The following is a 144179-nucleotide window of genomic DNA, read 5'->3' as shown; positions in this document are numbered from 1 at the left end:
TCTCACTGCTTTAATATAGAAAGCTTGAAAATCATCTCGTGTTTATCTTTTTGCAACTTTCCCAAAGATTTCTTGTTTTCTTCAACGCAGTAAAAATCTATATTATTTTTCAAAATGAAAATCATAATAGTACTGGATTTTTACTGCTGTCTCTCCATTTACAAACAATGGCTTAGAATATATATTCTAAAAGAATGAAATACTTCGAAATCAAACTGCACAAAAAAACTAATAATAATAAAAAAAAAAAAACAAAAGAACGACTCAGTTTTAGGCTATTGGTTGTTAATCGAAATAGCTAAGGTAAATGTGCATTCCTAAAGAAACCAACACAAAACAAAATAAATAAATAAACAAGAGATCACAGAGTGATCTTGGCGCCCACCAATGTGCCATTTTAGAGTGTTCCAAATTTCAAGACTTATTGACTAACTCAAGGTCAAATTTCACTTCCGTACACAACACTGTACATGTGGTCCAAATTCAAAAGCTGTAGCTTGAGAAATGAAAAATAGGTCACTAAATCAATTTCAAGGACAAAGTTTATTTCTATTTAAGACAAATGTCAAGAACTTGCATTATATACAACAGTATACATGTAAAAGTAATTTAAGCGTTGCAGTCCAATAAGATATGTCGAACCCACGTCAGAATAAAACAGTAGCATGAAAATTACATATATGAAAATATTATAAGATTCTTTCACTGCTTGTAGGTGTGGATAAGTATCAGCCGAGTTAACACGTAAACAGTTACCCCGAGAGTCGGATATTCCCATCTGCACCTGCAGCCGTTGACAGAATCTTTTTCTTGCACACCAGACGGAAATTTCCAGTATTTTAACCAGTGATAGAAAAATCCATCTTACACCAAGGGGTGTAAGATGACTCTCGTGCTGTATATGACGTATTACAAACTACATGTTGAAAGTTTATGTAATAATTAAGCATTATTGCATGACTGCGGCATTTTTCTTTGAAGTTTTGTGTTTTCTAAATTCTGGTATCGCCACGGTTAGCCGTGCTCTAAATTCCGCTGCACACAGGTATCGCTCACAGTTTTCTCTTTCTGGGATGTAGAGCAATACACACAAAATTAGCAAGTGTTGCTGTGATAAGTTAATATTGAAAATGATAAGCTATTTGAAATAATTTATTACTGTATTTCTGTAGTTAAGTTCTCTGCATCTTGATTTAAAACTTGATTTTTTAAGTAATATAAAAATATAACGGCAAAAATGATTATGTTCAAATTTTGTTTCTGGCAAAGGTTTACAATATACTCTAGGTGTTAATTCCATTGATACATAACCTTTGTTGATAAAATTAGCCACATGGGAAGTGTTTACCTTCTCTATTTCTCCAGGGTTCATGACCTCATTAGGGCCTCCCGGCAAATTCAAAATTTTAGCACTTAGTTTAAATTATTTTTGAAACTCTATTTCCCAACTTTTTGTTTTAAAAAATAATTACACTGATTAATAAGGAATGTTTCTATGTGTATTTATGCACTTTTTATAACATTTTTTTTCACTGTTTATTTAAAATTTGAAAAAGGGATCTCTGATGTGAAGCATGAATAATTTATATAAAAACCTGCCCGTCGCCACCTTCTTGCTTTTATATGGCAGTTTGGGGCTTATCATGTCATTGAAATGTTTCTAAGGGAGGTTCAAGAGGGGAAATATTTTTAAATATTTTAAATTAAAATATTTAAAAAATGTGTTCAGTTTACTGTTTTATATAAAAACCTGCCCGTCGCCACCTTCTTGCTTTTCTATGGCAGTTGGGGGTTTATCATGTCATTGAAATGTTTCTAAGGGAGGCTCAAGAGGGGAAATATTTTTAAATATTTTAAATTAAAATATTTAAAAAATGTGTTCAGTTTACTGTTTTCAGTCATGCAATAAATCAGTTAGACAATACATACGCGTGTGTTACCACCGAGTATCATCATGCTTGGGAGATTCTCAGGGAACGTAATTTGATAGCAAACTCGCCTCTACGAGGCTCGTTTGCTACCAAAATTACGTTCCCTGAGATTCCCCCACGCATGATGATACCAGCCGGTAACACACTTAAAATTATGTATTATCTAACTTATACCTATTGTTTGTCTTTGAAATGTCAACATGTTTTGATCATAACCTTCTTCTGACAAATTTTTCATAACAGAAGGTACTAGTTTAGTTAATTCTTCAATTCCAGTCTGTAAGTGGATTAATATCTGGTTCAGCTTCCCCGTTAACATTTCGATTCAGGAATGTAAAGTGAACAGCGAACTTTTTTTGGCACTTGGTGATTTTGATGGATTTTCAATTTTCTTTCCTTTTGGTGTCCTTGTTTTTGAGGGCGATTTTTTAGCAGACGGGTTTCCTTGTGAATAATGTTTATTGGACAAACAGGCGTACAATATTTTATTGAATATTTCATCTTCGGTTCGTATTCATGAGAAGGCTGTGCTGATCTGCTGCTCGCTTTCTCAACAAGGCTTTCCAAGTTTAAGTTTACTTTTTGTCGGTCTCATCGTTCTGAAAATAAAAAAGCACCATATAAGTATATACTTTACTTTTATTACATACGCTGCTTGGAGACTATCTTGGAATCTTGAAATGAAAAAACTGCGAAGAGTTTCAAAATAATTTCAAAATGCCCTACACTAACAGTCACGAGATAGTTGATCCCTCAGCTTGACCTTGACCTAGAACCAGTAGTACTAGAACAATGCAGCGACCATCTTATACCAAGTGTATCTCAATTATTCATATGTCGTATAACTTTTTTAAACTGTGATTCTAAAATGTCTTGAAAAGTTCAAAAGTTTTAAAGATATCCCTATCATTGTGAAAACAAAGTACTCGGCGGGACATATTTTTTCTACACATGTGAACAGGTCTTAATTAAGCTGAAGCGACCGTTAACATATAAATTTCATATTTGTGTTATGCTTCCGGGTCATGATGAAGAGGTAAACATTTAGCTCATGATTTTTTTTAAATAAACCATTCGTATAACCTTTTCAACCTCCTTATCCCCGCACTAGTGATTCTAGGAGCTGATAAATGAATGTCACTGAAGTTTTATATAAGTGTTTATTTCACAAGCATTTATGAAGCATAGTTAATGTAAAAGTAACTTTTTCTTATATCAAATCTAATATTGTGACCCTGACATGATCTTGATGAGGTAAACATATTACCCATGTTTTGTGAAAATTCCACTAGGGGTTAGGGCATATGATCCAAACAAGAAATAAGTCCAAAACGTCAAAATGACCTCGTGATCTTGAATCAACAAACTAGAACACAGGTTGTGCACAGTCTCTTGATGAGATGAATATCAGATCCAAACTTGATGACAATTTGAAATGGCGTTTAGAAGATAAGGACTGCACACGAAATTAAGTCTCAAACCCAAGTGACCTAGCTTGACTTTGATCGGATACGGATGGAACACGAGTTCTTCACACAGCCATGGTGAGGTGAACATTTGATCCGTGTTTGATGGAAATTCGACAGGACGTTTTAGATACATTCACTTGCTTGCCGTCTTAGCATGCTAATTTTCACTAAACAAAACAGTTTTCCCGTTTTAAGGTCAAAACTGTTTATCCGTTCATAAAACCGATTACTTGCGAGTGTAGTACCCACTTTTTGCCTTAGCCTGCGCTTTATTTGGTCTTATTTGATCAAGAAATAAAGAACTTACGCTACTTTGAAGAATCAAAGCGATGAAATTCAGCTTGCCGTCTTAGCCATAAAATGACGTCAAAGTCACGTGGTATGGGCACACTGTGACAGATAGTGGTGTATTGTTGGTTGTGATGGACTCCCGTATATTTTATCTGACAGGTTAATTAAACAACACCAACACTTACAACATATACTATTACAACCAGGGCTAGGACACTATGAAATAAATATGACTAAAAGTATGTTCAGACTTCTATGGGACGTTTGCCTTAGTGATATTGCCAAAATGTTAGTATACACTTCGCTTTGGACCCAGACTTGCTGTAGTAAAGCAACAGATCACCACAAGTCCTGGCAGATTTTGAACATATTTCTGTTCGGTACAGCAAAAGAATTATTAATGATTTACATTCAGTCTTGTGAAGAAAACGACTGCTGCCGCCCTTCAGTACAAAATTATTATTATTGGCTACAGCAAGTAAAAAATCCGAACTATAAATTCCTAGCTGAAGTAGTTTTTACATATATGTTTGGCCTGTTTCTCTTCCGATCAGCTGTAAGACGTAATAACAGCGAAGCAATGCTGATAGCAAGATGCAACCCCTCTGCACTCTTCTATGGACTGAACCAAGTAAATTACCAATTGATTGAATATCTTGACTTAAGAACTCGGTGTCTTTCACCTCCTGAAATTAAACAATTTATACAGAAAAATGAGTCATTCACAGTAAGCGGAAACTCAAGTAAAGGTGAGGGTGGGGACTTTGTCCTAGAAGCAGTCAACAGACGGTTGAAAATGTTGATGCCACCTGGTGTAGCAAAAGATGGCTGAATGTATGTCGCAACTACGACAAAATTGACAAGGTAAGGGTATTGAAAAAAAACAACAAAAGTTAGCAAGTATTTATCAAATTAATAAGTATTATTATAAGTCATACACCAACATATATGAACAAATTAAATATTATGTATGAATATTACTCATTAATGCACTAATGTGCAGACCTGTGAGCCGGTCAATAAAAATTTATGCCCTTCAACTATGCCTCAGACTTGCAAAAAAAAAGCCAAGACATTTTGCCTCAGCCAAGAAATCACAAGAGCTGTGCGAACATCCAACCCATACGACTCGCTTAGTCGTATTCTCATATTTTGCACCACACACTTTGCACAGTCTGGTCAGGATCCATGCTGTTCGCTAACAGTTTATCCATTTCCAATAGGCTTTAAAAGCGAACAGCATGGATCCTGGCCAGACTGCGTGGATGCACAGGTTTGTCTGGATCCATGCTGGCCGCAAACCCACTATGTTGGTTTTCTCATGGTACGGGCTCATATATATATTTTTTAATTTTTAAAGGTACAGGAGCTTGGATTCTGTGAGGAAGCTGGGGAGCTGCGGCAGACATGGTCAAAGAAGGTTAAGGGAAAAACAAAAGATGTGTACATCACGTTTTATTCCACTGATGTCATCACCGTTTTAGATGATTGTGTAAACAATCATTCAGAGTTAGGTAATATGTTTTATCATTTATTACCTTCTTAATTAATGACTCCTTCCTACGTTTAAAAGTCTGGCTCCGCGCCGAACCATCTTCTACGAAAGACGTTTTAGTCTTACCGCGTCGGGTGTTGGCCCTCGGTGCTTGCCCTTTTACATTATTTCCGGGATTGTTACATTTGTTCTTTAGAGTCTCGGTCACTGACTGATCACTTTTTGACTCCTAAAATTAAAATAGCTCACAAAAAATGTACAATATTTATCATGTGTACGTCATCCTCATCTTTTTCTACAATAAACAGAATACTTCACTTAAAACTTCAAATATATTCTAACCAACCACTTTACTGCATAATTTTGAAGATATCTTTGTTACCTTCCGACGTATTAAGTGTATTACTGTATGTATTAATTAAATTTAATTTTAATTTAATTCATATTTGTAGGCTTCGTTTACTTCATTTTGTAGATAAACCATACATAAGTACAATTACAACGAATCCTTTTTCAAAAAATGTGTACAATTACATTTAAAATATAAAATTGTAAGTAGTACATATCTTAAGGCTATATACCAATAAAAGAAATTGTTCTTTGTTTCATATAAAATTCAGCTACTTCAGAACAATTTTGTTACAGTTTCTAGATTTTCACTCCGTCGTAGACCTATTTTCCACAAAATATCCATACATTTGCTTCAAGAAAACGGAAAGAAAAAGGGCTGTTGAATAGTATGCAGTGAAATGCAAGTCAACTGAAATCAGGTACCCTCATATTGCCGCATTTCAGATAGCGGTCCGCGGAATAAACACCATACTTTCGTTTTCAAGTAAACAACTCGAAAACATGCGAATATTAGCATGAAAAGTGTCCTTTTTTATTTAAAATTCATTCCACGAGTGAAATAATGCCCATTTGGCTCCAGATTTACGCGCAAATGCGCGAAAAATGGAAAAAGTAGGATCAATTTATTACTGACTTCTTTCGACTACACCACGGAAGCACATTTTTGACCGGATTACTGCATTATGACCTTAAGACTTGTACCAATTGTAGATAATTCGACAACAAGCTTTACTTATTCCCAAGTATGTAATGAAATGATATTTACGTTACCGTTATCTACGTTACTGTTTCTTGGTCAACGCCAGTACATTACGTACAAGCCTGCAGGAGTCTTTCCCCTTTGTTAATACTCCGCCATTTACTATATTGCCTACTTCCGTCTGCCATTTTTAAGTCTAAAGGCGCGTGCATATTCAAAAAATACAACACAATCGCATAGGAGTATCTTGAAAAAGTCATCAGGTATTTGGCATTAGCCGTTTGATGATTTGTTTTTTGCATTTAGATAAAACGTTGCCAACTGGATGCCTGATTACGTCCGTACTAGAATATCTTTGCATTAGCTAATATGTAAGGTGCATGCTATTCGGATATTTACGTTACCAGCGGTAACGTAAATATCGCAATAACATTTCACCTGTATGTTCGAATGTGCTCGATTTAAATAATACTAAATCATGTCCATTTCTTGATAAATCACCACAGAAGATATTTTCAATGTTTTTAAGTTTCATTTGGGCAACAATTCAACAGCGGAAGCAAGTTTTGTGTATATTGATATGCTGACTAGAACTTGTTGTTTTTATTGCAGACGTAACGTTAGAACTATTAGTTCTTGTGTTTAGAAGTAACCTATAATACATTATATTGAGAAAAATAGCAAATTACATTAAAATAACAGTAAATTGTACTATCCGGAGCGCTGCAGAGGTCGATAACGTAAATATCCGTATGTTAACGTAAATATCATTGTTCTTTTCAGCATGGGAAAGAAAAGAGCAGAAATTCAAAAAGCACACAGGGAGAGAAAGAAACAAGCAGAGGGTGATACCTACAAAAGAAATGAGAGCAAAAGAGTATTGAAGTACTACGTGCCTAGCAGTTCTCTGAATAAAGACAAGCTTAGGAAACGAAATGCTGTAGCTGCAGAAAGAAACAGAAAACACCGACAGAAGCTGAAAATTGCTCGTGATGCAGAAGAAAATACATTGGAGTCTACGAGCGGATATGATAGTATGATTGAAGAACAGAGTACACCAATGATTGTGAAACTCCCATTCCTCGACAGAAAGGAAGCTCAACGCGCAATATGGAAAAAAACGTGCACAGCAGAAAGTACAACAACGACTTGCAGAATTTGAAAAAGAGAGAAAAGAGCTTAATTAAGAAGAAGTGTAAAGCAAAGCAGAAAGTTATTGAAAGACTCTCGAAAAAGATGAAAAGCTCACCTCAGGCTAAAGAAGATCCAATGACACCGAGAAGTCAAACAAAGCTTAGACTGTCCAAATTACAGCTTACTCCAAAAAGGGCCGAGAAAGTACGAAAACCGTTACTGCTTGGCCACGCGATTGCAGCAGAATTGTCAAATCAATCCAAAGATAATAAAGATCCAAAGAAGAAACACGGTTTACTGACAGAGATTGCTACGAAAATAGCACTTAAGTACAAGTGCATGAATTATCTAAGTAAAGCTACAGGAATAAACCGGAATGTAATTGAACATGTGGCAAAGCAAAAGAGAATAGGCAGGCGTGACACAGCTGTTCAGAAAATGCGAGCAAATCTTCAGTCCTTCTATGAACGTGAAGATAATTGTAGAACTCAGCCGGGTAAGAGATGCTAAATTATCTTCTGACGGTGAAAAGAAACAGATTAAAGTTCTAACAGACTATATAGAAAACCTGCATAGAAAGTTTGCATCAAAAATCCCCGGATGTAAGATATCTGTAACTTCATTTGGAAGAATGCGACCCAGTCATGTCCTGACTGCACAGTTTCTTGGAAGGCAGGCATGTTTGTGCATCCGTCATCAAAATATGGCACTGAAGATACAAGCAATTCGTGATGTTGGTGTTAAAATCAGCGCGAACCCAGAGGAGTCACTTGCGATTGATATCGCCTCACTAGTAAGGTCGGAGTCAATGTCTGATGAGATAAAGTTCAAAGTGTGGAAACGTGTTGCTGATGATAAAGGCGTGAAAAGAATGAGGGTCATCGAAACCACACTGCCAAAATCAGAATCTGAAAAGCTTATTGTGTCTGAAATGACGGAGTTCCGGTCCCATGTTGCGCGTCTGCGAGAGCAATATAAGCAAATCTTGTGTTTGAAAGAGAGCCTACCTGAACATGACGTCAAAATGCATATGGATTTTGCCGAGAACTACATGTGCCGATCCGTAGATGGAATACAGAGTGCATATTGGCATCAAACAGCCGTGACATTGCATCCAATAGCGGCGTATTATCGGGACGATTCTCGTATTCTGCAGTACAGAAGTTACGTTGTCGTTTCTGATGAACTGGCACATTCTACTGGAACTGTTTGGTCCATACTTGATATCATCTTACCTGAGCTTAAGTCCCTAGATCCCGAGCTTGCACGTGTGCATATTTGGACGGACAGTCCTACCAGCCAATATCGCAATAAGCACATGTTTCACGTTGTTGCCACGTCGGAGGTGCAGAATGGTGTAAGCATGATTTGGAATTACTTCGAGGCCGGGCATGGCAAGGGGCCTTGCGACGACCTCAGAGGTACTACCAAGCGCATGGCAGACGCTGCGGTTCGAAGTGGATCTACATCAATTCAAGATGCACAAGTTTTATGCATGGGCCATATCATCAAGCATGGAAAGCGTAAAGTTTCTGTGGCTCGACAAAGAAACTACAAAGATAAAACATGCACATGTAGCCGCCCTGGAAGTTCAGGCCATCAAAGGCACTATGAAAATCCATGCCTTGCGTGCCAAGACCAGCGAAGTCCTCCTTACTAGAGAGACATCTTGCTATTGTGATAAATGTTTAACGGGTCAGGAATGTGACTCCTGGACAAAGCATTTTCTGAAAGCAAACACCGAATTGCAACAACCTTCTGACAACAGCAGTACCGATCAGACAAGAAGTAATATCGCTGCAGAAAGTAACTCCGTTGATAAATGTTCACCTGCTGCTGATGTTCAAACGAATGATTTCATAGCATGTATGTACGAGGGCCAATGGTACATCGGTCAAGTTAGTGAAGTCCATGCAGACGATATCCATGTGAACTTTATGTCTTCATCCAGGAATCTGTTTAAATGGCCGTCTCCAGCTGACAAAATATGGGTACTCAAATCGAATGTCGGCAAATGATATAATGATTGAAGCACTTTCCTAAAGGTTTACTTAAACACGTTTACGACGATAAGCAAAGTGCAACGTCAGCAGTTGCGGTCGGTTAACGTTTACTTGATGTTAAAATACGACATACAGTTAAAACTGCAGAAATGTTACGGAATAACGACTGCAAAAAGTTTGGAACTTCCTTTATTTGGAGAATTTACTGTCCAGTTAAAATTCACAAGGAGTGGAAATCGTATATAGAAAAAAAATCGTTTTCGATATTTACGTTACTAGATGTTTTCATGTGATGACAGTTAGTCATTTTTCTTACGCACTGACATTTATAGCTTGGTAATAAAAGAGTTAAGCGTACCGGTTGTAGTTTTAAAGATCTGAGTTTATTAGGCAAAGAATAATTTGGTTAATTTTCCGTAAAACCTAGCTTTGTCTTGTTTATCAGCCTTTCTAGACAATAATTGTATATCTTGGTTTGTCATATAGACATTGTGCACGTTAACACATGCTTAACTTGTTATATGTACTAAGGTGGACTCATAAACTTCAGCAGATTAAAAATCGATGATGATTTACAGGCGAAATGCATGTCTACTTATCTGCGATATTTACGTTACTGATTGTGTGCTCTTATCTAACGATTGTGCACTTCTTTTCTCCAATATTGCTTAACGTTATCTGTACTAGATTGGAAAGAGAATACCACGGCTACATTTTTTCACAGAAACTAGTTAATTTAATGTACGAGTTTTCTTTGAACTTAAAAGTTTGCATTCGGTGTTTAGAGTTTTGATTTAAGTTTTATGCATTTTAAAAATTACACCAGTTCTAAAAGCTCTCTTACGCTAAAGATGTTATATTAGCATAATAAAAATGTTAATTATTTGGTTTGTTCATCTATATATTTGATAAAAAATATCCATACATATATAGATTGTTCTAAATTACCCAGATATAACCGTTTTATATAACCCAGTCAATTTATATTTCTAACAAATATACCATTTATCCCGCGTGAGAGTGACTACTTTTAATCACCGGAATGAATGATTTATCCTAAGAGTAGAAAGGTCCGGGTTTCAGGAACATGTGCAGAAATGTTACCACAAATGGACCATGCAAGTCCTATTACGAAAATCGTAACTTCATTTTTCAACATTTTTATGTCTTGGAATTTCGGGTTTGGTCTATTTTATTGAATTTGGGCGACTTACATTTAAATGTACCAACATCACTGTGTCGGAGTATTGTAGCAGTGTTCGAGTGCAGTGCTTACTTGCTGTAGAAAGTGTAGTCACGTAAATATCGCTAGAAAAATAACTTTTGCGATGACACTAATAATGAAGCATGTAAAGAAGAATAGCGGGAGTTGCTGGTAACAAACCTATATCTTCCTGCTAGGCATGACCCTTACCTTTGTATTGGGCACGTTTTCAAGCTGGACTGAAGTTCTACATGTTCTGGAAGCAAGGTACGTATTCATGTGTCAACAAATTTTGATAAAAATCAAATTCTGGCGACACGCATTCACAGCATATTTTTATCAACCATATCCTTTCCGCAGCCTTAACGTACTAAAACATATTAGCGTCTGATGGCCCTTTCACGCTTCCGTAGAAACAACATTTATTACACGAAACTTATTTTGAAAACATTTCTGAAATATCTAGGTCTGCAGCTCTCAAATACGGTTATATCTTACTTCTGATGCATATACTGACACTCTCAGACAACATCAAAAATGACATTTTGAGCGATTTGAGGAAGTTCCAAAATTATCAATGTACCCTTGATCCGTTACAGAGCCCTGTAGGATTTCTGTTTATCCAGAGCTAAAATATTTTTTCGTAGATTAAAAGCAGACATGCTGTACTAAAGCCCAGGTAATTTCAAATCGTAATAAAGTGCTGAAAATTGGCTCCCCAATAGCAAAAAAAAAAAGAAAAGAAAAGAAAAAAAAAGAAGTCCACGCGCATACATTTAGACGGAGTGACCCCTGCGCGTGACCCCTGACTATCTACGAATCAAACTGCGGCTTTCGTTTCCAAGTTTTGCATTTCTACTTTCATTTTATTTACTTCCGGAAATAGCTGAAGGTCGATTGACGTCATTTTCTGTGTTGTCAAAAACATACATATGCCTGGCGAGATTGCATAAATATGTGCTGGCCGTCCAAAGGATATTAAAACAACATTGACAAAATTCCGAACAGTGTATCTCGAATCATGTCTAACAAGATGTAGCTCGCTGTCTATATAGACAGAAGCCTGAGTTTCGCATTAGCCAGGCTTGAAATTTACATTTGGAGCGAGCGACATCACGTAAATATCTTTTTTTCCCCCCGAAAATCGAACTTTTCGACCACCCTGTGCGAAAACTTAGGCATTTTGACCCATTTTTTTACTGGCCATACGTCAACGTAATTATTTGTAACTGGAAATGCTACTGGCAAGCAGTACAAAGGTCTTTTGTGGCGAAAATACATGAGCGACATGGGGTTGGTCCATTTTATTGAATTTGGGTGTTTAGTATATACATGCAGGTGCAGAGGAATTTAATGAATGATTCAAGCGGCTTAGCCTCGTTTTCTGATCGTCAATGGCAGCTTCCTTGTGATGTTGTAATGTACGTGAGAAAACAAACAATTTCATGTGATTTTAGAATTTTTTTAGTGTTATTGCTACAGATGATGATTAAATAGGTGATGTTTAATATAAATGCATCGGTGAACATAAGATTTTTTTTGGTATATAGTTTCAGTGTTGGAAAACATTGCTCAGTTCAACATACCATCTTGCGCGAAGAAACAGGAAGTGAAATACAGCGTGTTTTTATCGGTTCTTTTGTGTATTTAATAGTGAAAAGAAGCTAAATTTGCGAAAAATCGCTATTTCAGTGATATTTGATACCATCCCCAACCTGATCCTCCCCGCCGCCCCCTTTCATCTCATACTATTTTATTTCCCGTACTATGATATGATAAAATTTCATATTTTTCAAATTTCGCCACTAACAAAATTACATTCTTACAAAACAATTATAATTTTAAACAAGAGGGATATTAAGGCCCTATATCGCTCACCTGAGTTTAATTGCTTGGTTGAACAAATTTCTTTGCTAATGCTTCAAAAACAAATAAAAAATAGGTGAGAAAGTCATGGTAAAGGTTCTTCAAGATAAGTACTGAAATCTGTTAAAAATTATACAAGTGATCCAAATCTTCTTGCTGTAGCTTCAAAAACAAGAAAGTAGGTCAGTAGGTCAGGGCTAATAATATTTAAGATGAGTATTTAAATCTGTACCAAAAGTTCTACACGTGGTCCAAATTTCCATGCTGTATCTTCAGAAATAAGAAAGTAGGTCAGAAGGTCACGATTAAGACTATTCAAGATGAGTATTGAAATCTGTATAAAAATATACAGGTGGTCCAAATTTCAATACTGTAACAAAAACGAAAAAGTAGGTCAGTAGATCACGATTGCAGTAGGTCAAGGTCACAGTCAAGTGACCTAATTACTTGAGGTCATCAGGTAATTATAATTAAACAGTCTAGGAAATACGATCAGATCATTTTTAAAGTATTTTTTCCTATATCATGTATATAACTCATACAAGTGACCCCCGGGGCGGGGCCTCTTTTCACCCCAGGGGCATAATTTGAACAATCTGTCAGAGAACCACAAACATCATATAATGCTACTTCAAAATCAAGATTAAGCCTCGAACTTCAGACAGAGTTTTAATTTTTTTTGACTAAATAAGTTATGAAAATTTGGGACCGCGGCAGGGCTGCTCTTTTCTTTCTAGGTAATATTTGAACATCTGGTAGAGGACACAGGCAATGCTCATACAAATATCAAAGGCTAGCTGTGTTCAGACAAAGATTTTAAAACAAAATCCATATAGTCTATTAGAAATTGGCCCTGAAGGCTCTTTTCACCAAGGTCATAATTTGTAATCTTGGTAGAGGAGTTAGTAATGTAAATACAATATCAAAGCGGGCTTGTAGTTCATAAAAGAAAATTTTAAGTTTTTCTATCAGTCATAAACGAGTTTGCAATTCATGTTTGCCTGTTTTGTGCTTCCGAAGGATCTACTTCCAGATTTTTGTAAACTTGGAACCGGGGAGGGCCTCTTTCACCCAGGTACATATTGAAATCTTTGTATGATCCATGGAAGCTAATGCCACTATATCAAAGTCCTAGATCTGGTTTCAGCAGAAGATTTTAGTTTTTTTATGTACTCTATGTAAAGTCTGGACCCGGGTGGGGCCTTTTTTTCACCGGGCATGAATAAACTTCATAGAGGACATTTGCGATGTTAAATGCCAATATTGAGGCTCTACACTTTTATTTTGACAGAAGATTTTCAAAGTTTCCTATAGTAAATGTAACATGTGACCTCCAGGATGGCATATTTGACCAAGGATACTGAACAATCTTGGGTACAGAAATTGAACAATCTGGTGTAGGACATAGTGATGCTACATGCAAAATAAAGTCCTCGACCTGTGGTTTTGGCAAAAGATTTGAGCTTTTCTTTCGGTGCATGGCAACCAAGTTTATATGGAATTCAATTCTTGAACATTTTAAAGAGGACCATCCAAGGACAACGGAATTTGTCAAAATGGCTTGGTGGTTTAGGAGGATTAAAGAAAGTGTGGACAAGCAGACGGACGTGACGATCACAATAGCCACCTGAAGCCTTTGGCATCAGTGAGCTTAAAACGGGGACTTAGCTCCTTTCGTGATTAGTCTTTCGTCTCTTACTATCTCCTAATCTTCCCGAATGTATTTTTGTAAGTGAGAATTGAAATATGAATTTTTCATAGATAATAACAGGGACTATAGTGGAAGATAGGGTGAGTGAAGATAAAAAGGGCTAAGATCAGGTATTTTCGAAAGAAAAACATTTGAAAGTGGTATTTATACGTGGAATTTTCAAATAATTGAGGAAAGTTTTTTGAGTGAGAATTCAAATAATTTGGAGATATGAAAATCAATCACGAGTATAAAAGGGCAATATACGGGAAACGGGGTGTAAAGATGAGGATAATTCTCTTGCTCTTAAGAAACTTTCTTATAGTTGTAGACATAATTGTTACAGCTTCATGTATCAGCTGACAGTTTTCACTCTACACTTTTATTATCAAATTAAGTGAATTGCCCAATAATAAAAAAAAGATACACATCTTTTTATAACAGCAAAGGGAACCATTAATGTATGAAAGTGCCTGAACATTTATTTTTATTATTGATGAACACTTATATTTGTGATTTATTCTGTGATATGTATGCCATAATTGAATGTAACTGTGATACTTGAAACAAACATAATTATTAGGGATTTCTTGATTGACAATTACTTGTAAGTCTTGTTTAAATTATCATTCACGCTAGTACGAGTGGTCTTTCTTGCGCAAACATTTGCATATTTTGTAATTTTTCACAAGACCATGGAAAAAAAAATAAAATAGCACATAAATTCCTGCTGTTTTAGCTACAGCAAGTGAGTTTTGATCGCTCAATGTCGGGTCTGTCAGGTCTGTAACATTTCTTGTGTACGATAGAGCTATATTTTCAGTGATCTTCATGAAATTAGTCAGAATGATTACCTTGTAACCCTTCCGTTTGAAACATGTATCTGTGGTCAAAAACTGTCAGTAGGTTCAATCAAGAAAACCTTTATGCGATAGGCTGTATTTTTCAATTAATTTCATGAATTTGTCAAATGATTACCTTGATGAAATCTAGACCAAGTTTTGAAAATGGGTCATTGGGACCCAATAACCAGGTCACTCGAGGTCAAATCAAAAAAAACTGATGCGATAGAGGCTGTATTTTCCCATAATTTCATGAATTTTGTCAGAATGATTACTGATAAATTAGACCAAGTTTGAAATGGGTTATCTAGTCAAAAAGTAGGTCATAGTCAAATCAAGAAAAACCTTGTGTATGCGATAGAGGCTGATTTCAATTATCCATGATTTGGTCAAATGATTACCTTGATGATGCTAGCTAAGTTCAATTGGGTCATTAAGGATCAAAATAGGTCACAGTCAAATCAAAGAAAAACCTTGTGTATGAGATAGAGGCTGTAATTTCAATAACTCACGATTTTGGTCAGAATGATTACTTGATAAATTAGTGAATTTGAAAATGGGTCACTAGGTCAAAATAGGTCACTAGGTCAAATCAAAGGAAAGCTTAATATCGATAGGGCGATTTCAATTTGATCTTCTGAAATTAAAAAAAATGATAACTTAATGAAATCTAGGCTGACTTTGAAAATGGGTCATCTTGGGTCAAAAAGTAGGTCAATAGGTCAAATCAAAGAAAAACCTTGTGTATGCGACAGAGGCTGTATTTTTCAATTAATCTTCCTGAAATTTGGTCAGAATGATAGCCTTGATGAAATCTAGGTCAAGTACGATTATGGGTCATCTGGGGTCAAAAACTAGGTCACTAGGTCAAATCAAAGAAAATACTTACTTATACTCAAGATTTTTTGTTCAATTTTAATGACAATTGGTCAGAATATTTTTTTCCCATGAAATCACTAGGTCAAACATGTTTACTCTGTTTAATATGTTGTGTTATGGTGTGTTTCTCAGGTGAGCGACCTAGGGCCATCTTGGCCCTCTTGTCTAAGTCTAGCTATGTTTGGTAGCTCCTTAAAAATGTCAGTTTTATATACAATAAATAGGGAATAATATTTACTGGTGTTTGACCAGCACCACGCTATTTTATCCTGATCAATGTCAGTCAAACGCTTGGGTGAAAATTTACCAATAGAAATAGGTCACTTCAGAAACTAAACGTTTTCCGCATTTGATTTGTTCCGAGAAAAATACATGTATATCTGGTCGAGCATAAGTAAAACGAAAATATATATGTCAAATACCTTTAAAAATCATAAGCTTTCTTTACTCACTTTATTAGATCTATTGGGAAGAAATAAAAAAAAGGGACGCAACTTTCGTATGTCTACGCTTATACCAATAGGAGGTTTCGGGGACACCGTGATAACTTTTCACTGTCGCTGTCTCCGTTAGAGGGATGTCAAGTATAAAATATCAGACCATAAAACAAGTCATCACGATAAACCAGATCAGCAAGGCTAGCTATATTCTATATAAAATGTTCAGAGTTACAGTGTTGTCACATATAGTAAGGCCTCATTTGTAAGAATGATCTTTAAAACTGACATATGATAAAATGAATAGAAAAATACAGAAGGGGCAATGTATCAGAGATTGTACCTAAAAAATCAAATTCGACTTTTCAGGGATTTTTTTGGTAAGTGAAATAAGTTAAGTGCAGAATTTTAGATCTACTAAATAAATTCTATGTATATTTTTCCTCATAGAACTATTAATTTTGATATAAAATTTAAAAAATGACCGAAGCAAACATTAACATGTTTAGAGAAATCGTTGCCAATGACATACATGACATAGCGCTATTGAAATCATTTTATTCATTTTACAATCACTATTCATTTTCAATAAGACATAAAAAATATACCTGGGCCCAGTTGTTCCATACTTTAGCCGGCTGGTAAGTTAACCGCTGGTTGATAATGATTCATTGTGTTAGTCTTGGCGGGAAACTCTAGTATGATGTTTTGATTTTACTGTATATAAGTGTTCATGATCCTTAAGTCATACTTTTGGGTATTTAAAATGATGAAACATAACCACAAAAGTTAATCAACCATTAGCTTAATCAGGTGTTAAAATTTCGAACACATGGACTCCTCCTATTATTTTGCAGATGTCGTTCGGTCGGGCGATCTGTCGGTTTGTATGTAGACCAATCCGTTTCCGGATGATAACTCAAGAACGCTTGGGCCTAGGATCATGAAAGTTGATAGGGAGGTTGGTCATGACCAGCAGATGACCTATATTGATTTTGAGGTCGTCAGTAGGTCAAAGGTCGAGGTAACATTGACCCGGAACATTTAAACAGTTTCCTGATGATCCTGATGATAACTCAAGAAACACTTGGGCCTAGGATCATGACAATTGTTTGGGAGGTTGCGCATAATCAGCAGTTGACCCTATTGATTTTGAGGTCAGTAGGTCAAAGGTCAAGGTCACAGTGACACGGAACGGTTAAAAGGTTTCTGGATAATAACTCAGGAACGCTTAGGCCTAGTATCATGAAAATTGATAGGGATGATATCATGATCGGCAGATGACCTCTACTGATTTTGAGGTCAGTAGGTCAAAGGTCAAGGTCACAGTGACACAGAACAGTTAAACTTGATAGGGAGGTTGGTCATGATCAGTAGATGAACCAAATTGATTTCGATGTCAGTAGGTCAAAGGTCAAAGTCATAGTGACACGGGACAGTTAAACCGTTTCCGGTCGATAACTTGAGAACGCTTAGGCCTAGGATCACAAAGGTTGATAGACCTATCCGTTTCCGGATGATAACTCAAGAACGCTTGGGCCTAGGATCATGAAAGTTAATAGGGAGGTTGATCATGACCAGCAGATGTCCCCTATTGATTCTGAGGTCAACAGGTCAAAGACCAAGGCCGCATTGATCCAGAACAGTAGAACTTTTGTATACAGTGACCAAATCATTTCTGTTCCTTGTGCAATTACTGGATGCATCATGGGGAAATTTCGTGTTCGATGAGCTCTTGTGTTTCATAAACGTACAAATTTTCAGTTATAAGGATACAGAGGGGTACATATAAAATCATTTTTATTTGACTCGGAGTCTAATTGCTCAAATATCTGTCACACATACAAATATAAAATTCATATAAATACAGAGTCATTCATAATATTGAATAGATTATTAAGTAAAACCTATGATTTAAAATGATGTTTATTTCACAGTCTAAAATTACATACAAAAACATATCCCTAAATTTCAACACCATATCGTTAGAAACTGATGCTCACCTTGATTATATATCATATAAGCCCTAAATCTAAATTAGACTTCAGTGTAAGATCTGGAGATAAATCTAGGTAAAGGTTAGCACTTACTATATATACATATATGAAATATATAATAGAGTCTATATGTATACAAGAGGGTCATGATGACCCTGGATCTCTCACCTGTGTAATGTGAGCTACATGTTTCAAATGTCAAACTGATAATAAAATGTTAAGAAAATTGGTCAGTAGGTCACATTCATGGTCACTGAAGGTCAGTTTTAGGATTGGTGTGCAAAACTTTTTATGCCATCCTAATTTCAAGGCTGTGTCTTAAAAAAAATCAAGTAGGTCTGTATGTCAAGGTTGCAGTCAAGTGTCCCTAAATAACTTTGGGTCATCAGGTAATTATAATTAGTCTAGGAAATTTGATCAGATAATTTTTGAAGTAACTCATATAAAAACTAAGTGAGTCACCCCGCTGTTTTAATTGGACCCTGAGTCAAGATTTGAACAGTCTTAGTTAAGGGCCACTAGACAATGCCACGTGTAAAATATCTAAGCTCTGTGCCTCTCTGGTTTAGAAAAGAACATTTTCCTTTTATGTGTTTCCTATAGAACTTTAATTAAAATAAAGCGACCACTGGACGGGACCAATATTGACCCTGGGATCATAACCTGAACGATCTTGGTAAAAGTCCAATAGACAATGTCACATATCAAATATCTAAGCTCTAGGTCTTCTGGTTTTAGAGATTTTTGAAATTTACAAAATAGTCACATAGGCAAAATAAGCACCGCCCCTTTGTTTTCAACGAAATAGAATGGCTTACACAATTTTGGTAGAATGTCACCTAGTGACCATTTCTACAAAATATGTATGAAATTCGGCAAACAATTTTTGAGAAAAAGATTAAAAAGATTTTCCTTTCCGTTGCCATGGCAACCACTGTTCTGAATGGATTTTAATTCTTTGAGCAAATTTGAAAGGGTGGTCCAAGGATAATTTCTGTGAAGTTTGGTGTAAATCTGCCCAGTGGTTTTGAAGAAGAAGAATTTAAAAGGCAACCATTGAGGGAAAATAAGCGCCCCAACCCAGGTGACCATTTATGACAACCATTGAGGGAAAATAAGCGCCCCCCCACCCAGGTGACCATGTTTTTTTTTTACCGAAAATAGAATGGCTTAAGCAATTTTGGTAGAGAAGTCACCTAGAGATCATTTCTAAAAACAATTATAAAATCCGGCAAACAGTTTCTGAGAAGAAGATTTTTTTCAAGATTTTCCTTTCAGTTGCCATGGCAACCACAGATCTAAATGGATTTTAAATCTTTTGGCAGTTTTGAAATGGGGCCAGCCAAGGATCATTCCTGTGAAGTTTGGTGTAAATCTGCCCAGTAGTTTGAAGAGGAATTTTTTTTTAGAAATTGTTGACGGACGGACGACCCGGTCACAAAAGCTCACCTTGAGTCCTATTTTAATCAAAATATTTAGGACTAACTTTTAAAAGTTAGCATTACCTTAAAACTTATTCCTAATATATTAATTATGTTATCGTAATAAAAGTAAAGGACGTGTCAGTGGCTACTGAGTATTAAAGGGCAAGAAATGTCTGAAAATATTCCCCTTACAGCCTATCAAAGAATTTTTTTTAAATCAGACAACAGTTGAAAAAGATATGACAGTTTGAAATTAAAGAGATTGGCTGATCACGGGGCTGCCATTTTTAGTATGCTTATGTTCTCATTTACACTCTGTTGAATTCTATATTTAGCAAATAACCTTTTTAACTTCATATGTTTCTGGAGTGTAAGGTGTGATGGAGGGTAATTGCTTTTACTATACAATGTAGTTTAAAATACAGAGGAAATTATTTTACAGAAATATATGAGTAATGCACAGGTGTGCCCATATGGGTGCCGCCCCCTCAAAAAAAGTTAAAAACCACTGTTTTAACCCTAAAACGAAAAAAAGAATTCCTTTACATACCCTTAGATGGAAAAGGTGCTTATGCTGCCGTAACGCGTTAAACCCAAAATGTCCAGTTCAGTACCAATACAAGCTGCCCTACTGCCGTTTACACATTGGGCATTTAGAAAACAGTAAACAATCCTATTCTACCTAGTATACAAACTTAAATAACTTACATTTAACTTCTAAACGCCAAGAACGGGATAGGTATGCAACAACATCCCCAACTTTGAGCGTAAAATATACGCGAACCGCAACTCTTGTCGGTATTAATTTTTGACTATATACCAATAAAGAAATTGTTCTTTGTTTCATATAAAATTCAAAATTATAGATTTTCACTCCGTCGTAGACCTATTTTCCAGAAGATATCCATACATTTGTTTCAAGAAAACGAAAGGAAAAGGTGTGTTGAATAGTATGCAGTGAAATGCAAGTCAATATTGCCGCATTTCAGAAAGCGGTCCACAGAATAAACACCCTACTTTCGTTTTTACGTAAACAACTCGAAAACACGCGAATATTAGCATAAAAAGTGTCCTATTTTATGCAAAATCATTCCACAAGTGAAATAAGGCTCATTTGGCTCTCGATTTACGCGCAAATGCGCGAAAAAAAAATAGGATCTATTTATTAGGGACTTCTCTTTTTTTTTTTTGCATTGATTTCTCAGAGAACCTTCATTAAAGCCAATCTGCGCAGTTCCACTTACAAGTCATAAGTTAAAGTCGAGAAATTCGCCCGATAGTTGGCTAAAAATGTCACCTCATGTGCGTATGTTCTCTGTGACTATTTGATAAACGACATTGTGTCTGAAATCATTAGTCCTCCACCTCTGATTCATGTTGGCAGTTACTTGCAGAGAACAGGTTTGTATTGGTACAGAATTCAGGAACACTGGTTAGGTTAACTGCCCGCCGTCACATGACTAAAATACTGTTGAAAAACGGCGTTAAACCCAAAACAAACAAACAAACAAACAAACAAACAAACATGTGCGAGTTTTCGCATACATGTTTCAAGTGTTTAACATTAGTTCAGCAAATGTTTTGATGCACAGAAGGTAAAATGAGCTCCATTTCATCTAAAATGCCAAGGATTTAACAAATCCATTGTGATTTTATGTCTAAATCATCAAATACGGGATTTGATCTGCACCAGATTTCGCGAATTTATCACCCAATGTGCGAAAATGTAGTCAAAAATAGAAAAAAATCCAAAAAATAAGTCTGTTTTGTGCCCAAATGTCGTTATACATGATAAGAAATAGAATTATGAAATTCCGCTCTGTCTACTGGCACTTTGAGAAAAATACCTGATTTGCCGATAAAACTTATTTTTGGATTTTTCTATTTTTGACCAAATTTTCTGGGACATTGTTGCAAATGCATCAAAACGAAGACATAAAACAGATTTTTTTTCCGGCAAATGGCGAGCTTTTAAAGGCATTGGATTGTCTAGATGTGTGGTGCCTTCATGCAGTTCCTTTTCGGAATTTAAAATATATAGGAGTAAATTGACAATGGTTTTGTAGAATAAACATAACTGTGTTATATGCTGATTAAGTTTCATGTAAAACAACTCTTTCTTTCTATGATTTGGTGCTGTTCGAACTTTTTTCTCCGAAACATATGTAACTCTTAACATTTATGCAAAGTTTAAGAATATGACATTTTGTAGTTAAATGAAAAATGTCTATTTTTTGTACTTTTTCCTAGTCAATGATTTATTACAAATAATTAAAGATATTTTTGGACTGGAATTTAGCTGTCATTCCCCTCAGTTATAAATATTGATTTTCGAGATATTATTAAAAGCCTTGTTCTCTTGTAATCATTAACAACAGCAGTCTATATGACAGCACGCTCGACTATTTGAATTCCTTAACTGCAAAACTTTAAGGAAAATTTCTATGATTTTTATTTAACGTATGTTTTAACTCTGGTAAAATACCATCAGACTGGGGTAAATGTATTGTAAACACAATTCCCAAATGTAGCACAAATGATACTAGAGATCCTATGTCATACAGAGGGACATCATTATCGCCTACAATGTATAAACTGTACAGTTCAGTTTTGAGCGAGAGATTGTCTCTATGGGCAGAATCGAATGAAAAATTAGTTGATGAACAAAATGGCTTCCGAAAGAAAAGGAGTACTGTAGATCATTTATCGTCTCTAACAAATTAAATTGAAACTAGAATCAAACAAAAAATGTCCACATTCGCAGCATTCATCGATTTCAGGAAAGCATACGATTCTGTACATAGAGGTCGTCTCTGGCGGAAACTGGGCAGTACAGGTATACATGGTAAAATGCATGGTGCTATAAAGTCACTGTATGATTGTACATCTTCCTGTGTTAAAGTACATTGTTTTCAAACAGACTGGTTTAAAGTTAAAACAGATTTGAGACAAGGCTGTGGCCTGTCTCCAATTTTGTTCAGTTTCTTTATTAATGATTTGGCAGTGAAGATGAAAAGTTTAGGATATGGTATTGATATTGGTAATGATGAAAAAGTCTGTATTTAACTTTATGCTTTATGCTGATGATATTGTACTACTATCTGAGAATGAAAAAGATTTGCAGCTTATGTTAAATACACTGTAGGAATGGACCAATAAAACTTGTATTTATGTTAATCCAAACGAGAGTAATATAGTTCATTTCAGACCACGACATATACCATCTACCAAACATATATTTAAATATGGTAACGATAGTCTTACAATTGTAGATAAGTATGTGTATTTAGGCCTTACTTTAGATCAGTTTCTGGACTTCAATATTACTGCTAAATATGTTGCACAATCTGCAAGCAGGGCACTTGGTCTTTTGATTGCAAAGTTTAGAATTCTGGGTGGTATGCCTGTAGATGTGTTTACAAGATTATTTGACTCGATGGTGTGGTCCGTCTTTGGATATGAAGCAGCTGTTTGGGGAACCCAGACATTTTCTTGCATTGATTCAGTACAAAATAGAGCAATGTGTTTGTTTCTTGGTGTATCAAAATTTGCCCCATCAGCGGCAGTTGCTGGCGATATGGGATGGCGACCCACACCAGTGAGACAACTAATTAATGTTTCAAATTATTGGTATAGAGTTTGTAATATGTCAACAACACGTATAAACCGTAGAATCTTTGATTATTGTTATACCCAAAATGGAAATAAATGCAAAAATTGGTGTTTTAGAATATGTCAAAAATTTAAACTTATTAGGTGTGAAGAGTTGTGTAATCGTTTTTGGGTATGTCTAAGAAATCTGTTTTAGATAGAGTCATTGGGTCTTCCATGCAAGAATTTGTTAATAAGTGGAAAACCGATATAAATGCTCAACATGGCCCGAGCAAAAGAGGTAGAAATAAACTACGTACTTATAAATTGTTTAAATCAAAATATGAAACAGAACAATATTGTAAAGTTATTCTGTCTCGCCCACATAGAGCTGCTTTTGCAAAATTTAGGATAGGTGTTGCGCCAATACGTATTGAAACTGGAAGATATGAAAGACTAGATATTAATGAAAGGCTTTGTCCATTTTATAAGGAAAATATTGAGGATGAAAAACATGTCATTATGGAATGTCAATTATATATTGATTTTAGACAAGAATTATTCAGAAAAGCCAGTTCTATAGAAGCAGAATTTAAGCATTACTCTGAAAAGTTTCTCTTCATTTTTACAAATAGAGCTCTTGTTCGTTTTACAGCCAAAACCTGCTTTCTTATTTTAAGGAGAAGAAATGAATTTGTATATAAATAAAGTAGTTATTAAATGTACTAACAATATTCATATTTAAGATAAAACGTGTGTTTTAGGTTAATGCATAATGTCAGTGTTAATCACTCATATTCCATGCAAAGTAATTTCCATTTTGAGTAATAAGTGTTTCTTTTTGTTTATAATTTTTATCAATGGTATTCACTATATCTTTTAGCTCGACTTATCGAAGGAAAATGGAGCTAGCACACTTGCCGCGGTGATGTCATAACCCTCAGTCAGAAGTCAGAAGCATTTAAGGATTGAACTAAAACAGTTATCAATACCAAGATCTAAACCAGGGGAAACAATCCCCATGGTTCTGGTTTGAGGTGTGACACATATGCCCCTTTTAAGTTAGTATTTTTTATAGTCAAAAGTTGTCGTTTTTTTTGTTGATAAATTTGAACATCTCTGTTATTATCAAAGCTTGTGACTTGAACCATAAAATAATTATTTACTACCAAGTTCTATGCCAGGAGAAACAATCTGCATAATTCTTGTTTCAATTTTGATAGGGTTATGCTCCCTTTAAGTTTCATAAAACTTGAAATGGTCATCTGTTGTCAGTCTACACCAGGAGGGACGATCCCCATAGATCTGATCTTGGATTTTGACAGTGTTGTGCCCCTTTTTTAACTTGAATGTTCTAGTTAAAGTTTTATACAGTGTTTCGTTTGCGGACAAAGCTCTAATTCACCGAGAAAGGTTCAGCGTGCTGTCTTACGAACAGTTCTTGTTGAAATATATTTTTAATAAAACATACATTTTAAAACAGATAGCTTTTTAATAGCTGTATCAATTACACTGACATTATGGTCTTATATGTACCAATGTAGATATTTAGGACAGGCTGTAAACAATTGTTCTGTCTCCTTTTCATTATAAATGGACTGTTTTAAACTTTTAAATGGCACTGTCTTAGTAGTTATATGTCTAATCCCTAGATTTTAGATAGTTAATATAGAATTTTTATTAGTGGTAATACTAGTAAAAGTAAATATGAGTATGTTTTAAAAAAAGTTTGTCTGGATTTTTATAGTAGAAATCAATTTTATCTCAGTCTCTTATAATTCATACATGAATGACATTGTACTATTGTTTCTATAACCTATGTTGTATATTGATGTACTGTACAGTGAAGAGACTATAATAAAATAAATAAATATGATAAGAAGAGGCATAATTTTAACAAAATAAAAGCTAGAGTTGTGTAACTTGTCCCATGAGGTCAACTCGTGATGCACAAGATGTGTGGAAAATCTGAAAACATTTAGTCAATTAATTCCGAGAAACATAATTACATGCAAAACTGTCACAAACTTTCTATGTTGAAAAGGGACATAATTTTAATGAAATACAAGTAAAGAGTTATGCAACTTTCCCTGTTAGGTCATTTTATGATACTAAAGACATATGTGAAATTTAAAAGCAGCTGACTTTTTTAGTTTCTGAGAACCATACTTACATGCAACACGTTAACCTGAAATTCTAAGTTAAAAAGGAGCATAGTTTTGACAAAATTAAAGTTATGTAACTTGTCCTAGGAGGTCACCTCATAATGCCAAATACATGTGTGAAGTTTGAAAGCAGTCTGAGAAACCTGCTTACATGCAGAACTTAGCTTTATGTGACGCGGGCACAGATGCCGACGAAAGGGTGATTACAAAAACTCTACTATTTGAGAAAAAAATAATAGTGGAGCTAAAATGGCTCTTAGATGTGAAGACCTAATACTTGCGGCCATATCGGATTTTTTGGGACTAACACGTTTTCATCATTTCTGTGTCAATTATTTGATACTTGATTAAAGTACTTTTAAATAAATCAAATTTGTAATAATAAGTAGCCTTTTCTCTAGATTTTGTTAATGTAAAATTCGTTCTATTTCTATCATTTGATGAGAAAGGTTTTGACTATTTTTTCTGACTGTCCATAAATATAGACTAATCTGAGTTACCAGATATATTTCTTTGATCCGTAATTTTTAAACTTTGGATTTAACACTTCTTGGGTCAAAAAATAAATGGAAATATAGAGCCAAGTTTTTAAGGTCTTTGGATTTTATTTTAATTTGAGAAATAGATCAGACCTGTAGAATTTTTTTATATGATTTGTCGTATAAATTACTGAATTTATGTGTTTTTATTTGGTATATAGTCTTAAGCGGTTGTAGAACTTTCTGACAATGCTGACACATACTTTAACTGAAGGAAATTGCAGAATTACCTTCAGTGAAGGTTGTGTTGACATTCTTACTTATAATCATGTGGTGTGGTATTAAATATATATATTACGTACTCGGATTTATTGTAGGGATAACGCATGTTTTATCTTGTTATACCATTTGCAGAATCCCGAGGGATTGCTTGGTGCCTTTGACTGTTGGGGCGAGGGTACCAACGTTTACCGAGGGATTCTGCAATTAGCATAACAAATGAACACCCGTTAACGCTATTCTTGGGTAAAACACGTAAATTAGAGCTGCTTTTGAGAAACGTTCATGTCTCCCACAACTGCCTAATCATCTAGATAGTAAGTCAGTCTTTATATACTGTTTACTCGCTACAAATATGCATTGGAAGAGTAAAAAGGCTAATCTGGGGGTAATTCAAGGGCCATAATTCTGAAGTGTCTAGGTCGATTGGGCTAGTTATTTAACTTGGACTATACTACTAGAGCGCATGTACATTCATCAAGCCAAAAGGATCCCTATACTACTCATGTTCTATTAGCGCGCAGGCACATTCCTGAAGCAAAAAGGATCTCTACACTATTCGCGAATAGTATAGGATTCCTTTTGGATTCATTAATGCGGCTAAAATCTGAGCGTTTTTCGGTAATGCAAGGGCATAATTCCAAGTGCCTGAGCCGATTTGGCTAGTTATCGAACTTGGCCGAGGACTTATGGTCAAACACATTTTGTTAAAGTTTGGTGAAGATCGGCTGAAAAATGTTCGACTACACACACATACAGAAGTATACACAGTGTCACTGAAAAGTTACCACCTAATATATACCTCTTTACAATTTTATACAATATCGACGTCACTTTATTATGGCCTGTGCGCGGTCTTTTACTCATAGACCCTGTCTGATCATGTCTCCTAATCCATTTCATGACTGTCAGGTGAGAACAGCATATACGACGTGCAATTTCGCGATATGAAAGTTCGGCGTCAACCATGCCAATGGCCTGATGGCGTTAATCGTGCCTTAAACGTGTCATTCTTAGATAGGATATTCTGTGTTTTTTAACGTATTCCTTTTAGTCTGTCGACTAACTTTCAAGTGTGATTAATGATTTGCGATAGAAAATTCGTACATGTCGACATTGCTGGAAAAAGTCATTTTGCACATGCAGCCCGTGCCTGAAAAGGAGTTCATCGAATTTGACAAATCTTTACACCAGTGTCGTCTCAGCTGCGTCAAAAATGTAGTCGCGTTATGCCTTTAACACAGTCCAATACGATTTTTAAAATATAAGGGCCATAAGGGTGGTAACTTTTCAATGACGCTGAGTATAAATCAATATGTCTCCCACATCACAGTGGTGGGAGACATAATAATAAATTCATTAATTCCTATGAAATTAGCGGGAATGTCTGCTTTGTTTTCTTTTCAGGTTGACTTCATTAGCTTTTGAATTATCCTTTCCTGGAACACGCATTTATAAAAAGGTGTTTTAACAGCACGTGAGCGCGAGAATATTAACACACGTTTTCTCTCCTGTTAAAACACATACTAAAAAGATAAGAACTGTAGTTTCATGCTAGAATCTCCGTTAAGTTAAAATATAGCGGAAACGTTAATATTCAAGAAATATTTTACAGCAAAATCGTGTTTGCACGGTGCACGGTTGTAAGTCAGGTGCAATAATTTCAAGAGGGGTTATTTTAAATGACCGACAGCTAGGACATGTTCCAGGAAAAGTCAGTGCCTCTTTTAAATCATTCTCAGGCCTTTTTCAAAGTCTATGTACATAATACTGTTACAATTATAAAAATTATTAAGGAACTTGTTGAAATATTTTCCAGTTAAGTCTGTGGTAAAAGCTCAGGTATAGGTCCCGCGTATGTTCTCCGTGACGATTTGTTAAAAGACATTGTGTCTGAAATCATTCGTCCTCCACCTTTGATTCAAGTGGGAAAGTTGGCAGTTACTTTAGGAGAACAGGTTTGTTCTGGTACAGAATCCAGGAACATTGGTTAGATTAACTGCATGACATGCCATAACTAAAATACTGTTGAAACAAGATCATGGAGTGATCTTGGCGCCCACCATTGAGTCATTTTTGAATGTTCAAAATTTCAAAACTAGCTCATAATCCTAAAAGTAGGTAACTATGTTAGAATCCAGGTCATCACAGTCCTTGATCCAATGACCTCTAATACCAACTGGTAATTTTGGCTCAATACAACGTACTTACATACCAAATATTAGAGATTGGTCAATATATGAATTTGCTATGAGCAAAGCACACATATGTCACTAGGTCAAAATCAAGGCCAAAGTTCATTTCGGTACACAAAACTATGCATGTGGTACATGCATGTGGTGTGGTCCAAATTTGAAAGCTGTACTTGAGAAATGTGAAAGTAGGTCACTAGGTCAATCTCGAGGTCAAAGTTCATTTCGGTATACAAAAATATGCATGTGGTCCAAATCTGAAGGCTGTAGCTTGAGAAATGTGGAAGTAGGTCACTAGGTCAAAATCAAGGTCAATTTTGTTTCGGAACACAAAACATTGCATGTGGTCCAAATTTGAACTCTGTACCTTCAAAAATGTGAAAGTACGTCACTAGGTCAGTGTCAAGGTCAAAGTTTATTTGGTACACAAACCTATGCATGGGGTCCAAATTTGAAGGCTGTAGCTACAGAAATGTGAAAGTAGGTCACTAGGTCAATATCAAGGTCAACTCATGTCAAGGTTCATCTAGCCATTCAAAACTATACATGTGGTCCAAATTTGAATGTTGTAGGTTAAAAACAAACAGGTAGGTCACTAGATCAAAGTAAGTGACCTTGACCCTAAACAAGAGAGATGACACCATTAAAGAGTTATATGCATTTTTTTCTTATTACGGAAACAGAGAATGCACATATTATTACTTATATTATAACTAATAATTAAACCCATACCCTAAACTAGAGAGATGACATCATTAATGAGTTATATGCAATTATTATTTTTTTCTTATTATGGAAACATAGAATGCACATATAATTACTTATTTTATAACTAATGATTTAACCCAGAAATTTGAGTACTAAAAATATCAATCATCAGTCCACTAGAGTAGTCCATTCACTGCTGAGGTGTAATAGGAAAACAATGAACAACTTGAATCATTATTTCATTAGTGTCTGCAGACTTTATGACCCTTCTACAGGTAAGGCCATTAAAAACCAATTAACTACTTGGAGGGCCATAACTCACTCAAAAATTGTTGAACCAGTCTGTTTTTTAGAGGGGCACAACTAGGGTACCAATATATCATTCTGACAAAGTTTGGTCAAAATCCATCCCCCTCCCAGTAGTTTCTGAGGAGATGCGATAACGAGAAATTGTTTACGGACGGACCACGGACGCAGAGTGATTTGAATAGCCCACCATCTGATGATGATGGGCTAAAAATGGTGATACACCCAAAACAAACAAGTTATTCCGCCATTACAACTTGACGTAGCAAAAATAAGCCACATGTAGTTGACCGCTATTAATTTCAAAGGATGTCTAAGCACTTGTAATGTCTGTTGCGGGGAAAATTACGGGTAATTTTAAGATATCAGTCACAGATGTATAATGAATGCATTTATTAACGTGGAAAAATTGTCGTTTTTCATGCATTAATGTAAAGGTATAAGAAAGACTGACACAGGTTCTTGTGGTTAGAAATGAACTGTTCTGTTTAAAAATGTAGTATTTATTATTATTTTGAAAGTTTCTGAATCAGAAAAGTCTTAAGAAAAACACTTTTCAGAACAATTAAAACTAACCCAGAAATTTGACAGAAATGTGAACCATTTCAGTATAACAATGTTCCCTTGACCCATGATGCTATATTATTATTTTATTATACCAGATTTATATAGCGCACTTTTCATGATCAATTTCACGTTCATAGGCGCTTTACATAGTTCAAATATATCGGGCTGCTTAATGTCGAACATTGTTAGCTTTCTTGTTAGAACCACTGACTTTGTAAATCTATCTCTATATACTCCATAACGCCTCTGATGCACAAAAATCTGATATCAGTAATGAAAGTCCTGTGACCGGTCAATACATATTTTTGTCATTAATAGGTAAAATAAGACATAATAATCATATAATTATGTTTTTATTCTATGTTTGTGACTCAAGATCTGCCAGTGCACTGCCTTAATATTTCTAAACAAAACTAATAATAATTAAACACGAATGATTCCGATGTACACGGTTTTGTTTATGTAACTTAATACAGAACTCAAATAAGAATCAGAAATTGTCTTTGTAACAGCCGCATTGGTGATTAAATCAATTAAAATCATCTGATAATTCCACCGCAGTAGCCATAATTTCTGCATGTTCCTACATTCTCCCACTATCATACTGTTATCATTATAAATGTTTACAATGCATGTTGTACAGATTAGCACTGTACATTACAAAACGTATTTATGAATGAACCAAAATTGCCAGACCTAATGTGTGTGTGTGTGTGTGTGTGTGTGTGTGCGTGTGCGTGCGTGTGTGTGTGTTCAGGTTTTACGTCTTTTTCAATAGTTTCTCAGTCATATAAACGACGGTGTCTACTTGTAGCAGTGAGCACAATGCCCAACTTTTTAGTGCTGCCTCACTGGAATATCACGCCGTAGACACGTGGCATGACATCCCACCCAGTCACATTATACTGACACCGGGCTGACCAGTCCTAGCACTATCCTCTTAATGCCGAGCGCAAAGCGAGGAAGCTGCTAGTACCAATTTTTACGTCTTTGGTATGACGCGGCCGGGGATCGAACCCACGACCTCCCGCTCTCGAAGCGGACGCTCTACCACTAGGCTACCGAGGCGGTTGCCAGACATAATATTGTTGAGTCAATTATCACCTGCGATGTCTTGTACCAAGTAGGAAGGACCGATACGACGTAGATCCCGATCTGCAGTAGTTCATAGTTTCGTTTAAGTTATTTTTGTTAGATGTTTTGCCTAGGATTCCACCTGTACCTTGTATTTTACATAAAAGTGTTACAACTATATAAGTCTAATCAATATGAACCTTGCTACCATCATATGTTATCGATCAAATTTTTTACCACGTCCAACTTGACTGTGTTCGGTGGTAGTTTGTCAATTGCGTTCACCAAAACATCTAATGTAGCTTCATCCTTTTTATCCTGGTCCCAAGTCCGAAGCATTTCATAAATTCTCATAGCCGTTCTCTGATTGTCCATCTCTATATGTTGTATAGCTACTTCATCAACTTCTAGTAGCAGTCCAAATAGTTTCCATTCAGATCCTATGGCGGAAGACAACAAAGCGAATTCTTGCTGCGATAATCTACGTCGCGGTACTACTTTGTTAGTAATCTTATACAGAAACCATTCTTGCAATATACGGTCAATATGAAGGCTTTCGTGTGCCAAATTGTCTGGACAGCAAACCTTTTTCAAGGACTGGCTTTTCAACATTTCAAGGTCATGAGTTGCTTTACTTCCTTTACATTTGTGAAGACTGTGTTGGCATCTTACAGCAATCTTGAACGACTGGACCTCAGTGACGTCAGCGCTGTTAAGCTTTCTGAATTCATTCTTGATAACGTTTTCAACAAATCGACGAAAGAAGTCTGGAACTTCGACAGAAATCTTTTCCCCTGGGCACATGTGAACAACGAGCAATTCTATTGTATTTTTCACAAATACAATTGCCCCTGCATAGCTCAGATTTAGCCTGTACACTCCTGCATTTTCAAACAGCAAATTGCATTCTTGAAAGTCAACCACAGACCAAGTCCCTACCGCTGCACCCGTAATCCTTTGAAATACTGTTTGTACCACTGCTTCATTGTCAAATTCAAAAACAAGTGAAACTGAAGTACAGTTTCGCCCTTCCAAGAATGCTTCTATCTCGTTGTGCCTTGATTTTCTCAAGAAACTCGGTACTATGAAGTAACCCAGAGTTGAAACATGTTCAGATTTTTCATCTAACTTCAGTGCTTCGGCAATGATCTTATGTCTTTTTAAAATGGCAATAAGAACATCTCTGCATTTGACAAATCGATTTTCAGCATCGTGTCCCCAAACAGCCTGCAGGAGGTCTGGCTCCAGAATTGCATGTACAGTAAGCTTTTGCCACAACGGTCTCAGGCTTCTATCGCTTTTGCAAAATTTACCAGATGTAATGATGCATTTAAAAGCATCAACGATAAAGATCGGATTTACAACGACATACTCCGACAGTTCGCCTTCATCAAAATAGATAATTGTGCCTCTTGCATGGTGGAACTTCAGAAAAGATTTTACCTGATGAGCTGAACCTATCGGCTGATCCATTCTTTTGTCTATTTCTATCACCTCCTGAAAAGTTATGATGTTTTCGTTTTTTCTTTGTTTCAATTCAAGTTCCAGAGGTATCCAGCGAGCAGGTATCACTTGCTTATTTTGTCTTCCTATCTTTATTATTGTCTCCCTAAGACGATCTACTTGATCATCAGCCAGGTCCTTTCCTGCAATTGCAAAACACTCGGGGCAGATATGATATCCTAATTTACGACCATCGAACATTTCCCTGATACTTTCGAAATATTCATCAGCCTCATTTTCATCTTTTAGTTGATCTTTATGTGTTCCAACCAAAATGACCTGTGGATGTGTAGCATCTCTGCTCCCGACATAAGAATGAACGGAAGTAATCCAAAACTCAATATAATCCTTCATAGATTTCACTAAAGGATGTGTACCGCCAGGGTAGTCCTCATCGATTACTGGGGAATCAAGCCCTTTATGCAGATCAAACACCAGTAAATAAACTGCATCTCTTGTGTGGAATAGTTGGTGCGTCGCATAGAAAACGAACTGTCCGCCAAAGTCCCATAATGATACCTTTTGCGTCTTTTCATCTTCAGTTAAATGCAACTCCTGTTTTAACTTCTGAAAGAGTTTGATATCAATACTTGTCTTGGATGGTAAATGATTTGATTCACTTTCACTTCGGGATGAAGGTAAAGAATCATTACTCATTGAACCTGCTGTTTCAATATCTGCAGAGGGACTAATTCTCGAATAAATAATTTCTGATACGTTCTCACTATCAGAACCTAAGGATGGCATATTTTCCGAAACATTAATCATTGCAAGTCTTTTTAAGCTTTCGTACTGTAAATTTTCATCTTGCAGACTTTCCCATACAGCTCCATGTTGCGTACAAGCAACATTGTGGATATCTATGCCGTTTGTACTGCATATTCCTTCGACATCTTGTGCTAATAATCTTCTTGCCAACGTAGTTTTTCCTTGTCCATAACATCCTATTATCATTAATCTGATTGTCTTATCTTCTTCTTTACCCTCTTTGATAGCAATCTCATACTGCTTCTGTGTTAAGATGTCAAGATCTAAATCACTTTGTTCCGAATCTGAAACATCCAGGCCTGAAAAAGCAAAAAGAATGTCATAAGTCCATTAACTTCAGTAAATTTTCAGTGAATAACCCTTTGAATGATAAACGGTATTGTCCAGATTGAATGATGGACGAGTCCATTTTAAAAATTATCAGGTTAAAATATTGCGTTTATATTACAGTTCAGTAAGTTACCAAGAAGGTATGTATTACTTACTTCTTCTCTTGATATTTCATTATAAATTGTATCAAAAAATGAATTAAGTGAGCTAAATTGGGCAGATCAAATGCTGGGATTAATACAGGTCAAATTTGTTGAATATCGATCAATCAGTTCGCACGATTAAATTATAATATAAGTTTTTTTAACGTTTCTATGCAGAAAACATTACAAAAACGACCTTAAACTTTAATATATTTGGTAACTGAATGCGAAACTTCAATAGATTTGGTAATTGAATGCGTCGTTAGAATAATCACAATCAACTGATATGCCAAGATTTTAGTTTCTCTCTGAACTATGCCAACTACATTTTCTGCATTGCAGGAACCTAAAAATGACCTAGGCGGCTGTGCTATATGTATGATTCCTTTACTAATTGATTTAAGGCTTAGGCTGGTATCTTGCATAAAGACAAGGATGATAACTGAGTTAGCAACAAAGGAACTAGAATGAAATCTAAACATAATATAAAACAGGTTATACATATGAGCCGCGCCATGAGAAAATCAACATAGTGGCTTTGCGACCAGCATGGATCCAGACCAGCCTGCGCATCCGCGCAGTCTGGTCTGGATCCATGCTGGTCGCAAATGGTTTCTCTAATTGCAGTAGGCTTTAAAAGCGAACAGCATGGAGCCTGACCAGACTGCGCTGATGCGCAGGCTGGTCTGGATCCATGCTGGTCGCACAACCACTATGTTGGTTTTCTCATGGCACGGCTCATTTTATTGACAAAATGGGCACAGACTGTTTCGAAAAGGTTTGGCAAGAAATAATTTTTCGATTGTTCCATTAAGGCGTATCTAGCTGTACAGCTTAAGAAACTGAAAATAAAGAAATGCAATTTCATAACTGCAAAAGAATTTATTCCAAAGTCTCCAAGCTCAGCCCAAATGGTGTATGGGAAGTCCTGAAAGCACAACTACGGAAGCGTACTCAAAATACCCTTAAATGGCTTTAGATAAGACAACTGGAAGGCACTAGACCAAATAACTATAAATACAACTTAGGTCTTTGTCTAGCTCTTTGGAGAAATATTAAAAACACTTATCTCAAATCCAACGTTTGTTACAATGAAATATAGATCATAATTCATAATTTTATATTTACATTCTGTTCAAATATAGGTTGAACACATACTGCATTAAATTAATTCGTTTGTTAATTGTACCAAATAGCATAGTATTATTACCAGTCAAAAGAATCAATTTAATGTGTTACGGCAAAAATCACCAAACACTGCATGCGAGTTTGATCTCAGATTGAAACTTGGGTAGACATGCTTGGTTGCAGATTAATGCACTGGAAACATCTTAGTGAAAACATGTAACAGCTTTGCATATATATTTTGTTTGTGTTGATAAAAGCTGGATTTACTATCATTTCTAACTTTCTGACTTAGCTTTACAATATATATCTATATGTTATAGTAGTAACATAAATCTCTGTTTATCTTAATTCACAAATTTGACAACAGATGAAGTTTTTCCTACCAAAATCACTAAGGGTAGCGGCCCACGACGTGATCTCCTGTTTCACCAAAGTGAGGATCATCAAATCTTTCTTATACTGAAAAGAAATAAAAACTTAATACAAATGCAAGAAACAGCGTGAAATCAATAAGGGTCGTCTGCTGGTCATGACCAATCTCCACAACAACTTCCATTATCCTAGGCCTAAGCATCCTTGAGTTATTATCCAGAAACCGTTTAACTGTTTCGGGTCACTGTGACCCTGACCTTTGACCTACCAGCCTCAACATCAATAGGGGTCATCTGCTGATCATGATCAACATCCCTATCAAGTTCCGTTATCCTAGGCCAAAGCATTCTTGAGTTATCATCCGCAACCCGTTTAACTGTTATGTGTCACTATGTCCTTGACCTTTTATCTATTGATCTCAAAGTCAATAGGGGTCATCTGCTGGTCATGACCAACCTCCCTGTCATCTTTCATGATCCTCGGCCAAATAATTCTTGAGTTATCACCCGGAAACCGTAAAAATGTTCCGTGTGACTGTGACCGTGACCTTTGACCTACTGATCTCAAATCAATAGGGGTCATCTGCTGGTTATGACCAATCTCCCTATCAACGTTCTTGTTCCTAGGCCCAAGCGTTCTTTGGCTATCATCCTGAAACGGATTTGTCTACATACAGACCGACCAACAGACCGCCCGACCGACCGACATCTGCAAAACAATCTACCCCTCCTTCTCTGAAGGGGGCATAAATATTACACATGAATTGTAATATGTAAAGAAGACACTTTCTAGGAAACAGATGCCTCTGCTTTTTGATGTGAAGACACAGAAATATTAGTCCTGTGAGCAATAGTACTTTAACAATAAGTTTAACTGAAATCCATTAAAAACTGAGGAAGCAGTCCAGGTCACAATGTTGAATAGTATTGGTGTATAAGTGTACCGGTATATCCAAGAAAAACTGACACTTTTAATATTGCTGTATTTATGTCCCTTTAGAACGAAATATATAACGAGGGATATTCCAGTCTCTACAAACCGGAAACAAAATGATGAATTCAGAGGTGAAAACATTTAAAATAACTAATTGAGGAGAGTGATAGAATCTCAGTATGAGTGTAATTACATGGCACAACAACAGAGGAGCAGCCCAGACAGGATTTCATATTAACACACAGGTCAAAATTTACCAGCATCATTCATAAAGAAAACTGAACCATAATTAGCCATATTAAAGTATGCGCAAAGTTATACTTGGTTCTGATAATTAACATTAAGTTTCATTCCAATACCGCAATTTATGTATGTTACTAGGATTACCTCTACTTTACATCGCTCTGGATACACTTTTCCTGGTAATCTATTAACTTTATGACGATAATTCATTGTCTTTCCATCTTTTCTCTTAACTTTTGCTTTCATTTCAAAGCCCCTGAAATTAATGAAAATGTAAAGAACTAAAGTCATACTGAGAACTAAACTGATGAGGAATCTATCCTGCGAAAGCAGGCTACAGTGTTTGAAATAAAGTAATTCTTAGTAGAATGAGGTGGCAACGTATAATTGATAAATTTTCTAAATTATTAACTGCTAAAGATAAAGTTTCGAGAAACTTTATCTAATGTCGGCTTTGGAACATGGCATTCCCTGTTTGATATTCATCCTTGTGTGTTTTCTTTTTTTATAAATATAACAATAGCTATCCGCTATTTTCATCAACAAAAACGAAATGTTTAGTCATAACTAATATCTATTCCAGCACAACTAAAAATGATCTGACTTAAGAATTTAAAAGTACATAAACGATTTCCCATCCACAATAAAGTCACAAGTCCGTCTCTTTGTCGATCATACTGTTATCTATCTTTCTATCAATTCTTCAAATGACAGTAAAGTCCACATGAAAGATCTCAACAAGACAAACAACAGCTGTCCGTAAGACAGCACGCTCGACTTTTTTCAGTGCTTGACTCTGAATTAGAGCTTTGCAGTAAAAGGGGCATAATTCTGTCAAAATTCAAACCAGGGTTATGGGGATTGTTTCTCCTGGTGTAGACTCTGATAGTAAATGGCTATTTCAAGTTTAAAGTAAAAAGCTTTTATAGTAACACAGATATTTGACTTTATTGAAAACTTTAACAAAGATTTATTTATTTTTTTTTATTTATTTATCTGGGTTTTACGGCACACCAACACAGTTTAGGTTATATGGCGCCAAACAGGACTACACATTTTGGTTTCACATCTCATTTACATCGAAATAAAAACATGAGGTATGGAATTAAAATATGCATATCTGCTGGAATCACAGAGTTACAGCAAAACCAAGTGTTAAAACACTATTAGTCGCTTTTTACGATCATGCAAGGGTAAGGCAGCGATTCCAATTCTTTTCATACACAGATCGTCCCAGAACCACATGGGGCACTTTAACAAAAAAGATCTAAGTTAAAAAAAGCTAAGTTAAAAATAGGCATATATCTATCAAAATTCAAGTAAGAGTTATGTGGATTGTTTCTCCTGTGAAAGTGAAAGTGAAAGACTGTGAAAGTAAATAACTATTTTAAGTTTCAAGTCAATAGCTCAGATAGTAACCGAGACTTAATTAAAAAACTTTGACCAACGGCAACGCCGACGCCGACGCTGGGGTGAATGCAATAGCTCTACATTTTCTTCGAAAAGTCGAGCTAAAAATGAAAACATGAGCGGGACAGGGACTTTAATCCTTCCAACACATAAAAAAGCATCAAAAAATTATACCTACCCCACTGACATAATATTATTCTAGAATCTTTCAAAATATCTATCTACAGACAAAAATCATTAGAATATCAAACTCGGCTTCATAAAATGAAATATCACAGCAAACATCCTAAGCACACGAATATATTGCAGCTGGAATATGCATCTATCCTCTAGTACCTATGCACTCAAGCAAACACGAACAAAATAGCAATGGTTCAACATCGTGAACTCCCGATGGGCTGCAATTGATTCTCACCTCTCTCCAGTGATACAGAAATGCAGGGAAGAATGGATTGGGTGCTCTCTTTGAAGATGAAAGAGTAGATTCCCATCCAGTAATGTTTTATAAACTCTATCATCATCTTGTTGCCTTCGACTTTCAAAGAATACCATCACCTGTTTAATATCATTTATAATTTATGTCTTTATTTTAGAAAACTAAAACTGACCCATTCTTTCTATTATTTAAAACACGTGCGGGTATACTGTGATCAAGTTCTGTCAGATAAAATCTTCATATATTTGCTTACTTACCATGTATCAAACTTCACATCTACTTCTGATTCTCCAGGTTTGGGTTTAACACCACCAAATAAGGATTTTTGAACGGTGAAATGAGGTACTATAATTGATACTCTTACGCGATCACCTATCTCTTCTGTACTGACTGCTACAGCTAAAATATAAAAATGAAATATCATTTGCAAGCATTTTCTGACCTTTACCGAGCCTCATTCAGATTTTACACAGATTTGTGATTTGGAGCAGAGGCCTTAACAATTGAGAAAATATGCCGTAAACAGCTTAATTAGGAATAAATGTTTTAAATTAATAAATAAACGTTTCATTAACATTTTTCGAAATAACTGAAAAACGAAAACTTAAAAATTTTAACACAAATCTCTACTTCAGTTCTTTTCACCTGAGCGCTCATGACAACTTGAGTACATGCAGTGGTGTAGCTGGCCTCAAAATTTTGACATACATTGGCGTAGATGGTCTTTTTTCAGTTGTAGCGGAGGGATGTTAGGGACTGCCTATGCCACTGCGGAAGGGATGCCTTTTTAGAATTTTAAGATACATTTGGGCAAGTTCTAGATGCATCGTTTGCAAGGTCCCTTTATATTGCATTTTCGGTGTGTTTAGCTTTTTAGTTTTCTAAATTATCTGTAAGCCCAGGCCTGCTATGCTTAAATAACAGCGGCTACGCCACAGAGCCATGCACATTTAGCCTATAGTTTTTAATGCCTAGCAAACATTAAAATGTGCTTTCTGTTACTCAAATACAAAAAAGAATAAAAAAACATAATAATAAATGTAGTAATAATATACCGACTGATCCAATATATCAGTGGAACAGAACTTCACTAGGCAGTATCAACATTTATGTAGATATTCTTCAGGGGCATCACTGTTAGTTATTTGGGGGTCGTTACTAGTATTTCGGTCGGCTTCGGAATAAGTTTCAGACGTGTGGGTGAATTGGTGTTAATTCTGGGGGTGTCAGTGTTAGTTCTGGGGGCGTCATTGTCAGTTCCACAGGCACCAGGGTCAGTTCAGGAGTTGCCGGAATTGGTGTCTGGTGTAGTTCTGCTAGGGTTGAGGGTGCTGGGTCAAGTGGTTATTTGGTTCGAATTAAAGCAAAGGTTGTTCTTAAATTGCATTCTAGGTGCGCCATAATAGTGTCCTACAAAGGGTAAAAAGGCATTTGCACCAAAGTGGCACTATTCTCATAGAAGTTCGTCAATATGTCATTGTTATGTTTAGGTTGAAGAAGCATACATCTAGTTGTATATATCTAAGTCACTTGCTTGGTTCATGACTTGCGACTGACGTAGTTGTCTCAAGCCTGATGACACTCAGTCGACGGACTTGGATTGTCAACAGACAGCAGACCTGATTGAAAAATTCATAGGATATACTTATCAGGATCAGTCTGCTTTCAAGCTTGACTTTCTATGTCCCCTATTTATTTATTATAGTGTTTTCTATGCTTGAAATATTTACAAAAACGAATAAAGCTACAGATATGTAAGGTTTAAGAAACACATGTAATAAGTGTCAAAATATTTTATGTAAAATTCATTTGCTAACACCCTGTGTGTAGTTTTCTTTTTCAATTTTTAACACTTTCCCCTTGCGACCAAGTACCATCGCATATGTATATAATAATTATTAATAAAGGCATATGCAATATTTTGTTGCGTCACTGCGGAAAAAATGTTTAAAACGGAAAAAATGATTAATTTTCATATTTCAGTAGAAATGAGAATGAGAAGTGTCTACAGAGTCATCTTTCTGTTCACAACTTGTAAAATTTTGTCGAATATCAGAAATGATCTTTAACTATCTTTATTATGCTATTTCAAGAAGTATTTCGGAAGTCTAGCCCTAGGTCAGTTTTTATTCTTAAAACTGGTAGGCAATCTGAATAGGAAAAGGTCCGAGGTCCTTATACATCATTTAATGTACACTTCCCTGGCATTTCTTAAAACTGGATTTTTTTCCGCACTGGTATCAACGCAACTTACTACTGTCCCTTGCACCCATAAGGCATACAGACACTAAATAGAAAAATGGCGCGAAAAAAAATGGTAGTCGCATAATGGCGGATACAAATAGTCCTCAGTTTTTTCGCTGTGTAGAGCTATTTTCCTTATTTTCTTTGCAATTTTTTTGGTAAAATCACATGACAGATCTATGCTTGACATGAAGATAGCATTTTGATCATGAAATAACACCATGACAAAATTTTTCATGGAAACTTAGATCATACACCACCAGTATAATTTGGGGTCTCATTTTTTAGCTGATTTTGCAGTTTGTGTGTTTGACTGAAATTATTTTTCTTGCATCAAACATGACCCCCACTTTTCTTTTGATTTTTAGTTAGCACTGACAATATTCTTCAAGAAAATGCAAGTTACAGAAATTTAAAATGGGTCCTGATGTGTGCTGCGGTCATTGGAAATAGGTCAATTTTATATAGAATAAAGAACAACAACTATTTAGTGTGTTATAACCTATAAGATGACATTGGTAAAAAATGAAATCTGGCCAGATAATGGTGGAAAGGGGCTAGTTTGATTAGAATTTGATAGAAAATGACAAATAAATGGCAATTTTGTTGAAAATGAGGATAAAACCCAAAAATATCACATTTTCACTGTTTTGGGTGTATTTTTTTCATAAACTGCATATTTATAGGCTACTGATTGCTATTTTCTGTCCATCAGAGGTAAAAGTGAAGATATATAACAGTTTAAATGTGTAATTTGCATGCAGATCAGAGAAGAAAATGTCAAAACAGGGCAAAACAAGGCTGAATTTAGGGTAACTGCTTCAACATTATGTCGCGACAGCTATTTTTGACAAAATCTGACGCTTGGTCTTATGGTACTGAAAATGCCATAAAAACCTGGAAACTGTTGATATCAAGCTAAAACCTTGGATTTCTTCATGCATTTGGGTTTCTTGTACATTTCAAATGAAATTGGCACACTGTCAGAGAAAAAAGTTTTTCTTATAGGCATACAGACACTAAATAGAAAAATGGCGCGAAAAAAAATGGTAGTCGCATAATGGCGGATACAAATAGTCCTCAGTTTTTTCGCTGTGTAGAGCTATTTTCCTTATTTTCTTTGCAATTTTTTTGGTAAAATCACATGACAGATCTATGCTTGACATGAAGATAGCATTTTGATCATGAAATAACACCATGACAAAATTTTTCATGGAAACTTAGATCATACACCACCAGTATAATTTGGGGTCTCATTTTTAGCTGATTTTGCAGTTTGTGTGTTTGACTGAAATTATTTTTCTTGCATCAAACATGACCCCCACTTTTCTTTTGATTTTTAGTTAGCACTGACAATATTCTTCAAGAAAATGTAAGTTACAGAAATTTAAAATGGGTCCTGATGTGTGCTGCGGTCATTGGAAATAGGTCAATTTTATATAGAATAAAGAACAACAACTATTTAGTGTGTTATAACCATAAGACAGTGTGGTAACTTTTGACCGTCGCAGACCCTTGTATAGAGCTACGCTTTATGATATTGATTAATGTTAGTATGGCGAGTATTTTGTTTCATAGTGATGACATATTCGTGCAAATTAATTTCATTTAATTCATTTCTTCCAGAGTAAATTAACTATCTTAAAATTACTTACGGCGTATAAATGACCCTTCTTCCAAATATTCCATCTTAGGATGCTCTGACCTGCTTCCGAGTATATTAACATCCGGGCATCTTGAATTACCAGCGCGCACCTGTTAGGTTACAACACACTAAAATACCTGTCCTTTTTTTATTCTATAAAAATTGACATAACTACTATCTGTGCTTCAAAATGACAATAAAGGATTGAAATTCTTATCATACAATATACACAAAAAATACTGCATAATACATGTACCACTTAAACAATGTACACGAAAATTCACTTCATAAAACCACCTAAACAATGTACCCAATTACTTGGTGATACAAACATAGTCTTAATATATCTTCGGTAAAGAATATAAGATAATTTCAATGGATATAGGTGCAGTTGGGAACATACGGTCTCGAGAGAACCTATTTAAGGCAGTAACGAGGCTGTACCGAGTTACCGCTTAAATGTTACCCGAGAGCCGGATATTTCCATCAGCACTTATACAGACAGTGGCAGAAATCTTGCATACCATTTTCAAAAAAATAATATTAAAATTAAAATCAGACGAGTGACTTGCTTTTCAGAACTACTTTCGTACAGCAGCGAATTTAAACAACGCACGGGAAATCAACTTTCGTAAACAGGAAAGACGTCATTACGTTTCAAAGACATAATTGAGCCGCGCCATGAGAAAACCAACATAGTGGCTTTGCGACCAGTATGGATCCAGACCAGCCTGCGCATCTGCGTAGCCAGGTTAGGATCCATGCTTTCAAAGACTATTGTAATTTGCAAACCATTAGCGAACAGCATGGATCCTGACCAGACTGCGCAGATGCGCAGGCTGGTCTGGATCCATGCTGGTCGCAAAGCCACTATGTTGGTTTTCTCATGGCGCGGCTCATATAACAATGTTTAGTTCCAGTTTTGTTTCAACACTTGCACGTAATGTTATGTGTTTTTGATAAACTTACGTTATTTGAATCGAGAAATATACTATAAGGAACAACGAGGAATTGTCGAGGTACTGGATTTTTATTCCGATTTATTAGATAAACTTTAAATTACTACATAAATCTTCTAGATATATCTAGTTTGTAATACGTCATTTACAGCACGAGAATCATCTAACACCCCAGTTTTCCCGCACCGGTGAAATACCCGAAATCCCCGTCTGGTATGCAAATAGATGTAAGAATAATTAGATGAAGCAAAACTAATCTATACAAAAATATATACTTAAACAAAATAGTAAAAAAAATCATACTCAGCACTAACCTATGAACAATTTTAAGGGTTACTTCTTCCATCGCAGTACTAGCCAATTTCAACCAACAAAAACTCTTACATCTAGAATTAACCCCGTACCTTACTAACAAAGGTTTGATTAAATTTTACATACTATTCCGCTATTCCTAACCATGTAAGTAAATGACATTATTTGCACTTTTACAAATAGTCCGTCCCTTTTTCACATTAACAATCGATAATGACATTGCTCATTTATATAACAGCAAACTACATTATGTCTTCATTTCTAACCTTATACATGTTAAAACGTCTATTGCAGCTTCAAAAGTTATAATTATTAGCTCAAACTGTGCCCAATGTTTCACGGTGACATTTGGGCCGGACCGTGATGGTCATTGGGTGTGTTTGAACGGGTCAAAAACAAACGATGAATGTTTGACCTCCCAAAGCAAGTTGCTGCCCAACACTATGGGCATTTACTCATTGTAGTGTATATTTCAAGTTTTAAGACACTGGCAGGAAATTTGGAAGTATAATCACCCAGTAGCAAAATTCTTTGAAACAATAAAATAGGGAAGCTTTCCTTTTCCAACATCAAGACAGAACCAATAAGGTATATGGTTTGCAACCCTCCATCAGTTTTAAATCTTAGTTCTACAAAAAATGGGCGTTTCTATGACGTCGAGGATGTTTGCATATATCATCTTGAGGGGTCCGGGGGCATGCTTTCCCCGGAAATCTTTATTTTCTAGGAGGTCTGCGGTTAAATCTGGAAGCATTTTCGCAATATAATGGAGCAATTTTGAACATTTATATACCCGCAAATTTTAGAAAATTGATTGCACAGAAACAAATATTGCTATACATTCTAAACGCTTCCAAATGCTAATAGACATGGATGAATATACTACGTTAGATAACTTACCTCGGAATGTTTTTTTTTTTTTTTACCTGATAGCGGTACTTAATTCTTGTGTTGGTATTCACGAACAAAATACGTCAGTTACGTGCACGGTACATAAGATTGTAAATTGGAAGGTTAAATGGTTCCTTTGTAAACAGTCACGGACTAAAGACAAAGCACAGTTGCTGAATGATCTCTTTGCGCCAGTTTCTACCGGGAGATTTCGAACAAGATCCCTGCTTTTGCATGACAATAGAAATTTCAATGAACAATATTTTATATAAATGTATATAGAGATAGATAATAATTTACTGTGAAAACAGCAAGATGCTTTAGGAGCTGCTTCTCCACCATCACACAACCTGCCTATATGACTGGTCGTCAACTGTGGATTGTGGTTGTGAAATCGATGTCCCATTAATTTATGTGGGTGATTCTACTTTATATTAGCTTTTTCAAATATTTCAATGAAAATAGCAAGTTCACATTTTCTATTTAGTTATAGAGTGGTCAGTAGTACTCACCTTTCCAACACTGATTTAAAAGACAACGGCGAGAAACTGGCCATCATTTTAATTTTCTTCTTAATGTCACGACTATCAGCACCAATTATCATTTTTGTAACCAGTATAGATTTCAAGCTTTAAAGTAGTATATAAACAAAAATATTCAAAGTTCCATTTATAACTTAATTTAACGTTAATTTCTCACAAACGCCTCAAAATTATAAAATTGTTCCGTAATAAAATGTGTTCTAAACACTTTTACCAGCAGCAATTTTCAATTTTATATTAAATATTGAAGTGCTAACAGCGCTACACGAAAACGGAGAAGAGAACATTGCCAAGTAAAAATAATTTATCTAAAAAAAAAAACAGTATTAATTTACTCTTACTTGTTATTAATTTAAGAAAAGAAAATTTGATTTGCAAACTTCTTAAAATGTCAGTTACGTAAATGAATAATTTTGCATGCACAAATAAGTCGGAATAAACAAAGTCCAGATTCTAGAAGATACTTTATTTTTGCTTAAATTTGCATCTTAAAACCGACGACATTTTAACTTTTCGGAATAATTTTTAATCACATGAATTGAACAGAAGATAAAACATTTTTCGTTTTCTCTTTAACTATTTTCCAACGGAATATTACAGTTGTCTGCATTATTTTAAATTTCTAGTTCTTTTTCAGTTAGTGCTCATATTCTGGGCTCAGTTTGGCAGTGACGTCTAATAGCATGTTGTGGCTCGGCATCCAATACTGTAGTGACGTGTTCTTTGACATACCACAGTATCATGAGTATGTCGTCAATCGGGTCTGGCTAATACTATCTGTGCATCAATTATATTTCAAAATTAAACAAAATAAACCAACGTCCACAAAAACATTTTGTGCCCCCCCCCCCCCCCCCCCCCCGCACAAGTGCACATAGATTTGGCCTTGTCCGCCCGTCCATAGTTCTCAAAAAAGTATTTGATAAAAATTGATGAAACCTTGCAGGAGTCTTTATCACGATATGAACTTGCGCACTTCTATTTTTATCTGGCTCCACCCTTTATTTCAAGAGTTATGCCCCCTGAAATAGTCAAAAATGCACTTTCACATTGTGACATGCCCAGCCCAAAAATATTTGATATAGATTCACGAAACCTTGCCTGTGTCTTAATCATGATATATAAACTTGCGCACCTTCTATTTTTCATCTGGCTCCGCTCCCTATTTCCAGAGTAATGGCTCCTGAAATTGTCAAAAATACACATTTTCACCTTGTGACGCGCCATTGCTCAAAAAGCATTTAAGGTATTGGACCCCTAATAGTAATGTTTAAAAAATAGCATTTGCTTGGTATATTCTTAAAGTTGACCATGTTTCGCACTGTGTTGCAAATTTTAGACAACTTTTACTGTCCCGTTTTTTGTAAACTTTGTATAATTTATAGTATTTCATCAAGCTCAAGTTGAGACAAATTTCAATGTCACTATCTAAAACGTTTGCAGGGAATTCATTACAGCATTCATTTTGATAAAAGAAAGATCAAACTATTGTTAAACAATTATACAACACAAAATAAAACCGTAAATATCATTTATTTCTAGGATGCCTCAAGTAAACAGATTTAATGAGACAGAATTCTAACTCCAACATTGAAAAATTAAGGTCGAATCCTGTGGGTCTGTTTTGAATTTTGCTCACTTCATTCAAAAATAACCTTGGGGCAGAAGTAAAACCTACCTGCATTTCTCCCGCAATATGTAATCTAAAGAATAAAGGCAAAATAGAGAACTTTTACCGCATGTAACTCAGTATTTTTAGAGATGTCTAACTCTACCCCTCCTGATTCAGAGGTAAATTCACTTTGAACAGCAAGAAATCGCTTATAAAATGAAAATTTTCAACTTTTGTACAATACATCCATAATAAGTCTTGAAAGAAGTAAAAACTTACTAGAAAAAAGGAAATTATGGGGAAAAAATTTTGGTCCCAGTGGGGCTTGAACCTACGCCCCCCTGAAAATTGCAGTCACTGTAGGTTTATGGTAGGAATTGAATACTCTTCAAAAAGGAGGTACTCTATTAAGGGTCCAGTACCTTAAGATAAGAAATGTTTCTTTTCAAATATCACACAATTTTCATTTCTATTTTCAAGAAAGATGTAATACCAAACATATTGCCAAGTTTCATTGTGAAATTTCGAGTTTTTAGAGAAATATAGACATTTAATAGAAGCCACCCCCTACCAATTTACTGGGCTAAATTTTGGCCCTATGGCCCTTTTATTGTATATTTTGGTAAAAGTTTCACTCGTTTGCATTATTTTTCACTTGGATTCTGAAATATCATTCATTCCGTCATGAATAAGACCCAAAAGGATGCATTTTGTGCATTTTCTGACATTCTGGAGACAAAATATTGGCTTTTTAATCCCAGAAATCGCTGCTGAATAGGCGCATCTACTCAAAATATGGTCAAAATTCAAAATTTTTCAAATTTCTCTATTATTTTGCATTGAAAACACCCTTTTATATCATAAACAACCGATCTTTGACTATTAAGACTAATTGCGATGTGTTTCGAGAAAGTCTTATTTAAGCTCTTATAGGTTAAAGGTCAGTAATTCAAATCCTTCTTTGTTTCATATAAAAAACGACAACTTCAGGTCGTCTTTACTTATCTTTAGAGAACATCACTTTTTCCTACACCTATTTTTCATGAAAGTTCTATCACAAATTAACGAAAAAATGAAAAGAAAATAGGGGGTTATGTAGTTCCTAGTGAAATGCCAGTCAGTTGTGGTCTGTTACCCTAAAAATGGCGCATATTTACTCTAGTCTCTAGTAGTGAAAAACGGTGATTAAAGCACTCGTTCTACACAAATTTGCGCAAAAAATGGGAAAATTAGGATCTATTTATTATGGACTTCTTTCGACTACACCACGGAAGCACATTTTCAACCGAATTACTGACCTTATTCATTAATATAAATTGATTAAACCTTGCATGAATCTTTATCATGATATGAACTTGCACACCTCTTATTTTTCATCTGGGTCCGCCCCCTCTTTCCAGAGCTATGGTCCCTGAAATAGTCAAAAATGTACATTTTCACCATGTGACTCTTCTAACTCATAAATATTTCATATACAAATGTAGATTAATTAAACCTTGCATGAGTCTTTATCATGTTATGAACTTGCGCACCTATTTTTTGTCTGCCTCCGGCTCGCTCCAATATCCAGAGTTATTGCCCCTGAACTAGTCATAAATGCATTTTCTTTCACCTTGTGACGCATCTAGCTCAGAAAGTATAAGATATAAAATGGAAGAAAACTTGTATGTTTATCATGATATAAATTTGCGCAGCTCTTATATTTTGGCTGGCTCCACCCCCTATTTTTAAAGTTATGGCCCCTGAAATAGTAAAAAAATGCACATTTTCATACTAATTTGCCTAGCTCAAAAAGTATTTGATGTAAATTCATGAAACCTTGCTTGAGTTTTTATCACGATGTGACCTTGCACACTTGGCATTCTTCTTGACAATCTTAGCACTTATTAAGAATCAGATTGACTCCTAGGCTATAACCAGTACTCATTATAGTGAAAAAATACTACAAGTTGTTGACCGTTCTAGCAGATCGTTTTCGGATGAAATGTTTGTGAGACTTTACGGAAAAAAATGTGTCAAAAATGAATACAAATAAGGGGGTTTAGAGCATCAGTAAATCGATTTCTAACATCACTGACCAGGTTTAAAGTACAGAAAGTTCAGTTTTGCAACTTTTTGTTAAAAAAGATTTAAACAAATATTTTTCAAGGCCATGAAAACATTTAGGGTCGGGTCGGGATACCGGAAACAGACTATTTTTTACGCCTTATAACTTCCAACTTGTTATCGTCAACATCAACTACTATTTCCGAGTAAGGTATTCCATCATATTTGACTACTACGTAAAGACTAATAAAGCTTTCATTGATGTCCTCTGGTGCCCCCGCGTATTTTTTCCTAGAATTTGATTAATCAAAACTGGTATTTTTTTCTGTCTTACAATAATATTAAAGCAGTTGATTTAAATGTCATGTTTTTTCTTGTTCTTCTTCTATGTAGTATGGATTACGTCATATGCAAAATACATTTCTTTGATTTCTACGTTACCTAGTACATGGACTGCCTTTATAATGTATATGGTCACAGACGTAGACGCATTGGTCGAGAGGGATAAGACGCTTTCCTACGGAGGTGAAGGCCCCTGGTTCGAATCCTGGCTACTCTCATTGCGGTGTGTCCTTGGGCAAGGCCCTTTATCACGATTGCTTCAGTCGACCCAACTGTAAATGGGTACCAGCAAATCACTGGGGGTAAGGTATAATTGGTTTTAACTGTTCTTAATATAGGGTCGCTAAAAAGCTCTACAGAGCTTATGTTAATCGTTTCACCAAGCGACGGTAAATAAAATTTACCTTTACTGTCCAACAAAATAGACGCTATATGCATGTTAAAAAAAAAATGAAATTGCTCTTTTTAAAACCATTTCAGACAAAGCATAGGAAGTGTCAATTTCTGGTTTCTGTATTTACCTCCGATGGACTTTCATCTTGCGAAACACTTTCGACACCGAGACCCCGCTTGACTAGCTATCCTGTTCTTCAGAGGCAAACTTCTTTTAATATGCAATTGATTTCTGCCAATACTAATAGAGAGACAAGGGGCGTCTCTGGAAAAAAAATACCCCAAATTATGACAACAGCTCGTCGAACAACCTGTCCGAAATTAACAATTTCTGCTAGCTCATAAAATGGTAATGATAACTTTTTATCAAAGCAAAGATAATAGCTAATTGTACTTTTTGGTTTGCCTTAAGATAATTTAACAACTCGCTTTGCGGCGACTGAGTGGATAAAGTGTCTGTTATTGACCCCGGATATATAAGCCTAAACCTTACAAGTGTCAAGACCGCGTACCCTCACAGGACGATAGTATTTGGTTTTCCTCTTAAACTGCTTCCATAAAATTTGAACCTTCCTTAATTACAACCGAGGAAAAGTATAATTTTATCATCGAAACTGATCTAAGGCAGTAGAGGCTATGCAATACAGTTTTCACTGACTGGTAACATTCACAGTCACTAGGGTGCGTCATTCGCTCATACCTGTAATTATAACAGATATGAAATCGGTCAGATACGGTTGTTTGATGATAACATACCTTTAGATTTATAACAAGTCATACATGTTGTAGCAGTTGTGGTGATGCACATGTAATTATGTCGATTAAAAATGAATACCTTTCGAACAGTAGTAGATCAGCTACTATGTGATCATTAAAGTTAGCCTAGATCTAGTAAATTATCTGATTGTAGATCTACTGTTTATTTATTTATCCATTTATTTATTTGTTTAATACCTGATATATAGTCTCATGGTCCTAGGAACAACTGCTATCCCTGGAATAATCGTTCTCTTGTTCTTTGACAATAAATATCATGATTTTGGACTGTTGAGATCTTCAGCACGTGCTGTCGTATCTCTATTTGTCCCTACCATTTTGTCTGCCGTTCGCTTTTAAAATTACAAATAACAACACAGATCTACATCAATAACTATACTAAACAGTTGACAATAAGACATTTAGCAATATCTAGTATATTCATGCATATATACACCATATTTTTTTCAATTTCTTTCCGATATGCTCTAGCACAAGAAGCCAAGAAAAGTTAGATACTGGCATGTTTGTATTTCCCGCGCAAAAATTATGACTACCGGAAGTTTATGAAGCCTCGTTTTGGCGTTAGATCGCCATCTTGTCGGAGAATAGCGACAAGTGACATAAATTTTGGCGTAAAACAACCTTCAAGCTCAAAAGTATAGATTAACATTGGTCATTATATCATTGCTAAAATACGAAGATGCCTTTGGCGCAGTTAGCTGACCCATGGAGGCCCATGGACGTTTCAAATGATGAGGTCAAATTATTTTATGACTAAGTTTTCAATTTCAGAACATAACTGTCATATAAAATCAGTTTTGCATGAAAAGATGAACATGTCACTTTGTTTTTTCATCGGCTATGGCCATTAGCAAAACTCTTAGCTTAAGAAAGCTGCCCATTGTGTTTGAATTTATCACAGATATTGGTAAATTATGGAATGAAAATGGCTAGATAATTTTGGAGTCACTCAAAACGAATTGTTTATTTGTTCAAAAGACTGGAAAAAAATGTTTTTTATTCAAAAGGCTGGAATTAGAGTATATGTTGAAAAACAATGAAATATTTATGAAGACAACTGATTCATTCTGGTTTCATTGCTTACTCATTTAAACAACTAGCTTGTACTTGTAATGTCAAATAAACTTTACAATTAAGGCAGTGGCTACGATTATGGTACCGTAATCCTAGCCTCTGGTTCTAGGATTACGGAAGTTCTGTATTCCTAGACAACCCCATGAGGATAGGCTAGGATTACGGAAGTATTTAAGAGGCATCAAATATATGTTAGGACATGCATAAATGATGTTGTAAAATTACTTATTTCACTATTATTTCGTGCTATCGATCTGCTGTTTTGGGTTAGTATAATCTTAATGGTGGCACGCGGAAATATTATAGAATTATCTATGTTTCATTATATACCTGCAATTTTTGTCATCAAATCAACACAAATGATCTTTAATAACATACAACAGAGCTCCAGATAAGATGCGTATTTGCGTAAATACGTTTTGAAATTTACAAAAAACGCATTTAAAATCAAACCTACGCGTACTGATACGCATTGAAAAAACGGGATACGTATTTTACTCGATTTAAGTGCGTAATCCAATTTTATCGTAAATCAAGCAAATCCTTTTTGTAATCGAGTACAACAAACAAAATGGTGTCTCATAAAAAAGCAAACGCAAACGATATCGTAAAATAATGCCATTTTCTTCTTCAAGTATATTAGTGTGTGACAGGAGATGACTCGGACAATGCCTATCGCTAAGCATGTGACCTATGATATATATAATGGGTAACTGTTGAAAAAGCCGAAGCACATACATGTTGGTGTTTCTGAAAAAAACATTGACAGTCAAAGTATCACTGGCTGTTGATATATCGCAGTGGTCAGTAACTGAAATTAAGATGTAATGTATGCAGTAAACTAAATGTTAAAACTATTTGAATGAAGGCTCAAAAATATTCAGGAAAACAGCATTGGTCAACAAAGGCACTTCAGCGGAGCACATGAATATCAGAAAATTATAAATACAAACAGTTATTATTATTACCCTTTTAAATGATTTCGAATTCTGAAAAACCATTTAGAATTCTAAAATACCCTTTTGAAAAAACATCTAGGAGTAAAATACCATTTGAAAAAAAAACTAGGGGGTAAAATACCCTTTAACCTAAAATCTTATCTGGAGCTCTGATACAATATGGTTATAAATAAAAAAAATCAAAGTATAGAATATTTTTTTAAACCTAACTTTTACCCTCATATTTCTATAATATTTCCGCGGGCCGCCATTAATATAGCGTTTAAGATTATACTAACCCAAAATGGTGGATAGATAACATGGAATAATAAGGCAGGCATCAAAAATCGATATTTTAATAAAGTGAAATAAGAAGTTTACAACATCATTTATGCATTTCCTAACATATTTTTGATGTCTCTTAAATACTTCCGTAATCCTAGCCTATCCTCATAGGGTTGTCTAGGAATACGGAACTTCCGATATTTTAATAAAGTGAAATAAGTAAGTTTACAACATCATTTATGCATGTCCTAACATATTTTTGATGTCTCTTAAATACTTCCGTAATCCTAGCCTATCCTCATAGGGTTGTCTAGGAATACGGAACTTCCGTAATTCTAGAACCGGAGGCTAGGATTACTGCCTACAATTAAACATAATTAATGTATGTCATATCCCTTCGCATCCAAACTTATTCTGCATATTTCTGTTTGGATATCCCCAATGAAATCCGTTGGGGACGTTTTCTGGTACATGTACAATGTATTTGTAACTATAACATCTTTGATAATGAATTTAGGCAGTGGCTACTATTACAGTACCGTAATCCTAGCTCCATACTTCCGGAAAGTCGTCGGTCCAATGGACATGACTGGAAAATTTTGATCTGGTCCACGGTTTCTTAATCCGGATTCGGTCCGACTGACCGGCATTTATCGTACCCTGTGAACTGCAACACCTCAGACAACATATCAAAATGGCATCACTTACATATTATGCTGGGGCAGAACCGGGAAAGAAACGTAAATTAACACCCAACAATCATAGTGAAAGGAAACAAATGTATGAAAATAAAAGGGTTGACTGAATATTTAACGAGAAATGGACTAAAAATGATCACACCTGGCTTGAATATGAATTATGATGGAGAAAAGCAACATATGCGGTACACTGACATTTTCTTCGGTCCGGCAGATTTTTAGGCATTGCTGGACCAAATGTCCGGCCATTTTTTCCAACTTTCCTGAAGTTTGGCCTCTGGTACCGTAATCCTAGCCTCCGGTTCTAAGATTACGGAACTTATCCTAGACAACCCTATGAGGATAGGCTAGGATTACGGAAGTATTTAAGAGGCATCAGATATATGTTAGGACATGCATTAATGATGCTGTAAACTTTCATTTAATTAAAATAGCGATTTTTCATGCCCGCCTTATTATTTCCGCCATTTTGGGTAAGTATAATCTTAAACGCTATATTAATGTTTGTGCGTGGAAATATTATAGATCTATGAGCTAGGGTAAAAGTTAGATTAAAAAAATGATTTATAACCATATTGTATGTTATTAAAGACTATTTGTGTTGACTTGATGAAAAAAAATGCGCCATTAAGATTATATCTAAGATTCTAACCCAAAACGGCAGATCAGTAGCACAAAATAATAGTGAAATAAGTAAGTTTACAACGTCACTTATGCATGTCCTAACATATATTTGATGCCTCTTAAATACTTCCGTAATCCTAGCCTATTCTCATAGGGTTGTCTAGGAATACGGAACTTCCATAATCCTAGAACCGTAGGCTAAGATTACAGTACCGTAATCGTAGCCACTGCCATGAATTTATGTTGACATTAAAGCATTAAATTGCCATGCTGACATTTATGTTGACATTAAAACATTAAATTGCCATGCTGACATTAAAGCATTAATTTGACTTGCTGACATTTTTTGAATGTATAGTTTGTGTTTTTTGTTTCTGCAGTTTGGTGTCATTGCCAGTCTGCTGTGTATTGAAACCGGTGTCTGGGTAGATATCTCACCGCACCAGTTTATATTTCCGAAGATTTAAGTCTCTTTTTAAAAATTATGAGTTACATGCAACCCATTTAAAGTTTATTTATTGGAGCAAGAAAGTTTGACCATTATTTTATGACTTTTTAGCTCACCTGTCACGAAGTGACAAGGTGAGCTATTGTGACCGCTTGATGTCCGTCGTGCGTAGTCCGTCGTCTGTCAACAATTTCTAAAAAAATCTTCTTCTTGAAAACCACTGGGCATAATTACATCAAATTTCACAGGAATGATCCGAATGGCCCCCTTTCAAAATTGTTCAAAAAATTGAATTCCATGCAGAACTCTGGTTGCCATGGCAACCGAAAGGAAAAACTTTAAAAATCTTCTTGTCCAAAACCACAGGGCCTAGGACTTTGATATCTGGTGTGTAGCATCATCTAGTGGTCCTCTTCCAAAATTATTCAAATTATCCCCCTAGGGTCAAATATGGCCCCGCCCCGGGGGTCACATGTTTTATTTAGACTTATATAGGGAAAACTTTGAAAATCTTCTTGTACAAAACCACATGCCCTAGGGCTTTGATATTTGGTTTGTAGCATCATCTAGTGGTCCTCAACCAAGATTGTTCAAATTATCCCCCTAGGGTCAAATTTGGCCTCGCCAGGGGATCCCAAGTTTTACATAGACTTATATAGGAAAAAAAGTTTAAAAATCTTCTTGTCTGAAACCTAAACACTTAGACCTTTGATATTTGGTTTGTAGCATTGTCTTACGGTCCATTGTTCAAATTGTACCCCTTGGGTGAAAAGAGGCCCTGCCCTGGGGGTCCCAAGTTTTATATAGACATATAGGAAAAAGCTTTAAAAATCTTCTTGTCTGAAACCATACGACCTAGGCTTTTGATATATGGTATGATGCATTGTCTAGTAGTCCTCTACCAAAATTGTTCAAATTATGCCCCTGGGGTTAAAAGAGGCCCCGCCCTGGGGTCACTTAGTTCTTATGTGAGTTATATAGGAAAAATACTTAAAAAATCATCTGATCCTATTTCCAAGACTGTTTAATTATAATTACCTGATGACCCGAAGTAATATGATGTCACTTGACTGTGACTTTGACCTACTGACCTACCGTAGATACCCATGTATAATGCGCAGTTTTTTGACCCCCGGGACCACCCCCGAATCGTGGGTGCGCATAATACACAGGTATAGACAATTTTCCAACTTCAAAACAATTTTGTTACCGATGTTCGCCATTTTGGTAAAGGGAAACTACTCCCCGCGCTTACTGTCTCCGCTAAAATCTAAGATTGCCGTTACGTTCCGTAAAAGATTGAATTGTTTATTTTTCTTTCAAACAAAATTAATTTCATATAAATTTAAAAGTATTTTGACGAAAGAAATGTTTATAAATCACAAAAATTATGTTACTAATTAAAGATCGAGAATTATCTTTAACCGAGATCAAACTGTGAACAACATAATTGACACGAGGTGACTCGTTGATTGCCGGTAATTACTGGCTTTATGATCGTGACAAAAAGACTATCACACCTTTTGTTATCAGTTTAAATTGAGAAGCTCATGTCATTTTGAAAGATACCATTCCGAAATATTGAATCAGCTGCTATTTATTTATTCAAAATAGTGAATTAAAAAAGGTAAAACAACAAATATAACAATAATTTACTGGTTTTATTTTCGAGAAAACAAAAATCGATAGTACCATGAGACCGATGCTGCTCTCCGCCGTGGAGATAAAATTTATTACCGGTGTCGATGTAAACTCCTAGTTTCGTTTTCCATCCACCTCAAAATTGACCAAAATTTTTTTTTTTTTTTTTTTTTTTTTTTTTTTTTTCCCAGGATTTTGGACTAAGATCGGGGGTGCGCATTATACACGGGTGCGCATTATACACGGGTATCTACGGTACTTTCTTGTTTTTTAAGATACAGCCTTGAAATTTTGATGACATACACAGTTCTGCACACAAATCATAAAACTGAATTTCATTGACCATGAATGTGACCTACTGACTTTCTTAATATTTTATCATCAGTTTGACATTTGAAACATGTAGCTCATATTACTCAGGTGAGCGATCCAGGATCATCATGACCCTCTTGTTTGGATTTTTTTACGTCTATGTTTTCCTAACAGCAGGGCTCCAGATAAGATGCGTATTAGCATAAATTACGTTCTGAAATAATGCATATATATGCACATGTCTGATAATTTTTAAGTGTATACTATAAAACTGTATATGAAATTACAGAAACACATGTTATGACTTTTCACTAGTGTAAACAAAATCTGAATCGTCTGGATGCTTTATGTAACAGAGCACGGTAGGCATAAATTCTCCCACATTGAATGCTCACACGCATTGAATGGTACTCTATAAACCTAGGTTAAACTATATTATACACTCGATGAGTGCGTAAATCAAATAGTTGAGAATTAATATTGACGGTTCGGTAGTGTGTTTTAAAGCGGTGTTGATTTAGAATATCAACTTCGGATGTGGAGTAAACAACAAAAATGTCTCTTTCTAAGAATGTTAAAGTGAACAAACACTCTACGCATTTTTAAACCAACAAAAAATGATCCCAGAAACATAGCTAAAGGTATATTGCATTCAGTAGTAAGTGTGAAGCCAGAGCAAGCCAACGGAGAAAAAAGAAGCAAAAACATGAATATTTAACTGAAACGGAACTGCAAACAAATTCATGGGTGTTATGTACCCAGTAAATATGTTATAAAACTGATTTCTGTTTTCTTCACATTCATAAATTTTCAGGAGTAAAATTACTCCTAGTCAATTTCAGATTTTACCATTTTACTCATTCACAAAATATATGCTGAGTAAACACTCATAGGCCAAAAAAATTATTTGGAGCCCTGTAACAGTAAAATGCAGATACAGATAAGGCTTAAAGGGACGACAATTTTAAAATATCAGATCATAAAATAATAAATGATCCCAATAAGCCAAATTAGTAAGGCTACCCGACTACCACCCCTTATGGTGTCTGCAACTTATAGTTATGATTTATAACATTCAGAAGGAATGATAAATTTGCAGATTTATTATGCTCCTTTATGTATTTTCATTCATTCTGTAATGATAGGGGAAGATACCAGGATTATGCCACATTTTCATAAAAGTTTACTTAAGATATAAACACTTGCAAAAAAAGGAAGTGTCTAGTTGTGCGATAACAGGATGCCTAACCTGCATTCTAGTGGTCCGGTAGCAAGATGTCTAACCTATCCGCTAGGGTTTTTGTAGTCGTCCTTCAATCTATTTATTTAGAATGGTGTAATAAACTCAATTTATCGTATTTTGTTTTCAAAATATAGCAATACTTACCAGTACAAAAATACTCTAGGCATAATTCAGACCTTAAATTTGATATTTCCGACGTGGTTGAATTTGAAATAATTTCACACAAATGGTCCTTGTGTGACTCTACCAAGATTTTACAAATAATTTTGATTTGTAAAAAAAAACATGGCCACCAGAGGGCAAGGTCACTTTTCCTTATATGTATATAGTGGAAACTTTAAAAATCTTCTTGTATGAAACAGCTGACCTGATTTTAAAATAATTTCACACAAATGGTCCTTTTGTGACCCTCTACCAAATTTGTTCAATTTTTTCCAGTTTATCAAAAACATAGCTGCCAAGGTCATTGCCAATTTGGTTACTTTTTCCCTTATGTATATATTGGAAACTTTAAAAACCTTCTTGTATGAAACTGCTGACCTGATTTTAAAATAGTTTCACACAAATGGTCCTTTTGTGACCCTCTACCAAGATTCTTAGAATGTTCAAATTATTTTGATTCATCAAAAAAACATGGCCATAGCCACCAGGGGCTGTGATCACTTTTCCCAGTATGTATATGGGGGAAACTTGGAAAATCTTCTTGTATGAAACTGCTGGCCTGATTTAAAAGTAATTTAACATAAATGTTCCTTGTGTGACCTCTACCCAGATTGTTCAAATTATTCCGATTAGTAAAAAAAAACATGGCTGCCAGGGAGTGTGTTCATGTCTTTCCTATATATGCGTATATTGCAGACTTTGAAAATGTTCTTGTCAGAAACAGCAGGCCCAACTTTAAACTCATTGTAAGAAACTGCTGACCCTTTACAAAGATTGTACAAATATATGGTTTCATGAAAGTGTCAGACATTTTCATTGCAAAACTGTTGAAGCAAGCAGTGAATCTCAGGTGAGCAACCTAGGGTCATCATGGCCCTCTTGTTTTTCTTGGTATAGAGTGTGAAACAAGTATGCCAAAATTTATCTTTTAGAACTACTGAAAACATGAGAGTACTGTAAAAACATTTGGTTTTAGACAGTAACTGTTGTCTGAGACAAGATTAGAATTACCTAATATAGGCTAGTCAATTTGGCCGAAAAATGGGCTCAACCTAGATCTAATTGCAACAGTTTTTATTTTGTATTTTTTTGCACAGACTATATGTGTACTTTTACTGGTTAAAAGTCCCAGTCTGTTGCTGTTGCAGTTTTTTGAAAAACTTGTTGTGTTTGAACATGGTATATTCAGAAATCTTAAAAACTTAAATTGGCATATGATGTGTATAAAGTAACAAGTTAATGGGTTATACTAGAAAAATAGTGTTTATTCAATCAAAGTTTATTCGATAATGACATAACATTGTATTAAACATACATATGGATCAAATTAAGTTTGTTTTTAAACTCTGTCCCTTGAAAATATAAAAACATGGGTATAATTACCCCACCCACTTATAACAATAACTGTTAGTAAGTTTTCTTCACATTAAATGGAACTGATTTTTCATATATTCTTATTTCATTATCAACATATACCAGAATAAAAGTTCTCTAGCATATATAGAGTACATATTTCATACACATAAAATAAAATAAGATGATTGAAACTAGTGTATTAATTTCACTTAAAGGCTAAAATAGCTTATACTTGGAATAAAGTAAGAATATACAATAATATAAACTGAAAGTGCAGTGTTCACTCAAACAAAATAAATTGATTCAATAACAAAATCCAATAAGTATGTTGGATAAAAGTGATAAGATTATCTTTCCTACAATTCTGATCATTAAAAAATTGAGGTATAAAATTACCCCACCCACTTTTGGTTAAACAGTTTCAAAGTATTTTTTTCCAGATACCATTGTTGATTTCTTATTTCTCATATTCTTATTTGATTATTAACATATACAAGAAATAAGCTTTTTGACATGTACAGAGTAAGCAGATAAGTTCATGGTGCACAACAACAGAAAAAAGCTTAAATTAGCGTATACAGTATAACTTCTCTGAGCGGCCCTCTCTTACTCAAAAACCTCTTTTTAACAACATTGTCAAAACTACCATAAGCTGAACAATAACCCCTACTGCCATATGAATCATATTGAGAATGGAATTCAGGTGAGATCTGTTTCAAAAGCTTATTACTACCTCAGATGTCTATGATAATTATGTAATTCAAGCATGTGTATTATACTGCGTCATAAGATAATAAACACTAACTATAATAGGGCACATTACAAATATCAATTCAGGTTGTCACACATCGTAATCTACAAACTCCTCTATCTCTTCTAAAGCTAATGAGTTAGAACATGAAACCCCTTTGCAATCACCGCAACCACTCGAACATTCAAGGCCGTGTTTACGGCATGTACATTTCTTAGAGTCGCAATTCGCCTTACAGTTGCAACGGATTATCTTCAGAAGGTTTTCAGGTGCAGGAGGCAGTGTTGTTTTCACTGGCATCATCATTCCATCTACAATGATCCAACCGAAGTCAAGGGGATTCAATACTGTATTCCCCATCCACACCTTAGTCTGATAGTACACCCTGAGGCAATGGAACATTGCTGCTACTGATGTGGGTGGTAACTGTTGCACCTGAACATACGTCGAACTCGATATTACTTTGCCAGAAAACTTTTGGAACCGTAACGCATCAATATTCAGGCAGGACTGTTCATCATACAGACAGGTAATTAACTGCTCACCAGTCCTGCGAATATCACACCGATTGTCCGCAGTAAGGAAGTTGAAACATCTTTGGCGGAGTAAAGGGCTCTTTTTGAACAATTTAAGCACAGCTGGTTTGCCTATTCCAAACATTCTAGACGTTGTGTCACACCCTGTCATTGCATGTAACAGAGGAAGAACCGTGCACAAGTCCTTTCCGAACAGAGATGTAGCTTTCCGAATGTCCCATATCTTTCCTTTTATGTCAGTTGATTTCCTTGACGCAGATTTAAATGTAACGTTCTTTAAATCATTTCTGTAATGATAACACAGCAGGACTAGAAGATCTGTATCTTCTCCGACAACAGTCACATTACCTATTTCTGCCATTTCAACAGCCGTCTGGACAATCAAAAGGTCAGCATCGCTGTCAGCGTGACGAACTGAAAAGCCTTCTCCTATCAAACATTCACCGAGCATGAAGATGAAGTTTTGTTTGTTTTGCGGATTACTCAGAAAGACATCTTTCTTCATCCTACAAGGAGTTTCAATGGTAAATTTGACAACAGCCCCACTTCGACCTTTTGACCTTCGTAAATGAGTGACATCTTTGGTACTGGGTCCCTCCTCATATCCATCAAACACTATTGATACAGTGTTTTCTCCATATTGTCGACGCAGGTAGTCAGAATAGCTCTTGCAAATCTCCCCGAATGTGTACCCTTTGGCCCACGGAAGACGCTGTAGCAGAGATCCACCGTCAATGACGTAGATTTCGGGCGAATTGGAGTTTTCGTCTGGTATAGATGCACAATCGCCTTGTTTCCAGAGGGCATCTGCCAGTGTTGCTTTTTGTGGCTCCCTAGGTAAACCTGAGTTGTCAAACAGCGAAGATGGAATACTGCTGAGTTCGTACTTGAACACTTCTGAAATATCATCAATATATCTGTCTGCTGCTGTAGTTAATCGTTGAAACAGCAGTTGTGTATCAATGTGAATCCTTTCACCGAAAACTTTCATGTCTGATTTGTCACTCATGGTTACAACTTGCTTTGATCGTTTCAGTGAGAACTTTCCTGCAGTCTGTCCAGTCATTTCTTTCACTATTGTTTCCCCTACTGCTTCTGCCTGATCAGCATTCACAGATGTGTCTGCAACTACACCTGTCTCAATATTCCGTAATTCTGTGTCTATGTCATTGAATGGGTTTCGGTCTCGAAGAAAGGAGAGCATTGCAGTCATATCCTGTGAATCTCTTGTTATCCTTGATTTGCCCGTTTCTTTGTGCTGTTCACTCGTCTGATATGATGTGTTGCTAAATTGTTGCATTGCGTTATTCATCTGTAAACATATTGGCATTGAAAACAGCCATAGTGCTCGTTGATTTTCGGTCATCCCTCTACCTCGTGTAAGTCCCCCGTAGACTTGATTGACCTCATCAACACTGTTCAATTACCAAATCGGTCGAAAGCCCTGCCAATAGCGATCACTTCGTCTGATAACATGGTATCCTGCCTTGAAGGCTTCATATACATCTGGATTGGTTTCAGGTAACTGAAGCATACTTTGTAGGTATATATGGGCGCTCTTCAGGTAAAGATTATGACCTGAGGCTGCAAAATATGGAAGCATCTTGCGCAGTATGGTTAAATGGAGATCCCAATTCCCTGTTCTTTCTGCTCGTATGAATTGTTGTAATATTGACACCATGTCCATGTACTGTATCCAGAGTCTGGCGGTACGGTTTCTGGAAAGCTGTTGTCTTTCAGCATTAATCATATTATTGAGGGTTTGTAGACTGTCACATTCACCCACTGTCTGCAAGACTGAGTTTTCTTTTCCCAAACTATCATACATTTTGGTCAAATTAATAAAGTTATTGTCTTGTAACATTTCCTGAGAAAGTTGTGCCTTGGCTCCTATTTCACTATCATCCTCGTATGTACTGGGTAACGGTTGAATGTTTAAAGTATGCTCTTTATCACTGTCAGTCTGGTTTTGTATCTGAAAACCGTTCTCAAGAAGCAAGATAGTTAACGCGTTGTCTAACAGCATGTGGCCTCTTGTCGCTCGCTGTACGGCTTTTCCTGACATCATATGTGTAACTGCATTTGGGGCATAGACTGTTTCTAGGATGTCTTGCAGACCAGAACTTGTCATTATATGACCTATGCTTCCAAGGAAACTCATTTCTGTGTGAAATCCTCCTAAGCGCAAAACAATCATCTTCAGAGGACTTGATGGTACTTGGGAACAGACGATGTCCATCGCCTTCTGATAGAGAGGTTGATCAAATGTCAGCACTGGTGTCTTTCCATACCGCTTAGACTGATCACAAACAAAATGAAGAGTTGAATATATACATGTGGCATCGCTGGGGTTGAGATCAATCATAGGCATGAAGGTGATGGCTGATTTCTTCGAGAAATACTCGGAAGGCTTTTCAAACATCTGCATAAAGCCTGACCAACTTGGTCTGGATTGTCTTAAAGGCCAAACAAACTTGCACAACATGTCTAATGGTTCGCACTGATGTGATGGCTGCATCTCGGGTAGTTCTTGAAACTGAATGCCCTCCGAAAATGGTGGTGCTACAAAGTACTGGATGTTAACCTTACCTATGGAAGATACTTCATCCATTGATACATCTTTCCTTGGGACTGGTACTGAAACATCTGAGCCTGGTGTTGATGTCGCTATGATGCCCTACCGTGAAATGTATTATGTCCATCCAATTTTTCTTAGGTTGTGGTCAACATTGTCAGCAACAAACTGCAGAAAGGGTATGCCTGTTTCTTGACATGGTATGTGTGTTGTCAACACAGCAGCAGCATTTGACTCATATTTCTGTACTTCAGAATATGAACAACAAACCCAAGGATGTTCAAAGTGTCAACTAGAAACCTTGAACCAAAATGATGATGTAGTTGCACGCCAAGACCTAACTGCAGAGGAGAGAGCAAACCTTTAGGACGACATGACTGCATTATGCTCTGTCCAATTGAAGCTGTCTTTACAGTACACTTTTCAGGAAATAACTTTCCGAGAAAGGTTTTCAGGCTTTCTGGTAAGAACTCAATGTTTTTCTCTGTTGATGATATGTCAGTAAAGGAAGGATAGAAGTCTTTTGCATTTACTACATTGTTGATGTCACTTTTGATTAATATTGCAGCAGTTTCAATGATTTTCCGTTTCTGCTCTACTTCAGACACTTCTCTTGAATTTTCATAGAAGGCATGTACAATAGATGATACACTTTGCCTCAAAGTTATGATGTCATTTTTTCCACCAATGCTGCTTACAATCACTGACTCGCCAAAGTGATCTAATATCTTCTTTTTCATGTGCTTAGATGAATAGCAATTATCACCACAAATCTCCGACATTTGCCTTACCAGTTCATTAACAGTCAATGTTGCATTTTCACAACTTTCAATTGTTTCAATTATTTGTTTAAAAGCCATTGCCTGATCTGTTGCCTGTGGTCTACCAGGAGACTTCATTTCTTTTGCAATCGGACCTTGTTCAATTGAATTAAAGGCTTTTGGGACATTTTTACCTGTCCTAAAGTTCACACTACATGATTGGTGATACACTGCTTCTGCTGCCGGGAGGTCTAGAACTTGAATTAACCTGGAATGAATTTCATTTGCCCACTTGTCATTTCTTTCTACACAATGTTTCAGAATTTTGTTTTGAAAATCAAAGCTACGAACGGGATAGACATCATGTGATCTTTTTCTTGAAAATAAAGAACATTTAGCAAATGAAGCACAAAATAAGCATTTTGATTTAAAATCAAATTGTTCAGTGTCAGATCTAAGAACTCTTTGAGGAGAACTAATGATAGGCGTCAATGGTTTTGAGTTATTTCGAGGTCTTGTAAAGTCTTTCCGACATTGAGTGTGGACTATATCTCCAGGTTTCACCTCTACCGGACGTTCACTTTTGCTGTTGGCATTGATAATTCCAGTACAGCCTTTCTCTCCAAGACGAACAATGGGTGTATCGCAATCTACTATGCTTTTCTGACAAATAGGACAGTCCTCCATCTGAAAGTATAAAAGTATGCCTTATTATAAGATAAGATTAAAATACAAAACAAAGACATTGCAGACTTGTAAAATCTATTTCAAACAGAAGTCGGTTGTGTAGAGTTTAATATAGTTGGCATATATGGTTACTACTATATTAAGGAAATTTGGCACATCCATATGATTAATTATTATTTGTGTACCAAATGCAATTACAAGAATTGAGTCATCTTTAACTCTATGTGGTGACCTTCATATACTCGATACTGCATGTCGACTAATAGTTTTAGAAATGAGGCAAAAATAATCACATGACACAAGATATACCTCTTTGCTGTAATCTCTCTTCTCATGACATTTAAGCGTTTCGTAAACCGTCTGTGTTTTTCACCTGAAACAATACAAATAACAATTTAATATTAACGGAAAACAACTTTAATGTCAAAAAATTAAATTCTAGTTTCGTATATATGTATATACATGTTATGTCTTGATTTCAATCCATATTTTGTTGACTTTTTTACCAAATATCTTTCATGAAACGGCTTTCCAGACAATGAACTGCTAACAGATTGAAGTCGTTTTGGCTATGACCATTTTTTACGTTTTAATTCAACATTACAGAAACTTACATTTAATTCAACTTTTCCACTGAATCGCCAAAACTTAGACATTCACGAAACCTTCTTCAATACCAACTGCCCTCTACCTAAATAAGAATGTATGAGTGTAAATACTGAACAATGAACATAACCTAAATAGATGTTTTTATTTTTTATTTTGGCTAAAAAATAACAAAATTATGTTCAGTATACGCTTCCGTCAATTGAAAAAAATGAACAAGACTTTGTGTTCAACATACTATTCAGACAGACATGAAACTGCTTTTTATGAATATGGTACTATCGTCAAATTCTCATCATGTTGATTTTGGCAATACCCATTTTTTTACATTTTAACTAAACATTACAGAACTTACATTTGATTCAACTTTTCCACTGAATCGCCAAATCTTAGCCATTCACGAAACCTTCCTCTTCAATACCAGCTGCCTTCTACCTAAACAAACATGTATGAATGTAAATATACTGAACAAATGACACAACTTAAATAGATGTTTTTATTTTTGGCTAAAAAATAACAAATCATGGTCAATTTACGCTTCCATCAATTGAAAAATCAACAAGTGTTCAACATATTAATAAGACAGACCTGAAACTGCTTTTTATAAATATGGTACTATCATCAAATTTTCATCATGTTGATTTTGGCAATACCCATTTATTACATTTTAACTCAAAATTACAGAAACTTACATTTAATTTAACTTTTCCACTGAATCGCCTGTTAGACATTCACGAAACCTTCCTTTTCAATACCAGCTGCCTTCTACCTAAATAAGAACGTATGAATATAAATACTGAACAAATGACACATAATCTGAACAGATGTTTTATTTTTTATTTTTGGCTAAAAAATAACAAAATATGGTCAATATACGCTTCCATCAATTGAACAATCAGCAAGTGTTCAACAAACCAATCAGACAAACCTGAAACTGCTTTTTATAAATATCAGGGCTTTTTTCAGCCGTTTTTATAGCCGTTATTCGGCTATATTCCCAATGCCAAAAAGTATGTATTTCTCCCAAAATGAGTGCAAAAATTCCCAATCTACATTCTGAAAAAAAAATTCATCAAAACTGCACAAACATTGACCAAATTATGGACCATTTTGTAATGGAAGTATGTTAAAGAGGTTGCACAATGTGAAACAAGTGTATGAGAGTGCTTAAACACATCCTTACTATATCCTATGGGACTAAATATTTCTCAGTTTGGAGCATTTACGCGTCAAAATTCCCAATTTTGGGAGTATAGGCTATGTTCCCAAATTAGGTAGAAAAAAAACCCCCTGAATATGGTACTATCGTAAAATTCTCATCATGTTGATACGTTACGAATATACTTTAATACAGAATTTCATTTACATGGTGTACATTGTTCCTGTTTTAGTATGTAAATAATACATTAAGTAAGCTGTAGATGATAGATTGGGAATAACCTGTTGTGTTGCCTCCTTAATTATTATTTCTGGTAAGATATACTCTTATATATAGTGGCGCTCGCCAAATTTACGTATTTCACTTACATTGTGTTGCAATAATTCGGTGTATTGCCAAATTCTACATATTCACAAAACAATGCTTCTTGTTACCAGCTTTCTTCTACCTGAATAAGAATGTATGAGTGTTAATACACCGAAAAGATGACACACAAATAATTTAAATCGACATTTTTATATTTTGTAATAAATAACAAAATTATGGTCCGTATCCGCTTCCGTAGTTTAAAAAATCGGACAAGAAATACCAATCAAATTGTGGATTTTTCAAAAAATATTCAATAGAGCTTAGTAACATGGTGTTTAATAATTATTTGATTATATTTCATGTAAAAATATTTTAAAATACTCGATATAAATCTCTCAAATGTAAACAAATATTGTACAGTTCTAGGCGATTGCAAATCGTTCATCATTTTCTCATTCCTAGAAAAAATGACTTGATATTGAAACTAAAATATTCATATGTTATATAAAACAGTTCTATAACTATAGATACCTTCTCTTCACGCCAAATGCGGTGTTTCTACGATGATATTGAAATCTTTCAAAATTTTACACGGGTGCCGCCATGATACTTTTACAATGACGTCATCGATTTCAGCGCGTGACAGTCAAAATTCTCGGGTATGGTGTTCCGTACGTGACATCTTTAAAAACTTGGTATTTTTCATTTTTAAACTCCTTTGCCCGACTTATTACATAGTAAAATGAGCAGGACTTTTTACATAATGTACATAAATGTAGGTACTTTCGCGCAGTGTAAATAAAAATTCTGTTGCAATTAGTTCTACCACAACTGTTTCGTTGACTAGCCTAATACTGCTGGACATTGTATGTAATGTCTCTGATCCGGGATTAAACAAAGATCTATGAAATAGCATTCTCATCCATAAGAGACTTAGGTCTACAATACATTTTAATGCATGCTTGATGCCATGCAGCCATGGGCGATACATGAAATGACAGTTAACATAACACATTTACATGTCTCTGTTTACAACTGAAAATGACTTTATTTTGTTTTTTTCAGGGCTCTCAAGAGGATATGTTGGTTGATGACAATGTAAGATTTTACTTTGTAACTGACATTCTGTTCTAAACCTTACCCTGCTAAATTTCTATAATGAACTTGTCTATCTTTCAATTTGGACAGTACCATTATCTGTTAAAGGGGTGCATACGGTTACCAAAATGTTTCTGACTGAATGGCGAAGATTAACTCATGATAAGGGCCTTATCATGCTGAACATGATTGATTCTGCCTTTTTGAACATGACTGATTCTGCCTTTGTGATCAGCGTAGATCATGATCAGCTTGCACATCTGTGCAGGTTGATCAACACTGACTGATCGCAAAGGCAGAATCAGTCGTGGTCAGCATGATAAGGGGTAATACTAGTGTAACTAGATTTTGTCAGTCATATACATCTTTTGATGCTTGACAATAGCTAGATAATCACTACCACAAGTACTTTGATGCACACTGAATTATAAAAACTGCAAATGTACATTTATGCACTCATGTTTCCCATTCCGTTCATCACACGCTGTGTTAAAATAAGAAATGATACTAAAATTATTTCTGTGAACTGTAGCTGTTGGAGGTCAAGGTTTCACTGCCTGTATACCTTGTTTGAAACAAGTTTGTTTCCATAATAACTCCTTCCTGCAGAATACAAAATTCAAAAGTAATTTCAGATGAAAATTCTGCACAAATTATATTGGTAGTTAACCTTTATTTAAATAGCGGATGGTATTGCCTTTTCATGTTAGTGTGATTTCATTGTAACTCTTCGCAGAATGAAGATGACCTAGACACGATTGAGATTGGAAGTGAAACTGTTGGTAAAGATGGTGAAAGGGTTGACCCATCAAATTTTGAGTTGCTCAAAGTACTTGGACAGGGATCTTTTGGAAAGGTATGTCATTTAATTAGTGTATGTGGTATATGACAGGAAGACATTGGTTGTACACATGATTTCTTAGGTATGAATACTGAAATAAATGTTAAAAGTCTTAGATAGGTATTCAGAATTATAATCAGGGTGATTTTCATAAATTAAAGTGTCAAAAACAGCAAATAGAGTGCTTTCCTCTGCACAAAACGTCTGCAAGCAGCTCTGAGTAATTTTCTTGAACACTGCCCAACTGCGAAAGTGTGTACGTTATCTCCACAGTTTGTCCAAAAAGCAGTTGGGCGAAGTGTTTGAGAAAAGTACTGAGAGCTGGTGGCAGACACTTTGTGGGAAGGAAAACACACATTTTGCTGTCTTCGATACATAATACAGGGTTTCAGAAATCCCATGTCCGGAGCCCGGGGGCTACAAGAAAATTCTGTCGGGCTACTAATTTTTTTCAGAGCGTGCCCGGCGGGCTACCGTGAAACTCCATATCGAGTAGCCCGGAAATCAATAATCAAGTCTTCAAATATAATTTTGATAGTTAATCCCCTTGTTTATCAAGAGATACATGCCCGAGGCTTTAATTATCTTAACACCTACTGTCACAATCGGCAAACAATTAACCATTTAATCGTACCCGCAGGCAAATGTTTACAAAAACATGTGCAAGATCGCTTTTAGACTGATCCAATAACATCAAAGTTGCTGATAGCTATTGTTTAAAACAATATGCAAACCAGTCTGAAAATAACGTCATTTTAGCGCCACCTGCCAAAGTGTACTTTCAGTTTCGCTGACCTCAATATTTATCAAGCGATCAGAATCGAAAGACAAATATTTGATATTGAGGCAGTTTAATGCTTACACTGATTGTTTATGCTTTTTTTCAATTTAAATACTTGCCTAACCTGCAAAAAAATCGACCATGATTTTGCAAAATATCAGGAAAGTATACAGAATTTTGGACAAACATAAATTCGTGATAAGTGAATAGAGTGTCAAGAAACTGAGAGACGTTATATACGCGGTTCTAGTCCGTTTATTAAACCAGGCAGATGTTTAGAATCAGACAGGATCAACTTTAAATAATTTTGAGATAAATTACAATTCATACAGCTAATTAAATAAGTTCTAAGGAATTTGCAAATTTATAAAAATTGATTTGCATTCCTTTTTAGCTCATCTGATTTTTTGAAAAAAAATGATGAGTTATTGTCATCACTTGAGCGGTTGTCGGCGTCGGCGTCGGCGTCTGCGTCGGCGTTGCCTGGTTAAGTTTTATGTTTAGGTCAGCTTTTCTCCTAAACTATCAAAGCTATTGCTTTGAAACTTGGAATACTTGTTCACCATCATAAGCTGACCCTGTATAGCAAGAAACATAACTCCATCTTGCTTTTTGCAAGATTTATGGCCCCTTTTGTACTTAGAAAATATCAGATTTCTTGGTTAAGTTTTATGTTTAGGTCAACTTTTCTCCTAAACTATCAAAGCTTTTGCTTTGAAACTTGGAATACTTGTTCACCATCATAAGCAGACCCTGTACATCAAGAAACATAACTCCATCTTGCTTTTTGCAAGAATTATTGCCCCTTTTGGACTTAGAAAATCAGTTTTCTTGGTTAAGTTTTATGTTTAGGTCAGCTTTTATCCTAAACTATCAAAGCTATTCCTTTAAAACTTGCAACACTTGTTCACCATCATAAGCTGACCCTGTACAGCAAGAAACATAACTCCATCCTGCTTTTTGCAAGATTTATGGCCCCTTTTGGACTTAGAAAATATCAGATTTCTTGGTTAAGTTTTATGTTTAGGTCAACTTTTTCTCTTAAACTATCAAAGCTATTGCTTTAAAACTTGCAACTCTTGTTCACCATCATAAGCTGACCCTGTACAGCAAGCAACATAACTCCATCCTGCTTTTTGCAATAATTATTGCCCCTTTTGGACTTAGAAAAATGGTTGAATATTATGTTTAAGTCAACTTTTCTCATAAACTATCAAAGCTATTGCTTTAAAACTTGCAACAGTTTTTCACCATCATAAGTGGACACTGTACATCAAGAAACATAACTCTATCCTGCTTTTTGCAAGAGTGATGGCCCTTTTTAGACTTAGAAAATCATGGGTAGGACAATATTTCTATTACACAAAAAAAATCAGATGAGCGTCAGCACCCGCAAGGCGGTGCTCTTGTTTAGCCATGTTGCAATAACTATCAGGAGTACTCCTGATAATATTTCTCAGTTTAAAAACATGTAGTTTTATCTTTTAAAATGAGAAAAAGGAGTAATGATTATTGCTATTTAAGAGAACAAAATTGATGACAATGTGCGTATGGCTAAAATTAAGAAACCTCTAATAATTTAATCATTCCATCCACTGTAGTATAGAAGCACATAGTAAATAAACCGAAATGGCCATTGTCAAATAAACTTAAATGTTCGGGCTACCAGATTAAAATTTTGGTAGCCCAATGGGCTACCAATAAATTTGCAGATTTCTGAAACCCTGCATAATATTTTATTTAAATCTGTCAAGTAATAAGGAAAATGTAGGCAAAATCTTACATGAATTGAGACGCTTTTCCATGTGTTAGTTATCCAAAAGTCACATGGGTTGGCCAACCGGATTATTTCTCATGAATAAAAGTGAAATTGTAAATATGTCTTCAGTAATGGAAATATTTTTTGTGAACTTGCCTGCTTGTAAACGAACTGTAATCTCAAGTGCTTGTTTTTTCCTTTGATGAAGATTCATGGAGTTGTGCTCTTTATTGTCAGACATAAATAAATTTTTGATTCACATACTGAAGCTAGTAAATGTATTTGTTCAGTATTTTATTTAATATTGAGAGTCGAGTGTTTTTAGTATCTGTCAGAACTTCAGATATTACTACTCTTTACTGACTAGATATTGCCAGAGTAAAAGAAATATTTTTCCTCATTGCATTATTGATCAGACCTTTTATTCAATCCTTTTGTAGGTATTCTTGGTTAGAAAAGTGACAGGGAAAGATGCTGGCACATTGTTTGCAATGAAAGTGTTAAAGAAAGCTACTCTGAAAGGTATTTTATTTACATGCTAATGTTTATGACTGTATTAAACTGAAATTTCACCTAAAACAACCCTGTTTGTAAGTAAGATATTGTCAGATTAGTAGTTAATGAGAAATCAGTGGTTCCTCACGTTATATTTATATACTACTTTAGGCCTAAAAAGATTGTTTGTTTCTGGTAACATGCCTACAAAAAATAGGGTAGGTAGGTAGGAATCTTTTTTTATATATTTTTATTTACTATGAGGAAAAAGCAGCACAAGGCCAAAAGTATAAGAAATAGCGAGTTTTTTTCCAACGCCATGAAAACATTTAGGGTTGCGACAAATTTTTAGGGTAGGTCAGAATACCAGAAAGAAACAATTTATATTTAGGCCTTAGAGTAGTAATATACTACTTTTATGTTGAAGTGTTATATTAAAGCATTTCATTTGTTTTAACTGTGTCAACTAGGTGTTGTTGAATGTTAAATTAACAATAACTATAATTTTTAAGAGTTACATTTTTGTGTCTGAGGTCATTGTTTACTATATACTTGCCCACCTTTTATTTTCAGTGCGGGACAGACAGAGAACCAAAATGGAGAGAGATATTTTAGCAGATGTAAATCATCCATATATTGTAAAACTTCATTATGGTAAATATTTGAGTTACATTTTATTTATTTCTGTATAATATCAGCCCAGCCAGTCCTTTGCAGTGTTCCCAGAAACTCCCAAATGTTTTTTTTTCACTTCCAGTTTTGGAGACAGCTGTTTTAAACCTTTAGTGAGGGGGTACAAAAGTGCAAGAAAAATTCAGTTTCTACCCCCATCTTCAAAGCCAGTGGAAACACTGCAAGGCTTTGTAATAAAAAAGATTTGGCAATTAAAAAGGGAAGTTGGATTTATTGATAGCGAAATCTGTAAGATCCATTTCAAGCATAGAACGTAACCAAGCAAAATGATAGAAGAGTGTGTTAGTGAGAGGTAATGAAATATGCAGCATCAGTCACGCCCTCTAGCACCGGCAACATTTTTTTTTTTTTTCCTTTTTAGAAAGGTGAATTTTGGCAAGTGGGAATAATCATGTGGGGTTAGCACTTCTATTGGAAAGTTTTGAGAACTACAAAATTTTGTATCTGTACCCGTGTGTTAAGAAATGAGGTGTCATTTTTGCTGCAAAAGGCTCTTCTTGTTCTTATGAAATGAAATGCATTTCTTTTTGCTTAGAATAGGAACATTGGCAATCAGGCTCTCTTATGATCATGGTTCAGAGAAAAGAAATTAGTTGATAAGTGTATCAACATTGTAAAGATTGTCCTTGTAAAAATATTAAATCTAAAAATATAGGAAAAGTACTGCTTTCCACATGTTTTATTCACTATAATAATATGTTTGATTGAATGATTTTATTTGTTTTTTCTTTTATTCTTTCAGCATTTCAAACAGAAGGCAAGCTATACCTTATCCTAGAGTTTCTGCGGGGAGGTGATCTGTTCACAAGGCTTTCCAAAGAGGTACTTAGGCCATCCTATTATTATAATTATTACTGATTACATTAGCTATGAGTTGTATTTAATTTTTGGAAAGTTCAAGTATCAATAGATTTGTTGTATAATATGACTGAGAATTTGGTTGTTTGGTCTTAAACACATGCACCAGCCTATGTATAACGTAGAAAGTCGAAATAAAACAAAGCTACTAAATAACAATCTGAGGAGTCAGCCATACAAGTCAGTATTTGACCTTAAATGAAACTTGAAAAATTAAACCTATTTATATTTAATGTTATGAATGAGTGCTTACTTACAACTTTCATAGTGTGACATTTTGTTGTAAGGTTAAGAATGTGCATTGACTTACACCATTCAGAATATAACATAGTGTAAAGTTTAGAATGAGTTATTACTTAAACCATTCATTTATTGTAAGGTTTAAAATTAAATGTAAATTTATGACTGAGCATTGACTTACACCATTCTGCATATAACATTAAAGTGTAAGGTTTGGAATAGTGATATATAGCACTATGCAGGAAATAACATTTCAGTGTAAGGTTAAGAATGAGAATTGACTTTCACCATTCAGAATATAACATTATAGTAAAGGTTCAGAATGAAAGATATGTAACACCATTCAGAATGTTGCCTTCAGTGCAAGGTTTAGAATGAGTGTTGACACACCACTCAGAATGTAACATTTCAGTGCAAGGTTAAGAATGAGTGATGAATCACACTACCCAGAATGTAACATTTCAGTGCAAGGTTAAGAATGAGTGATGAATCACACTACTCAGAATGTAACATTTCAGTGTAAGGTTAAGAATGAGTGATGACACACCACTCAGAATGTAACATTTCAGTGCAAGGTTAAGAATGAGTGATGAATCACACGACTCAGAATGTAACGTTTCAGTGCAAGGTTAAGAATGAGTGATGAATCACACTACTCAGAATGTAACATTTCAGTGGAAGGTTAAGAATGAGTGATGAATCACACTACTCAGAATGTAACATTTCAATGGAAGGTTAAGAATGAGTGATGAATCACACTACTCAGAATGTAACATTTCAGTGGAAGGTTAAGAAAGTGTGATGAATCACACTACTCAGAATGTAACATTTCAGTGCAAGGTTAAGAATGAGTGATGAATCACACTACTCAGAATGTAACATTTCAGTGCAAGGTTAAGAATGAGTGATGAATCACACTACTCAGAATGTAACATTTTAGTGTAATGGTAAAAGCGTGATGACTTGCACCAGAAAGAATGTAACATTTCAGTGCAAGGTAAGAATGAGTGATGACTCACACCATTCATAATGTAACATTTTAGTGTAATGGTAAAATGCGTGATGACTTGCACCAGAAAGAATGTAACATTTCAGTGCAAGGTTAAGAATGAGTAAATACTCAACATTCAGAATGTAATGTTAATTGAAAAGTTAAGAATGAAGGATTATTGAAACCCTTCTGAATGTGACATTGTAGTGTACGGTTAAGAATGAGCACTGACTCACACAGTTCAGAAAATAATAGTTTAGTGTAAGATTAAGAATAACGATGACTTACCCCATTCTGAATGTAACATTTTAGTGTAAATTTAAGAATGAGCGGTGACTTTTTCCATTCAGAGTGTAACATAGTGTAAGGTTAAGAATAAGGAATGACTTGCACTTTTCAGAATATAACATTTTCATGTAAGGTTAAGAATGAGGAATGATTTACACTATTCAGAATTTAACGTTATAGTGTAAGGTTGAGAGTGAGTGGTGACTTGCATCTTTAGAATGGAACAATATAGTGTAAGGTTAAGAATGGTTGATGACTTACACCTCCATAATGTAACATTATAGTGTAAGGTTAAGAATAAGTGGTGACTTACACCTCCAGAATGTAACATTATAGTGTATGGTTGAGATGAGTGGTGACTTACACCTTCAGATTGTAACATTATAGTGTGAGGTTAAGAATAATTGATGACTTACACCTCCAGATTGTAACATTATAGTGTAAGGTTAAGAATGACTGATGACTTTCACCTTCAGAATGTAACATTATAGTGTAAGGTTAAGAATAAGTGGTGACTTACACCTCCAGAATGTAACATTATAGTGTATGGTTGAGATGAGTGGTGACTTACACCTTCAGATTGTAAAATTATAGTGTAAGGTTAAGAATAAGTGGTGACTTACACCTCCAGGTTGTAACATTATAGTGTAAGGTTAAGAATGACTGATGACTTACACCTTCAGAATGTAACATTATTGTGTAAGGCTGAGAATGCGTGATGACTTACACCTCCAAAATGTTACATTATTGTGTAAGGTTAAGAATGACTGTGACTTACACCTCCAAAATGTAACATTATAGTGTAAGGTTAAGAATGACTGATGACTTACACTTCCAGAATGTAACATTATAGTGTAGGGTTAAGAATGAGTGGTGACTTACACCTCCAGAATGTAACATTATAGTGTAAGGTTGAAAATGGGTGGTTACTTGCACCTCCAGAATGTATCATTAAAGTGTATGGTTAAGAATGACTGATGGCTTACAGCTCCAAAATGTAACATTATACATTTAGTGTAAGGTAAAGAATGAGTGGTGACTTAAATCTCCAGAAGGTATGCACTATAGTGTAAGGTAAAGAATGAGTGGTGACTTAAATCTCCAGAAAGTATGCACTATAGTGTAAGGTAAAGAATGAGTGGTAACTTACATCTCCAGAAGGTATGCACTATAGTGTAAGGCTAAGAATGAGTGATGACTTACACCTCCAGAATGTAACATTACAGTGTAAGGTTAAGAATAAGTGATGGCCTACACTAGTCAGAATGTAACATTATGGTGTAAGGTTAAGAATGAGTGATGGCCTACACTAGTCAGAATGTAACATTATGGTGTAAGGTTAAGAATGAGTGATGGCCTACACTAGTCAGAATGTAACATTATGGTGTAAGGTTAAGAATGAGGATTGATCTACACCTCCAGAATGTAACATTATGGTATTGTTCTATTTATTTGAACTGTCAAAACATGTTTCTGGCTTTCATGTTAATCTTATATACGCGTGAACAGAATATAATGAAAGCCTGGAACATATTTTGACAGGTCAAATAAATAGTACAATATAATGTAAAGAATAAGTGATGACAAGTGCAAATTAAACAATTTCATAGTTGAATTTCATAATTACTGACTGAGTTTATGGATATTTTACAATATTTGCTCATTTCTAATGTATTTAAATGAAATTCGATGATTATGAAGCGCTTGGACAGACATTGTGAGCACAAACTTGCTGTTTACTTTTTGATCAGCTTCAAATTGATGGATATATGCCTCAGGTATTGTATTTGAAGCATGCTACAGTTTGTTTTTTCTTTCAGTTCCTTAGCTATGTTATATGCCATTTTGTACATAGCCTTTGTGTTATATGCCATTGTGTATACATACCTGCTGTGTTAGCCATTGTGTATACATAGCCACAGTGTTAGGCATTGTGTATACATAACTGCTGTGTTAGGTATTGTGTATACATTGTCACTGTGTTAGGCACTGTGTATACATAACCGCTGTGTAAGCCATTCTGTATACATTGCCTCTGTGTTAGGCACTGTTTATACATAACCGCTGTGTTAGGTATTGTGTATACATAGCTGCTGTGTGAGGCATTGTAAATACCCACCTTGCTCAGTTATGCATTTGTGTCCTTGGATGTTTGTTATTTGTTCACTATCTCGTAATTACAAGGTTTTTTGTCTTGAATTTTGTTAAAGCCAAACATAGTAATAGATATATTTTGTGAAGATTTAGGAGAGAACCATCTTGTCTGTGATGAATACATACATTGTCAGTTGTAAAATTCTGAAAAGTTAAATTTGTATGGATTTCCAGTTGTTGCCCTTAAAGATTTTAGGTGGGCACTGTTCTTAGCTCAACTATTAGAAGGATAGTCCAAGCTATTCTACTCACCCTGGTGTTGGCGTTTTGCATGCAAGTACGTATAGCTATCATTTAAAGGCATATAGCTTTGAAACTTATTTTTTCTTATTCTAGGTCAATAATTACCAACCTCACTGGGCCAAGTCCCATAACTCTGACATCATCATATATTTTGGCCAAATTATGCCCCCTGCTATACTTAGCACATTGCTTGTAACTTGCTATCTCCAAAACTAATGAAGATATTGATTTGAAACTTCATGTGTGTCTTAGGGGTTAAATAAAACTAGGTGATAGCATCCAGTTCTATAACACTGACATGTAATTTGGCCAAATTATGTCCCCTTTTGGACTTAGAAAATCCCGGTTAAATTTCTATGCTGCCGGAAGGGCGAGCATACAGTTGCCGCTTTGTCTGTTCGTCACACTTTTGTCCGGAGTATAACTTGAAAAGTATTAATGACATTTGATTGAAACTTCGCATATTCATAGAGGTCATTGAGACAAAGTGCAGTGTCAAAGAATCGTAACTCTACCTTACCTAGTTTTTGAATTATCTTCCTTTATTATACAAAATAAGGCTTGTCTGGAGCATTACTTGAAAAGTATTAATGGCATTTCATTAAAACGTCACAAAATGATAGAGGCCATTGACGGGAAGTGCCGTGTCAAAGAACCATAACTCTACCTAGTTTTTGAATTATCTCCCTTTATTATACGAAAAAAGACTTGAAAAGTATTAATGGCATTTCATTGAAACTTCACAAAATGATAGAGGCCATTGACTGGAAGTGCATTGTCAAAGAACCATAACTCTATCTTACCTAGTTTTTGACTGATCTCCCTTTATTCAATTTTCTTTTTATTATCTCCATTTTTTAGCTCACCTGTCACAAAGTGACAAGGTGAGCTTTTGTGATCGCGCGGTGTCCGTCGTCTGTCTGTGCGTGCGTGCGTCCGTCCGTAAACTTTTGCTTGTGACCACTCTAGAGGTCACATTTTTCATGGGATCTTTATGAAAGTTGGTCAGAATGTTCATCTTGATGATATCTAGGTCAAGTTCGAAACTGGGTCACGTGCCATCAAAAACTAGGTCAGTAGGTCTAAAAATAGAAAAACCTTGTGACCTCTCTAGAGGCCATATATTTCACAAAATCTTCATGAAAATTGGTAAGAATGTTCACCTTGATGATATCTAGGTCAAGTTCGAAACTGGGTCACGTGCCATCAAAAACTAGGTCAGTAGGTCTAAAAATAGAAAAACCTTGGGACCTCTCTAGAGGCCATATATTTCACAAGATCTTCATGAAAATTGGTCAGAACGTTCAACTTGATGATATCTAGGTCAAGTTCGAAACTGGGTCACGTGCCATCAAAAACTAGGTCAGGTCAAATAATAGAAAAACCTTGTGACCACTCTAAAGGCCATATTTTTCATGGGATCTGTATGAAAGTTGGTCTGAATGTTCATCTTGATGATATCTAGGTCAAGTTCGAAACTGGGTCACGTGCGGTCAGACTAGGTCAGTAGGTCTAAAAATAGAAAAACCTTGTGACCTCTCTAGAGGCAATATATTTCATGAGATCTTCATGAAAATTGGTCAGAATGTTCACCTTGATGATATCTAGGTCAAGTTCAAAAGTGGGTCACGTGCCTTCAAAAACTAGGTCAGTAGGTCAAATAATAGAAAAACCTTGTGACCTCTCTAGAGGCCATACTTTTCATGGGATCTGTATGAAAGTTGGTCTGAATGTTCATCTTGATGATATCTAGGTAAAGTTCAAAACAGGGTCACGTACCTTCGAAAACTAGGTCAATAGGTCAAATAATAGAAAAACCTTGTGACCTCTCTAGAGACCATATTTTTCAATGGATCTTCATGAAAATTGGTCAGAATTTTTATCTTGATAATATCTAGGTCAAGTTCAAAACTGGGTTACATGAGCTCAAAAACTAGGGCACTATGTCAAATAATAGAAAAAACGACGTCATACTCAAAACTGGGTCATGTGGGAAGAGGTGAGCGATTCAAGACCATCACGGTCCTCTTGTTTTTGTTTCTTATACGTTATTCCCCATATTTGGACAAGCACATGCATCAGAGAGCATCATTCAGTTTTACTGATTCCTTGTTGCATGCAAGTTACTATCTCAAAAAATAATGCAAATATTGAATTGAAACTTAACATGTTTCTTCGAATTATAAAACTAGGTCATAGCATCAAGTCCTATAACTCTGATATATATTTTGCAAAATTATGTCCCTTTTTGAACTTACCAACTTCTGGTTAAATTTCATTACAATCTCCAAAGCTAATGCAGATACTGAGATTGAAACTCTATAGATGTTTTAGTATTTAGGGTTTCCTGTTTCTTAGACACAACAGTGCGAATAGTCTAGCATTGGTTTTCTAATGGACAGCTCTTGTTTAAAACTTGTACTGGTATGAAGAAATAGTTTCAGATGAAAAAATATTGTTGATGATTGAAAGACTTGAAAGGTCATTTGGAGTGATATTGATGCTTTGGATTACTTGGCAGGTTGGACCAAGATAGAGTAACAGTTCTACTATCTACACAACTTTTTTTACTCAATGGAGGTCTTCTTAGTTTAGGACAGTTTCAGCAATCCTTTGGGTATCAGATTGATTCCCAGATTTACTTAAATAAACACAAAGACATCACGGTTATGTCTACCTTAAATTTGTGCTCAGTTACAATTTTCAAGTTGCAAAGTTGTTAGTTTATACATGTGGAGATATGTTGTGTTTACTAATCTAGGAACAGAAGATACATGTCCCTGTTAATTGATTGGGATACTGTTGTGAAAATAAAGAGTGTTTTTTACAGAATCAGGTTCTGTTGGGTAGAAGTGTTAAAAATTTGAAAAGTGACAGTCTTTGATAAAATTCTGTTTACTTCAAGTTTTGATGACTAGTGTTAAATCTCTATTATTCTTACTACAATATAGTACTGGTTACCTTCCGAACTATGTTGTGTAAGGTGTATATACTCTTTGACAGAAATAGTGAAATTCGTGTAATGATGAGGAATGAATGTTTCCCTGGTGACAATAATTGACAACAGGATTTTTGAAAAAGTAACATATTCAACTTTAATTGGTGCTGTATGTATTGAGATATGTTCAGTTACTTTTTGAGCCTTATTCAAATGACATGACTGCAAAAGTCCTTGACATATACAGATAGACAAAGAGACATTCATATTAGACCATCTGTTTTATAGTAATGTGTTATTTTCTATTGTATGAAATATTTACCTATTTTGTTTTTTATTTGAGTTTAAAGATCATGAATTTTTATGTATGCACATCTTTGTTAAGCTGTATTTGCCATCACTTATATATTTATGGCAGTCTTTTAGTTGGACTTTCAGTTTAGTTTTACCACAATACCTTCATGGAAAAATTGATATGAGAAAGACTGATATTAATTATTGAAAAAATAATATGTATTTAGTCCAGTATTAACGTAACCACATTATTTCTTGTTTTTAGAGTAGTCAGTTGTTTTTCATTTGTCAATTGATAATGCATCCACCTAATTTGCAGTTTTGAAATACAGAGTGGGGAATCACATAGTCAAAATAATCTCTAAACCAAAATGACATTTTGAAGAACATGCATAAATTTCCAAAATTATGATAGAATAGGAATGTTAAACTAGCCAAACATATTACTAATGTCAAATTGTAGTTTACAATGATGATAGATTACTTGTGATTACAAACACTTGGGAAATATGAAGCCCCTTGGAGTGTTCCAGATAATCAGAAGTCGATTCTGATTGAAACTGTGTAGTGTTAGAATACATCTATGTTACCATAAGAAAGGCTACATTTTTTATTTAGAGCAGAACTTGATTCTGTATTACCCCATATTATTCATACATTTATTTTGGTTTAGAGATTATTTTAATTATGTGATTCCCATAGTGTATTGTAGCCATGTGACCTGCAGTTTTAAAATACATTATATATTACATAGTTTTCCTAGGAATTGTATCCATGCAATCTGCAGGTTTTAAAAGGCATTCATATTTCCCTAAAAATTGTAGCCACACAATTTGCAGTTTTGAAATACATTACATTTTTCCCTATGAATTTTATCCATGCAATATTCAGTTTTGAAAAACATAACATTTATCCAGGCAGTTTACAGTTTTGAAATACATAACACATTCACCCTGGGAATTACATCCATGCATTTCCAGTTTTGAAATACATAACATTTATCCAGGAAATTTACAGTTTTGAAATACATAACACTTTCAGCCTAGGAATTACACCCATGCAATTTCAAGTTTTAAAATACATAACACATTCAGCCTAGGAATTACATCCCTGCAATTTCCAGTTTTGAAGTACATAACATACTCATCCTAGGAATTACATCCCTGCAATTTCCAGTTTTGAAATACATAACACATTCAGCCTAGGAATTACATCCCTGAAATTTCCAGTTTCGAAATACATAACATACTCATCCTAGGAATTACATCCCTGCAATTTCCAGTTTTGAAATACATAACACATTCAGCCTAGGAATTACATCCCTGCAATTTCCAGTTTTGAAGTACATAACACTTCAGCCTATAAATTACATCCTTGCAATTTCCAGTTTTGAAATACATAATAAATTTAGCCTAGGAATTACATCCCTGCAATTTCCAGTTTTGAAGTACATAACGTACTCATCCTAGGAATTATATGCATGCAGTTTCCAATTTTGAAACATGTAACACATTTATCCTAGGAATTATATGTAAATTTAGTGGATGGACATGTGCTCTAAGATAAAAGAAAAATATGAGTTACTAATAACAAAACAAGGCATTAAATCCAACAATTGTTTTGTGATGCAATCAGCTGTAATTGTCAAGTTATATTTTGTAGACTAGCTTCAGTGTGCTTGTGTTTTCACCTAAACACCAAATTCTCAAGTGAAATATACATATATGATATTTTTATTGCATTAAGTAACATATAGTTATGTTCAAAATATATTATGTGCAAAAAGACTATCAGTTGAAAATCATAAATAATTACAGACTTTTAAGAATTGTTAGCTATTTTCACCCCGTAGTTTGCAATACTTGATGAAACCAAGTGACATGCATAGGAAGGAAACATTTCCATGAAAATTACATTTAAAATCAAACAGCATTTAAATGCCTGACAAACTATGGTCCTTATTAAATTTGACAAAAAGCCACCCAGCTTAGCTCAGTAGGGAGAGCACAGATCTTAAGGATCGCAGGGGTGTGAGTTTGATCCCCAGGTAAGGTGTACGTTCTCTGTGACGATTTGTTAAAAGACATTGTGTCTAAAATCATTCCTCTACCTCATGATTTATGTGGGGAAGTGAACAGTTACTTGCGGAGAACACGTTAGTACTGGTACAGAATCCATGAACACTTGTCAGCTTAACTGTCTGCTGTGATGTAACTGAACAACCGTTGAAAAACAGTGCCCCATGTCTAACATTTCAGTAGATTTTCCCACTTTTAAAATACATGGACTTAATTTGAATTTAGCTGTGTATCATTTAAGTCTGCAAACTTGCGAGATCTCGGTACAGACATAGCATTGTAGGCATAGAAATCATATTTGTAGTGATGCATGTGTATAGCAACATTTTATGCCTACGTTGGTATAGAAATAAAAACTGGTTATGTGTAGTTTCCATTTCGAAGTGTGTGCATTTCTGCAATTTTGGCTGCTGTCATTCCTTACAGTGATGTTCTGCTTACCTAAAAAAAAAATTGATAAGCTTTGAATGGTGCGCAAAATGGAAAATTGGCTCTGGCTTCCTGAATGCCGCCTGAATCATCTTTGTTTAAAGGTTTTGAGAAACAGTTTACTCTTGTGATGGAAGTCGTTATGATAGTTGTTACCCAACAACGCTAGGGTTAGAAACCCCTCAGACATCAGAAGATCGGGAGTCAGCATATGGTTTGAATTGTACTGATGTGATCTGAATCCTTACAAACAAATTTCTGTTACAAGACAACTCAGCAGTTTGATTTTCCCCACTGCCCACAGCATGTGGGAAAGAGTTACCTGAAGTGTAATAGAAACTTGAGTCATAATCCCTTAATGAATTAGTCAGACCATGCGTTTTAACTTTTAATCTGACAAAAATTGACAAGCAGTTGTTTTAGAAATATGTGAAGACATTTCTTTTCCTGTTCACTTCAAACAGAATGTATTTAAGCTTTTGACAACATGATTTTATACTGTGATTGATTATAAAATATCCATTTATCTGACATGGTAGGTGATGTTCACAGAAGAAGATGTGAAGTTTTACCTGGCTGAGTTGGCTCTTGCCTTGGACCATCTACACAGGGTTGGCATTGTTTACAGGGATCTGAAACCTGAAAAGTAAGTCGTCTAATTAAATATCCCGTACAAGTGGTTCATGGTCAGTTCTTAGTATAAGGTGGATGGTCCAGAGTCTATAGTATGACGTTTGCAGTCACTATTCACTTAAATATCTTTTTAGAATTAAAACCAATGTTGCAGTCTTGGTCTTTGGCATCCTGGCATGTATCTCTCTCAGCTTACAAGTAAGGAAATAAGCTCATTTAGGAGTAGGAAACACCAAATTTCTTCCTCTGTTAGAGACATCTTTTGCAGAATGCTATTTTCCCAAAATGAGCAATTTCCTAATTTAAAAGACATAAGCTTCCTACTTATTTCCTGATAAAGTGCCTTGGAATAACTTATGGATACTAACCCAATGTGGTCTGTAAAATGCTTTGGTAGACATTTATCGATTTATTTTGGCTTGACGGCACTGAAAGTAAAAACAGATTTTAGTGACATATTCTCTTACTTAATTGATTGGATGTTCACACAGATTGGTTTGAAGCATCAGTATGTGAACCTACAGTCTAACCTGTACTAACCGTCACCTCCGATCAGCGGTCATTTTATAACGCCCCCGCCATGGATTTTCCACAATTTAATCCATTTATTCAGCGGCCACCTCCCATCCGCTGGAATGGCCTCCCGACTGCCGTACTTGACCCCTTTCAGCAGCCATGTTTCTTCCAAAACCAATTTCTAGGCGATAATTGCTGAAGATACCCGGTTTTTGAGAAACACGTGATTGCTAAGTTTCACCTGACTTCACCACAAGAACGACAAATGACAGGAGTTTCTTAATTAAAACTGATAACCAAAGGTGTGATCCTCTTTTTGTTATGATCAAATGTGTGTCACCTTGTGTCAGTTTTGTTGTTCACAGTTTGATCTCGGTTAAAGATAATACTTGATATCTAATTAGTATCATACTATTTGTGATTTTATATATTTCTTTCATCAAAATACTAATAAATTCATATGAAATTAATTGTGTTTGAAAGAAATTTCTAACACGATCCGATTCATTTTCCTATTAAACAAAGAAGGCTGAAAACAGTGAATTATTGTACAACAAATCACTGTTCTGACGTCACAATTATTACGTCATAGCGTCAAACGGCATAGCGGCGTGCTGGAAAAGAAACCAATTGAAAACGGGCAAATATTTAATGAATGTCGTTAAGGATGTACTTAAAATCCTTGGTAACGTGTTAGAATCAAAATAATATATCTCATTTAGTGATTTGCTCTTGGATAAGTCATTGTTTGTCGATCAGATGCGTATTATTATATCACTCAGGCTGCGCCCTCGTGATATAATTCCTTCGCATCTGAACTCCAAACAATGATTTATTCAACAACAAATCACTGGATGAGATATATTATTTCTTAAATAAACCACTCGATCTTTTACGGAATGTCATGGCAATCTTAGATTTTGTCTACAGCGCGGAGAGTAGCTTCCATTACCAAAATGGCGGAAATCATAAACAAACTTGTTTTGAAGTTGGAAAATTGTCTGTAACAATTTTTGTTGTAAAGAAGAAAACGCGCCGGATTTGTATATTGCTAAGAAGACCATTCGTATTGCGAAGGCAAATGCACGTAAATGTATCCTGGTAAAATAATTATAGAAAAACGAAAAAAAAAATGGGCCTAAAGGCTAAAGTCAAGATAGAACACTGGTCAGAAGTCTGAAAAATACATATACTGGCTGCACCTCTGATCAGCGGTCACCTGGCTTAAGCAGCCAAGTTGTCTGCTTCCCCTGACTGGCTGCTTAAGACAGGTTAGACTGTATTTCTCAGATTTATTCAAGTGTTCATCTTTACTAGACTTCGGGCTCATGAAAGCTTAAGTAACACCTTCTCTTCTCTTCTTCAATCAATTTTAGGATGATTGTTTTACAAAATTGTAGCCTTTCATGATACATTGAGCTATGATATATACACAAGTGTAAAGTAAAAAAAAGTTAAGGTCAGTTGAGCTATATAGGACCTTATGGGCCATGTGTTCTGTTTATATGTAGGGTAAAAAAACACAGCCAGGGGGGCGGGGCTAGTTTTCCCTATATGACTGAATGGAAAATTGACAATATTCTTCATTTAGACCTAACCAGATTTGATAACAGAACAAAAGAAAAACAAACAAAGACCAAGGTGTGGTTGACAGTTTAAACTCCGGTGATGCCATTTGATAGGTTTTACATAAAATTATATGCAAGCCTAGGCCAACATGGAGCTATGCCAGTCATTTCAAATGTATCCGTAGACTTTTTAACCAGGTTTTCAACGAAAACCTGAGTTATTAGATTGGGGTAGATGTCGGTCAGGCGGGCGGGCGGCGGCGGCGGTGGCGGCGGCGTCAAACTGGTGTTTCCGGTCAATAGCTTTTGTTTCGGTAAAGATATTTGAATAAAACTTGGTATGTATGTAGCTTGTATGTAGCTTATATCAAGACAAAGGCTGGGATTGATTTTGGGGTTTCTGGGGTCAAGGTCAAGGTCACTGTTACTTAAAATAGAAAAAGGGTTTCCGGTCAATAACTTTTGTTTCGGTAAAGATATTTGAATAAAACTTGGTATGTATGTAGCTTATATCAAGACAAAGGCTGGGATTGATTTTGGGGTTTCTGGGGTCAAGGTCAAGGTCACTGTTACTTAAAATAGAAAAAGGGTTTCCGGTCAATAACTTAACTTAGGAATGAGCTATCATGATGAAACTTGGTGTATAGAAAACTTATATAAAGTTGTAGCTTGGGATTGATTTTGGGGTTTCTGGGATCAAGGTCAAGGTCATTGTTACTAAAAATAGGGTTAGGGTTAGGTTAGGGTTAGGGTTAGCATATCTTCTACATGCATGGAGGGATTTTGATGAAAGTTGGCACAATTGTTCACCATCATGAGACGGAGTGTCATGCACAAGAACTAGGTCCCTAGGTCTAAGGTCAAGGTCACACTTAGAGGTCAAAGGATACAAGAATGAAAACTTTGTCCGGAGCATATCTTCTTCATGCATAGAGGGATTTTGATGTAACTTGGCACAATTATACACCATCATGAGACGAAGTGTCTTGCGCAGTTCGCTTCTTTAGAATTACTTCCCTTTGTTGTTACTATAAATAGCTTATATTGTAACTTTTTCATTACTAGACGTAGGGAAAAATCGAGACCACTTTTCTGTAGTACAACATGCATGTTACATCCAATTTTGAGGTGTATTTTGACCAATCTCTACCTGGTAAGGATTTCTGTGTGGACTTACAATTTTTTTTTTTGTATTTTTTTTTTTTTTTTTTTTTTTAAGATTAACTTCCCTTAGTTGTTACTATAAATAACTTATATTGTAACTTTTTTATAATTGACCGTAGGGAAAAACCAAGACCACTTTTCTGTGGTACAACATAGTTGTTACTTTCTAATTTTAGGTGTATTTTAAGGTATCACTACCTGGTAAGGAGTATTTTTGTGGACTTAGAAAAACAAAAGAATTACAATGATTACTAAACAACCACAAAATTAAAATTACATCTGCAAATACAGGTGCTAGAGTAAAGAAATTTGCTGTGACGGGCGTATATTGTGACATTCTGGCACTCTTGTTTATTCTTATGAAAAGTGTTGAAAACCTGGTTTCGTGGCATTGCCGCGTTTCTTGTTTTTTATTAGCTTGATTATTCGAAGAATAGTCTGAGCTATTCTACTCACTCTGGCGTCTGCGTCACAACTTTGGTTAAAGTTTTGCATACAATTAGGTATAGCTATCCAGTGCTCCAGCTAGGATTAAAAAAGGGCAGGGTGCTGGCACTGAAAAGGGCACTTCTGGGGTGGTGGTCGGTCCGGGACCGTGCTCCCCCGGGAAAAATTATAACTGGTCCATGCATACAGTGCATTTTAACATACTTTAGGCATGGAATTTGGCATAATTTAGGCATGTTTTTTGGCACACTTTAGGTATGGTCTTTTAATAGGCTATGTCTGTCATCTCTAATGCACCTATTTATTAACTAAAAATTCTGCTGTTTGTATTTTACTTGGCATTGATTTTCAACTTGTAACATTTCTTTGTAATTGCATACTGAATAACAATATCTATGTGTTTAGGCCTATTTTACTTGTTACAATTTCACTACACATCTTTTCCATGTAGGCTACTTGATATTTATAAATTTATACCTGTAACATATTATATACAGAAAATAAAGTTTAAACTTCCACTTAAATAAATGAAATTGGGCAAAGTTTTTAACTAACAACAGTCTAAAAGCAAGTTTAGCACTTGTAATAGACATATTCCGGGTATCCAAAATTTTATATCCGGATATGGTTACACTTTTTTCTAAAAGTCGTCGAATGTCCAGTTTAAACAATATTTTTGAAAAAATATTATGATGCAAAGACAGTTTAACAGCATTTCACAGTATCTGACATTAAAATGTACCCTGTCATTACATCTTAGTAAACTAATTTCAAAGAAATCTTCATGAAAAATCGGCAATTTCACATAGCAGACGACAACTTACTTTCGATTTCAAAAACTTGTAAAACGATAAAATCAAAATATTTTCCTATTTAAATTCGATTGTGATCGATTTTTATTAATTACATATAAATGTTTGTTGTCTGGACTTAAGTTTCAGTTGTGTATAAAGGGGTATTTATGACTATATTACCGAAAACGAAAGTACACTTTGACAGGTGGCGCGAAATGATAATGATTTCAGACTGGTTTGCAAACTGTTTTAACACTAACGTTCAATGATTTTAATGCTAGTGGAGCAGTCTAAAATATCATGGGCTGCCTCGGGCACGATTACAGCAGGTAATTGTTTAATTGTTTGCCAATTATGTCAATGCCCCCCAGGCGTTTTTCACTCGATAAAAGGGGGCAGTAAAGCAGTGTATTATAATCACTGAGGCAAAAAAGGGAAGTTTGGCTAAAAAAAAGAAATGAATGGTTGTAAAACGGGCAGTGTGCCTGGCGGGGCAACAGGGCGGAACGAATTTCGGAACGGGCGATGCGCCCTGCTGTAAATAGCTAGCTGGAGCACTGCTATCATTAAAAGGCATATAGCTTTGAAACATTTTTTTGTTCTTTTTCTAGGTCAGTTACCAACCTCACTGGGTCAAGTCCCATAACTCTGACATGTATTTTAGGCAAATTATGACCCCTTTTGGAAATCCTGGTTGAAGTTTTGCATCCAAGTTACTACCAGTATCTCCAAAACGAATGCAGATATTGATTTGTCATTTCACATGGTTTTACTTCAATTTTACATTATTTAATTTCTTTTTCTGTCTTTCAGCATACTGTTAGACTCAGATGGACATATAAAACTGACAGATTTTGGTCTCAGTAAGGAATCACTGTTTCAAGATAAGAAGACATATTCTTTTTGTGGTACGGTGGAGTATATGGCTCCTGAAGTGGTCAACAGGAAGGGGCATGGCACTGCAGCAGACTGGTGGTCTTACGGTGTTCTAATGGTAAACATCTTTTTGTATTTTTCCAAAATTTAGATGGGGAAAATATCACAAAATGAAGTTGCAGCTTTTCATGCTTTGATATCTTTAGTTTGTTTTAAATGGTTCTTGTTATTACTCATACTTTTAAATTATATTTAAGAGTAATGAAGTGTTGTTGTTATGTTTGCTGTTTCAGTTTGAAATGTTGACAGGAGCTTTACCATTCCAAGGTGCAAATAGAAAGGAGACTATGACACAGATACTCAAGTATGTATATAACTTACCTTGCTTCATTTCTTATTCACTTTCATTACAGTGTGTGTTAGATAATCTTAGAAGAAAGTGCTGCAATAGACACAAATAATGTTCTTTGTAGTAACAATAATTATCAGAGTAAAGAAACTAACTTTTTGTAACAGTTGAGTCTGCTGAACAGGACACTGTTAAATTGAGATAACTGAATGATTTGCGTATCTTGTTAACAAAGCAATCCATCATTTTGCTGTTTGTAAAACGTTACCACAAACGGAAGAATATTTGTTTAAGTGAATAAGTAAAATGTCTTTCACCCGAAGTGAACACCAGATGCAATATTTTCCTCAGTAACCCAGCACGAGGTCCAGGATCTTTGCGACAAGCCAGGTTTAAAGAAAATACTTTTATTTTCAGAGCCAAACTAGGAATGCCTGGTTTTCTTAGTCCAGAAGCACAAAGTTTGTTACGAGCATTATTCAAACGAAACCCTCAGAACAGATTAGGTAAATCAGTTTCTCCATTTAAGGTATCAATTTTTGCTTTAATTTTGCATACATATTTTTAAGTCTTTGGTTAAAATATGAAGTAAAAAGTAACTGTAATGGTGGAGCTTGCTTATGGTGAGTCACATGAACACAGTCAACAAAGGAGTGTTTGGGAGTTTATCCTTCTAGTCTTCTGCAGTAGATCTAAATGACCATGCATCTTTCGCCTCAAAGAATTTTTGCGTAAATTTTATGGTTATCACATGTACAAGACCCATACTGCATTCATAAAGGTCAAGGTCACAACACTTGTTCATATTGAAGGACAGACCATGGCTGTAACTTATTTGTAACACTAGCAAAAATTTTATACTAATAATATTTCAGGTTCCAGTAACAGCGGTATAGAGGAACTAAAACGTCATGCATTTTTTTCAACAATTGACTGGGAGAAGTTGATGAGACGTGAAGAAAATCCTCCCTTCAAACCAGCAGTTGTACAAACAGATGATGCATTCTACTTTGACCCCGAATTTACATCAAAGACACCCAAAGGCACGTATTGTCTAGAATCACATTGAAGTGTTTTTGGTTTCAAAATGTCTTAAAACAATTAGGCATGCACATTTTCTTAGAACTTTCCTTTCCAATCATTATTGTTGAAGCTATACCCCTTTTTTGGATGTTTTGATTTTATTCGATTAAGCATTTTCCGGGGACATGTGTAATATTATGTGTCGGCCCTCATCTTTAATTTTGTTAAATTCCCCATTTGGTCACTATGCAGTTTTACATAAACTGCATTAGTAGGCCCTCTGCTGCGTTTGAACACCTAACTGTAAATGCAGTGAACAGAGTTGCACTGTTTCGGACTCCAAAACAAATAAACAACACAACAATATTATTTAGTCAGAGGATGTCACTGGGATTCATTGTTTAGTGTAGTAGATTGTTTTGAGTGATAAAACCAATATATAAGCTTTTAGTCAATGCCTTGTTAATGAAATGTTTCTGTAAATGCAATGCATTTAAGCCTTTCAGAATGAAAGCTAACTTATGAATGTAATTTATTTACAGATTCTCCAGGTATACCTCCGAGTGCTACAGCCCATGAACTATTCCGTGGATTTAGTTTTGTAGCTCCAGCCTTGCTAGATGGCACCCAACAACCGCCAAACCCACTAGATAATCAAATTAGTACTGCTAAAGTCAGAAATGTAAGTATCACTTGTATTGTTTCCACTCTTGACAAAGGCAGTTTTGTTTAGAAAATTTAACTTGATACTTTTGTTTTAATGTCTATGTTTTGATATGTTTACTGAATTACTGAAATATTAAATGGAAAGGTTTTGTAGTTACACAGTAAAAAATATTGAATACATATTTCACTGAATGGGTAAACTAGGGTTGAAACCATTAAGAAAATATGAGATAAAGAAAAATTGTCTGTAGTACATGTAAGATAAAAATACCTTGCACTCATGAATGCCAGATCTTAGGTCTCACTCGAGGCTTTGCCACCACTGGATCTTGTGTTCACTCAGTGAGCATCATTTCTGTCTTTGACTGAAACAAAAAAGAAAACACAACAAAAATCTATTGTCTAACAGTGTTTTAATGTTTATTTGATACAAGACACTTCAGGTTGTTTTGGCTTAATTGTTCAAAGTATATGCAAGGTCACACAAGAAATTTCCTTCCAGGCACATGGAGAGTACAGTTGAAACTCGGTATCTCAAACTCGCTTACCTCGAAATTCCTCTTAAATCGAAGAAATTTTCAAGTCCCGTCAAATTTCCTTCTTTACATATGTACTTCAACTCCGGTTACGTCAAAATTTGACTTACCGAGATTCGGGATATGTCGAAAGGGATTTTCAGTCCCGTCAATAAAATTCAAGTGCATTGTAAACTCGGTAAGTGGAAGTGAGAAAAATATGCGATAAAATTTCATACATCTCGTGAATGTGGTTGGTTTTTAACACATGTTCATGTTTATTGCCTAACCAGAAAGCCGTGATGCCGACATATCAAATGTACAGCCATTATCAAAGTGAGATGATGTCATACTTGTTTGCACGTGCCATAATGATAATTGTTTGATGTAAACACTAGATTTCTTAATCAGCGATCATTTGTTTTTGAAACGTTATGAAAACTGCTTTTAATTTAAACTAAATGAATTCATTAGTTTGAACAGTTGGGATCTTTAATAAGGATTAATTAGAGGTAATCTCGATGAGACTGTAAAAAAAATAACTTCATTGGGGAAAGCATCATTCGTTCAAAATGTCAGATCGAAATGCTATCAATCCTCCGGTAGAGAAACGTGGTACGAAAAGGAAACTTGCCTTTAAAAAAAACATTTGAGGTTAGTATCATTTTTATTCTTCGAAAAACTGAAAACTTTGATAAACACAAACTGTACAGAATCGTGTACGCGTAAAGTGCCCAGAAACGGTGTTTATTTCTTATTAAATCTTTTCCTAACTTAACCAACTTTTTCCATCATTTCGTCCATATACATCCCTCCTCATAACTCGAATTTCGGTTATCTCGAAATAAAAAGCACGGTCCCTTGAAATTCGAGATACCGAGTTTCGACTGTATTTTCATACACATATTTATGATTATATTTATTACAGGCCTCGGATTTTTAGGACTGGTCCAAATTTCAGGCTTTTAGTTGCCAGAATTTCCCTATATAACTCTATTGAAAATGGGGATTTTAGACTTGAGAATGTAGATATTCAGGCTTTTGATTTCTGACTGAATCCCAGGCCGCATAAATCTTCACTGTATGTCAAGATACACCCAAATCGTATCTTCTTAAACCCGTGGAAGGATCACTTTAAAACTAGCATCAATTGTCTGCCTTGTCCAAGACGACGGGCAGAGCAAACAATCATGGCCACTAGGTCCAAGGTCAGCTTCACACTTTGCAGGTCAAATAGGTTTGTTCCATATGCACTGGAGGGATGTACATAAAACTTAAAACTTGGTGTTCAGATTTCTTTTATGTGAGTAAGTCCTCCATCTGGCTTATGGAAGGTTGATGGATCTACCCAGGTGCCATGCCTACCCACTAAGCTCAGTAGGGAGAGCACTGATCAATTGATTGTGGAGTTGTTAGTTCAGTCTTTGGGTGAGGCATATGTTCTCCATGAAGATTTGATTAAAGACACTGTGTCTTAAATCTTTCATCCTCCACATCTGTTTATTTTATTTTTTTTTGTGGGGAAGTCGACAGCGGCTTGTGGATAACTGGTTTGTATTGGTACAGAAACCAGGAACACTGGTTAGGTTAACTGTTATGTAATTAGTTAGAAATACTGTTGAAAAAAAGCGTTAAACCTAAAACAAACAAACTACTCAGGTGCCGGCCCTTTCCTAGAGGGACACCTAGGGTCTTACTTCACCATGAAAAGTTGGAAAGTAGCTGTAATTATTATGTCTCCCACCACACAGTGGTGTGGGAGACATATTGATTTACTCCTGTCTGTGTGTGTGTCTGTCACAAAGCTTGTCCGCACTCTAAATCGAACATTTCTCACCCGATCTTCACCAAACTTGAACAAAATGTGTCTGAACATAAGACCTCGGCCATGTAGATAACTAGCCAAATCGGCTCAGGCACTTTGGAATTGTGGCCCTTGAATTACCGAAAAATCCTCATTTCGCATGCGCTTTCATACAGGCAAAACGTACCCTATACTACTTACTAGTAGTATAGGGTGCGCTTTGCCTGCACGAAAGCGCATGCGAAATAAGTACTATAGGGTGCGTTTTGGGTGCATGAAAGCGCATGCGCAAGATAATTAGGCAGTTGTGGGAGACATGCGCTTTTCTCAAATGCATCTCTAGTATCAGTGTGATTTAAGCCTTACAAAACAACTAATAAAAACAAACAGACCCCAAAAAAGTAATGATGATTAAAGTGAAGATGTTTGTCTACAGTCTCTGTATTACAGTTACTTCGACTTGTAACAGACCAGGTACAGTCTAGATTTAACCTGCTTTAATCAGTGCATTTTACCCACGTATAGTCACCTTCACATGAAGAAAGATAATGCTGTACAAATTGAGACCAAGTTCCCATTCAACCATTTGCTTACATTGATCCTGGAATATATATTCTTCCCATTTATGATTTTATTAGACCAAATGTTGTAAACAAGGAGTGTCTATGACTTGTCACTGCCATCAAATAGCTTGTCAGGTCCTGCATTATCTGCAGGGCAAATATGTTCCATAATCTTGCACACAACCACATGCCTTGTAAATAATTACAAATTGTACATCGTAGAGAGAATAATAACTTTCTTGTAATTAAATTGTCGTTCTATGTAAAGTCTGTTGTGTATTGTAATGCATTATACAAATTGAATTAAGTAATTGTCATGAAATATATGGTGGAAAAGATATTAATTCTGGTAAATGATGTTTAAGCTGTGTAGGTGTCATTCATGAAACTATTGATGTGTCACCAGTTAATGGTTTAGGCTGGTTATATATGAGTAAAGATATAGCAATAGAATGAAATCCAGAAATTGCCCCTTTTTCAAACTTTAACGGCTGTAAATATATTGTTCTAATTTGTTGGTATTCTATTGGAAGAAAACATTGCCTAAATAAGAAAAATACTTAATGTTTTACAAATTTGGTATAGAAGAATACATCTAGAAAGAATGCAGCACTGTGTGGAGCTTTTTAACCTTTAGCCAGCTGGCGGCAAGTGATTCTGCCTTTGCGACCAATGCAGACTAAGACCAGCCTGCACATCCGTGCAGGTTGATCATGGTCTGCACTGTTCGCTAGTCAGTCTGTGGATTTTCAGTGAACACCCCTTCGAATGATAAATGGTATTGCCAGAATAGAATGATGAACCAGTCCACTAGAAATTTAGCAGGCTAAATGTTAATGTAGAACATTGAAACATAATGATATAAAGTGTATTGAGGAATGTTATAATATTTACAAAACAGTTTTCTGTGTTTTCAGCTTCCTGGTGTGAAAGTGTCATTATTTACAGATGAATATGATATAAAAGAGGTGAGTCTCAATTACTGGATGGTTTCTCTTTGTATGGATTGAATTGTATAAAAGAATTTATGCATGCTAGACTTGATACGGCATCTTTTCTTGCACTGCTAAAAACATTAAAAAAAATTATTGATGTTCTGTACATTCACATCCATCAGAGGTCTAACATAACCCTGACAGTAGTTTCAGCCATACATTCTTTTTGTAGTGTGTATTTCAATATTGGTATCTGTCCAAACTCGGTGTGTAAGAGATGTTCACATGTATATATTTTGTATGGTGTATATTTCAGGATATTGGTATAGGCTCCTACTCAGTGTGTAAGAGATGTGTACATAGGTTAACGGGAAACAGCTTTGCTGTCAAGGTAAGACATTTAGACATTTTCATCTTTATAATACATACTTTTTTAACAAATGCCCATGGGCTTAACTTGTTCAACGAATGCCAACTTGCTTCACTAAATAGGGTGAGTGCAGATCTACTGACCGCATGGCCGTGAGTTCGATCCCCGGGTGGGGTTACCGTGTAGGTTCTCAGTAACAATTTGCTGAAAGACATTGTGTCTGATATCTTTGGTCCTCCACCTCTGATTCATGTGAGCAAGTTGGCAGTTACTTACTGAGAATGAACAGGTTAGTACTGGTATAGAATCCAGGAACACTGGTAAGGTTAAGGTGAGAGGGTGTTGGTCTGTTGCAGTGCGGTTAGGTCACTGACCATTGGCTCCTCAGCACTGGGGTTGAAACCTTGCTTTGGATCTAGAATTCTTCATGTTAGAAAGCCAACCAACTGGAAGGTCTGTGGTTCTACCCAGGTGTTCACCGATGCATGGAGGGACTCCTGGGGTCTTCCTCTACAGTAGACGCTGGAAAAATTGCCATATGACCTATGTTGTGTCAGTGTGAATTGAAACAAAAACAAAACATGTACATATAAGCTTCTCTGCCATGAAAAGCATTTTTAAATGGCTTGTCTATCAAGGTTCACTCTGGTCTAAAACATTATTGACCAACTTACAATGCAAAAGTAACATATCTAGCACTTAACCAAAAATGACCTCATTTTAAGAGCGTATTGTTAAGACATAGTGAAATCGTTCAGTTTCATGCAGATCAGATTTTGTTGTTTCCTTTTAGAACGTTTAAGTAATTCATGGGGATATGGTTTAATAATGGCTTTACAGTAAGTTTCAGCAGCAGTAGTGTGCTTCCTGGTAAAACAGAGTTCCTGCGAAGACATAGACATTTAAATGGACCTTAAAACTACTTTCCATAGAACAAAGATTTTGTTACTTGTTCTGCCTATATGTGGTTTCAATATAGGTTTTCAAATTCAGCATACTTTAAAAGATTTCAATGGGAAATACCAGGAAACCGCTAACTGTTGTCCACGACACATAGCAGTTATAAAAATAGCACAGTCAACCTGGATGCATGTACAGACATCTATTTCCGGAAAACCGATGAAAGTACTGTAATTTCAATTTCCATGTTCTAAAAATAGGTTTGGTATTTCAGAAAAAATTTACGATTACCAAGAAAAATGGAATTTAGACATAATTTCTTTTTGCTTAGTCTGGAACCCTAAATAAGAGATATAAATGCTTACAATTCGTTGAATGGTAACTTTAAGCCAATGACCAGTCTGTGAGGATGACATTATACCTACTTCACTGATGACGGTGACAGACCGTCTTGTCTTACTTTCATAACCTTTTGATGATGATGTCTCAAAGATTAGCTTTATATTACAGATAATGGACAAAGAAAAAGTAGACCCTTCAGAGGAAGTTGAAATTTTACTGAGGTTTGGTCATCATCCAAATATTATATCATTACGAGACGTAAGTGCGGTTTTTCTTTTCTTTATATAGACAATGAAATTTTCAAAGATTTATATTAAGTTTACTATTTATCAGCTTCCACATGAGCAAAAGGGCATAGCATGACTAGCAACAGGCTATATCTAGCAAGAAAAAAAAAGTTTTTAAAATTTTAAAAGAAAAGATAAAAAAAAACACAAATAAAACAAAAAAAAAACAGCAAAAAAACAAAACGGAAATCACTTTTAATTGTATTTAGTTTTGCAAAATTTCTACGTTTGATATCCTTGTTTATATTTTATTCCTTAAGTGAAATTCAGCTCGTTTTTTAGTGCTTTTGCTTGTTTTCCTACCCATATTTTCCCCCCTAGATGAGTCTATAATGTTGACAAATTACTTATTTGTATTGTATACTTATACAGGTATTTGACAATGGGAACAAAGTATATATGGTAACAGAATGGTTGCAGGGGAAAGAACTTTTGGACAAGATCTTATTACAGAAATTTTTCTCTGAACGAGAAGCTAGTGCTGTTCTACAGGTTGTCACGAAAACTGTGGAATATCTACATCAAAATGGGGTAACTTTCAACTTTTTGTATGTATAAGTGAAATGAATTGGTATAGTGTTTTGAACTTGCAAGTAGTGTTGTTAGAATTGACTTCTTGTTTTGCCTTAACACACAGATGTATCTTAAAAGTTGCCTGGTACACAAATATATAATTTTTTGAAGTTTTGTTATGCATTATTTTTTCATATTGATGTAACAAGATTGCATATGATATTGTATTTTCCCCAGGCATAATACTGCTTTTTTGCAGAAATTAAAATCCTTCAGTCTGAAACCTTTTCTGATTTAAAAAAGATGATTTTGTACATTTGGTTTGAAATCTCTGTTGGTGTGTAGAATTCTTTCATGTGAGAAAGATGTCCAAAAAGCTAACAGAAGGTGGATGGTTCTACCTAGATGCTCACTTGTGAAATAATGCCAGGAGTAACACCAGGGCTCTTTTCCATTTTCAAAAATTGGATAGTTGCAAATGTCTGTGTGATGTTCAACCCAACAAGAACAGAACTTTTCGCAAATCGCTTCTGTTTGATGTGGTAGGAGAAGGGGAAATGTATATTTTATGCCGTTATATCACTTTATTGATGCATCATTATCATAGGTTGTCCATCGTGATCTCAAACCTTCCAACATACTTTATGCTGACACCAGTGGTAACCCCGAGAGCTTAAGGATCTGTGACTTCGGGTTTGCTAAACAGCTTCGAGCTGACAATGGTCTTCTCATGACACCTTGTTATACAGCTAACTTTGTAGCCCCTGAGGTAAGTTAGAGTCATGACACCTTGTTATACAGCTAACTTTGTAGCCCCTGAGGTAAGTTAGAGTCATGACACCTTGTTATACACCTAAATTTGTAGCCCCTGAGGTAAGTTAGAGTCATGACACCCAGTTATACACCTAACTTTATAACCCCTTAGGTGATTTTAGAAACAACATAAAACTAAGTAACAGCTGACAAGTTTTATACTGGCTCAGACTCAGATAATAATTATGACATTTAGTAACAACTTAAAGCTTGTAAAATTACCAAAAACAATAAAACCTGTGGATGTAATAAACGGTTGCAGTGGAAATCAGGATCCGTCACAAACATAGCTCTGACTGTGGTGTATTTGGAGAATCATAGCAGCCTAGTGGCAACCGTATGCACTTGTTTAAATGACATAACAAGATAACACACCAAAGATGCACATATTTACATCACAAACCCTGTACTGCGAAAATGCCATTTACAAGTGACCAAATGTTGAAGTTTATATCACCAGTTAAAAGAGGCTTATCAGGTTGTAATGGCAATGTAAACACAAGTTTACAGACTCGTCATAAGCCAGAGAAAGCCATAACACACAAAAACAGCCTTGGAAAACTTAGCTTCATAATTACTATTGCAGACACTTAGCAATAACTTTCATATTCTTATCAGTGAAAAGTGTAATAGGGGCTGTATCTTTAAAAAACCATGACAGTTTTAAAAGTAGCTGAAAGAATTGATATATCCTGTAATAAAATGATGAAGTTAGCTGTGCAATACATGAGGTAGCAGTGGTACTGTGTTTTATTGTTACATTATAAATTATGAAATTTTAGCTTAAGATTTATTGCAGGTATTCTTAAAAGAGATGTCTGAAAACTTGTTTTAAACCTCATTTGAGCCGTGCCATGAGATAACCAACATAGTGGGTTTGCGACCAGCATGGATCCAGACCAGCCTGCGCATCCGCGCAGTCTGGTCAGGATCCATGCTGTTCGCTTTCAGAGCCTTTAGCAATTAGAGAAACTGTTAGCGAACAGCATGGATCCTGACCAGACTGCGCGGATGGGCAGGCTGGTCTGGATCCATGCTGGTCGCAAACCCACTATGTTGGTTTTCTCATGGCACGGCTCATTTGTATTTATGAAGGATTACCATTTATACAACATAGTGAACATAATGATAACTGTTTCAGGTATTAAAACGGCAAGGTTATGATGCTGCCTGTGATATATGGAGCCTGGGAGTACTGTTGTACACTATGTTGGCAGGGTAGGTACTAGTACAGACTATGTTGGCAGGATAAATACTTATATAAACTATGTTGGCAGGATAAATGCTTATATAAACTATGTTGGCAGGATAAATGCTTATATAAACTATGTTGGCAGGATAAATGCTTATATAAACTATGTTGGCAGGATAAATGCTTATATAAACTATGTTGGCAGGATAAATGCTTATATAAACTATGTTGGCAGGATAAATGCTTATATAAACTATGTTGGCAGGATATGTACTATTGCAGACTATGTTGGCAGGATAAATGCTTATATAAACTATGTTGGCAGGATAAATGCTTATATAAACTATGTTGGCAGGGTATGTACTATTGCAGACTATGTTGGCAGGATAAATGCTTATATAAACAATGTTGGCAGGATAAATGCTTATATAAACTATGTTGGCAGGATATGTACTATTGCATACTATGTTGGCAGGATAAATGCTTATATAAACTATGTTGGCAGGGCAAATGCTTATATAAACTATGTTGGCAGGATAAATGCTTATATAAACTATGTTGGCAGGATAAATGCTTATATAAACTATGTTGGCAGGGCAAATGCTTATATAAACTATGTTGGCAGGGTATGTACTATTACAAACTATGTTGGCAGGGTAAATGCTTATATAAACTATGTTGGCAGGGTATGTACTATTGCAGACTATGTAGGCAGGATAAATGCTTATATAAACTATGTTGGCAGGATAAATGCTTATATAAACTATGTTGGCAGGATAAATGCTTATAAAAACTATGTTGGCAGGGTAAATGCTTCTACACACTACATTGGCAGGGTGTATAGGTTATGTTGGCATGGAAAATGCTTACGTGCAATAGCTATATATATTTTCATCTTGTGTATAGCTTAAATCGATAACTTGCCAGCGTAAATAATTTGTGGCATGGTCAGCTTTTTCAAGAAGTACACTCGCATCTTGCTTGAATTATTTTTTTTTTAGAAATATGTGTATTCAGTTTTCTGTTGACGTTCTCCCATTTATACTTAAGGGGAAATGAAATAAAAAATAAACAATATTGTTGATTGAGCTAGTACCCTTGACTGAAGCACTACTCGTGTTTTTTTCATGTATTTCATAAACTGATGTTTCAGGCATACACCATTTGCAAATGGACCAAATGACACTCCGAATGATATACTTGGGCGTATTGGAGAGGGAAAGTTCAGTCTTAGTGGAGGCAACTGGGATTCTGTATCTATGGCAGCTAAGGTAGGGCTACATTAGTTAATCCATTATCTGTTGGGAAGATGGTTAAGTCAAACTACAGCATAACAGAATTTTGGAATATTGATACAGTTGGTGGGGGGGAAAAAATGTATATATTGATTTGTTAGAAAAAAAAATGTATATGCATTGATACAATAAAAAAAAATAAAAAAAAATATATATATGTATTGATAACATCAAAACATAAGAAGAAAATAAATATATTGATACAATTAAAAAATTAAATATATGTATAAAAATAGCTCAGGTAAATGGAAAATAGCAAAAAGATTTCCTTTGAATACATGGAATAGTTCACTGTAGTTTTGTATTTAATGAATTAAACAGATGGTGCACTGATGGTACTCAAAGCACCATGCTAAATACGAAGTGTTAATATATGGTCATGTATTTCAGGATTTAGTGAGTAAGATGTTACATGTTGACCCCCACAAACGGTTGGCAGCAGGGGACGTACTAAAACACCCATGGGTTGCCATGAGAGACAACCTTCCTCATATGCGACTGACTTTACAGGATGCTAATGCAGTGAAGGTACAATATCCTATATGAGCCGTGCCATGGGAAAACCAACATAGTGGCTTTGCGACCAGCATGGATCCAGACCAGCCTGCGCATCTGCGCAGTCTGGTCAGGCTCCATGCTGTTCGCTTTTAAAGCCTATTGGAATTGGAGAAACTTTTAGCGAACAGCATGGATCCTGACCAGACTGCGCAGATGCGCAGGCTGGTCTGGATCCATGCTGGTCGCAAAGCCACTATGTTGGTTTTCCCATGGCACGGCTCATATAATACTTACCTGTACTTTATATAAGATTGAGATGCCAGTTGTCCTGGCTTTGGGAAATATAGATACAGTCTGATTGAAAGACTGGTTTACCTTTTAACTTTTACTGATGTTTTTAAGAATTTAAGACAATTTGTAATGATTACGATAATCGTACAAATATAATATTATATAACGTAGTGGAACCAGTTCAAACTAAACACGGTATAGACCATTGAAAAAATTCAGTATTGAGGGGTTTACAATTTAGAAGGCTTTGTCAGTTGGAAAGAAATTTACAGAAAAGCAAGAAGGCATCATATGTTGTTATTGTGTTTCATACTGCAGTTAATAATATGATGAGCTGTGTTTTAATTTCATTTAATTCATTGATGGAAAATTATGTAAAAAAAGAGCTTCTTAAATTTGTTTGCTTTTTTATTTGAATAAGATTTAATTATTTTTGCTTAAAATGTCCTGGAACAAAATGACAGATTACTTTTTTCTTAGAGAACAAATGAACGTCACACCTAAATTAGTAAACCTACCCGATGATATTTTTTGTAATAACTGATGTTGCAGTCCAGATTTTAATTACGGAATTGATGACTATGAAAAATATTTACTCAAATATTAAAGATCATCGCCATTGTTAAGCCAATTATATTGCTGACATCTGAGGTTGTTTTAGAATACTTTTTGTCATTCAAGACCAACAATAGTTGTCTTACCTTTGGCAAATGTATTTCATAATGTCTCTGGCAAGATGTAAACAAATGATGACACATGATTGCAGATTGAGTTGGTACGTTTAATATATTGTAAATGTGTTGAGTGTCATTGGTCAGTTAGGTTATTTTTTTTTTCATGGGTAATTTTATGTTGAATCATTTACAATCAAATCTGAAAGTCAGTTGGTTTCCAGAGATAGAGTTCTGATTTTCAGCAAGATTTTGAAGTGCTTTGGAGGGGTTCCACTGTACAGTATTATTACTCCATATAAATAGTTTGTTTTGGGTTTATCGCTGTTTTTCAACAGAATTTCAGTTATATTGTGCATTTAACCTTACCAGTGTTCCTGGATTTCAGTACCAGTACTAACTTATTCTCCACTTGTAACTATACTTTATCAAGAAGAACATATGAAAAACATATAGAAAATATACAGAAAACTACATTGCCAGGGATCATACTCCAGACCCTGCAATCCGTAGATCTACGCTCTCCATATTCAGCTAAGTGGGTGGGCATTTAAGATTTTCTTAGACTTACTTGACCCTCAGAGCTATACAAGTAACTTGTTTAACCAGGTAAATAAAGGTCATTCGTTTTATCATGGTACCATTTTTTTTTTAAAGAAAAATGATGTTGGAAGGGCTAGCAGGGATCTTCCATCACAGAACTGGAATATTGCCAAAAGATTTAAACTGTATCACTTTGATTTAAAACCAAACAAAGAAACTTTTTATGGAGCTTGAGTAAACTTTTTATATTTAAATTATTGAATGAATTTTAGATTAAAATTTATAATCTGCAGGGTGCAATGGCAGCTACATTCAAAGCATTGAATACCCAACCAAAGGTGCCGTCACTGGAACCAGTAGGGGCCTCGTTCCTAGCTCAGAGACGTGGTAAAGCAAGACCAAAAAGTTCCACAGCCGTCTGATAACAGCTGTCTGCTCTGTAGTAGTAACACCTCTGTATATATATATAGGCATTTAGTACAACATTCATACAAACAGTCAAGTGTGATGGTTTTCCAATCATGTGATTTGATCACATGACTTACTGTAGTCATGTGACAAGCCTTTAAACAAGGTTTGTCCAGATAAAAGTATAAAAAGGAATGAATATATTTTTTTGAAAAAAAAAAGGTAAATGTTTGAAGTTTTTATGAAAATTTAACAGTTGTTACAATTGACCTGTGTCACCAATTGACCTATCACAACAAACAGTTGACCTGCTTTCATACTGTGTTCGTCTACATGTTTTAATGTTCAGAAATGCTGTTACTCAACAAAGAACAGACAGTAGGTCTTGCACTGAAAAATTTCATATCAGAATTTTTTAAAATGAAATCTGAAATTCCTGATCATGCAGTAGTGTACATTAGGCTGTATAAATAAAATGAGCCGTGCCATGAGAAAACCAACATAGAGGCTTTGTGACCAGCATGGATCCTGACCAGCTAGCGCATCTGCGCAGTCTTAGTCAGGATCAATGCTGTTCGCTAATGGTTTTTCTTATTGCAACAGGCTTAAAAAGCGAACAGCATGGTTCCTGACCAGACTGCGCGGATGCGCAGGCTGATCTTGATCCATGCTGGTCGCAAAGCCACTATGTTGGTTTTCTCACGGCGCGGCTCAAATGTGTATTACAGGTTTTTTTTTCAGTTGAAGTAAAGATAAATGTTAGCTGAATGATTAAATGACAGAATTAGTTTTATACCTGTATAATTGATTGACAGTTTGCTATTTATCAAGCATAGGAAAGGTTTTCTTGTATTATAGAGTGAACGGTCACAAATGGTTTTATAGAAACTTTTGTTTTGATACTGCATTTTTGTAAACTTATTGAAATGAATTTCAGACTTTGTTACTTACATTTCACCCATTGTTTTTCTTTTTCTTGTTACTGTGTGCTGTATATATTCTAATAAAAATTATTTTTTCCTGAAGAAGGGCATTATGTATGTATTGATATTTGCATTTTGATTATATTTTCCAAAGGATTGGCTACTTCAAAAGTAAAATACAATGAAAATGACCGGGGTTTCCACAGACCTTGAAAAGTGTTTTAAAGTTTATGTTGCTTGAAAATGACTTGAACACTAAAAACAACTGAAGTATTTGAAGTTTGAAGAAAACTGCCTGAAAAAGAAAAGAACTTGAAAAAAAAAAACATTCTTTCGGTGACTTGCTGTGTGGAAAGAGTAGATACAAAATAAAAAATGAAGAGAATTTGAAAGAAAAGATGGTATTTGGTCGCTTATAGATCCTTTATGCACCATTATGTCTTTGACAGTATTATACTGCAATAGTTGTAATGTGTGAAATTTGCACTATAACACCATTTTCGGAACAGTTGATAAAAGTTACGTATTATAATTCGAGGACATGGTTTTAATAAAAATAATCCTTCAAAAAGTGAAAGAAAGTAATTGAAGGTTTTTCCCAGATGTTCTGTATGATTCCTGGTTTCCTGTTAGAAAAGTTTACAAGTGAACAAGATTTTTTATTGGAATAAATACAGTATTTCATTTATTTGCATAGTTGTTATGGGAGGAACTTTCGACTCCCTTTTGTTTTTTAATTAAAATTTTTTCATTGCTTGTATTGCCAAATTTATTTCTGTGTATGTGAAAGTGTATTGGTTGTTTTTCTACACACGACACTTGCTGTAGTTTACTGTACTAAAGTCAATGTTGGTACTTGTGTTTGCTTTTTCTGTGGAACATGTCGGCATGTTTACTTGTAGAACATAGGAGAAAATGCTGACGGGTCACTTTAGTTTGACTAGTTGACATGATTTTTTATTGTAATTAATACAGATATTAAGTTCTACGAAGCTATATGTTGGTATGTGTTTTGTCATGTGTTGTTATTGTCAGTCTTTGGTAGGTTATGCTGGATTTACCTCTTACATTGTTACCATACTGATCAAAAGAATTTAAACTGTAAGTTATGATCACAAGAGATTGTTTTATCTCATTAAGTTAGTTCTGCAAGTTTGAAACAGATATTGTTCTACAGTGTTAAATCTTTTGTGCTCCCCTAAATGGGGTGGCACTTAGGTTTGTCCTTGTCTCTGTCTGTCTGTGCAAATTTGTTTTGTGCATATCTCAAAAGTGTTTGACCTACAGTTGTCAAAACTTCACAAGATTGTTATTCAGCATGTGAAGTTGAGCAGCTGTGTTTTAATTGGGATTTCAAACAGCCAGACCAGAGTAATGGCCCTTGACTTAGTCAAAATATACATAGAATGGCATAAAAGTTTGTGTCACAGGAATCTTAAAATGAATTTGACTTAGGGTCATGGAACACAGTAGGAATATCATTCAACATGTGAAAGTTGTGCACCTGGGGAAGGTTGTGTTGCATATATCATAAAAAAATATTTGACCTAGAGTCATGAAACTATGTACATTGATAGGAAGTTGGGGCACCAGTGTCCTATGGACACACCTCTAGTTTGTTTTCCTTCTGGACTGACATAAAACAATTTTTCTCTAAGACTTGAGATTCGAATGTGGGGTCGTTATTTTATGTGGGTGTGCATTATACATAGGTATTTACGGTACTGTTAAACCGTGAAAGACAATTCTATTCGATTATGAATTCGTGGATATTGAACGTAAAATAAATGGAAACTTTACTGGTTCATTGGCATTAAATTTCATAAATTGACTCGAGCACGAAATCCACGAAAATTAGTCCCCAACAAAAACTAGTGATTCCACTGTATTTGGTTTACACTTTAATATGTTTGTCTTGCAAGTGTACCAAGCAGGTAATTCAAATGTTTATTAATATACCTGTGCTGATCTAGTACAGGTTACTTAATGGGTGATACATGATTTAGCTTAACATTTGACAACTTGACATCAGATTTATTTTTGAAACGTATGTTACTATTAAATTTGTATTATGTTTAGATATTCTTTGTTGATACTATGTTTTAAAAAATTAACTCAATAGTGCTATAGCTTTATTCTAGTTTATTGATACTGTTAGCATAATATCAAAATATACACATACATGTCTTACAGACACATTTCTAACTTGCTTGCATTACTTATAAAATTGATCAGGAAAATTGTATTGTATTCATTTACCCTGCTAAATTTCTTAACTGTACTGGTCTATCATTCAGTTCGGGCAGAACCATTTATTATTTGAAGGGGTGAAAATTTACGGACTGAATAGCGGACAGTGCAAACCATGATCAGCTGGCACGGACGTGCGGGCTGATCTTGGACAAGTTGGTCTGCAGTGGTCGTGAAGACAGAATCACTTGCCGCCAGCAGGCCAGAGGTTGAACAAGATAACTGGCATTGCTGATTATGTATAGCTATATGTTAAGATCATACCAAAGGGCCTGTGTCGCTGAGTGATTACAGTGGCTGTCATAAAATCATTTGCTCCTAACAGCTGTCGGTTAGTAATCACTTTGGAAGTAGAATTCTGTCATGTGAGAAAACCAATCTCGTGGATTATGAAAGATAAGTAGTTCTACGCTGGTGTCCGTTCTTGCCTGATTGCCTGAATAATACCAGAGGGACATTTGGGATCCTCCTCTATTTTTAGTTAGAAAGTTGCTAAACTTGAGTATTTGTGACTTTGAAAAATGGAACTAAACAAACTAACTTCATACAGAAGGATGTTGAATTTTCAAATGATAATTACTAAGTTTCCATCACCTATTTTTATCGTTATTGTATTACACCCCTCCAATGATCATGCTAATATTAAATTTTGATAGCTAGAAATGTGTCTGTAAGGTATATTGGCTCAGAGGGAAAATATTGTAAATGTATATAAATAAAATAGCAGACTGTAGGTCTGCAGTATAGGGGATCAAAGAAGTTCCAGTAACAGTAGGAAATAGGCATGAATGCATAATATATACAATATTAAACCATGGAAATCCTATTTTGAAATTAGACGTAAATTAAAGCCAGCTGAAATTTCTGTTGAATATAAACTTTAAAAACAAGTCTGGTACAAGTGGACATTTCTATTGCTCAAGTGTGAGAGTAATCACTTACTGCTGTTAAGCAGTGTCTCCATTTAACTTATAAAGCTACAGTTGAACTTTGTTAAGTTCATCTTGACTGGACCAGCAAAATTTGTTCGAATGATCGGTTTTTGGAGCTATCACACAAAATTCATTATACAAGGATTTTTCCTGGACCTAATGACAAATAGGAGAGAACGGTGGGGTACGAATTATCTGAGTTCGAGTTAATAAAGTTTGACTAACTGATTTGTGACACAGCAAACTATAAGTTAAGTTTTGCCCCTTTTCCTGTTCAGATATTTCTTTCAAAAGACATTGACTGACATAAACTGTGCCTTTCTTGTTTTTTTTGCATTACAATTTTAACATCTCGAAAATGTCTGATTTGATTTCGGATTCGTGTCCTCTGAAGTAATATTTAGTAACAGAGAAAATTCTTACTAAATGTTGCATTGTAAAATGGAATTGCTGTTCCTGGTCAGAAAGTAAACAAGAGCATTATGAACAAACACTAGACTTTTAACTCGTGCACACTGGATTAGAGTTTCTAGTGATTTTACCCATGCCAGGAAAACCCATCTGGCACCTTTCTTTGTTCCAGGTGATTTGTGCTGTCAGTGACAGTGAATTCACAACCAGGAGCAAATAGTTGAGGACAAGTTGAAAATATTTATGTACTTTATCCTAAAGCCTGCTGGCAGCAAGTGATTTTGCCTTTGTGATCAGTGCAGACCAGGATCAGCCTGCTCAGACCTGCAGGCTGGTCATGGACTGTACTGTTCGCTATTCAATCACTAACTTTAAACTGTATTTATCTGATTTATCTGATAACATGTAAAGGTAAGAATGTTTATTAGCAATATATACAGGATGCGCAGGCTGGTCTGGATCCATGCTGGTCGCAAACTCACTATGTTGGTTTTCTCATGGCATGGCTCATATAAAGTCTCAAATCTGTTTCCTCTGCAAAGCCAGTTTTAACACGATTGTTTGGTTCTCATATACATCAAGTTAATTATATCAGTTCCACTAACCATTCTGTACATAGAAACGCACAATTTGTATCAGACATAGACACATATCAGTAGCTTATATACAAATTTAGATATAATATGGGTAAATAGATTTGACTATTTGGTTCTGTAACATAGCAGATATAATATTTTGTTATTTCAATATTTACCATTGTAAAGACGTTTTTGCTTAAGACTTAATGGGCCGAAGGTCAGTGGTTCTACCCAGGTGCCCGCCTGTGATGAAATAATGCCTGGAGGGGCACCTTCCTCCACCATCAAAGTCAGACAGTGGCCATATGACATATGATTGTGTTGGTGCGATGTTGAACCAAAAAAAAAAAAAAAAAGTTTTTAAAGCTTAATGGGACTGGTAAGATGCGACATGTGTCAGTGTATGCACCATTTATAATCATCTGTAAAACCAGCATGTGTACATTTGATAATTTAAAAATACCAGTTAAATTTGGTGGTAAAAATGTGTGATCAGAAACCAAATGACCAATTCTAAATATCCGGTAACCTATGGTAGCTGAAGACATAGACTTTTTCAGTATCATATAGTTATTCATTAATCAACTTTTAAGTCATGTAGTTCATTTAAATGCCTTTTCAAAACTGTTTTTGTACATAGTATTGAATTGTGTTAAGTTTTCTCTAAAGAAAGTCTTCTTGTTAAATGAGTCGCCTCGGCAAAAAGTTTTAGATCTTTCACCGTATGAAATGTGCTGCCATTAACTAGGTTAATTAGCAATGTAAACCACTTGAAACAGTTCTAGAAATAGAGGTTTTGAAGAAAATGTATGGAATAAAAGTTTTCTACAGACTGGAGTTAAATGAATGGTGTAAATGAATTTTATAGGGAAGTTAAGGGAATATTGGGAAATTTCTCCCTACCTTACTAAAATTATTGCTTAAGAAATGAAAATTGAATCATGAAAAACGTGTATTGTTCTAGTTATAAAGACTAGTGTAAGTGATAAATTTCACATTTCAAATTTTTGTTATATATTTTTGTATTACATGATTAAGACTATTTGGTAAACATATTAGAATTACTTAGAAAGGACAAGTTTAATTTAGGAAATTCTAACATTTTGTCATCAATGTTAGATCTGTTTTTTTTTTTGGTAATTTGCAAGACAATTGTGTTGTATATCTGTGATGGTAAGTACTAGTGCTCATGTTTGTTTGCTCTGCTGAACTGTAGGGCTCACTCTACTGAACTGTAGGGCTCACTCTACTGAACTGTAGGGCTCACTCTACTTAAGATTCCAGTTATATGTTTGTGCATTATTGCATAGTTTTGTTATAACATTTTGAGATATTTACTGCATTGTGAAGTAAGTTTATACTAATAATTGAGACGTGCCATGAGAAAACCAACATAGTGGCTTTGGTACCAGCATGGATCCAGACCAGCCTGTGCATCTGCGCAGCCTGGTCGGGATCCATGCTGTTTGCTTTCAAAGTCTATTGCAATTAAAGAAACCGTTAGCGAACAGCATGGATCCTGACCAGACTGTGCGACTGCGCAAGCTGGTCTGGATCTATGCTGGTCGCAAAGTCTCTAAGTTGGTTTTCTCATGGCATGGCTCATATATACTTTATAAAATTTGAATCTGAGAACTCAGCTGAGACTAAAAGTTGTTAATAAACGTGGGGCCACCCACAAGCTAGGCATTGTAGTGGAGAGATGAAAAAGCACTGTGTATATCAAGAAAATAACACATGTAAAACTGTAAGTAAGAATGGACAGGCACTGATATATGAGTGTTCTATCAGTCATGCACATGTTAACTTACACATAACTCGGTCAATGTGCACCTCAGTGCTTAACTTTTACTCGTTGTGGAAAGACAGAGAAAAAATACCGCACTGAGAACAATGGCATTAGCTTACAATATACCATTATTAATGGTTCTAGTTGACTTTCTTGTGCATTTATCTAGATTTATATATGAGCCGCACCATGAGAAAACCAACATATTGGCTTTGCGACCATGCAGTCTGGTCAAGATCCATGTTGTTTGCTTTCAAAGCCTATTGCAAACTATTAGTGAACAGCATGGATCCTGACCAGACTGTGCGGATGTGCAGACTGATGTGGATCCATGCTGGTCGCAAAGCCACTATGTTGGTTATCTCATGGCACGGCTCTTATAAGATTGAGATGCCATTTGTCAAAGCCTATTGCAATTAGAGAAACTAATAGTGAACAGCATGAATCCTAACCAGACTGCGCGGATGCGCAGGCTGGTCTGGATCCATGCTGGTTGCAAATGTACTGTGTTGCTTTTCTAATGGTGCGGCTCATATTATAAGGGAATTGCATGTAAATGCTGTACAACCTAGATGTATTATTTTCAAGACAAAAACACCCATTAATAGATTCTATGATGTTCATTGAACACATTTTTGACAACTTTTTCCAGTAATGAATTGTTTTGACTAAAGAAAGAGTATAGAACTTTTTGAGCAGTTTATATACAATATGTAATTTGGTTTGCTTTTACACAGATCACATTTGTACATGCATGAATGCTTCCATGTTGGTTGACAGTAATAGGCCAATGAAATTTGTAGTTTGTATCACATGACATGTCAAAATTATTTGTATATTTTGTAGCAAAATCTTTGTAATGAAGTATTTGTGTAATTGACAGAAAAACAGATGTGATAGTGACTGATGAAATTGTTGCATTGTATTTTATATGCTTGTTTCATTAGGTTAGAAATATCTTGATTAACCATTACCCTGCTAAATTTCTAAAATAGACTGGTCCATCTTTCAGTTTGGGTAGTACCATTTATTATTTGAAGGGGTGTTTACTGAAAATTTACTGACTGAATAGCAAACAGTGCAGACAATGATAAGCTTTATGAATGTGCAGGCTGATCTTGGACTGCACTGGTTGCAAAGGCAGAATAACTTGCGGCCAACAGGCTAAAGGTTAATATCTTGTAGTTGCTGTTCAGAAGGAAATTGGTTATATACTTCCGTAAAGGAAAGGACAGTCGTCAAAAATAATTCTTAACAAACGCCTCATGAAACATATTTAAACAACACATAAATGCCTTTGAAAGCCTAGTTTCAGTCAATTTTTTTTACCAGAATTATAGTCCAATTAAGATATTTTTGCTATAGAAGTGGAATACATTATGCCAGTTTACTCCCAGCACATTTTGGAAGTTCTGAAGAAGACTGGATACAAAATGTCTAAAGATACTGACATCAGCTGCAGAATTTACTGGACAAACATTTTGAAAAAAAAAACAAAAAACATTTGTGTTTAAACATTGGGAATAAAAAATGGAAACAGTTGAACAGTATTGCCAAACTTAAGTTGTTTTTTGAAGTGTTAATTAATTTCACTAAAAATCGTAGACAGTCTAGTATGTCAGTTTGGGTTAATTTTATTAGCAGTGGCAAAAGACTAAATTTTCAAAAATCATGTATACCTTTTAAAAACCTCAAAGTGGTACAGAGTGGTACAACTTGTCTGAGCAATTATTTAACTTTTAATTATCATTTGATTATATATTGATACAGCATGTATGATTATGTTTTATTTTCCGTAATCCATTTGAAAGAGAGAAAAAAACAGGCTTTTGAACAATTATTTATAGTGGCTTTGCGACCAGCATGGATCCATACTGTTTGTTAACAGTTTCTCTAATTGCAATAGACTTTAAAATCGAACAGCATGGATCCTGACCAGAGTGCGCGGATGTGCAGGCTGGTCTGAATTCATGCTGGTCGCAAGGCCACTATGTTGGTTTTCTCATGGCACGGCTCATATAAGGTTTCCAAAGAGTGCAAAGTTTCTAATTTTTTCACATGATCATATAGCAACTTCCCAGTTGACTCCAGTGTTTTAAATTAGATTATGAAAAGAATTGCTACTATTTAGATGCAAATGTAAAAGTTTCTGTACCAAAGCTGACATAACAAGGTGAACATTGAGTCATAGAAGTTGTTTAATGTGTTAATTAGTGGAGTTTCCTATGTATATACTTTGCAGAAAGCCAGTATGAAAGAGTTAAACTTATGAAAAATCTTTCCCCCTAGTGAGTTAGTACTAATGCTTGCGTTAATAGTTTTATAGGCCACACAGCTGCACTACATATAGTAATTTGCAACTTTAAAAGCTGCCAGTGACACGAGTACTTGGAAACCATATAAGATACACCGAGCATTTAAATACACTTCTAACCTGATTCACATTAGTACCTACTTTATGAAGAGGATATTTGTTTGTTTTAGTGTAAGATCAAAATATTGTTGCACTTATCATATTTACACAGCACTAAGAAGTATCACTCATTAGACGGGGTCCTAACCTATCCTTAAAATTGATGGTTTCTTTCAAGACCAATAAAGACGGGTATACTTTTGATGAGTGGTATAGCTACAAGTGTAAGATCAAGTGTTAATGATATTTTGATCTTACATATATATGTATCTTGAGTGTAACAAGAGTTTTCCATTTTGTAGTTCCTTACCAAAGAAAAAAAAAATGATATGATAATTTTACTGTGAAATTTCCTCTTCAAAATTTTTGAAGTTTATGGAAGAAGGTGATCAATTAGTCATTTACTATAGATAAGCTGTGTTGGTATGCAGTAAGATATATATTTTCTGCTTTTTAGTGGAAGGAAAATTAGTTAAGTACCCAACTGGGCAGTTAGAGCAATAAAGTTTTACAATTGATTACTAATGTATTTACCCTTAGCCTGCTAAATTTCTAAAATGGACTGGTCTACCATTCAATTAGGGCCATACTAATTATTCAAAGGGGTGTTCACTGAAAATTTACTGACTGAAAAGCTAGATCAGCCTGCAGGCGGATTTTGGTCTGCACTGGTCGCAAAGCCAGAATCACTTGCCACCAGCAGGCTAAAGGTTAAACTGTTCACTTCAGTTTACAAAGTGTAATAGAAAATAGTGAGTTCATGAAATTTTGGAATTTATCTGTTGATACTAGTTCCCACTAGTTTATGGAATGTAGCCTATCTCTGACTTGAGGTCATATTTTTAGAAAACTCTATGTTTGTGAAATACCAACAGGAATGATTTAGAAATACCTCATTTATCCAGTCCAGATCTTCCAATTGTTTTGTATTGGTTTCATTGATCAGTGTGTTCCATTACTGAAAAATGTATGGGCAACATCTATGTTCTGCAAAAGGGGTAATATTGATAACATACCTAAATGACACTTTTCTATTATTCAAGGATGAACTGAAACTTTCAGTCCTACACAATGGCGTAATCACATAATAGCTGTGAAACTACATTAGTTCTGATAAATCCATTTTTCTTTCTGTATAAGGCAAAGCAATGCATTCTGCTCTATAAATCATAATTCCCTTTCAGTTGCAGTAATTTATTTGTTAACTTGCTTATTCTAAATAATAATATATTGGAATTTGCAAATTTAATGAATTTTTTTTTGTAATATATTAACTAAAATCATAAATTTCCAGCGATTCCATTTTTTTTTCTACATTAGTCTGTGTTTATGTTTTTGCTTATTTCATAGACATTATTATATACACTGTATTAATACATTGTTGTTAGAACTATACTCTATAGTTGCAAATTGTGCTCACTGTAAGTGCTGTTTATTTCCTATTAAAACAAATAAATTATATATACAGTTTTCTATCACAGTGTTTGTTTTAAATTTGTCCAGGGTTAAATATGTGATATGAAGGTGTTTCAGTGTTGGAAAAATTGGTTTGAAGTTGAGATATTGATTTCTAAGCCCTTTAAGTTATGGAGAAAATATTTACATTGTTTTTTTTTTGTTTTTTTTTTATGCCCCCGAAGGGAGGCATATTAGTTTTCAACTGTCCGTCCATTAGTTCGTCACAACGTTGACTTACAGCGTTAACTGCACCCAGGACCTTCAAACGTCACATGCTGATGGTACTTATTGAGTACACGATCCCTACTGACTTTGGGGTCACTACTTAAATGTAGGAGTGTCTTGCTATATGTAAGTATTTCTAACAATTTTTAGCTCGACTATTCAAAGAATAGTAGAGCTATTGGACTCACCCATGCGTCGGCGTCCGCATCCCGATTTGGTTAAGGTTTTGTATGTAAGCTGGTATCTCAGTAACCACTTGTGGGAATGGATTGAAACTTCACACACTTATTCACTGTGATAAACTGACCTACATTGCACAGGTTCCATAACTCTGTTTTGCTTTTTTACAAAATTATGCCCCCTTTTCGACTTAGAAATTCTTGGTTAAGGTTTTGTATGTAAGCTGGTATCTCAGTAACCACTTGTGGGAATGGATTGAAACTTCACACACTTGTTCACTGTGATAAACTGACCTACACTGCACAGGTTCCATAACTCTGTTTTGCTTTTTGACAAAATTATGCCCCCTTTTCAACTTAGAAATTCTTGGTTAAGGTTTTGTATGTAAGCTGGTATCTCAGTAACCACTTGTGGGAATGGATTGAAACTTCACACACTTGTTCACTGTGATAAACTGACCTACACTGCACAGGTTCCATAACTCTGTTTTGCTTTTTTACAAAATTATGCCCCTTTTTCGACTTAGAAATTCTTGGTTAAGGTTTTGTATGTAAGCTGGTATCTCAGTACCCACTTATGGGAATGGATTGAAAACTTCACACACTTGTTTACTGTCATGATCTGACATGCACTGTATAGGTCCCATAACTCTACTTTGCATTTTTTTTCAAAATTATGCCCCTTTTTCGACTTAGCAGTTTTTGGTTAAGTTTTTGTATGTAAGCTGGTATTTCAGTATCCACTTATGGGAAAGGATTGAAACTTCACGCACTTGTTCACTTTATGAGCTGATAAGCACTTTGAAGGTTCCATAACCCTTTCTCCCATTTTTACAAAATTATGCCCCTTTTTCGACTTTTGTATTCATTCAATTGACAAGGCTGTTGAATAGTCGAGCGTTGCTGTCCTCCGACAGCTCTTGTTAAAATAGCTCTACAGGCGTTTATTTAATAAAGTCCTACCCGGCAAGTATGGCGTCACAACCTTAATATAACCAAGATTTTTTATTTATTTTGTCTTTGACCAGGTCAAAGGTCAAGGCGCTGCAGGGGCATTAGTCACCATTAGTGACCGCTCTTGTTTTTTCACAAAATGCTGGAATGAGGTTTTGTGCATGCTCCCGTTCGTCGCCCATCCATTCACTCTTTCTTCGGATGACATTTCTGAAACAACTGATCAGATTTGTGCAAGACTTGACCTATAGTTGACAGGCTTGGTCTTCTTATAATTTTTTTTTTCAGATATTCCAGATTGGCCCCTTAAAGGGGATGCCTGAGCTTGAAATAGAAACATCCTTAAATGACTTCTTAATCGTGGTCGATCTTAATCAAACATGGTCTGTAACACTATAGCATCATTATACTCTCTCAAGTTTGTTGATTTGGGGACAGTTGGTCCCTTTAGGGGACGCTAGAGCTAATAGTGGAACTAAACAGCTTTGGGTGGACCATTTGATGGATCTTAATCAGACTTGATCTTCAGCACCACTATAAATTATGGTCTTCGAATTGTTTAAACGTGGCCCTTGGTCTGAGCACTAAATATTGTAAGTTCTGCTTCCAAATTAATTTAAATGGGGGCATCTGGCCTCTGTTAAGGGCCACTAGACCTTAGATCAGAAATACGTCTAAATTACTTCTTATGAACAGGATGATAGATGTTGTTTGTAGTATCAATGTAAGGTCCTCTCCCAAACTTGTTCAAATGGGGACACTAAGCACCGATATAGGAGCCACTAGAGCTAAATACAATGTATAGAAATACCTCGAAACTATTCTTATGAGCAGCTGGATGCATCTGCATCAAACTTGTTCTGTTGCATTACTATAAAGTCGTTTCCCAAATTTACGCAATTTCGAGCACCTGGCCCATTTTAAAGGCCGCTTGAGGTAAAATAGTACCATTTTACAGAGACCTAAAATACCGGTAACCCCCAGCCTGCTCCAGTTGTCTGATTTTGTGTTTCCACCATTTGAAGGCCAAAGAACCATATTGTGTTTAAAATGTTTGGCATGTGTCACAATCGGTAATTAACTACTGCTGCTTCTGGAACTTTCGACACCAAGAGTATGTTATGTTGTACACTCTTTGAAATTCCAGTTAGCAATATTGGGCCATCATTGCCATCTTGTTCTAAATATGAGGGGGTATATTATTCTGCTTATTGTCGGTGCGTAAGTAGACCATTTGGTTTCTCATCTATAGCCTATGAGAGTGCAGATCTACGTATCGCGGGGTCGCGAGTACGACCCCAGGGCGGGTCGTATGTTCTCCGTGACGATTTGATAAAATACATTGTGTCTATGTGGAGGAGTTGACAGTTACTTGTTGTGTATCATTAATGAACTTTTTAGCTCGACTATGCGGAGTATATGGAGAGTTATCCTACTTGCCCCGGCGTCGGCGTTGGCGTCCTTCCGCCCCCACAGATTGGTTTAAGTTTTGATGCCTTTTCTCTCTATCTCTGTAATTACTTGATGGATTTGCTTTAATCTTAAAAATCTTGCACAATCAAATAAACAGATAACTAAGTGTCTGATAAAAAAATACTACCGAAAAATTGTTATTCAGTGTCTAAACCTTAAGCAAATATAATTGTGGGATATAACGTAAGCTGTTACTATTTGATGTAAAAAAAGGACGTCAACGGTTTTTTTTAAAAAATATTTATTGCACACACGTGTAGCATTTAGGGTCAATTTCTTTGTTTTATTCTGAGAGCTGTTATATTTCTGATCTTATATAATATTAAATAATATTGCAAATCAATTATGACTTGGCACATATATCAACTAGCTCTAATTCCTTGCCTTTAAAGTGACAAGGGCATGTTCTCGTCCATGTGGTAAAGGTGAAGACATAAAACGTTACAAGCAATTAAAAGATAAGATCAATGTTTTACTTTGTATATTACACATATTTCTGTAGTGATATTTAATCAAATTGTGTATTTGCCAGTGGCATACTGGCCCCGTATTCACAAAACATTTTCAGTCTCAGCTGAGTTTGAGTTTGAAATTATATTAGTAATTTATATCTAAATAGCATGTTTAAAGCTGAATTTTAAATGAATAACTTTTCAAGTAGCTATTCATTATTGATAGTCAGTCTCAGTTGGAATACAAGTTTAAGTAAACTTGTTATTTAAATTTCAAACTCAAACTCGGCTGAGACCGAATAATGTTTTGTGAACACGGGGCCTAGCCAGAGTTGACTAATGCTGGACTCATGTATGGAAAATATTCCCCATAACATGGCGAACACTGCTACAAATACTAAAATTATATCAACGTTTCTTTTCAAGACTGAAAGCAAAGGATATATCATTTAAATTAAAACTTTAACAATATTGATTTTATCAGCTGATATTTTTTTTTGAATTGAAAGAAGTTTGTATAAATGATTGGATGGTTTCCCACGTTTTCCAGAAAATAGCCATTAAACCTTGTTATAGATATTGTACTTTTTTTAAAGAAAATACTTTGTAAAAAGATGCACAAATAAATATTTAAATGTGTCGTTGAGTATGTTAACGGTGTGACCATAGATAATAAATTACTGTTAAAATGGGTTCTTCGTAAGAATGCTAAAATCGTTTCATGCTTCTTGAAACATTTACTGTAAAGTACGCACGCAACTTTTTTTATTATTTCATGAATACGCAACTTTAAATTCGTATTTCCAGAAATGTTTTACCATTTCGAAGACTGTTTCAGGTTTAAAATTTGACCAGCAATTGAAAGATAATATCAGTATTTTTACTTTATATTACAAACAAAATGAAATGTAATTGAATCACATATATTTGCCAGTGGCATAATTTATGACTGACCATTTAAACGAATGTTTTCAGAACGCAAGGTGGATATACATGTATGATAAAACACAGTTACATCTGGATTCATGACAAGAAAGGTTGGTTTCCTTTATGCTAATTTAGAAACATTAAACAATGCAGGGCATAAATGTCTACTTCACCCGAATGCACAACAGATTCTGTGTTCGTCTATCGGGACTTTTCGATAAGTTTCTTTACATTTCTTTTGTATTTACTCTTAATGTAATTTTGACTATAATCATTAACAAGAGCTGTCACAGAAGACAGCGCGCTCGACTATTTCGATGCTGGATAGTGAAACTGTGCACATCTCAGGAAACTGGAGCTGTCAATGGAGTGTTTAATGACTCCGATGGTGGATGAAGATATTACACAATACCTTGAGTCTGTGTCAGAAATATTAAGTAATAAGAGAGGAGAAGATAAAGTGTATCAAAACAGTCTATATAAGTATAATTCTAAGCAAAAAGGGGGCATAATTCATAAATTATTGGTGCAAGAGTTATGAACTTTGTGTCAAATGATGTGGGTGATGAGGTGGAACAACTACTTCAAGTTTGAATCAAAGCATTTCGTGATGACTGAGATATAGTGAAAATGCATCAAAATTACCTTATATTCTAAGTAAAGGGGGCATAATTCATGAAAAATTGGTGCCAGAGTTATGCACCTTGTGTCATATGATGTGGGTGATGATGTTGAACAATTAATGTAAGTTTGAATCAAATCCATTCAGTAATAACAGAGATAGAGTGAAAGTGCATCAACACTTTAACCTGAAATTCAAAGTAAAAAAGAGAATATTTCGTGAAATATTTGTGCCAGAGTTATGAACCTTGTGTCATGTGATGTGGGTGATGATGTTGAACAATTATTTTAAGTTTGAATCAAATCCATTCAGTAATAACAGAAACAGAGTGAAAGTGCATCAAAACTTTAACCTGAAAATTTAAGTGAAAAGTGGGGATAGTTCATGAAATATTGAAGCCAATGTTATGGCCCTTATGTCAGATGATGTGGTTGAAGATGGGGAATAACTATTTAAAGTTTGAATCAAATCCATCAAGTAATTGCAGAGATAAGAAGAAAAAAGTAAAAAAAATCTTAAACCAAGGTGGGGACGCGGAAGGACGCCGACGCCGGGTCGAGTAGGATAGCTCTCCTTATACTTCGTATAGTCGAGCTAAAAAAGCTCTTCTACTGAACATTGTATCATAGATGGAACTTTATGAAAAAAGTTTTCAGTTATTAGTGTGTTTGCTTAGACTGAAAATAAAGATAAATGGCGACATACACAAATCTGTTCAGTAATCTGAAGACAGTGAAGTTCATTTTAAGACATGTCGCCAGTCTGATTTCCACGACTGGACCAATATATGACGTCATCAGAATGGCGGCCATTTTTTTAAAATTATTTATTCATTTTTGACGCTAAAAGTCTTCTCCGATATATTTTATGTCGTGCATATATAAAATTCTCTCGCATTATGTGTTTATTTTGGATAAAAAAAAATGGATTAAAGATATATCTACCGAAACGATAAACAGTTAGTGCATATTATCTATATTATCTATATAAAAAATAAACATGTTTTTCATTTTTAAACGATATTGTATGATTGTTTGAAATACTATATATTAATAAATGTATAAGTTAACATAAGATGAATATGTAACTATAAATAACTCCCCATTTTTAAAAAGCTGTTATATGTCTTCGTTTTGCTGCATTTGCAACCACCTACGAGTGTTTAAACTTAACATAACTAGATAAAACATCATTTTTAACAATTGTTTACATTTATTTCTTTACAAATGGCATTCTTTTTGAAAGGGGGACAACTCCTTTTAAAATATTTTAAGTATCCGACTCTATGGGACAGAACAGTAAAACGTGTATTGAACAGATAAGTTGTTTGTCAAGATGCTGTTCGTTTACGAAAAAAAAGTTGTTTTGTGATATACTGCTAAACCTCAAGGAACGTGGGAAGTCATTAAATAATAAAGTCTAGAAATTGATTTCTTAGTCCTACAAATAACCAAATTGGTTTTACAAATGTGAAAATGAAAGTTGTGTTTATATCAATAACTGAAGTTTTAATGGTAATTTAAATCTGTGACTACAAAGAGTGATAGGCCTACCTCTCTGCCTCAAGCAGAGATATCTATTGGTTTACTTCCCTTGCAATTACACAATTAAGTGGAAAATGAAAAGGTTTTAGGCACAGTATCATAATTCTTTTAACTACAAATACAATCAGAATGTATCCATGTGTATTTCATTTACATTTAAAGGACTGCTTTAAATGTTTTATTAGCTTATTTATGGTGAAAAAATAAATAACTTTTAACTAGCTAATAATAAAATGAAATATCGCTTACTATTTTGGTGTGAAGATAACAGTTTTGCTTGTTTCAAAATGTCACATTGATGAACAGGTGCTGTATTTTCTATGCCTAGTACATGCCGCCACATTTTTTCCTGATCACACGGTATTCCCGTTCTTCATACACTATTTTATGATATCGCCATCTCAGCAAGTGCCTCTTCTTGTCAATGCTCTTAAATCTACCTTTTACACCGATGTGACGATTTAACACAACGGTCAACCCACCCTACTTTCCTCCACCCCTGGTAAAGTTTAGCGAATATGTTTTTGCATTTTAACATGTATTGAGCAAAGGTGACGATCATAAAACGCATTTTGCAACAATTTCAGCTTGTTTCAAAAAAGCATTTTTACCATCAATACTCTTAAAATAAGAAGACGTGCAACAGTGAAACTGACACTAGGAACACTTGCTTGCCGCTTGAACTCCCCGCTTTGTATTTTGCACATCATAAACCGGATACAAAAATTAATATGCATTTGACTATATCATACCGGATCATCATTTCATAACCTTAGGACGGCCAGCACATATTTATGCAATCTCGCCAGGCATATGTATGTTTTTGACAACACAGAAAATGACGTCACTCGACCTTCAGCTATTTCCGGAAGTAAATAAAATGAAAGTAGAAATGCTAAACTTGAAAACGAAAGCCGCATTTTGATTCGTAGATAGTCAGGGGTCATGCGCAGGGGTTTATTACGAATTGAAATTACCTGGGCTTTAGTACAGCATGTCAGCTTTTAATCTATGAAAAAATATTTGAGCTCTGGATAAACAGAAATCCCACAGGGGTCCGTAACGGAACAAGGGTACATTGATAATTTTGGAACTTCATCAAATCGCTCAAAATGTCATTTTTGATGTTGTCTGAGAGTGTCAGTATATGCCTCAGATGTAAGATATAACCGTATTTGAGAGCTGCAGACCTAGACATTTCAGAAATATTTTCAAAATAAGTTTCGTGTAATAAATGTTCTTTCTACGGAAGCGTGAAAGGGCCATCAGACGCTAATACGTTTTAGTACGTTAAGGCTGCGGAAAGGATATGACAAAAATCCAAGTTTGGTACCCGCGTACGATATGCACAGTACAAAGCAGGGATCAATTCGCAGGGAAGTGTAACGTACAAGTAAGATTGATCGATTTATGATAATTATTGATTTTTCGTGAGAACCCGAACGGCAGTTGTCAGGACCGATGTCATTTGACAGAATGGTTAAAGAATTATCAGTTGATACCAGGGATTCATAAATAGGTGCTAATTTTAAGGCTAAATCGATTGTTTTCTGCAATTTACAGATGCACATCTTATTTTAGGGGCATTGAGAGCATTGTTGGTAAAAATGCTTTTGAAACACGCTGAAATTGTTACAAAATACGTTTTATGATTGTCACCTATGCTCAATACATGTTAAAATGCTAAGAAATATTCGCTAAACTTAACCAGGGGCGGAGGAGAGTTTGATTTAATCATATTTAATTGCTTATATATACATGCAAGTAGATACGTAGAGTAACAATAGTACAAAAGCAAATGAATTGGGCAACACGTTCTAACATCATTACATTAAGCTCTTCCCGGAGGACAGTGGGGTGGGTGGGGAGGCCTAACCACCAAGTGTCTGTGTAAAAAGGTGGCTTTTTCGTATATTTATTGATAGAAAATGTCAACGGACTTTCGTTTTATTTCAAAAGCTTCCATAGTGAGTATAACTTAGTAAAAGTATATTGTGGACACTAGGCTGTTTCTTACTTTAAAGATTTCTCATATTTAAGCTATATTTTTTTTTCCAGTAAACATATCATGAAGAATATAGTCACCAGTGTCTCTGCAGGCAGTGTTATAACCGCTAGAAAGACATATCTCGCTGCTGGAGTAATTCTTGTAATTTGCCTTCTGGCAACTATCTGGAGCAGCCTTAGAGGTAATGCTTAGCCTTACATTTTGAGGAAAAAATTAACACAACATCAGTTCATAGAAAAAAAAGGGTTGATTAAAATGAAAATTGAACAAAATATATAACGTGTATATTATTCTATAAAACAATTATCAGTAAACTTGTATATATACATTGAATTCCGGAAAAGGACTGTCTAAAGGGGCCCCACTTTCGGACAATGCCTTTAAAAACACCATTTTCAAAGAACTGTTTTATACCTTTTCCAGAATGTCCTAGCGCTGTGCTGAAATTTCACATAACTAGGTGCAGCGTATTTTTCAGCAAATGTTTTATTTTATTTCTGTATTTCTTCATTCATTTATAAAGTGGGGCAGCATTTAAAAAATATTTTAAGTATCCATCGCTTAGGACAGTGTGGAAGTATGGCAGAACATGTTATAGTCAGGAAAATTGTTAGTAAAGATGTTCGTTCGTTTATCAAATATTCATAAATAGATTTTGAGTATGATCCTAACCCTTAAATTAAGTGATGACTGTGTGTCCATTTTAATTTTAGAGCTACAATTAGGTGTCATATAATGCTGTCAGAGTTTTCGTAAACTTTTTTAAAGGTTCATATTTTTGCTAATATTATGAAAAAAAACCTGTACAGTTTTGGAAAGTTTTTTAACAGATAAAAATAGCCTAGACCATACACTTGCAAAATGATATAGAGAATAGAATAACATAACCATCACTATTCTTATCAAAGCTTACACTTTTGGTTAATTCCCTTTACTGAACATTTTATGGAATTTTAAACTCCTTTCTGAGCTTGAGGAAACCGCACAAAAGCACGTTGGGTACATGGTATAACTCTTACCTGCAAGCCTTGGTTAATAAGATAATCGGTAAATTATTATCCCCCGCCGATGAAATCTGTAGTGGGTATTGGCGTTGTCCGTCCGTGCGTGCGTGCGTCCGTCAGTCCGCAGCCATTTCTCAGTAACTAGCAGGTAGAATTTGATGAAACTTGAAATAAACATATACAACATACTGCGATGATGCCCGTCAAGTTTGTTTTTGGATTGGTCAATTTCCCTTAGAGTTATTGCCCTTTATTTTCTGAAAAATGCCCAAAAATGTCCGTCCGCAGCCATTTCTCAGTAACTATCAGATAGAATTCCATGAAATTTGAAATAAAGATGAACCAACATACTGCGATGATGCATGGCAAGTTTTTTTGGATTGATCAATTTCCCTTAGAGTTATTGCCCTTGATTTAATGAAAAATGCCCAAAAATGTCTGCAGCCATTTCTCAGTAACTATCAGATAGAATTTCATAAAACTTGAAATAAACAAGAACCAGCATACTGCGATGATGCCCGTCAATTTTTTTTGGATTCAGTTTCCCGTAGAGTTATTGCCCTTTAATTGTTAAAAAAATCCACAGATTTGTACATAACAAACCAACCAATTGGTAGAATTTCATTAAACTTCTTACATTCTTTTCCACGAACATTTATTATAAACATGTGAAATTTTGTACCCACACCTGGTCACCTTGCCTTGGTCACACACCCACCCCTTCATACCCCCCCCCCAAAAAAAAAAAAATCCTTTTTATTATTTTTTTTTCCAAATCTTCCACCCACCTCACTCTCCACTCAGTCATGCCCACCACCCCGATCATGCATCCGCTCCCCCCCACCCCCCCTCCCCATTTTTTTTTCATTTCATTTTTAATTCTCCATCAATATTTATAATCAACATGTGAAGTTTTGTACCCTCACCCGGTCACCCCTGCTGCCCCCCCCCCCCCCCCCCCCAAAAAAAAAAAACCATTCATTTTCTGTTAAAATGATTTTGGCTAATGAAATTATTTGCTTCTTAGAACTATTCTTATCTTTTTGCCGGGTATATTTTTTGCCATTCCTCACCACAAACCCTTTCGGCGGGGGATACCAATTCATTGAATTTGCTTGTTTTATTTGCTTTTGTGTGCTAGATCTTTTTGTCGTCATAAGAATAATATCATTTTGTTTTATCTGTTTACAAATGAGCCGTGCCATAGGAAAACCAACATAGTGGGTGTGCGACCAGCATGGATCCAGACCAGCCTGCGCATCCGCGCAGTCTGGTCAGGATCCATGCTGTTCGCTAACAGTTTCTCCAATTCCAATAGGCTTTAAAAGCGAACAGCATGGAGCCTGACCAGACTGCGCGGATGCACAGGCTGGTCTGGATCTATGCTGGTCGCACACCCACTATGTTGGTTTTCCCATGGCACGGCTCAAATGAAAAAATCTTTCCAAATCTTTATGCTTTTAGTATATCTATATATTTTCTAGATAAAGTGGATATTACATGAATGTCTTTTTATATTGAATTTATTTAAACGAGTTTGAATAAAAACAATATCGACTATTCTAAATTTACAGCACAATACATTTTCGCTGCCCGTTTAGAAGTTACACAGACAATGCCAAGTGATAGAAACTCGTCAGAGATCTACGACAACCCAAGCACAGTTCTAAGCCACAGACACATCGTTGTAATTGTAGGTTATATGAGATCAGGTTCGACACTAACGGGATCTGTATTTCAAGCATATCCGGACTCATTCTATTCTCACGAACCACTCAGATATCTGCCCAAGCAGTTCAAAGAATTAAACAATATTAAGACACACGTGGAACTGAAATACATAAATGGAACAAAGAGGTTTGTATATTTTTATTACTTTCGGATAAATGGTTTTATATGTAGACTCTCATACATTTTGAATGAGAAATTAGAGTAAATATTTAGAATATTGCCAATCGTCAATTTTGTTATAATGGTGTGGTAGCTAATTGTAAAGTGACAGTCTGAGGATATATAAAGGTGAGGTGGGACCCTCTATCAAGAAGGCATATTATATACCAAAACGTTTGGCAATGCCTGTAGAATCTCTAGCGGCATATATTGCCAAAAATGGTGGCGTTCCAAGAAATTAAAGATGGCGTCCAAGATGGCCGTCATAAACTACAATGACATACAGCACTGCCCACTTCAACGTCAAGGTCAAGGTCATTTCAAAGTCAAAGTACAAATTATACTAAAATGTGATATTTCCTCTCTATGCTGTAATAGAGAAATTGGTAATTGCATGTTTTTCATTTAAAAGTTATAGTTTTAATTAAGAAATAATTTATAGCAAAAGAGTGCTTTAACACTATTTATGCCCAATGGGCGGTTATAAGTCGGGCGTAATAATTTTACGAAGGCGCAGTCCGAATGAAAATATTTGTACGGCGTATTACCGCCCGAGTGTATAAATAGTGTTAAAACACAATTTTTTCATAAATCATTTCGATTCTAATAGATTCTAGGCCCTTAATCTATAACAGTAGACAAAATATAGACGCGCTTTTTCTTGGTCGCAGCAAAAACTTTGACGTCACCGCACGTAAACGTGTCGTCATTCTAACATAATTTTGAGTGTTTTAACAGAGACAAGCATATTAGAATAAAGAATATTCATATGTTGTGGAAACAAATACCTTTCATACAAGAACATGCTGTCGAAAATTTCCCAAAAATCGCTGTTTCAATGATAATCTAATGTTAAAATGTAAGAGATTAATAATAAAGTTATAGCTACATCTTTGCATGGGTATCATTTATTTCTTTGATATGTGTCAAATTGATATACAATGCTGACCACTGCCAGATCAATGACTAGTTTGTTCCATGGTCAAAGTAAATGAAAAACACCAACATTGATATTTCCAAAAATTTACATTAAATTTGGACAAAGTTGTTCTAAATAAGGCATGTAATTGGAAATATGATGTAATTAATGTACATCATGGACCAGTTATCTTATATTTCCCAAAATATTCCTTTTTAATTACTCTTAGAATACTTTGCAAGGGAATAATACTGAAAAGCATTAGTGCTTGTGTGTATTCGTCCAACACCACAACTGAGCCCATCTGTACAGAATGAAGAACTCAATTGTTCGAATACTGAAGCTATGAAATTGTTTAGACTGAGACAGAAAATTTCTTGCATACCAGACGGGGATTTCCGGTATATTTACCGGTGCTGGATAAATCCATCTTACACCCCGGGGTGTAAGATGACTCTCGTGTTTTAAATGACGTATTACGAACTACATATATGTAGAAGATTTATGTAGTTATTTATATTTTATTTCGAAAAACGGAATAAAAATCCAGTACCTTGACAGTTCCTCTCTGTTCCTGATAGTATATTTCTCGATTCAAAACACGTTATTTTATCAAAAATTCATAACGTTACGCTGCAACTGATAAAACAAAACCGGAACTAAACATTGTTATTTGTCTTTGAAACGTCATGACGTCTTTCCTGTTTACGGACGTTGATTTCCCGCGCTTTGTTTAAATACGCTGCTATAAGAAATAGTTCTTAAAAGAAAGCCGTTCGACTGTTTTTATTTTTATTATTATATCTTGATATCGGTATGCAAGAAAAAGATTCTGTCACTGGTTATAGGTGCAGATGGGAATATCCGGCTCTCGGGTAACTGTTTAGGCGGTAACTCGGTAGGAACCTCGTTACCGCCTAAACAGTTACCCTCGAGGCCGGAAATTCCCATCTGCACCTATAACCAGTGAAAGAATCTTATATTCTTGCATACCAGACGGGGATTTCCGGTATCTTTACCGGTGCTTGAAAAATCCATCTTACACCCCGGGGTGTAAGATGACTCTCGTGCTGTAAATGACGTATTACGAACTACATATATGTAGAAGATTTATGTAGTGATTTATATTTTATTTAAAAAACGGAATAAAAATTCAATACCTTGACAGTTCCTATTGGTTCCTGATAGTATATTTCTCGATTCAAATCACGTTATTTTATCAAAAATTCATAACGTTACGCTGCAACTGATAAAACAAAACCGGAACTAAACATTATTGCTTGTTTTGAAACGTCATGACGTTTTTCCTGTTTACGGACGTTGGTTTCTCGCGCTTTGTTTAAATACACTGCCATAAGAAATAGTTTTAAAAAGAAAGCCGTTTGATTGATTTTATTTTTATTATTATTTCTTGAAATCGGTATGCAAGAAAAAGATTCTGTCACTGGTTATAGGCGCAGATGGAAATATCCGGCTCTCGGGTAACTGTTTAGGCGGTAACTCGGCAGGGAGCCTCGTTACCGCCTAAACAGTTACCCTCGAGGCCGGATATTCCTATCTGCACCTACAACCAGTGAAAGAATCTTATATTGAATAAGAGGTTTCTTCGGCAGTTTTATCTTTGGTCTGAGTTTTTTTTAAAAAAAACAACTCATCCACTGACAGGATTTAAAATCCCTTTACATCAGCTTTGCAGATCATCATAGTGATCTGTCAAATGAAATCAAAGGGCATATACATGTAGAGTCCAATATACTACCTTTGATTGAGATGTTCAGGCTTCTCCATTATTCAGATTCTGAGATGGCTATTTAAATGAGTTATCAATAAAGATATACCTGGCATCTTTCAAACATGGTATTTGGGATGTCAATCAGTATGTAAGGAAAAAGTTTTTGCAATTTCTCTTTGCTTCGAATCGTATGGTATATTCAAGGGTCATGTCCTATCAAGAGCTTACAATGAAACGCATCCCTAAAAATGTCTAAATATTTTTCCAGAGGTTTGGAACAATTATTTCTTTGAAGTGAAAAATAAGCTTAGAAATCCTCAGTTGGCATTAAAGGCATTACACTTAATGAAAATGCACTGCCTACAAATACCGAACCCGTGAATTTGGCTCCTTGTGTGGAGTCTTCTGTGGAGGTAGAACTTCTAAAGTCTTTTGAATTGCCATCAGACAGAAAAGCAAACACTCAATAACTTTGTTTCATAGACGTTCATTACTGGTGAAAGCCCCTTTGTGCAGAAGTACTTCTTTGAACCATTGTAAAGATCAAAGTCAAAACCATGAGCATTATCAAATCAAAGGTCAAAGCCAAATCTTAAATTGTTCAAATAAATGGTGAGGAAGTGTACTTGAGACTGCTGGCATTAAATGCTTTCAAAAAGGTCTCAACTGAACGTGCACTTTCATAAGAAAGCTCATGAATCCATTCCATTAAGTTTTTTTTTTCACGGATGGTGGCATAATGATGTAAACAAAGAAGTCTGATTGTTGGAAAACATTACTTTATCTCCTTGTAATGTCAAGAGTATCCAGTGACCAGATTGTTTTGTTTTTGGTGGAATGGGTATTGTTCAAATGCTCACGCCAACTCTAGGGGCCAATTTAACATAACTTGATATTGCTCCAACATTTTGGAGATATATTCTCTTCATAAGTAGTGCTGTGTCATGCTTACATGTTGTATTTGACAGATATATTTCAAATAAGTTGAAGTCCTCCACTCACCGAAAACATGGAGAAAATATGTCTCTTGCTACACCCGTTGCTATGCAATACAGCATGGCAATTCGTAACTGGAAGAAGGTACTGGCCAACAGAAGGAACAAAGTAAAATTAACAAAACTGTACACCAATTCCTTTACAGAGAACTGCCAAAGGCTGCAGCAAGATAGCCAGGATGTCTATGTTTCTGGTGGAATGAGTCTTTTCTGATATAATTACCTTGAATGATAATTCAAGAAGAAGCTGACACCAGAATTCTTCTTCATCTGGTGTATGCATAAGCAGTAGGTGTAAGCAACGTTGTTGTTCTTAGTCCTAACACAGATATGTTGGTCTTGTTTGTTCACTATTTTAAAGAGTTATAAATTGTGCACATATACCTTAAAACTGGCAGAAAGGGATTATACACAGATCTGATGAGATTCTTTCTTTGAACAGTATTATCTGATGAGGGAAAAGTTTTACTCTCAGTTTACTGCCTCACATGTTGTGATGCTTGCTCTTTTTTCTTTGGCATAGGGAAGAAAAATGTTTTTTTCAGATAAAGAACAAGTATTCTACTGAACTGACACAACTCTCAAATCTTGAATCAGGATCTGAACTGTTACCTCTAGTAAAAGCCGCAACGGTCTTCTTTGTTTTGTTCTTGTGTGGTTGTAAACAGTAAACATCATTGAATGTATTGAGAGCTAGAACTTTTGCTGAAAGATCAAGGAAGAAACCCAGGAAACTTCCGCCAGTAGATAAAAGCTTTATGCTACATTTGCTCCGATGTACCTATCAGATGCTAATCTAAAGGGCTGCTTTAGAAGCAAACGTTGTATTGCAAGATCCAGTAGAGTTTGGATATATATGTGCTTGACGATGAAATAATGACTCAGTCTGCTGCTCCACCGGGACTGCTTAGTGACCTTGTATGCCTGTGCACTGATGAATGCCGTAGTACTGATGAATGCCATAGTGACTGCATTTATTCTCAAACTGAGCAGCCCTACACAGGAGTTAGTGACTGCAAAGTTTCTGTTGATAAATGATATAGTCTGCCAAACTTGTTCACTGTGTAGGCAAATGTAAAAACAGAAGACAACATGGACAATGCTGAAAATTAAAGTCTTACATTTTCAGTACCCATATTTTAACATGACGTTATGATATCCGTTTTTGAAAACCTCTTAATAGATTTCTTAAAAACGTCATGTAAATGTTTTATGAAATATTTTCTTATTACATTGGATTTTGTTTATTTTCAAAGGTGCATAATCATTATCCATTTATATTTTGGCTTTTTTATGATCTCAGATGGTGTATTTCTTGATCTAAGCTGTATGTAGCATTTACCGTAAGCAGAGGGCCATTCTTAAATGCGCGTTCTTAAATGTCGGCTGATATCATTTCAAAAACTCAACTGATGATCAAATTATATTGTACAAGAAGATTTAAATTTTTAGCTATAACTTTAAAATTAAAACATTAAACTTTTACGTTCCCAGCGTAATGGGATATCTTGGACTGATGTGAAAAAAGATGTTTTCTCAAAATATGAATACTCTTTTAAAATAAAGTTATAAAAGAAATATACAGAATTAGAAATTACAAATTTAATAAGAATATATTAAAATGAGGAAAATAGAGAATAAATATCAATTTCGGGGTAATATTTGTATTTTGACATTGAAACGACCTTGACATTGACCTTGAAATGGTTAGCATTAACGACAGTTTGTGATTTGTCATGTAAATAAATAATATTAATATACATTTGAACATTAAATTATCATGAAAGCGAGGATTCGGAATGCAACCATTTTTGGCAATTTACGCCGGCTGTTCGAAATTCTATACGCATTACCAAACATTTTGGTATATAACATGCTTTGTTAACAGAGGGGTCCCACCTACTCTTAAAATTGAGGAATTTTTGGAGCATTGTCACTCATTGCCATAAGCATATCTGGATATATTTTGTAAGGTTATGCTTTTTTATACATATATTTGTACTAAGCAAAGTCAGCGAATGAAAACGTGGGAAAGAGTAAGACATATTTGTAGACCTTTAACCTTTAGCCTGGTTGCAGCAAGTTATTCTGCCTATGCGACCAGCTCAGACTAAGATCAGCCTCCACGACTGTTTGCTTTTCTGTCTGTAAATTTTCAGTGAACATCCTGGTATTGCCCAGATTAAATGACGCTGTCTATTTTAGAAATTTAGTAGGGTATATATTGAATAGCTTTTTATATAAAAATGATATTTGATATTTCAGCAATATTAAATTGGAAAACATAACTCCATATTAAACTGTTTAATGAGTGTAATTATTTCCAGATAATGTTGGAATTATATTTTGATTTTTAAAAATAATACATTGTTGAAATAACAACATGATCAGTTTACACATTGAGTGATATCCTGCAAGATAACATTAACAAATGCAACATTGAAAATTCGTCATGCTATGTTTATTTGTTTTTATAAAGAACTGGAATAGCACGTTATATTCTCAGATTGTATATTTTCTTTACAGGAAGTACTCGGCTTCGGAGAAAGACACAGTAATTGCGAATGAAATTGATAGTTGGTTAAGCTGCAATCTCGAATCTATAAGTATACAAACTCTTGAAACCAGCCTTCACAAACATTTCATGAAGTATAAGAGTAATTTTCAATATTGTAGTAATAAACACATATCTAAAAGCTGTCTGCAAATGGTAATACGATCTTGTCATAAAGCTCCGCTTGTGGCGCTTAAGTTTATACGACTGAGTATGAAGAATATCTCAAAATTGTTGCCGTTTTATCCAAATATGAAAATAGTTCATCTTGTTCGTGACCCGAGAGGAGTTATCAACTCTAGAATGAATAGCGAGGCGATAACAGCAAACAGTTACCAAACAACTGTACAAGGACACTGCGAAAAGCTACAGAAAGATCATGAATATTCGAAGAAAATTCAGCAGAGAAGTTCAGATAAGGTGAAAACTTTATACTACGAGGACCTAGCTGAGTGCCCATTAGAAACTGCACGATCTTTAATTGAATTTGTAGGTCTCAAGTTTGTAAAAACTATGCAAAATCAGATCGAGCAACAAACACATGCATCGCATGATGCTGGTGCCTTTAATCCTATAAGGAAGAATTCTACTGAAACAGCCAGTAAATGGCGGTCACAGATAGACCCAGTAATGGCGCGATATATTGACAAGACTTGCAAAACAAGTATGTCTGTTTTAGGTTATCTACCTTTAGATTCTGTTCAAATGCTTAGAGACCAAACGATTCCGTCAAGGAAAATAAGCTGAAGTGAAAGCAATGTACATTTACTTGGTTGATGTATATGGCAGAATTTGAGGCTAAAATTTTAAAGTGGATGCTTCCATAAACATTCCAGCCATGTTATTTCGTGTTTATCAGCTTAATTATATGTAGAATAGCCAGAGAGAAAAAGAAGAAAGTCATCAGTGCCTATATGTACGATGTTAAATAGACTGATAAACGAAAAGTAAAAAAAGTATACATGTCAATTATATATCTTTCAAGTCTGTTCGTCAATACTTTGCAAGAAACACGGACAAAGATTTTATGTTAAAAAAGAGACAGGAGTAAAAATCTATTTGGTTCGTGTACATGTTTTTTAATTCTACGAGTGAATATTGTTTTGGTAAACAAATTCAGGTGTTTTAAGGTATTCATACCCAAAACATATTACAAGTTAAAAGATTTCCTGCGGGCAGAAGTAATATAGACCAGAAATTGTTATGGATGGATGCGTGCGTATTAAAATATTTGCGATTGTTTTCCGGAAAATTAGTCCACGGCCATTCGTAATCCCGCTCGAAAGTAGTTGAGAAATATAGCCACATATACCAAATTATTCTTTGGTCCAACACAAAAATAATATGTATGTATCTCATCTGGGGACCGTGAATGAATCCGGAAATGACGTCATCAATATGGCGACCGTTTACGAAAATAATACTGCTGAATAATGATTGAAAATATTAGTAAAATTGCTTATAATATCAGATATGATGTTATTAAACAAGCCAATTGGACATACCAAATATATTATATTGGCACTTTCTCAGTAGAAAGTATATTTAAGATATTTTACACCCACCTAATTTACAATGCATTTTTACATGTCGCTTCTACCTCTTGAAATAAAATATTTTTGACTAATCTTATGGCGTTGAATCTGAAATAAGATTACTTCCAAACGTTACAAGAAATATAACATAAATAAGGGAAAATACGTTATTAATATCTGGTTTTAATCGGAACCTAGAAGTAAAGGATTTTGTCGAAAATGCAGTACAAATCAATGTCGGCACAAGTAATTGTCTATGCTGTTATTATTAGAAAATGTGCATATTACATGCATTGTTCGCAATTTTATTTAAACAAGATTTAATTACGATCAAGACGACTATGCCTGTGGAAATTTAACAGACATTTTCTTTAAGTTAGATTCATAATAGTCGACTTAATTACTCAGAATTACTGGAGAAGCATATGCATTCAAACTTGACATCAACACTGAAAGCGTTTCACTTAATTCGTCTTCAGCTCCGCGATAACAAAAGTATCTATAAACAATATTATTTATCAAACCTGCATTTAAACGTTTATTATGGGCTTTCCGTAAATAGCTAATTGCAGGAGGAGAGACATCAGGGGCAGGGGATAATCATTTCATTTTCTTTCTTTCATCATTCTTTCTCTGAAACTGAAAATATTTCTCAACTGATCCGATTTGTGTTAAACTCTGATTCATGTTAATGCAACGCATGTTTGAACCGTAAAACTCTGCAGCATTGCACGTATAGGTTAGAACATGATAAATACATGAACTAAGTAAAGCCAATAGACAGAAAGCTTAAGACGTAAAATAAAGGAACGAAGTGCGGCAAAGCCTTGGAACGGTCAGTTGCAAAACAATGCTGGTGTGCTTAAACAGTAGTTTGGCAGTAATGCTCACACTCTATATCTCCACCATATTCCAGTGTTATAGAACATTATACGTAAATTTAATCCCCCGACTGCTGAGTGTCTTATTCACGCAAGGGAAACTGAGGGCACGCTATTAATTGAAACAGAAAAAAAAAAACACGATCGAGTAAATATCTACAATAAATATGTAAATAGCCTCTGGTTCTTTAGTATTATGAAGTTCGTTAAATATCATTATAATATAATTCAGCTTAAGCTGGTGCTAAAGGGCATGAGATTTTTTCATCTTTCTAAACCTCTCACGAACAAACTTAGTCAAACCAAGTCTTCTATTATCTTGATTATTTGCGTTCTATACTTTCAAGGGATCTTCTTAAAGCTTTTAACAAATCATTTGCGCATGTTCTCCATGCCGTTACAGAAAGCAGAATACCAGCAGAACATTATTAAGGATCCGACAAATCAGGAAAGTAGAAATATATCAAAACAGCTCAGTCCCAATGGCCTTTAAGAACCACGAGTCATGGCGTGGTCCACCTCTTTCGTTGGTCACGATCAAAGAGGAAAGTGTAGCATCCAGCTGACAAAAGAATGAACACCGAATATGCAACATATCTCCAAATAAGAGGGTTAGAACCGCATACGATAAAACATTTCATCATTTGTGAAAATTTTCATTGAAACTGATAAATAACTACTGTTTTGATACACTTAGTAATAGAAGTGTTTTCAAATTGCTATTAAACTTTAAAAAAATAACCCACACAAGTCTGAATTACAACCGTGAAATTTAGTAGAATATTCTTGCACTTCATAATAGCAGTATATCTGCACAAGGACATACTAGTATTGATAACGTTCATTGAATTCTTGAAAGTCACTCTTGCAAATATATGAAGATTATATAAAAGTTCAGGAAAGTGTATTTATTAAACGTTGCATATAACCGACAAACAACATGACCTACAGCTGATTGTGACAAACTACGTATCTAGTAACAGATAGTTATCTAAGCTGATATATTGCAGAAGATTTTATGGGGAACATCCCCATATGAATAGAGAAAAACTCCAGTAAATAAACTTGAAAGTGTAAATCAATTTAAGATATGGAGATATATCAATCCCAAGCGATGCAGTATTGTAGTCTTTGAATTCAGTCCTACTAAAATGTCCAAGATTTCAATTTCTCCCAGAATTTCTGGTCGGAGGGTTAATGATTGGCGTGAAATTATAATAACATGGAATGCCAGAGAGTTACAGATAGCATCTTTAGATTGGCTTTTAATAGCCCTATCAAATTACCAGCACCCTTCTCCATTAGGTCAGTGGGTTTCATTGCATGAGGAATCAAGAAAAAGATACAATTGTTGTATTACTAAAGATGTATTTTGAATGGTCAATGCAAAGGAAATTTTACACGCTTGAAATTCAATTAAAACACATGAACCTATGAAAGTTAAACAAATTAATCTTTACAATTAGCAGTTCATATTGGAGTTATAATATGAAATAATTTAAAGGCCCAGTAATACTTTGGATGAAATAATTGCAAACAGCAATTATTTTACCTACTAGTAGAAAGTTAAAAACTGTCTGATGAAATTGGCCTTTATTTGCTCAGAAATAATCTTAGTGTTGCTTTTTTAAGTTGAAATTATACAACAGAAATATAGCATAGTGTTTCTTATTTCAATGATATTGCAAAACAGAGAGAAATGTCTTCTGTGTGTATGCAACCCTTGATTACAATAGGTTACAGTTAACGGCCACGCATCACACTTTCGCAAGCAAAATCACAGGTATTTTATATAGAATTTTATATAAAATAAACTCTATTTTGACAGGCGCCACTGTTCATAGTCAGGATTTTCATGCTTTTTTAGAGACAAGTCAAAAGCTTTAATAGTAACAGAGATATTGACTTTATCAAAAAATTTAACCAAAAGTCAAAATTAAAAAGGGGCATAATTCTGTCAAAATTTGAATCAGAGTTATAGGGATGTTTCTCCTGATGTAGACTTTGACAGTGAATAAGTATTTTTAAGTTTCAAATCAATAGCCTTGACAGTAACAGAGATATTTGACTTTATCAAAAACTTTAACCAAAAATTCTAAATTAAAAAATGGCATAATTCTGTCAAAATTCAAATCCGAATTATGGGGATTGTTTCTCCTGGTGTAGACTTTGATAGTAAATAAGTATTTTAAGTTTCAAGTCAATGGCTTTAATAGTAACAAAGATATTTGACTTTATCAAAAACTTTAACAAAAAATTCTTAATTAAAAGGGCCATAATTCTGTCAAAATTCCAATCAGAATTATGGGGATTGTTTCTCCTGGTGTAGACTTTGATAGTAAATAAGTATTTTAAGTTTCAAGTCAATGGCTTTGATAGTAACAAAGATATCTGACTTTATCAAAAACTTTAACAAAAAATTCTAAATTAAAAAATGGCATAATTCGTCAAAATTCCAATCAGAATTACGGGGATTGTTTCTCCTGGTGTAGACTTTGATGGTAAATAAGTATTTTAAGTTTCAAGTCAATGGCTTTAATAGTAACAAAGATATCTGACTTTATCAAAACTTTAACAAAAAATTCTAAATTAAAAAATTGCATAATTCTGTCAAAATTCCAATCAGAATTATGGGGATTATTTCTCCTGGTGTAGACTTTGATAGTAAATAAGTATTTTAAGTTTCAAGTCAATGGCTTTAATAGTAACAAAGATATCTGACTTTATCAAACACTTTAACAAAAAATTCTTAGTTCAAAGGGGCATAATTCTGTCAAAATTCCAATCAGAGTTATGGGGATTATTTCTTCTGGTGTAGACTTTGATAGTAAATAAGTATTTTAAGTTTCAAGTCAAAAGCTTTGATAGTAACCGAGATATTTTACTAAAAACTTTAACCAACGGCGAAGCCAACACCGATGCCGACGCCGACACCGGGGCGAGTACAATAGCTCTACTTTTTCTTCGAAAAGTCGAGCTAAAAAGAAAACGATTATGACAAGATAATATGAAAAAAGCACTGCCTCAATTAGGAATCGATCCAAATTCAACTCATCCCATAACATTTAATTTAAAAAGAACTGTCTAATGATGGCACGGACCGTAGGACGCAATTTTCGAGTCGATAGTAAATATATCATTCGGTATATCGAATGATAAGGTAAAGGGATCGATCCCGATTTTCATTGCTTCGCACAGGATCTTAATTCCTTAATTGATCTACCTCAAATGCTTTTCAATTTATTGCAAGAGCTGTTTTATTAAAGTTTTCTCAAGACAAGGCACAAAAATTGCAAAAGTTAAATCATGTGCCTCCTATCAGTATAGCAAGTCACAATTACCTACCATATGATCTTTAAGGGGACGCATACTTTGAAATTAGAAAAAAGTGGGTGGGGTATTATAAAATTTACCTGCAAAAAAGTACAAGGTTTTGGTAAATGAAATGAATACTGTTTCAACTGTTATAAGTACACAAAGGATTGCTCACTAAAATAAAAATGAGAAAAACTGAAACAAGAAAGTTATTGTTGAATTACATAAGACTTCTTGTGTACATTCAAAGTCAACAATTAAGACTTTTTGGTGCGAAAATAATAGTGCTTCACTTTGTCCAAACATTTATCAATGTCCTACAGATTCTAATTTAAAGAAAGAATGTGAAATAAGTTCACTGTCTTGCTTTTCATTTCGCATATGTGAGCTAAAACACATTATTTAGTTTGTTTACAAAGTAGTGCATAAGAAAAGATACGGTGGTCAAGGAATGCCACATTACAAAAGTAAAAGAGTATATTCCCCTTAATACATTAAACATTTATCGTTACAGAAGTCTAGTGGCTTACAATAAAGGCCTAGAAATGTTGCCATTATTAATTTTTAACCTGGTATTCATGAACTACAATGCACTTAAATATCAAAACACATTCAACAAACTTTTGAATTGTATTGTCTTAAAAATCCCAAAAATAAGGTGTGAAATTTGGTTGAGAGGTCCAATCAATGTGTATATGTGCAAAAGCAACATTCTAATCTTGTTCACAAAAGTTACTAATAAACAGCAGGAATGTCAATGATCAAAACTGGAAGAATATACAGTTATCCTCACTTTAATGTCATTTATAATTTGTCCTTGAATTCTCCACCATACTTTTCTTAATTCTGTTTGCACGAGTTGCACGAGAATGCTGTCATTCACGTAAAAAAACGGGGTCAAATAAGTTGTAAATGCAATATCATCTAAACGTAATTAATGGATTATGCAGTTCAAGATAAGCTTTATCTCATAACGTAACGAACATGTATAATGTTGTAACAACAACTTTACTTACACTGATTTAAGTAGCAGTCGGTTTATAAGTGACTTTATTGATTCATTTTGTGTTTTGTTATTGTTGTCAAAAAGTATAACGGAAGTGCCTCACAACTGAAGCGGAAACCAGTTTGATGCGCAAAGTAGTCCACTGTAAGTAATATTATTTGACAAATGTCCACAGAAATTAATAATTTTCTAATATTAAAGACGAATATCTGAATAGGATTCATTATTTGATAAGAAATTATAATCATCGACATGTTTTTTTAAAAATCGTACACGTGCTGACACCTAAGTTGTCTCCCGTTGTTTATTAGAGTTACCTTTCGTCCGGCGCAGTAATACATTTGCAGTGAATCGCCGAGAAGTCGTGGGAAAATTAAAAACCATGTAAACAAACTAAAATTAACCACCTTTTCAAGATGAATTTCAAGTGATCGACATTATGCATTTAACCCGCCTGACCTATGTAGCATCTTAGATATCTGTTCTAAGGTATTCATTGTGTAGAATGTCATGTTATGCCCTTGCAATGCTAATCCCACTCTGATTTTTTTGTTTACATTTTTTATCAATGACAAATATGGCGTCCATCCCGAGATGAACAGACGTGGCGTTAAATTTTTACATGTTTAAGCAAACCTGGTGTGTTAGAAAGAAAATCTCATCCCTTCAACATTATTTGGAACACTGTCATTGTAAAAAACCTGTTTTTTCCTTATACAAAAGCTTAATATTTTGTGTTGAATGTACTTTCACAAAGACCTCTGTTTTCCTATTACATTCATAGTACCACATCCTTATCCACAAAATACTGAATATTACAGGTGTCCATCAGTATTATATCAGTTTAGGAATATGTTTTTTATTTTCCCACCATCGATTTCTTGAATATGCACCCCTTCCGCATTGCTATATGAACTGTGAATGTAGCAATATGCGTCCCCTTAAATCATTTCAGGATATAGTTTCTTACATTCGCATAACTAGGCAAAAACAAAATGCATGCATTATCACTGGATGGTTTTTTTGTTTGTTTTGTTTTGTTTTGTTTTTATAGCATATAGAAAGTTTTATCAAAAAAGTTCAAGCTATTGCATTATCCTTTCTTTAGTACGCTTACTGAAACAATTAGACGGACGAACTGGTGGACTGAATTAAGCCACCTAAAAGAAGTTTTAGTCATGACCTAAGAATTAGGGAATTAAATTTCCTATTTTATATTGTCTCCTGTAGCAACATAAGTACCTATCAGTATTAAAGCATGGACAGACAGACGGATGAAAGTAGTAAAACTATAAAACCCTCTGGTGAAATAGGTAGAGGCTAATTCTAATTTTCTTAGTTTAATTGTGTATAATGATTAAAAAAAAAAACTTTCTTGAAAATAACTACTGTACTGCCAATCGTTTTACTTTTGCCAGATAAATTTTGCTTCAAGAATATAACTGATAAATACAAATAAAATATACAATTACTCACCTGTAACAAATAAGATTAAATTTATTTTATAGCTCTTTGGAAATGATGAAAAAAAAATCATTCCCTGCTTTGTACACAATATAAGACTTCTATAGATTTCTGCTAAGATTAGTAAAAATTAAAAGGCATAAAACATGCGGTCAGTAATTTATGTGAGATAATGTCAAATAGCAGACACTTAATGTGAGGATGTCGGTCAGCACGGCAGGCCATGGAGATTTATGGGATATTAACAGTTACAGATTATTTGCCTAACTGAATAGCCCCTGCTAGATTTTAGTAACCTTCTCAGACATTTTGGTAGGACTGAATTGTTAGTTTCATTTAATAATTATACCTCACTGACATAAAAAAATGTCAACTATTCGAGCAACAACTGATTGTTTGTATCTGAAAACTTCATCAAGAATGCGTTAATTATTTTTCATATAGTAGCGACACATAACTGTGTTTAACGTTTTCTAAATCATACGACAAGCTAAGCAGAAGTAGTTCTCAAGGATTACTTATTATCTCTCGAAAAACTGCATTCCCTTACCGAGCATCGTTTAATAAGGAGATGCTTTGACAAACTGCCTCACAGGTTCACATGGAAATTATTTTTAGCAATGTTACAAGCAGAAAAAGGCTTAACCGAAATCAAATAAACAAGAAAAGGCGTTTAATTAAAGCAGTTCCTTTGTAATTCATTGGATTATTTGGTAATTAGATATAAAGAGTAAAGGAATCATATGAAACGACGGAACATCACACCCTCTAATTGCTGGATTATAATTTTTCTGGGAATGTTTTTTTGCAGAATCTGCATATACTTTGTCGCAATATTTTTTTCACATGAGGTAAATATCAGTTCGACATGAAGTTATACGATTTAATAAATTAGAAGTGGTACATGTATTAGAGGTTAATTATCTATGAAACGAGCATAATCTAGTTGTATATGCAATTAAGGAATCGAAAATAATATTGCTGATCATATATGCGAGCTTTGCTTGAAAATACAAATGAAGGGATGTGATTAGTTACCAAATCCTGTTCATTTAAAGGACTGAAGGTGTAGTTTTTATTATTACAAATTTTCTTCTGTAAAACGTAAATATACTGTAGCGCTAAACGACATCATAGACCACTAGTACGCTGGACAAAAACAGTCTTAGAGAAATCTTCTGATGATTCCTTCCGTAGATGTCTTTAACTTAGTTTTACTGGGAAGTATGTATTAATTGATTGGATTGATCAAATTCTGTAAGAGAATCTGTACAACAAAATAGTTTTCAACAAGATGTAAATGCATTAGAAAAAGCATTCTTAAAAGTGTAACATATTTTTTCTATTGATTTTGAGTTCTGACCACAGTGTCGGGGCATTAAGCTGATCTGACACACTCATACAGATAACAAGGATATATATATATGCATATAATTATGCTACTCGACTATTGTAGTAATAGATTATCAGACTATTTCTATTTTAAATCGAACATACTGCGCCATTAAATAGACATTTGCTCACTTAATATCGTTATTCAGTCGTTTTCGTAATTTTTTGATATTTATGGATACTTTTTTTTCATTTTAAGCATAATGAATTCCATTCGTTTCTATAAAAATGTTTTATCTGCTAGAATAAACATTACCTTCACTAAATATATCAATTTGGCAATCGTAACATAATTTTCAAAGACGTTGTCACCTGTAATTATTCAGCAGCCTACGCTTTTTTATTTTCTCTTAAGCCGCCATATTTATGACGTCATAACTTTTTCCAGTCGCGTGTCTGGAAAGAGATACATGGGAAATTACGATAACTCACTTCAATCTACAATGCGGTATAGGTCTTCATATTTCTCAATATTTTTCTCACGGCGGCCCATATTCCCACAAATTGACATGCACTAAATTACAAACACTGAAGGAAATGAAATTTATTTTTATAATAAAAACACTAGTTTATTGCTGTTCAAAATCGATATATGAAACAGTATCCAAACCCGTTTTTTAACGATTATTAATAAATTATAAATAAATTGTTGCCTGAAAATTGTCTATGCCAGATATATTACAATGTCGGCGTTCCATAAATGTGATAATCGGTAAAAATTCACGTTAAGTCCTATCTATATACTATACAAAATCAACAACAGACACTGTTGTGCGATTTGCGAGACACATTAATTTTGCGATGACATATTTGAACATATTTAAACATACAAGCCGTAGATACATGTGAACTATTCAAACACAATATGTATACGGTATAAAAAACGATCTTCGAATATGTTTTACAAGTTCACATGGTATTCATAAAAGATTTCCAAACCAGTGTCTGGAAACCTGTGCCCTTTTAACACATGTCTTTTACCACTGAATGTTCGGCTGCTAAATCCTTGAAAGATCTTTTATGAGCAATATGTCTGATAACTCTATTAACTCTAGATAGTTACATTTCCTCAACATAGAGGTTACTAATTAACATAAGTTTACAATAACGTTTCACCTGATCTTACACTGATTTTAAACGATTTAGCGCACTAGGTGCATGGAAAGAGATACAAATATTAATTCAACTCACTTACTAATCCTACCTAGGTGTTCTGTATTACAAATTTAGGCGGTCTATTTGACCACATTCTGAGCATGCATAAACTGTATGATCTGCAATATTTTTAATACTGTACTTATTTTTATTATTGGACTTGTATCAAACGTTTTTTTTTTTACATATAAAGTTGACAAAATCATAGGAACCATGTCTTGGGGGTAAATCAAACTATAAATGAATAAATCACTAAATAATTTGTTGTGCAAAATTGTAGATATTTTGGATAATATTACAGTTTTCATTACCACCGATGTATACATGTGAAGGGAAGTAAACTAATAGATCCTCTAATAAAGTACTGCCAGTAAGATTGTTTCTTTGTGGATCACAACTTTAATTAAAAATTAAAACTTCTGTATGTGATATTAACAATATCATTATCATTTCAATTTTGTGAAATCATTTTTGGTATTTTCAAGGACTTAGAAATCAATTTCTAGACTTTATTTAATGTAATACTATCATTGAAAATTTTAGGGTCTATGTCTACACAGAGTGAATCACTAGAACTAATTTCTTACCGCCAAAAATCTTATTTATATCTGATCTCGAATCACTCGAGCATTCAAAACAGGTTTTGAAAGATAATAACGCTAGGACAAACGTACTCCGCTATACGATGTAACACGGAGTACAAAAAAATATCTGCGGCCTGTAATAAATAACTATTTTAAAGACGTATTAAACGATGCAGTGATTGTTTTGAACAACTCTATGGCTGTGCTTCAAAATACTGATTATCATTATTATAACACATAAGACATCACTCTTTTCATGCACATGTACACATTTAGAACATGCTTTACAGAACAGAATACATGACAAACGATACAAACCGAAATACGAATTCAACAAAAACAAAAAATGCATTCCACAATTATATAAAAATCATGTTTGTAAAACATACAGCTAAAACGAGACAAATATACATAAATATTTGAAAGTATTTAAGTGACCCTAGGATAAAATACTGTTCTACGCTGCTTAATGTTTCGATCTGTTTACGAAATGTTGAACAAAGAAGTACGCTTTTAGTAGGCTTTTGGAAGCAGCTAGAGTGTAAGCTTCCTTGATCTTTTCGGTAGTTGAGTTCCAAAGCTTTGGAACAGTAACAGTGAATGAAAAGCTGCGATGGCCACACATCATGGTTTTAAATTTTGGCATAACCAGTAACAGCGTGTCCTGTGATCTTAGGTTTCTGACCGCATTACACACTATCTGACGGGTAATCAATCAAAATGTGCATTAAGTGGTTAATGGCATGGCAAAGTCGATTCATTTCATTTATTTTGTTAGGTTTAACGTCGCATCGACACAATTATAGGTCATATGGCTGGATGGCCTCTTCACATGAATTACTCAACACCCCGAGTGAGGCTCGAACCTTTATCGATGAGGGGCAAGTGATTTTAGGTAAGCGACCTTTACCACTCGGCCACGGAGATCCACTGTGGCATAGTCGAATCAATCAATTAAAATACTAGTATGCTTTGTGTCATAGTATTACCTACTGTCCGCTGATATCTTCCGATGTCAAACGTGTTTTAAGATGGAATGCGCCTTAGTTGAAGTAATAGGGCTATGTCAATAGCTCTAGGCTCTTTCTGTCAGCCTGTATTTTGTCTCCAAATTTACTACTGTAGGTCAAATCACCTCCAGGTACTGATCAGAAACCCAAGAGTCTATTGACACACAGACAGGCCAATACGACCAAAGCTACATTACACACAGGTGTGGAGGACACTCATAAAAATAATGCATTATTGATACGCGAGTGTTGAACAAGCAACGTATGCCATATTTATGCAGACAGCATTTACAGTGAGGTCACTGTTAGCTTGACCTTTGACCTACTGCCCTGGATGCGTACAAACCCACAGTTTCCTTTATATATGTCACTGACAGTTCCAAGGCGGTGCCCCTGTTTTCAACTTGTTTTCTGTGTGTTTTATGTTGCGTGTGTTGTCTTGTTCGTTGTTGGCGTTTCTTCCCTCTTTCCCCTTCCTTCCCCTTTCGCCCCCATCCTTTCCCTTTGCAGTTGCGCCGCCTTGTTTTAGCATTCCCTCTCCCTTTTCTATGAGTGAGTTATCGTGCTCAACTTAATTTTGGCTGCCGGTATACTAAGGCCGATTTTTGAAGCAACCCGTCTGTAATACTTTTCTGTTACAGCTTCTTTTTGTTGTGGGCCTACTTTGCAAATGCGTGGCTCTGTGTTTGTTGTGCTCTGTGCTTACGAGAACTTTACCCTTACCTACCATCATCTGAATTAATATAAGGGTTGATAATCCTATGAAGTTTAAAGGCAGCAGGCTTAATGGTTCTTAAGAAACCATTTTAAGTCTATTGACCCAAGCAATCATCGTAAGTGAGACGAATAAAGGCCAGAGCATTCATTAGCCATTTAATGGAAACAGTTGTCAGTCCGAAGGTCACCGGAATTATGGACTTTCATCTACTTTATACCCCAGTCACACATACGGCGCGGAAAGCTACGTCTAGCCACGGATAAAAACGTAGTAATCCGTATCGACCCGTATTGAAACGTGCCTGAGGACGTACTTAAATGTTAGTAACCGTATCAATTCGTATGCAATTCGTACGGCTCAGGTACGAACCGATACGGGTTACTACGTTTCTATCCGTAGCTCGACGTAGCTATTTGCGCCGTATGTGTGACTGTGGTATAACATCATAATGATAGGGGTC

The 144179-nt window shown here is 35.1% G+C and overlaps 2 protein-coding genes and 1 long non-coding RNA gene across 3 annotated transcripts; 1 reads left to right on the top strand and 2 right to left on the bottom strand.

Annotated features, from left to right (window-relative positions):
- Positions 1-29945: 29945 nt before the first annotated feature.
- On the bottom strand, positions 29946-42334 carry LOC123551703 (uncharacterized). Its single transcript, XM_045340811.2, has 5 exons — positions 42240-42334; positions 38598-38739; positions 36639-36750; positions 35330-35405; positions 29946-33644 (listed from the first exon to the last, which is right to left on the bottom strand). Exons 1-5 carry the CDS (start codon positions 42271-42273, stop codon positions 31285-31287), a joined length of 2724 nt encoding a protein of 907 aa, XP_045196746.2. The 5' UTR covers positions 42274-42334; the 3' UTR covers positions 29946-31284.
- An 8339-nt stretch (positions 42335-50673) lies between these two features.
- On the top strand, positions 50674-113198 carry LOC123551702 (ribosomal protein S6 kinase alpha-1-like). Its single transcript, XM_045340810.2, has 21 exons — positions 50674-50842; positions 67337-67369; positions 68106-68225; positions 71191-71272; positions 71819-71899; positions 72681-72760; positions 82991-83097; positions 88387-88567; positions 88743-88813; positions 89216-89304; positions 89674-89841; positions 90364-90503; positions 94287-94337; positions 94621-94695; positions 96085-96174; positions 96576-96734; positions 97324-97485; positions 98671-98747; positions 99875-99992; positions 100407-100544; positions 102313-113198. Exons 1-21 carry the CDS (start codon positions 50786-50788, stop codon positions 102439-102441), a joined length of 2208 nt encoding a protein of 735 aa, XP_045196745.1. The 5' UTR covers positions 50674-50785; the 3' UTR covers positions 102442-113198.
- On the bottom strand, positions 63865-67116 carry LOC123551648 (uncharacterized). The gene is made up of 7 exons (XR_008370600.1): positions 66803-67116; positions 66331-66410; positions 65496-65572; positions 65159-65238; positions 64812-64888; positions 64507-64570; positions 63865-64197 (listed from the first exon to the last, which is right to left on the bottom strand). It is a non-coding gene; the product is annotated as an uncharacterized LOC123551648 (long non-coding RNA).
- Positions 113199-144179: the final 30981 nt, after the last annotated feature.

The sequence above is a fragment of the Mercenaria mercenaria genome, chromosome 4, assembly GCF_021730395.1.
Source record: "Mercenaria mercenaria strain notata chromosome 4, MADL_Memer_1, whole genome shotgun sequence".
NCBI classification, from domain to species: Eukaryota; Metazoa; Mollusca; class Bivalvia; order Venerida; family Veneridae; genus Mercenaria; species Mercenaria mercenaria.
This window is presented reverse-complemented; position numbering and strand designations above follow the sequence as displayed.

Excerpts from the sequence above, each read along its gene's own strand:
- LOC123551702 (XM_045340810.2), top strand. The coding sequence starts at position 50,786 with ATGCCTTTGGCGCAGTTAGCTGACCCATGGAGGCCCATGGACGTTTCA. Across the intron at positions 67,370-68,105 it reads ATATGTTGGTTGATGACAAT|AATGAAGATGACCTAGACAC; the intron begins GTAAGATTTTAC and ends AACTCTTCGCAG. Across the intron at positions 94,338-94,620 it reads ATGAATATGATATAAAAGAG|GATATTGGTATAGGCTCCTA; the intron begins GTGAGTCTCAAT and ends TGTATATTTCAG.
- LOC123551703 (XM_045340811.2), bottom strand. The coding sequence starts at position 42,273 with ATGGAATATTTGGAAGAAGGGTCATTTATACGCC. Across the intron at positions 36,751-38,597 it reads GATGTGAAGTTTGATACATG|GGGCTTTGAAATGAAAGCAA; the intron begins GTAAGTAAGCAA and ends CATTAATTTCAG. Across the intron at positions 35,406-36,638 it reads CAGAGCGATGTAAAGTAGAG|TATAAGAAAGATTTGATGAT; the intron begins GTAATCCTAGTA and ends ATTTCTTTTCAG.